The following is a 144,179-nucleotide window of genomic DNA, read 5'->3' on the forward strand; positions in this document are numbered from 1 at the left end:
GCGGGAGCTACTCTTCATTGCAGCACGCGGGCTTCTCATTGCAGCAGCTTCTCTTGCTGCGGAGCACAGGCTCTAGGAGTGTGGGCTCCAGTAGCTGTGGCTTGCGGGCTCTAGAGCGTAGGCTCAGTAGTTGTGGCGCACGGGCTTAGTTGGAATCTTCCTGGACCAGGGCTTGCACCCATGTCCCTTGCATTGGCAGGCGGATTCTTAACCACTGCGCCACCAGGGAAGCCCTATTTGTTTATAATTTTCTATCTTCTCCAAATGTTTTGCAGTAAGTATGCCCTCCCCCCCATTTTTAAGAAACAGTCCTCAGAGACTCAAATAGGAGTAGCATATCATGAGAACTATTTATATTTTGATTAGGAAACTTGGGGGCAAAGATGTTAGTATTCATCAGCAAGCCCAGTGTTTGTCCACAGATATTTTCTGGTGCCTCCAATATGTACATGCAATAAAGATGCTGAGAGAAACACAATGCTGAATCACACAGGGATTCTAAAATCAAAGAGCATCATCTGGGGGTCAGACAAACACATCTGTAAAGAACTATAATACAAGTGGTAAAGTCCAAAAGGGAGGTATAGGAAAATAGGCTGAACGGAGTTATCAGTGTAATAGAAGCAATGGGTATATAAATAGGAGTGGTTGGAATGGTAAATTGGAGATAGATTGTGAGAGTTATGAATTCCAAGGAAAGGAGTATGTTGTTAAATTGGAAGGCTATAAGTAGCTATTGAAGGTTTTGGTTTGTTTTTTAATGTTGTTTTTTAAATCATGATCTCCATGATATATACTTCAGGAGGGCAGCTTTTGGAAATAAACTGGAGTGGGGATGAGACTGAAGGCTGTAGATCAATTAGAAGCCAGCACAATAGTTCAGGTGAGAGACAGTGAAAGTGGATCTTGGGAAGTAGATGTGGAGGTAAAGAGGAGGAGGCATTCAAATAAAGTCAGATAACTAGAGGATAGGATAATTGGAGATGAAGGTTAGAAGCGCCTATCTCAGTAGGTCAAGAAAGTATTCCCATCTTCTGAGGAATTTATTTCAAAATCAGCCTCCACATCATGATTTTGTAAAATCTGCACTTGTGTCTCCTATGCCAAGCTGCCAGGGAGGAAAATTACACTAGCAACTCTGAGTAGGTTGCTAGAGTGAAATTACAGCTTTTCTGTTTCTGTTTTTTAGTACACATGTGATATCTGGGGCTTGAGCAGCAGCAGCACAAAGGATTCTTCCTAGTCCGTAGAAGAGTTTTTCATATGTCAAGTAATGGTGTACATTAAAAAGGTGGTTTAGTGCAGGCCAACCTGAAAGGGATGGGAGGAGGTGGGAGAGGATGGCCTCTCAGGTATCCAAGTACCCCAGTATCCATATGCTGGAGGACCTTCGTGCTGCAGGTACTCTCCCGGTATCCCTGTGCTGGAGCCCAGGCTGGACCAACCTGAACACAGGTTCTGGGCTTCTAGAAAGATTCTCAACTGAGTTGAACATGTAGCTGCTTGGTGAGAGGTTCTTTGCACCCTCCCCCTCTCTTCTTATGGGCTTCTAAGATCTCATTAACCACTTGAGCTTCCCTCTTGCAGCCTCTTCCATCATCCTTTCTCCCTCTTTCTGGAGTTAGGTAATCCGCACTCACTCGGCCCAGCCCTGCACAAGCAGAAAACTCCTGGTGAAGTACAGGCTGGGGAGTCAGCACCATTTCTTTCTGGCTTTTTTTAGGTAGCCAGCTCTCTTCCGTCTCTGGCCTTCTTTTTTTTTTTTTTCCCTTTCAAGTATGATTTTCTTTGTACCAAAACTATACCAAAAAATAGAAGCAGAAGAGTCCTACTTGAAGCTAAAATAGTTTTCAGTTGGAGGTAGCTTAATGCATATATTTTCACTTAAGCCAAAAATTAGAGCTATTTGACACCCTTGGGAAACTTTTTATAATAGGTACCACAGAATTATTACTTTAAAGGAAGTTTAACCTGAGATCAAACATATTCTTTTAAAGGGTCTCCCTTTATTCTCTCTTGTTCCCTAAAGCTTTCTCAGATGTGGTTGTGCTGTGGGCTGGAACAGATATTTTTAAAAGCTTTTAAAGACAACTGGCTTGTAAAAATAAAGCCAGAAAGGCAAAAGTTTCTCCATGCTTTTGTGTGTGTGTGTGTGTGTGGTGCAAGATCTGGAAAAAAAATCTAAAATTCATAATTATATCTAGGAACCTATAAATATTCACCCATTCATTATTCCTTTTATCATTTTAGGAACCTCATTGTGTTCTACAAACTGTGCCAAATGCTGGGGTTACAAAGAAAAATGAAGAATATTCCTTTAAGAATGCGCTACACAGGACTAAGTATAACATTAAGTGGACAAAGATTGGGAGACATGGGCTTCCCTGGTAGCGCAGTGATTGAGAGTCCGCCTGCCGATGCAGGGGACACGGGTTCGCGCCCCGGTCCGGGAAAATCCCGCATGCTGCGGAGCAGCTGGGCCCGTGAGCCATGGCCGCTGAGCCTGCGCACCCAGAGCCTGTGCTCCACAACGGAAAGGCCACAGCAGTGAGAGGCCCGCATACCGCAAAAAAAAAAAAAAAAAAAAAAGATTGGGAGATATCTGTCTTGAGGGGGAGGAGAAATTTACAAAGCTGAAGAAGTTGGTGCTTCAGTGCATTTAGCCTCCATTCTTATCTGGGAAAAGACTGACCTCATTGTTAGTTCCTCAGTTAAGTTGCTTGGGGCCCAAATTCATGTGTGTTGTGTAAATGCCAATTCACCAAGTGTTGGTTTGAGATTTAGGATTGGCAATGGAAGGATCTCAGAGCCTCCAGTTTGCTTTTTGCTGTTGTTGACCATAAGAATGGACTTCCAGAGCTAATAAAATCTATTGTCATTACCCTGTTTTTGTCATGTACAAGGTATTTAAGCTTAGGCAAGCCACCTATCTTCTTCCCTTAGTTTTGTCATCTACAAAGTGAGAAAACATACCTATCATCCTACCTTTGGTAAAACTGCATAATGTTCATGTAGGTGGTTTGATTATCTGTGTTAATCTTTGAGGTGGAGTAAAAAAGAATACTCTTTAAAAAATGCTCACAATTGGGACTTCCCTGGTGGTCCAGTGGCTAAGACTCTGAGCTCCCAATACAGGGGGCCCGGGTTCGATACCAGGTCAGGGAACTAGATTCCACATGCCACAACTAAGAACCCACACGCCGCAACTGAAGATCCCACACTCGGCAATGAAGATCCTGCATGCCGCAACTAAGACCCGGCACAGCCAAATAAACAAATAAATAATGCCCACAATCTAGTGGGAAAGACATACAAGTGAGCAAATAGTTACAATATGCTGTGTTGAGGACATGAAAAATAGGCCAGAGAAGCATAGTGGAGGGACCATACCTTCCTGTGAAATGCATGCAAGAGGCTAAATAGGAAAGGTAACATTCAACTTGTGTCTTTTAAAGAGAAGTAGGAGTTTTCCAGGTGGATGAGTAAAGAAAGGTCATTTCAGCAGAGAAAATTGCAGGTACAAAGGTAAGGAGGTGTGAGAGAGTATATCATGGTTGAAGAATTACAGGAATTTATGTTGACTGGGGAGTAATATTTGTGTTGAAAAGGGTGGCAAATGAGGCTAGATAGGTAGACAAGTTCTACAGAGTGAAGGACTTGGTATGTTGTATCCAGGAGTTTGGACTTAATACTATAGGCTACTCTAGGGAGCCACTAGCCATATGTTGCTATTTACATTTTAATTAAAATTAAATTAAAATCCAATTTCTAGGTTGCACTAGTCACATTTCAAGTACTCAATTGCCATAGGTGGTTGGTAGCTACCATACTGGACAGAGCAGATAATAGAACATTTACATATTTGCAGAAAGTTCTGTTGGGCAGCACTGCTACAGGTAGTGTGTGGGGAGCATTAAACGTCCTTGGGCAGGGAAGTGAAGTGACATGGTCATATTTGTGATTAGAAATATCACTCTGATGGCAGCATTAAGAATGGCTTGGAGGAGAGGGAGAGAGGGATTTGTCAAATCATTTTAAAAGTGAAGTGATCATAATTTACTATTTGGTTACCTCTTCCTTAGCCCTACTGTCTTAGCTGCCTCCCCTCCAGTATCCCCGCATCATGAAGGCAAAACTATCCAGAATTTAGGCCTAAAGGATTTACTTCAGGCAGCTCTTACAGGTGGCATTCAAATGTTTCATCCCTTTTCTTCTATTTCTCCCAATGGGGAGGTCACAAGGGATTTGTTGAGCCTCAATCTATTTCCTACTCTAGGCTGATGGCCCAAGAGGCTTTTAGAAAATAAAGAGAGGGGAAGCAGCATATCATATGCCTGGGAGAATGGGAAACTGGCTTCTCTGCCACCTATTTGTAGACGGGTACTCGGTACTCATCCCAGGATATAACTCAGAATGTCCCTTACTGCCCACATCTAATCAGGCACCATTCCTGGTCATTATACCTCCTTAACATCACTTATATTAATTCCTCTCCATCTCTATCAGTGCCTTAATTTAGGCCTTCCTTCTTCTCTCTTATATTACTCCCTTAGGGAGCTTGCAGGTTGATGAGCACCTGAAGATTTGGGGAGAGTGGTATGCTCAGAGAAAGTATGGAACCTCCTCCTCCTTTCCCCATACTTTGCCCTATGCATCTCTTCCATCTGGGTGTTCATCTATAGTCTTTATCATATCCTTTTATAATAAACTGGGAATCCAGTTTAAAAAATTCCTCCCTTAGTCTTCTGGCTGGACTTGCTGGCTTCATTCTCTCCTCCACTATTCCACTCTTCACTGGCTCCTGACTGGTCAAAGCTTCCCCAACCCTTTGGCCTAGGATTTACTGATGTGACTCTGTTCTTCCTCTCTAGTCTCCTCTGATCTTCCTCTCACCATTTTTTCTCTATGTCTACATTTCAGCCAGACTTGAAGTTCCCCAGACATTCATCACTCCCTCTTTTTCAAAACCACATAGTGAGTAAATGGCAGAAGCAGGATTGGATTCAATACATATTCTCTCATCCTTATGTCTGCTTATGTCTCTACTATGCCACTTGTGAAAGTGCAGACAGAAATGCCATTGTAGAGATGGGTTAGAGGTAGGAGAAAAAAGAGCTAGAAGAAGAGGAAGATTTCAATCTGTTCACCAGATGCATATTACCATGGTTCAGGCCCTGGAGTAGATACTGGAGATACAAAGACAAGTCTATAGAAGGATGAAGCAAGAAGGTAGGAGCCTTAGTACCTGGAAAGTAGCCTGTGTTGAGGTATGCCTGGTATCCCCAAGAGAGTTTTAGTTTTTAGAGTCTGGAGACAAAATAAGTCAGAGAAGCTACAAAATAATGGATAGGGAAGGGTATCTGATATCTGTATGAAAGTGTCCTTCTGGGAAGTTCAGTAAGCTCATATACCTTCATAACTCATGACATAATCAACAAAGCTTGGCAACAAAAATATAGATTCCAATACATTAATAGATATTGCTAAGGTATCTTTACATCCATGTATGCTGATTTCACCTCCCTTTTGGGTCCTTGATTCCTGACCTTTTAAAGTATTCTAGTGTAAAAGGGAAGCCTTTTACTTCGATACATAGAACTAATTGTCCCCTTCTTTTTACCTCTTCCCTTCAGCTTCCTCCCTCCTCAGAGTGTAGGAACAACACAAAGATGGATTTGTATCTTACCAGATAGCATTTACCTGGACTAGACAAGGAAAAAACTCTCTGGCTTAGCCAACCTGTCCTTTTGGAAACCTGTATTTGCAGTCCTATGGAGCCGAAGGAGCACAGGTGTTGAAATTAGCCAGCTCATTGCTTACAGTGTGCCTTATGTTAACTAGGTAACTTCTTTGTGCCTCTGCTCCTCATCTATGAAATAAGTATAATGATCCCCAGCTTCACAGGGTTATTGGGAGAATAACCTGAAAAGATCTGACCTGACACACTAAGAACTTGAAGCGTTTTATTTTGTTTTGTTTTTTCGATTTAAAAATTCACTTCTGGGACTTCCCTGGTGGCACAGTGGTTAAGAATCCGCCTGTCAATGCAGGGGACGCTGGTTTGATCCCTGGTCCGGGAAGACCCCACATACTGCGGAGCAACAAAGCCCGTGCGCCACAACTACTGAGCCCACGTGCCACAACTACTGAAGCCTGTGCGCCTAGAGCCCATGCTCCGCAACGAGAAGCCACCACAATGAGAAGCCCGCACACCGCAACGAAGAGTAGCCCCCGCTCGCCGCAACTAGAGAAAGCCCGCACACAGCAAGCAATGAAGACCCAACGCAGCCAAAAATAAATAAATAAATTTATTAAAAAAAAATCACTTCTAAAAATCCCGACAGCTTTTAGATACCAATGCAGACAATAACCTGTGGTGGAGCTATGACTTGTCTGCTATTTACCCAGGAAGAATGAATTGCCATCTCTGTGCTGCCCCCAATACTTTACACACAATTCTGCTATTTCATCTGCCATACTATGTATTAATTATTTGTTACTTTCTCTTTCCCATGTTTGATTGTGAGTTCCTCAAGGACTGACATCCTGTCTGATTAATTCATTCCAGCATCTGGCACAAGATGTGTAGACCTGACTTCTAACCTCGATGTAAAAGCTGATTGACCCTAAGTGAATTTTCCAACATTCAATTGCCTCATAAAAATTGATAATAACTATTTAAAAATTTTTTTAAATTTTTTTGAGGTACGCGGGCCTCTCACTGTTGTGGCCTCTCCCGTTGCGGAGCACAGGCTCCGGACGCGCAGGCTCAGCAGCCATGGCTCACGGGCCCAGCCGCTCCGCGGCATGTGGGATCTTCCCGGACTGGGGCACGAACCCATGTTCCCTGCATTGGCAGGCGGATTCTTAACTTTCCTGCACCAGGAAAGTCCCCAAAATAATGAAATTTTGCCATTTGCAACAACATGGATGGACCTGGAGGGTACTGTGCTTAGTGAAGTAAGTCAGACAGAGAAAGACAAATACTGTATGTAATCACTTATATGTGGAATACAAAAAATAAAACAAACTAATGAATATAACAAAACAGAAACAGACTCACAGATATAGAGAAAAAACTATGGGGAGAGGAAAGGGAGGAGAGACAAAATAGAAGCAGGGGATTAAGAGGTACAAACTACTATGTGTAAAATAAATAAGCTTCAAGGATATATTGTACAGCACATGGAATATAGCCAATGTTTTATAATAACTTTTTTTCTTTTTGCGGTATGCGGGCCTCTCACTGTTGTGGCCTCTCCCGCTGCGGAGCACAGGCTCTGGACGCGCAGGCTCAGCAGCCATGGCTCACGGGCCTAGCCACTCCGTGGCATGTGGGATCTTCCCGGACCGGGGCACGAACTCGTGTCCTCTGCATCGGCAGGCGGACTCTCAACCACTGCGCCACCAGGGAAGCCCGATAATAACTATTTTTTATTTGAGTGGCCGCTATGTGCAATGCATTATGCTCAGTGCATCATTTAACTGTGAATTTGTCTCTTTAGGTGGTCTCTTAGCAACTCTTCTCCACAGGGGTTAAGGGCTACCTCTGGGGGACGTAGATTTACCTACACAGCCCTTTGTAGCTCCTTGGAATTTCATCATAGGAAGGATTGATAAAGCAATAGGACAAGGTACCTTGGCAGGGTTTCTGACAACAAAGGAAACTCCCTGTTACTGAAGACCTATTCATATTTACCAGTTTTTACACCTTTTCCTTGCTAAGTACAAAAATAATAACAAAAACAGTAGCAGCAGCAATAATAACAGCAACAATAAAAATAACTGCATATTTGTTATTTCACTTGATGTTGACTTTGTAACCATGCACTCCCTTCATACAGAGTTTATATGTATATCTCTGTAACTGGAATTCCTCATTGCTTTATAATTGTTTACAACTTGGCCTCCTTACTAATCTCTATGAGCCACTTAAAAATTGTATATATTTAAAGTGTAAAATATGATGATTTGATATACATATACCTAGTGAAATGATTACTACAGTCAAGCTAGTTAATATACCATTTCCTCACATAGTTAGCTTTTTGCGTGATGAGAGCACCTGAAATCTACTCTCTTAGCCTATTTCCAGTGTTCAATATGGTGTTATTAACTATAATCATGCAGTACATTAGATCTCTAGATTTATTTATCCTGCATAACTGGACATTTGTACCTTTGACTAACATCTCCTCATCTCTCCCCTTCACCCCCACTGCCCCAACCCCTGGTAACCACCATTCCATACTCTGCTTCTATGAGTTTGACTATTTTATGTTCCACATAGGTGAGATCGTGGAGTATTTGTCTTTCTGTGCCTGGCTTGTTTCATTTAGCATCATGTTCTCCACGTTCATCCATGTTGTCACAAATGGTAGGATTTCCTTCTTTTTAAATGCTGTTGTAATATTCCATTATACATATACTGTTTATACTGTTTTTGATAGTGGCTGTATAAATTTACATTCCCACCAGCAGTGTGCAAGGATTCCCTTTTCTCCACATCCTCACCAGCACTTGTTATCTTCTGTCTTTTTGATAATTGCCATTCTAACAGGAGTGAGATGATATTTTGTGGTTATGATTTGCATTTCCCTGATGATTGGTGATGTTGAGCGTCTCTTCATATACCTATTGACCATTGTATGTCTTCTGAGAAATGTCTGTTTAGATCCTTTGCCAAATTTTAAATTAGGTTGTTTTCTTGCTATCAAGTTGAGTTCCTTATATATTTTAGATATTAACTCCTTATCAGATGAATGATTTGCAAACATTTTCTCCCATTGCATAGGTTGTCCCTTCACTCGCTGATTGTTTCCTTTGCTGCACAGAAAAACTTTTAGTTTGATGCAATCCTCTATGAGCCACTTAAGGGCAGGGACCATGTAAATATTCATCTCTGTCTTCCCAAGTTTCAAAGGATTGGCACAAAGTCATGCTAAGTAAATGGTTGATATGTGTAAAATAAGTAAATGAATGTGTGCTGTGACATTATCTCATGTGAGAAAGGGTATGTCAGAGGGAAAACACTTTGTATAAATGAGACAGTTTGAAACTCAGCTCTGCCTCTGTCGGTTGGCCCTAGACAAGTCTCTTAACCTCCTGCAATATCCTTACATGTAAAATCCAGTGATAATATCTAACAGGCTTGTTATGAGGAGTAAAGTGATGCTCTGAGCATAATGCGCTGTACATAGTGGTCACTCAATAAAAAATAGTTATTATCAATTATTATGAGGCAACTGAATGTCAGAAAGGCTCACTTAGGGTCACTCAGCTTTTAAATAGAGGTTAGAAGTCAGATCTCCACGTCCAGTGCTAGACGCTGGAATGAATTAATCAGGCAGAATTTCAGTCCCTGAGGAACTCGCAATCAAACACGGGAAAGAGAAAGTAACAAATAATACATAGTATGGCAGATGAAATAGCAGAATTGTGTGTAAAGAATTGGGGCAACACAGGCAATTCATTCTGTCCGGAGAATTCGCAGTGATGGTGACACTTGAGCTGTAGTGGGCGATTTCTAGACACTGAGTCTCAGAAGCTGCCGGAACCAAGGTGCTGCGGGAGTTGAGTGAGTCTCGGTCGGATATTGTTACCGGACCGGATCGAGGCCGTTCCGTCAGTGTTTTCGGACGCCCAGCGGTCGCGGCTTCTTGGGCCGATCTTCAGCTGGCACAATTACAGGCCGCGCAGCAGCAAAGGATGAATGGAGCTCTGGGAAAGGTAACGTAGGTTCCACGCACGCTGGGCGCGGGGGAGGTGGTGAAAAGAGCTGAGCTGCGAGGTGGCCGCGGGGCTCTCACGCTGCTGCAGACATCCGGGTAAGAGACTTGGGAGAGAACAAGGCTCTTCCCAGAAGCACGTGCGGCGCCTTGTCAAAGGGTTGCGCTTAGTCGTCTGCTCCCGGGGCGTTAACCCGCGCGCCACGCCCCCTCGCCTCGCATTGGCCGGAGCCCCGCAATGGGAATCACAGCGGAATAGGTCCAAATAATATGTACGACCTTGAGCAGGTCATTTTATTTTTGCTTTAGGTCATCAGCTTCCAGATTTTTTTCTAAGAATACCGTTTTGACTCGCTGAACAGATTGGGATGTGAGGCTACTTGGTGACAAGGGAAGGGTAATAATAAAAAAATATTTTTACTTACAAAACCTTAATTACGTGACTGCAGTAAAACCGTGTGAACCACGTAAAGCATTCCTTGACTTTCCCTTGTTCTCTTAACAAATTTCAGCTGTGCTTTTTCAGTTGTACCATGCTGCTTAGAATAATGACCTTTTTTTTTTTTTTTAGCAATTCATGTTAAAATTTTATTCAAGGCATTAATTTGGAGACTGTACTCCATGATACACAGCATGATCATTGCTGCTCATGGATCTACTGGTCCTAACTTTGGGGCAGCCCCTGAATGTCTCTAGGTTTGTTTCCTTAAGATCCCAAACCTCACTTCATCCTTAATGAAGTAACTCTCTGTTGTTCACTTTAGCCAAATTGTGAGAATTTAACTACATCTGGTGAAAAGATAATAGAAAAAAATCAAAGTTTTAAAATTTAACTGTTAAAGATGGTCAGATTGGTGGCTCCATGCTCCTGCTCTAAGAGCCTTGATTCTGAGGAATGCTGAAAGGGAGGGATCATTGTTCAGGGAATACTGTTTTTGGCCATTCTATACTCCTGAAGAGCCCATGGAAATCTGTCATAGGCTATCACCTAAAGATACAAGGGCATATAGGGCCCGTCTGGGTCTGATGCCACTGTTCCCTTCCAGACTCCTTTGTTACTGACTTCACTCTTCCGTTCTGCCCTATTGCTTTGGCCAGGTAGTCTCTTCTTTATTTACCAAATACTGAATTCCTAATCTTTGATCTTGTGGAGCTTTCTCACTTGGAATGCCCTCACCTTTTTCACCACCTATCCAAATGCTCCATGGTTCAAGGCCCAGCTCAGGTCTCATCTTTTCCTTAAAAGCTTTCAGACCATTCCAGCCAAAGTGCTTGTTTATTTTTTGAACTCTTAGCTGGTATTATCTTTTGGCATCTAATCATATGCAGTCCTGTGACCATCCTTGTCTCAGCCTGTCTGGAAGTGTTAGTTAATGCTTTACATTTATAAGGAAAACACATGGGATTTGCATCAGACCTGTGTTCTATCTCTTGCTAGCTGTGTGACCTTAGGCAGGTTATTTGACCTCGCTGTGCTTCAGTTTCTTATCTGTAAATGCTGATAATGGTGCCCATCATATGGAATTGTTGTAAAGATTATAGAAGATAATGTAAGAGTATTTTCTAAGTGTGAAGGACTATACAAATAGGAATATTGATATTATTCTATAGTTAATAAACTGCTTTCATTTCCATAATTTTATTTGAGCTTCATGATATGAGATAATCCTGGCAGACACAACAGATAAGGAGGTGGAAGCTACTGGTGCAGTGTCTGGTACATAATAGGTTCTCAAATTCTTTACCAAATGCCTGAATGAACGAATGCCTTGCTTATAGGTCAACAGTCTCTTTTGTGGTAGTGCTGAACTGGAGCCTAGATTTTCTACCCCTCCTAAAACCCCACTGCCTTTCCTCTTCTGAGTATTTTGCATCTCCCTAATTTGATAATAATCTTGGTTTCTCTCATCTGTGAAATGAGGAATGAAAACCGTCCTTGACCTTCCCAGTTGTCAGTCCTTCCCTTCTTTGTGACCTGTGCAGCCCATTATACTGATCTCATTTCAGTGTAATAAATAATTTGCACATCTACTTTCCTCATTAGCAAGATTGAGGGTAGGGACTTCCCCGGTGGCCCAGTAGTTAGAATCCGCCTGCCAATCCAGGGGACACGGGTTCGAGCCCTGCTCCGGGAAGATCCCACATGCCGTGGAGCAACTAAGCCTGTGCGCCGCAACTACTGAGCCTGCGCTCTAGAGCCTGCGAGCCACAACTACTGAGCCCACATGCCACAACTACTGAAGCCTGTGCTCCTAGAGCCCATGCTCTGCAACAAGAGAAGCCACCGCAATGAGAAACCCACGCACCACAACAAAAAGTAGCCCCCACTCGCCGCAACTAGAGAAAGCCTGCATGCAGCAACGAAGACCCAATGCAACCAAAAATAAATAAATTAAAATAAAATAAAAAATTAAAGAAAAAAGAAAGATCGAGGGTAGGCAACTGTATTTTCTTCATGTCTGTATATATGCAGCCTACAGTGTACTTGACCTGATAAATATTGAATGAATAAGTGAATGAAAAAATGTTGACATTATGTGGTAAGTACACAGTAGAGCTGGGACTAGAACTTCAAACTCTTAGCTCAGTGCCTGGGACCCTAAGAAATCATCTCAAATTTTAGATGAGTGAGAAGCTCAGCTTTACTGGAATAAAACTGGGTGGGATCACATACCTCTTTAGGTTAACAGAAGTAGTAAAGCAGCATTGATCCAATTAAGACACTAATGCTGATAGTCATCAGACTTCAGAAAACATTGTTTGATCAAGATGGAAGGATGGTGCCTGTGGAAGTCAACATGCACAGGAAATTGGTAGTGACTCACCTGCTGAGTTACTTTGCAGAGAAAATGGATGGTGTTGGAGTGTCAAGCTCAGGTCTGGATGTCACTCACCCTCAGATTACCATTCTTTTCGGGGATTACCATACCCTTGAACCACAAGGATATGATTAGGGGAGTGGTGGTGATCACAAAAGATATGCTAGCCTTACCAGTCCAGAGGGAGCAACCTTGGGGACTGATCACATAGTAAGATGTTTTCAAATGAAACACTGAAGACTAACGTGGAGCAGAGTTCATATGAACAAATAGCAGTGAGGATTGAAAAAAATGACAAATCAACAGACATGAATTAGGAGGACATAAGAAGATATGAAACAGGAGGACAGAAATTTCAGAGGGCCTAGCAGGGCAGGGAGTCCAAAAGCCGAGCAAAATGGTTAAGAAGTTGGCTATTTCCTGGTCGCTACTAGACTGTAAGTTCTGGAGGACAGGGACATTTCTCTATTTTGTTCATGGTTTTATCTTCAGCACTTGTCATATACTAAAGTACATATTGTTTAATAAATGAGGAACTGAACAATCACCACAGTTATTGTCACTGCTCCCAATTTGACCGTTAACAATGTGCCTTGCACTTGCTAAGTCCTTTTCATATAATATCTAATTTAATAGTATCAACAACTCTATGAGTTTTTTTTATTTAACTTATTTTTTTATACAGCAGGTTCTTATTATATGAGTTGCTTTATAACCTGTTTAGAGATAAGGAAGTGAGGTTTGGAGAGATTTACTAATTTGATCAGCAAATATTTATTGTGCACTTGCTATGTGCCAGAGAGTATGCTAGATGCTGGGATGTAGTAGTTCCTGTCTTCAAGGAGCTTATATTTCCAGCAAAATAGACTAATTAAACATATAACTACCTTTTGCTGTATACCTGAAACTAGCACAATATTGTAAATCAACTATACTTCAATAAAAAAGTATAATTACTTAACTAATTGTGATAAATGCCTCAAAAAAAAGATTCTGTGTGCTATATGGTGTGTATAACAGCAGAATTCAAATAAGTCTGAGCAGTCAAGAAAGTTTTCTTGGTGATGTTACATGACTAAGACTTAAAGAATAATAGAATTTAGACTGGGAGAGCATGTGCGAAGGCCCTGAAATGAGAACACGTTTGGAGTTCCAGAGGGCCCAGAGGAAATTGGAAGGGAGAGAAGCAAGGGAGCTTGTATCAAGGGAGAGTGTGAGTAGAAGTATGGGGATGTTGGGGAGATGGTAGGGGATTGGGCTTACATTTCAGTGACCACAGTTGTTTTGAAACATTTTAGTCCTGGAGGAAGGTAGGGAATTGGTCTTAACAGAGCTCAGCTGTGGCCTAGAAGTGCCATCCAGCAATATGGTGTGAGGCCAGATATTCCTTTCTTCCTCCCTTCCTCTCAATCTCTCTCTCTTTCTTTCTTTTTAAAATCGAGATATAATTCACGTACCATGATATTTACCCTTTTAAAGTGGATAATTTAGTGGTTTTTAGTATATTCATAAAGTTGTTCAGCCATCATCACTAATTCCAGAACATTTTCATCATTCTAAAAAGAAACGTTGTACCCATAAGCATTTACTCCTCAATTCCCCCCTCTGCCCACCCCCTGGCAACGACTCATCTACTTTATGTCTCTATGGATTTGTCTGTTCTGGTCATTTCATATAAATGAAATGATATAGCATGTGAGGCCAAGTATTTCTTTTCTTTTTTTTTTTTTTTTTTTTTTTTTTGCGGTGTGTGGGGCGCTCTCTTTTTTTTGCTCTCCCGTTGCGGAGCGCAGGCTCCGGACGCGCAGGCTCAGCAGCCATGGCTCACGGGCCCAGCCGCTCCGCGGCATGTGGGATCTTCCCGGACCGGGACACGAACCTGTGTCCCCTGCATTGGCAGGCGGACTCTCAACCTCTGCGCCACCAGGGAAGCCCCAAGTATTTCTTAAGTGACTTGCGAAAGATCATACAGCTAGTAACGTGGAGGAGCTGATATTCAAACCCAGGTCTGTGTGAATCTATAACCTGTGTTCCTAACTGCCGTAAAGACTCAGTGCAAAGACAGGCTTTGATAGTCACCATATTAAACACATTCAGAAGAGAATGGCCAAAGAAAAAATTACAAGCAATCAATTTCGAAAGAACTTAAAAAAAGGTCAGCTTGAATACCACTTATTAGCTGTGTGCATCAGACATATTATTTAACATTTCTGAGCTTTGGTTTCCTTACAGTAAAATGGGGGTAGAAATATCTACTTCACAGAATGGTTGTGAGGGTTAATGCCAATAATATTTGGCATAAAGCAGGTTCTCAACAAATGGTAGGATTATTTAGGCTATTATTATTATCATTATTATATGAATTTCGCTGCTATTAAATTGGTATTGTTCTTTTGAGAGGTAGTATGGCAGAATGGAAAACATGGGTTTTAGAGTCAGATTTGGTTTGAATTCTTGGCACCTCTTACCAAACCTATAACTTTAGGCAATTTACCTAAGCCTCTGTTTTTTCCTCTATAAATAGAGGCAATTATTTCAATGCCTCTATTAGAGGATTGGTGTAAAGATTGAGCAAAGTGCTTAGCACAAAGGATGTACTCAATAAGTGATAGTAACAATGCTATTTTAAATAATATTTGTTGATATACAAATATATTCTGTTAATATTCATAAGACAGTTGCTTGCCTCATGGGCCCCTTACCCACTTCTGTCACCATCCACCCCAGGGCTCTGTTGTCTGAAGTTACTCACACACCATAGATTTTGCCCCGTGACTTCAGTTCTTAAGTAGCTGTGTAGTCCTTTTCTGGTTCCTGACTCCCGAGCTCATGGGACAAGTATTTTTGCAACCCACTGCAACAGCTCTGTCCTCATTCATTCATTCAGTAGAGTCACTGGCCTTCTCTTCCATTTGGTCCGGAGCTGGAGCTGCGCTTCATTTGCTGACTGCGGGGAGAGAGTATTTGTGGATACAGTCCCAAAATAGATTACTTTTGTCCTGATAAATGATGCCGAGCATTGCAGGGGAGAGGAAGCACATTTCCCAGAGCTGAAAGGGAGAGTTCACACCACAGTTTGAATGTCTTCCAGACAGTTGTCAACCCTTAAAAAGGTTTGGCTTTTAGATAATTAAATCCATAGCTATTGTGGAGACTCAGAAATCTGAACAATTAAAGTGAGGAAAAATCAGTCTCATCTAGATCTTTCTTCCCATCCAATACCTCTTCTGTATGAAGTGACCCATTTAAGAATACATTCTGTTCACTCTGATTTCTATTCTGTTTGTCGTGGTTGATAGATCTTGCACCTGGAGGGACGTTAGAGTCATCTGTTCTAAGTCCAGAGAGGGGAAAGTTACTAGCCAATCACTAGTATGGTGACCAGCGAGGGCAGAGCCAGCCAGAGCTCCTGTGTCCTGGGGCTCCCAGTTGCCTGCTCTGTCTTTTATGCTGGCCAAGAAAAGGTTAAGCATATTGTACACATGTTTACAAAGTCTTTTAGTATCTGATTTAATTGTCATTTTTAGGATTGTCTGCATACTTTGTCCTTCCTTCTGTTATTCATATCCTTCCCAATCTTCATGACCTCACATTCTCTGGGAGACTTTTCCTAAATTTGATCATTTTCCCCCCTAAATTCCTAAACACTAACACATTCATTTATGGGAGAGAGGGTATAGAATAGTGGAAAAATTATAGGCTTTGGAGTCAGAGAAACCTAAGATCCTATGCTAGTTCTGATAGTAGCTGTTTGACTTTGGGTAAATTACTTAATCTCAGTTTCCCCAACTGTAAAATGGGATAATAATATTTATCCTGTAATGGAATTATGATTTAGACACATGGTAGGTGCTCAGCAAAATAGATGTGGGTCGTAATAAATGGTAGCAATGATTGTCACTCATTCACTTCTTCCTAATCATTTATTTATTTACTAAAACAACAGGTAGATGATATGACTCTTGCCCTTGAGGATCTCTTGGTTTAGCATAGTGGCCTATGGGTGATGTTAAGAGTTTCAGTGAATCTCTTGAAGTAGTATGCAAACTTTTTTCTCCCTTACTTACTTAATTTATTTGATTCTACATACTACATTTTAATTTTTTTTTTTTGGGCCACACCATGCGGCATGCGGGATCTTAGTTCCCTGACCAGGGATCGAACCCGTGCCCCTTGCATTGGGAGCGTGGAGTCTTAACCACTGGACCACCAGGGAAGTCCCCACCTGCTACATTTTAAAAAATTGAAGTAGAGTTGATTTACAGTGTTTCAGGTGTACAGCAAAGTGATTCAGTTATATATATATATGTATATATACACATTATATATATAGATCCTTTTTCATATTCTTTTCCATTATAGGTTATTATAAGAATATAGTTCCCTGTGCTAAGTATGCAAACTTTTGTATATTCGTGTCTATATTTATTCGTCTGGGGAAAAGGTTCATGATTTGGGGCAGATTATCAGCAATATCTGATCTGTAACACCCCAAAAGCTAAGAACTTCTCCTGGCCATCAACACCTGGATTCCCTGCCAGAGGTGCTTGTTGTTTGTGCCACCTGTTTTGACTTAATCATATAATACTCTGGTATTGCTTAGCTGTTTAATACAAATGTGTATTCATATCTTCAGCCATTCAAATTCCTATAAGACAGGGGTTGTGCTTACATTTTTTAAACAGCTTTATTGAGATATAAGTCATATACCATACAATTTGTCCATTTAAAGTATACAATTCAATGGCTTTTAATATCCATAGAGTTGTGCAACCATCAGTACAATCAATTTTAGAACATTTTCATCACCCCAGAAAAAAAACCCATATCCCTGAGTTGTCATCCCCAGCTCCCCAGACCACCCCCAGCCCTAGGCAACCACTAGTCTTTCTTTCTCTATAGATTTTCCTATTCTGGCTATTTCATATAAATGGAGTCACACAATATTGGCCCTTTGTGACTGGCTTCTTTTATTTAGCATAATGTTCCCAATTTCATTCATGTTGTTATATTTTGTTTTTACAGTCCCTTTCATATTCATTACAGTAGTTGACACATAATAGGCTTTTTAAAAAATTTATTTTTATTTCTTAAAACTTTATTTATTTTTGGCATCGTTGGGTTTTCGTTGCTGCGCGTGGGCTTTCTCTAGTTGCGGCGAGCGGGGGCTACTCTTCGTTGCAGTGCGCGTGCTTCTCGTTGTGGTGACTTCTCTTGTTGTGGAGCACAGGCTCTAAGCACATGGGCTCAGTAGTTACAGCGCATGGGCTCTAGAGCACGCGGGCTTCAGTAGTTGTGGTGTGCGGGCTTAGTGGTTGTAGCTCGCAGACTGTAGAGTGCAGGCTCGGTAGTTGTGGTGCACGGGCTTAGTTGCTCCGCGGCATGTGGGATCTTCCTGGACCTGGGATCGAACCCATGTCCTGTGCATTGGCAGGCGGATTCTTAACCACTGTGCCACCAGGGAAGTCCAGGCTTTTTTTTCTTAATTTAAAAAAATATTTATTTATTTACTTACTTATTTTGGCTGCGCCGGGTCTTAGTTGCAGCATGCGGGCTCTTAGTTGTGGCATGCAGGCTTCTTAGTTGTGGCATGCAGCCTTCCTAGTTGTGTTATGTGGACTCTTAGTTGCGCCATGTGAACTCTTAGATGCGGCATGCGTGCAGGATCTAGTTCCCAAGCCAGGGATCGAACCCAGGCCCCCTGCACTGGGAGCGCAGAGTCCTACCCACTGGACCACCAGGGAAGTCCCCATGATAGGCTTTAAAAAAATAAAATTTAGAACAGTTTTAGAATTACAGAAAAGTTGCAAAGATAGTACAAAGAATTCCCATATACTTCATATCCAGTTTTCCCTGTTATTATCTTACATTAGTATGGTACATTTTTCATAATTAATGAACTGATATTGACATATTATTATTAAGTCCATACTTTATTCATATTTCTTTCATTTTTTAAAATCCAGTGTCCTTTTTCTGGTCTAGGTAGGATCCCATCCAGTATATTATATTACATTTAGTCATCATGTCTGCTTTGGCTCCTCTTGTCTATGACAGTTTCTCAGACTTTCCTTTGTTTCTGAAGGCTTTTACACATAATAGGCTTTTAAGACATAAATGTTGAAGGAACTGAAATTGTTCCTCATAGTGGACAGGATTTTCTCTTTGTGTTATGGGACCTTAAGGGCATTTATTATTTATTATCTAGTTACTTTATAAAAAGGACTCCTCTATGTTAAGCACTCTCTTAGTAAACCTATAGCAGTGACCTTTTGAGTGGGTGCCGGCAGGGCAGAGTGAGATTAAAATAACTGGGTTGTTGGGGGTAAGATTGTGAAGAGTGGGGGAAGCTGCCACTGCAACTGCCTTCTCTCATTATTATTGTTTTGTTCATGTTGCTATATTATTATTATCATTATTATTATTAAGAGAGTGTGGTGTAATAGAGGCATAGTCTTTGGAGTAAAACAGTCCTCTTAGCCACTTATTAGCTATAATTTCTTAGAATATAAATTCTATGGGCCTCAGTTGCCTCACCTGTAAAATTGCCTTGCAGTGTTTTGAGAATTAGGGAAGAGTTCAGAAAGTCCCTTGCATGGCGACTGTGCTTGACACATACATAATAGTTGTTGATTGATATTAGAAAATATAAATTAGGGACTTCCCTGTTGTCCAGTGGTAAAGAATCCACCTTCCAATGTAGGGGACGCAGGTTCAATCCCTTGTTGGGGAACTAAGATCCCACGTGCTGTGGGGCAACTAAGCCCATGCGCCACAACTACTGAGCTCATGTGCCACAAACTACAGAGCCCATGCACCCTGGAGCCTGTGTGCCACAACTAGAGAGAGAAAACCTGCATGCCACAACTAGAGAGAAGTCCACATGCTGCAATGAAAGATCCCACATGCTGTAACTAAGACTTGACGCAGCCAAGAAAATGAATAAATAAATATTAAAAAAAAGAAAATAGGGCTTCCCTGGTGGCGCAGTGGTTGAGAGTCCGCCTGCCGATGCAGGGGACACGGGTTCGTGCCCCGGTCTGGGAAGATCCCACGTACCGCGGAGCGGCTGGGCCCGTGAGCCATGGCCGCTGAGCCTGCGCGTCCGGAGCCTGTGCTCCGCAACGGGAGAGGCCACAGCAGTGAGAGGCCTGCGTACCGCAAAAAAAAAAAAAAAAAAAAAAAAAGAAAATATAAATCAAATTAGAAAGGGGAAATAGGGTGAAAAAAAAGCAATCCAAGTAGTACGGGGGGGGTTGGGCTTCTGTTTTTCGAGCATTTTCTCTAGTGGGTAGAATAGGAAAGAAGATGGCCTTGGTTTGCCTGCATGTTTGGTATTAACTGTAGGGCAGTTTCTTTGCTAGACAAGAGACTTTGGTTCCATTTTGTTTTGTGTACTGTGGGTTTCTAGCCTCTTTGTGAAGAGGTACTTGGAGATCTGTAAATGCTTACAATTGTTCTAACATGCCTATTTTGCTGTAGGCGCTGTGTCTGAGGAATGACACCATTTTTAAGCAAGCCTTTTCCCTCTTGAGGTAAGGATATTAATAACAGTAAAAATATAGTTAATATTTGCATTCCACTAGGTGGTTCACACAGCATTCTTCTTTCATCATCTCCACTTACATGTTTACTAAGCATCTCAAGCATTAACTCCCCTGCAAACTTACTTCTTCCCCATTCTCAGTAAATGACAACTCCATTCATCTAGTTGCTCAGGACAAAATCCTTGGAATCATCCTTGACACTGTTGTTTCTCTCACTCTACATCTAATTCTTAAATAAATCCTGTCAGCCTTGCTTTTGAAATGTGTTCGAATAATGCAAGGCTATTGCAAGAACGACTTCACTGGTCCTCTTCCCTCAGTTTCGTGTCTTCCTATTCATTGCTCACCTATTGCCAGGGTTAACTTTCTAAAACTTAAACTTGATCAAATCACTTTTGTGATTAAACTGCCAGGAGCTTCCCACTGCCCACACAAAGTACAGACAAAACTCCTTAGCACAGTGTTTGAGGTTTTCATAACCTGACCCCTGATTACCTCTTTTACCCTGCCCCCTTCCCTGCTGCTTAAGTGCCACTCACATCCACCTGCTTGCTGTTCCCCAGATATACTACTTTCATACCTCTGCCTAGAATGCTTTTCCTGTGGGGCTAAATAATCGAGAATAGTTCTTAATTTTTAAAACCTCATTTCAAATAGTTTCACCCCTCATGAGCATGCTTTCCTTTGTATTCCACCAACTCTTGTACATGATTTTGTTCTGGATCAGCACTGTATTGTGGCTCGCATCTGTTTACATATCTCTCTCCCAACTAGACCATAGATAGAGACATTTTACTTACTTTTGCATCCTCAGGACCTAACAGATTGACCCATAGTAAGTACTTAATAATGTTTATGGAAAGAAGAGAAGGAGGAAATAAGGAAATATGTAGCATTGATATATCCTTAATGAGGAGCATACAAGTTTTGGTAGCTTTGCAAATAGATGTGGGTATCTAATTGTATTCAACATACTTTCTTCCTCTTTTTAGGTTCAGAACCTCAGGAGAGAATCCCATCTGTTCTGCAGGTAAACAGTTATTTCCTGATGTAGTCTTCCTGCTTTAAGTGACCCTCTAACACTCTAATAATTTTGTCTAAAAAGATGCCTAACATATCTCTGAGAAGAGTGCCTGGGACCAAATCCTACCCCTCACGTGGAACAGGACAAAGGGCAAGAACATAAAGTAGTGGTTTAAGAGCAAGAGTTCTGTAGTAAGTTTGGATTCCAACTCTACCACATACTATTCTGTGACTTTTAAGTACCTCTCCATAGCTTGGTTTCCTCACTTTAAAAAATGAGAATTATAGTACAAACTACAGTGAATTATTTGAAGATTCAGTGAGATAAAACATATAAAGTGCTCAAAAAAAGTTAGTATTGGGACTTCCCTAATGGTCCAGCGGCTAAGACTCCACACTCCCAATGCAGCGGGCCCACGTTCGATCCCTGGTCAGGGAACTAGATCCCACATGCCACAACTAAAAAGTGATCCCACATGCCACAACTAAGACCCAACACAGCCAAATAAATATTAAAAAAAAAAGGTTATTATTATTATTGCTACTATTTCAGACCTGTCTTTCATGTCCATTATCTACCAGGCTAAGGCTTTTCTTCCAGTATTTTATCCAAAATGAATGTTCATTCAATCTGGTCAACTCAATGAATTTCAATCTGTTTCAACCCTATTATATGCCAATTTTGCTTTGTCTATTATGTGACACATTTCAAAGCAGCCATTGGATAGTAATGACATCTGTTTTTTGACTGAAGAGTATCAGAAACAGGGAATTCCCTGGTGGTCCAGTGGTTAGGACTCCGCACTTCCACTGTAGGGGGCACGGGTTTGATCCCTGGTCAGGGAACTAAGATCCTGCAAGCCGCGTGGTGTGGCCAAAAAAAAAAAAAAAAAAAAGTATCAGAAGTAAAGGAATGGGAGCAAGGAAGGGAACTAACATTTACTGAGTGCCTAGTATGTGCCATGCAGTGCATAAGAAGTTTTACATCCATTAATTATTTCAGAAGATGGTGGCAATGTGTAGAGAATCACCACTTCTACCAGGCCTAAAGCCCAGGTTCTCAAAATATGTGCTTCTTTTTATTTATTCATTCTCTCAACAAACATTTATAGGACCAGGCTGTGTTTTAGGTGCTGGGGGTACAAAATTAAGATGATATAATCCTTGCCATTTGGAACCTTACAGTTTTATAAGAAATAATTTTTTCAAAAGAATAATATAATGAACACTTCTGTACCCATTACTTAGATTCAACTGTTGTAAACATTTTGTCATGTTAGCTTTATTATTATTATTTTTTTTTAATAACAAGTTGCCAACAGAACTTTATTTTTTCTTTTCAACATCCTGTTCTGCAGCTTCCTTGGCCCTTTTTGCCCAGATGCCAAAGTGCCGGGCATTGGCGCGGGCCATGCAGAGACTGGCGAAGGCCTTGAAGTTCTTCTCCTCCTCTGTGATAACTCTGGCCTTCTCCTTCTTGTAGATGTTCCGTATGGGCATGACTGGTCCGGTCAGCTGGGTGGCCAATTTGAGCTTTGCAGCAGAGCTGTCTCCTTTCTTGGGGGCTGAGGTCTTCCTGCGGATCTTGTGCGCCAGCTGGTTGAACCACGTGGCCACGCGCCGCTGCCAGTTCTTGTGGAAGTGGGGCTTCAGGATCATATCATTACGGCTGGGCGCCATGGCTGCGGCCGACTGGCCTGGGGAGCACGGAGGACGGGGAGCGAGTTAGGGCCCGGGCGCAGTGGCCCGAGGGCGCACGCACCCACGTTAGCTTTCTTTCCTTTTTTTTTTTTTTGCGGTACGCGGGCTTCTCGCTGTCGTGGCCTCTCCCATTGCGGAGAAAAGGCTCCGGACGCGCAGGCTCAGCGGCCATGGCTTACGGGCCCAGCCGCTCCGCGGCATGTGGGATCCTCCCGTACCGGGGCACGAACCCGCGTCCCCTGCATCGGCAGGCGGACTCCCAACCACTGTACCACCAGGGAAGCCCCCACGTTAGCTTTCTTGATCAGATGTTATGATACTTCACCCCTGAATACTTAAGCATGCATTTCTAGAAACAAGGATATTCTCTACATTCTATTAAAGAACCACAATAGCATTATCTCCCTGAAGAAAATTAATAATAATGCCCCAATGTCATCTAATACTCTATCCATTTCCCCAGTTGTCCCCCAAAAGTCTTTTATGGGGTTGTTTATAACCAAGAGCCAATGATGGTTCATGCTTTGCATTTTGCTATGATGTCACCTTTAATGCAGAACAGATCTTTCACTATTTTATTTCTACAACAGTTGCTTTTTGATTAGGCTAGACCATTTGACTTATAAAATTTCCTCCCTTTTTAATTTGATTATTTCTGTGCGGTATTTTATAATATGTTCTTCTGTTCCTTTCCTACAAACTAGAAGTTATATCTAAAAGCTTTTCTAGATTCAAGTTACACAATTTTAGCAAGAAAACTTAATAACTGATGCTCTGAACTTCATATTGCATCCTATCAGGAGAGGAAAAAAAAAAACTAAGAAAATCTGATCATAAAAGTGAAAAGCAGCCATTTTAGAGAATATGGAAAATAAACACACACACACACACACACACAATACACACACGAAGAAGCTGAAGAAAATAAAAATCACTTGTAATCCTACCATCCAGAGATTATTGCTTAACATTCTGGAGTATATCCTACCAGGTCTTTTTCTAGGCATTTCTTTCTCTCTTTCTGTGTGTGCGTGTGCGTGTGCGTGTGTGTGTATTTTTTTGTCTTGCAGTAATGGGAACAAATTATATATAATGCTTTATAATCTTTTTTTCCTACTTAACCTATGGTGAACATGTTTCTACTATAATAAATAAATAAATATCTACATAATTATTTTGAATATACTGCCTTAAATGGAACAACTTGTAGGGTAAGAATCTGAGTCTGGTTTTGAACATGTTGAGTTGGAGTGCTTGTGAGGAAGATATACTAAGTAGTCCATTGGAGACACTGATCTTGAGCTCAAAATATAGGTCTGGGATGAAACTGTGAATTTGGAAGTCATCATATTGTTGATTTTAATTGAAGTCTTGGGAATGAATGAGACTACCTGAGGAGAACAAGTAGAGAAGAGGCCCAAGGATCAGGCCCTGAGGAACTCCAACATTAAAAAATTGAGTAGAGGGTGCAAGATATGGCTAATGAGCTTGAAAAGGGAGGCCAACGTGGTAGGAGAAGACCAGGTTAGTATAGTTTCATGGCAGCCAAAAGGAGAGTGTTTCAGGAAGGAAAGAGTGGTTAATCACGTTACAGTTTCAGCTGTGTGCTGCTGAGAGGGGATCGCAAAAGACATGAACTAACGATGTTCCTTGGTTTCGACAGCATAGAGGTGACCTTAGGGAGAGTGGTATCTGTGTAGGTGTGGTGAGGTCTGTTGTGGAAATCAACTGCATTGACAGGTGAATGGGAGTTCAGGAGTTAGAGAAAGCTATTACAGACAGTACGTTTAAGAAGTTTGTCTTTGAATGGGAGGAGAGAGAATTGGCAGGAGCTGGAGAGGGATGTGGGATTAAGGAAAGACTTTTTTTGATGGTTATTTTTCTCTTAATTATACTTTTAATTTTGAAAGATATAAAAAGTTATAAAAAAGTGAAAAGGGTGATATGTCAAATAAACCCAGATTTGGCAAATATTAACATTTTGTTAGACTTTCTTTTTTTTCTTGTATATTAAAAATAAGGATTATGTTCAAGACCCATTTATTCCCTACTCTTGGTATCATCCCTTATCCCATAACCAGAGAAAAAGTTCATTTTGAACTGGTATGTATTCCGAGGAAGGTTTTAAAAATATATTAAAATTATCAACTGTTAAAAATTATAAAAGCATGCAAATGGTAAAAATAAATATAAATTGACAAAAGGATGTATGATGAAAGATTGAATTTTTTTCTATTACCCACCTAGTCTCACTCCTCAGTGGTATGCATCGATAGCAGTTTCTTGTATATTTTTCAGGAAAGTTTTATGCGTATATTAACATATATGTTATAATGCTGGACATTTAGCTTGTTTTCAGTTTTTGTTATTTCAAAAAATGCTGCAACAACTGTTTCTATACATCTTTATAAACTTGTTCTGTACATTTGTAAGTTAAATTCCTGGAATTGAAATTGCTGAGTCAATGGGTTGTCAGTTGAAAATTTTGGTAAGTATTGTCAGATTGCCCTTCAGAGAAGTTGTATTAATTTACATTTCTATTTTCTGGCCCAAACTGGGTTTTACAAAACATCCTACTTTTTTGCTGGTGAAAATTATGTCTCATTTTAATTTGCATTTCTTGAGAAAGTTTGTCATCTTTTCATATTTTTTTGGCCATTTGTGTTTCTTGTGAACTGCCTGCACATATTTTTTGCCCATTTTTCTTTTGAATTGTTTGCTTTTTCATTTTTGATTTGTAAGAACTTTTTATATAGTTCCTTTTTTTAATGAAAGTTCTTTTTAAAAATTTATTTAATTAATTAATTTATTTTTGGCTGCGTTGGGTCTTTGTTGCTGTGCGTGGGCTTTCTCTGGTTGAGGCATGCGGGGGCTACTCTTTGTTGCGGTGCGTGGGCTTCTCATTGCCGTGGCTTCTCTTTGTTGTGAAGCACGGGCACTAGGCACGCGGGCTTCAGTAGTTGTGGCATATGGGCTCAGTAGTTGTGGCTTGCGGGCTGTAGAGCGCAGGTTCAGTAGTTGTGGCGCACGGGCTTAGGTGCTCTGCAGCATGTGGGATCTTCCCCAACCAGGGCTCGAACCCATGTCCCCTGGATTAGCAGGCGGATTCTTAACCACTGCACCACCAGGGAACTCCCATAGCCAGTTGTTTTAACATTTATTGAAACATCCATCTTTTCCCCATAGATTTGAGAATGTCACCTTATCATATACTAAGTTTCCATATGGATCTAGAACTACTGTATTGTAATTTAGTATTGTTTTATAGATCTGTCTGTATATTTGATACCAGTACCAAGCTGTTTTAATACTACTGGTTACTGTAGTTTTGAGGTATATTTTAGTATCTGATTCCGAGGTAGTTTTTTGTTTTATTTTGCTTTTGAAACTGGATTAAATGGGGCATGTTAAATGCTGTTGAAAAAAGTCCAATTGAATAAAAGATCCTATTGAAAAGAGAGGTAGGGACAGTAACAATTTACTCAAACAGCTTCCTATTTGGAGAAATTTAAGTTGTCTCCAAAATCTTGCAATGTAAACAACACTACGATAAACATCCTTGTACATTAGTATTTCTGCCCTTCTATGATTATTTACATAGGATATATTTCTCAAAGTCTAATTGTTGGGTCAAAGGAAATGCACATTTTAATTTTTTTTTTTTGGCTGCACTGGGTCTTTGTTGCTGCACGTAGGCTTTCTCTAGTTGTGGTGAGCGGGGGCTACTCTTTGTTGCGGTGCGTGAGCTTCTGATTGTGGTGGCTTCTCTTGTTGCCGAGCACGGGCTCTAGGTATGCAAGCTTCAGTAGTTGCAGCACACAGGCTCAGTAGTTGTGGCACGTGGGCTCCGTAGTTGCAGTGTGCGGGCTTAGTTGCTCCACAGCATGTGGGATCTTCCCGGACCAGGGATCGAGCCCATGTCCCCTGCATTGGCAGGCGGATTCTTAACCACTGTGTCACCAGGGAAGTCCCAAAATGCACATTTTTAAAGCTATTGATGTGTATTGCCAAATTGCTCTTTGGAAAGATTGTACCATTTTATAGTTTTTTTGGTATTTAAGAATCCCTTTTTATACACTCATCAACATTGTTATTTTTTTAATATTTGTTAATATTAAGAAGTTAAAAAATGCCATCCCTTGTATTTGTAATTTGCATGTCTTTGATTACTAGTTGGTTGAACATATTTTCATACATTTACTGGCCATTTATCCTTTCCTTTGCCCATTTCAATTGTGGAATCTCAGTGCCTAGAAGGCTCCAAGGCCCAGGGTAACTCACCAATATCAGCATGCCAAAGTAATTCTCTTTGAAAGGACACAGCTTTGTTGGCATTTTTCATGTGTCTTTGAGATTTCTTTAAAGTTAGAAATTTCAAAATTGAATTATAATGGTTTCGGAAAAGAAGAATAGGAAGCAGTGTCCTGTTCCTACCTTTACACATCATACTCTCTGTGGGCCCTGGGTACCATCCCAGCTGCTCTCTCTAAGGGATGGGCCTCATTGTAGTAACCATCTTTTTCTTACTGATTTAAATGTACATGGAGAGGTAGAAGTAAATATATAAAGAGGTCTAAAGAGGTTAAATGAAGGGAACTCACACTCTTCTTATTATAGCATGAGCAAAAAGGTGGAGTCATCAAAACATGGTACATTCGGGACTTCCCTGGTGGCTCAGTGGTAAGAATCTGCCTGCCAATGCAGGGGACGCGGTTCGAGCCCTGGTCTGGGAAGACCCCACGTGCCGCAGAGCACCTACGCCCGTGTGCCACAACTACTGAGCCTGCGCTCTAGAGCCCGCGAGCCACAACTACTGAGCCTGCATGCTACAACTGTTGAAGCCCGAGTGCCTAGAGCTCATGCTCCGCAACAAGAGAAGCCACCGCAATGAAGCCCGCGCATCACAAAACAAAGAGTAGCCCCCGCTCGCCGCAACTAGAGAAAGCCCACACGCAGCAACGCAAACCCAACACAGCCAAAAATAAATAAATTAAATAAATTTATTAAAAAAAAAAAAATGGTACATTCAAGTCCAAATAGTTCAATGTAATTAGAAATTCTAAACTGAAAGAAGTTTGAAAAGAGATTTTGAAAAAAGTGGGTAGCCGCCAGAGCCAAATCATTGCAGATTGTCTTGGTAAAATATCTCTAGAATTTCAAAACAAAACAAGCAAACAAAAACACCCCAACGCTTACTGAGCACATACCATTTGCCACGTGCTGGGGTGTATCTGCCCTTCAGGGATGTGTATTGGATGGAGAAAATATCCTGTAATTAGACTCTTGGCTGGGGTTACCCCAGCGTTTTCCTCTTTCCCTCCTGCATAGCCCTGCCAAAATGCTTGTTCTAATTTTGAAGGAGAAATAATTAAAATGAAGTTGTTTATCCCCATCCTGGATTGATGGGTTTAGTTCCCAGTTTAGTAAACAAGGACATTGAAGGACAGTTGGCTCTGGCATATATAAAGGGAAGGGATGTGTTGTGGGAGACGTCAATACATGATTACATTCTATAATTGTACTAACTGAAAGATTTTCAAAGCCTCCTCCATTGAAATCATGGGGTTTTGTATCTTCTTCAACGAAAAGAGTTGCCTTTTCTCTCAGGAGGCTGCAATGTTAATATGACAGCAGGAAACCAGCTTAATGACACAAGCAGGGGAAAAAATTCAGTTGAACTTAATGGAAATCAGAGGCTTTCAAACTTGTAAATTTTATAATTAAAACAACTAATTAAGCAGTTTAACCACTGGTAATTTCACCAAAAACCTTTCAAAAAGGGTTAATTTAACAGTAGTTTGAACCAGCTTCTTAATTAACCAACTGCTCTAATTATAGAAATTGCCCCAAACTAAATTTGAAAATGCCTCCTTGCCAAGGAATTCCAGTAGATTAGAGGCTGAGGCAAGCATTTGTGGCATTTTCACCTAAGATGTGTCATCATCTCAAAGATCACTTTTGGTTCTGCTACTTGAAACCACTGGTGGGTGATTGAATTTCTGTGTACTTAAAGATGGTGATGAGTGCCTGGGTTGTTGTTGTTTTTTAATTTACACAAAATATTTTACTATATAATGGAGGCATGGGAGAGCTGCAACTGTAAACTCTTGATGATGTTTGTATGTTTAGGGCAGCACAGAGACATTTAAGCTGGTCATGGAGGCTGTGAAGGATATCACCAGTCAGAGAGGTGCAGTCCCAGCAAGGGGGACAGCCCAGCACCACACAGAGGCATGAGAACTGCATGGTTTATACAGAATGGCAAGTGTAGCTCTGTGGCTGAGAAGCAAGGTTTTAAAAGCCTGGAGGATGGAGGGTGAGGACGTGAAGTGGTTGGAACTAGATTATAAAATTGAGACTCTTAAATGCTAGCCTAAGGAGTATGAACTTCAGGCAGTGGAAAATCATCAAACATTTTGAAATATAGCAAGGACCTTCCTTGTCTCATTTATTGGTGTTACTGTAGTGCCTGATACAGTGCCTGGCATAGAGTAAGTCCTTTTTAAAAATTGTGTGTGTGCAGTGAATAAATTGTTGAATTAATGAAAGAGAATAACATGATTAGGTTTGTGTTTTAGAAGGATTAATTTGTCAGCTTTAAAGGATGGAATAGAGAGGGGGGGTGTGGATACAGGAAGACTAACAACAACAACTCAGCCAAGGATACTACTTGAATCTTTGCTTGAACTTCCATCCACACTCCCCCTCCAACCACCTTCCACCCACAACAACCAAAGTGATCTTTTAGAAACACATTAGACATATAATTTCTCCGCTGTTCAGCATGAAATCCAAACCCTTAACATGGCTCAGAGTGGTGGGTTCCAATCCACTGCCCTAATCTCTGGTGCACTCAGCCCCTCTCACTTTGCTTCAGCCACATGGACAGTCTTTTTGTTCCTTGAATGTGCCAATCTGCGTCCCCCTCTGGGGCCCTTGCACACGCTATTCCCTCTGCCTGGAATATTCATTCTCTATCTTTTTACCTAATAAACTCCTATCTGCCTTTCAGGTCTCAATTTATTTTATTTATTTATTTGAGTAGATAATGCATGTACATGGAACAAGTTTTAAAAGATACATGAGTATAAAGTCAACAGTAAGTCTCTCTCTCCTGCCATCTAGCCACTTCTCCCTGGGGATAACCACTATTACTATTTTCCTCTGAAATCTGGTTTCAGTTCACATGTCATTTTTTTTAGAGGCCTTTCCTGATATTCCAATCTAAAATAGATCCACTGATTGTATTGCCATAGCGCTTTTTATCATTCATCACAATTTGTAATTTCATATTTATTTATTTATTTATTTTGCGGTACACAGGCCTCTCACTGTTGTGGCCTCTCCCGTTGCGGAGCAGAGGCTCCGGACGCGCAGGCTTAGCGGCCATGGCTCACGGGCCTAGCCGCTCTGCGGCATGTGGGATCTTCCTGGACCGGGGCACGAACCCGTGTTCCCTGCATCGGCAGGCGGACTCTCAACCACTGTGCCACCAGGGAAGCCCTCATATTTATTTTGTGACTATTCCCTCCTCCATTAATGATTCCCTCCTCCTACTAGACTATAAGCTCCATAAGCTGAGTTTTGTTGGCCTTGTCCCCGTTATATCTTCACCTCATTGCACAGTGTCTGGCACATCATAAGTACTGAATAATTAAGCCCTTCCTAAATTTTTTGCCTGTTTCTGTAAGCTCGTCTCTTGCCACCCTGCTGCTTATACTCTGCCTTGAAATTCTCTCTCTGGGTCTTACCCTCCCCATACTGTGTTCTCTCTAACTCCTAGTCATCTGTCATGTTTTACTTAAAAGCCACCTGCTCTAAGAATCCTTTCCTGACACCACAAGTCCAGCCTTAGTGCCTCTCTCATGTATATAGCCCTTATTGTAGGTAGCCCTTATCACCTGCATTGATATTACTGTCTCGCCACTAGATCATAGATTCTGTATTGCAGGGACTTTGTCTTTGCCCATTGTTACAGCTCCAGCATCTAGGGCAGTGGTTGGTACCAACCCAGGCCTGCCATGGATATTGGGTTGTTTGTACATTGCACAACTCTAGTGTGTGCCATTCACATGGTTGTGAGGGTATAATTGTTTCTGGCTACCACACTGGGTAGTAATAAATATTTGTTGAATGAGTAAACATGCTTTGGAGAGTTCAGTGCTTTTTAGGAGGTCATGTTTTAAAGTCATAATAAAATCTTTTGGGATGGATTAATTTTCAAGGCTCTGATCTGAGGATGGTTGTGTACCCAATCAAGGGGATTTGGATATCAGCTGTTTGGGCGGGGCCCCAGGTTGCAGAGTCTGGAACCTAAAGCCTCAAAGAGTCAGCTGGGACTGTGGCCAAGAAGATGCCTCAGTTATGTTCAGTGCTCTTTGGAAGCCTCTGCCAAAAATACCTCCTTCTTCCATGCGTGTTAAACTCTTACTCCTCTTTCAAGAATGCAGCTGTTGGGACTTCCCTGGTGGTCCAGTGGTTAAGAATCCACCTTCCAATGCAGGGGACGCGGGGTTCGATCCCTGGTCAGGGAACTAAGGTCCCACATGCCTCGGGGCAACTAAGCCTGTGCGCCACAACTAGAGAGAAGCCCATGCGCTGCAACGAAAGATCCCGCATGCTGCGGCGAAAATCCTGCGTGTCGCAACTAAGACCTGATGCAGCCAAATAAATAATAAAGATGAGAAAACTGACTTAAAAAAAAAAAGAATTCAGCTGTTACCCCCATGAACCTATTCCTCTGTACCGTCTTCCACTTCGCCCCGCTCACCCCTAAGGTGGAGTTAGTGGTTCTTTCCTCTAAGTTCCTTGCTCTCATCTCCATTAAAGTATTTTGTACACTATAAGGTAATTATCTGCTTTCCCATCATCCTTCCCCAGTACACATTGAGTGTCTCTAGGGAAAGTAGTATATTTTAGTCATCTTTGTAACTGTCCCAGTATCTATTCAGTTGTTGGCATATAATAGTAAATGCGGACTAATGCACATCATGGAAGGGATCCATGATATACCAGGGTTGTCTTGATGAAATGCTGTGGATTGTAAACATAGGGAAAGTCTCTGAAGCCACGATTCTTGATTGGCCTGGCACAGAGCAGACCTGCTTGGAAGCACATTTTAGAAAAGAGAAGCTTAAGAAACATTTCACTTGATGTCATTAGACTTTTCCACACCATTTTGTGTTTAGCCCCCCACAAAGTGGTGGCCCTGGGGAGATGCAGGACCACAGGAGCTGGGAGGGAAGGGAGCAGTACCTAGGACTAGTACTTTTCCAGAAGGTAGGGAACAAGCAAGAGAGACAGACATAACAGAGCTGTGTAGGGCTGGTTCCAGTGAAGGGTAGAGATAAGGAGCTGATATCAGATATGGAAACGATCAAGTCTAGCTAGATTTTTTTTTTTTAATTTGGCTGCATCGGATTTAAGTTGCGGCATGCGGGACCTTCGCTGTGGCATGTGAGATCTTTTGTTGCAGTGTGTGGGCTTCTCTCTAGTTGTGGTGTGTGGGCTCTCTAGTTGCGGCACGCAGGCTCCCTAGTTGTGGCTCGTGGGCTTCAGAGTGCACGGGCTCAGTAGTTGTGGCGCGTGGGCTTAGTTGCCCCACGGCACGTGGGATCTTAGTTCCCCAACCAGGGATCAAAGCCACATCCCCTGCATTGGAAGGTGGTTTCTTAACCACTGGAACACCAGGGAAGTCCCTAGCTAGATTTTGTATTCCAGAAATTCAGATGTTATAACACATCTGAGAACAGGCTGTTCAGTCACATAGACCTGGGTTTAAATTGCAGTTCTGCCTTTTACTTGCTGGTTGACCTTGGCCAATTCCTATTTTTTTGAGCTGCAGCTTCTTTATTTGTAAATGAAGATAAAAATAATGAGGATTAAAGGATAATATGTATATATCAGCAAGTCCTTCTTTGAAGGGAATCTGAGTGGCATATCTCTGGGTCTACCACAGTGAATATGTGTATACAGATCCTATTTTTTACATACACACTGTTCTGTACCTTAGGTTTTTAGTTTTTATTGTTATTCACTTAACAAAGTCTGTTGGAGATTATTACATATCAACACAAATAAAGCAAATTAGATAGTTTAAAAAACTGTGGAAATCTGTGATTGTCCTTTTTCCTGGTTGTATTTGCCACCTGTCTCTTTCTCTGAACAATCTTCACTGGAAAACTTCAAAAGGATTATTGCCTGTTGAGGAACGGAGAAAATGAGAGCGCTGTGAGAATGTATTTTGTCCCCCTACCAGCAGTGGCTCTAGCAGGAGAGAATTTCTCAAAGAAAGATGGGTGGTGGGGATTAGATATAGTCCAGGGGCCAAACGGAGAGAAAAATGGGGTAAACCGAGTGTTAGCTCAGGATCAAGAAATAGCTCTGGTTCTTTAAACCAGCAAGAGGCTCACTATCCCCAAATATTCCATTTCACGATGGAGAATTTGTCTCCTCATGTATGATCTATCTGTCCCTGGAGGAACTTTGAAACAGGTTTGTCTTATTTTCTCTCTTTTAGGTGGCATTCTGCTGAGCATCGGTCGGCACTACAGGTCACAGCCCACGCATGGCATTGGAAGATACAAGCACCTAGTTAAAGCACAAGAGGTAAGAGGGGCAGGGGTCCTTTAGAGAAGGATAGTGTGCAGCTTTTACAAAGACCCTGAAGATCAGATGTGCATAGGTTGGATTATACTGGAGCTAGAAAGGATAGAGTGTTGTCCCTCAGTCCCCTCCAGTTCATTAGTTTGGATATGATCCAGAGTGGAGATGTTTTTGCCAGTTCCTAATCTTGTCCCTAGGCCAGGTTATCACAGTGAAAAGCAAATTCTTTGGTTTTATTATTTGTGACACGTAAAGAAAATATCTTCTTAGTACTTAGTTCAATAGGGACCTCACAATGGAAATGATATGTTCAGTTCAGTTCAATGAATGGTTTGTGGCACATAGAGGTGGATTCACATTTTCAGCCAAATAGCTGATTTTTACAGTATTTACAGATTTAAAATATGTATGTGTTTCTTTAATCCATTATCACAGATAACTGGGAGTTGTTTCTAAGCATTGTAAGATTATTTAGCCTATTTCTTTGGCTCCAGCTGAAGGATTGCTTCTGTGGTGGTTGGATTTTTTGTGCATTTGCAGAGGATTTTGTAGTGGGATGGACACAAAACTGGCTTGAAAGTCAGACAGTCTAGCTTTGAGTCACGATTCTATCACTTCCTGAAAACAGTATAGTTAGGAAGATTTTGCTGTTCTACTTGGGGAGATTTCAACATCGCTTTTGGTTCTTTGGCGTAGTTCGATGTTCCCATGCAACCCCGCACATCTCCCATTGCCTCTCCCACCTTGGCAGAAGTCCAGTACCACTGCATTTGGGCCTCAGAAGCCACTAAACTTGCCACGTTCTCCTGAACAACATCCTTATATCAAGGAATTTCATGACAGGAATGTTGCCACACCTGAGGCTTGTATCAGGCACCTTTCCAGCAGGAAACAGCCCTACTAAAATTGTTCCTTTGTGATGAGAAGAGTACTGAATTGGGAACCAGGAAACTTGTGTTCTAGGCTTGGTTCTGCCAGTTATTAGCTTCGTGATTTGGGGTAAGTTAACCTAACCTCTTTGGGCATGGCAGGTCCTGAAATTATATGTAAAATGTTTTCTATGTGTGACTTTTTCTGGGAAGAGAGTCCATAGCTCTTGTCAGACTCTTCACAAAGTTTGAGAAACTCTGGATTAGAATATCTTCAAGAGTCTTTCAGCTCTGATATCATGTAACTCCATAATGCTATGATACATTTTTCAAACATCTATTATGTGCTAGGTACTGTTGGGGGTGCCTTGCCTATTCAGACTGAGTTGCAATAAAATTTTATAGTATGAATGAACAAGACCTGGTTCATGCTCACAGGGAGCTGATAAACCACTAGAGATAAGACACAAATAATTATGCTCCCAAGCAGAAAGTGACAAGTGCTGAAAGGAAGATACAAAGTGCTATTTAAAATTCAGAAGAAGGAGTGATTTACACCCTTTCTGAGTTGTGACACCTCAGAGTAAGTTCTTGGAGTTGTTTTATTTTGCGATATCCCCCTTCTAAAAGTCTCACATAAATTAGCAGAAAATAAAATTAGTTTTGTTTGGGTGTGAGTTTTTTGTTTTTTTTAATTTCTTGGGATCCTCCCTCATAGATAATTTTCTGTATATACCATGCTCTGGCCCACTCCTTGGCTTGTTATAAAAGGAAGCTTAATGGCATGTCTAATGCCATCTGTCCCATCTTTCTCTCCAGCCTCCTCTCCCATCTCATGGATATCATACTCAAATCATCATACTGGGGTTTTTTTTTTTTGCAATACGCGGGCCTCTCAGTGCTGTGGCCTCTTCCCGTTGCGGAGCACAGGCTCCGGACGCGCAGGCTCAGCGGCCACGGCTCACGGGCGCAGCCGCTCCGCGGCTAGTGGGATCTTACCGGACCGGGGCACGAACCCGGATCCCCTGCATCGGCAGGCGGACTCCCAACCACTGCGCCACCAGGGAAGCCCCATCATACTGTTTTGAGACCTCTCACCTACTCTTCTGTCTACTTGGAAGACCTGCTCTCCTTCTTCACTTGGCCAATACATTCTGAACATCTAAATCCCATTGAGGAAGCAGGATGAGGAGGGGAAGAACAAATCTCTCCTTCTGAGAAACCTCTGATTCCCTGCACTGGGTTACTTGTCCTACCATGAGCTGCTGGAGTTCCTTGTGCTTCCTCTATCCTAGGACTTGCTGCTCTGTTTTAACCACCTGTTTTGATGACTGTTTCTCCTCCTAGATGATGAGCATACTCAGGGTAGAGGCCATGTCTCATATTTTTTCTGTATCTCCAGTGTCCAGCACAAAGCCTGGCATCAAGTAGAGGACAATAAATATTGACTGAGCTGAACCTAAATGTGGTTATTGGAGCTGCCCTGAGGTTTTGTAAATCAGAGCTGGCAAACAACCCATTCTCTGCAAACAGCTGCCTCCAGATGACCTTGGTTGCTTGAAGGGAGTGATGCTCCCTTTTGTTAGGGCTGTAGGCTTTTCTCTGATGTCATTCATTGTCCCAGGGTGGCTGGCACAATAGGGCTGGATGGTGATGGAAGCTGCTAGAGGCTCCTCACTTCCTGCAGGGATCAGCACAATGAAAACTTTCATCCGCCAGCTTACAGAGGCTCTGTCCCAAGTCCCTGTCTCTTTTGCACCCTTGGGGAACTGGACTGGAAAAGCTAGAAGTCATCTTTTGGCTTCCTTTCTTCCCTGAACTTAGAACCTAGAAAAAACAATAAACAGCCATTTTCCCATTTTTTCTTCTCTGACTCTCAGGCTGGCTCCTCTACTCTCTTGAGCCCTACATCCCTGAGACAAGAGTTAATTCTCATGCACAAAGTGGCCAACACTTGTCCCTTTTCTGCTGGTATAATCTCTTCACTCCTCCTTCCAAAGGTTCCACACTCAGCCTTATGACTCCTGAACCTTGGGAAGGAAAAGGCACATCTACCTCACCTCAGCTTTCCTTGTCAATACTGGTTTTATCTCTATCTTGCATGGCCTGGTTTATAACTCTAGGTTGGTTTCCATCTCTCCATCCTGTGCCCTTGTCCTTGATGCTTCTCTGAGGAGTTAGTGAGAAGAGAGGTGAAAACAAAGCTTCCTCTTGGGTGGCAGCATGGGGGATGATAGCAAACCGTTTTTTCTGTATCCTCAGTGGGATTTCGGGTCTCTCAGCACAGACCCAATCTCCTTCTCAGTGATTTCCCATTTTGCACACTATACTTCAGGCACATTTTCTCATACACCCATTCTGTCTCATGCTTCTGTTCTTTGTACATGCTCTTTCTTCTTTAAGACTTGATATCTTCCTTTTTCTTCTCTCATCATGTAAGACCCACCTTGACTCATGGCAGTGGGGGCTCACACTTCAGAGCATATCTGCAGCCATAGCACTGTGTCTCAGTGTGTAATCTCATTATTCCTTCAAGGGCCCTGCATCATTCTGTTAAATTTAAAAGGCTTCAGATTGTTTGGAGTGATTTTTATTTGATAAAAATAAAAAGAATATAGTCCTTCACATTTGTATAGTGCTAGGTCATATCTCCCAAGACCACTTACTTACTTGCCCTCAGCTGTTGTTCAGCCTCCAATTTTAGGGTAATAGCAGCCCAAGAATAAAAGCATTGCCAAGAGGAAGATGTGGGAGGATGAAATAGAGACAACATAAATTGCTGTCAGTTTTAGCTGTTATATGTTCTATTTTTCAGACTCTGGGGCAAGAGAGTAAGGTTTTTGAACTCAGACAGTTTATTTCCTCTTTGTAGAAGGGCAACTAGGAGTCAAGATACCTTTTCTCTTGGAAACTTCATGCTGTTCTGACTGTTGACATAGAGGAGGTGTTTGTCATTTCTGACACCTACTTATTTTGTTGTAGCACTCATAGATTGATCAGCTCTAACAGCCACAAGTCTGTGAGGAGACTGTGACATCATTCCCAGAAAAATCAGCAGATCAGAATCACTTTGTGGTGATAGTCCTAGCTTCCTAGAAACAGAAAGATTGGTTTTGCTGGCCTGGTGACTGTAGGGCTAGACATGGATTATAGGACTGGCTTACAGAGAGTTGTTTTAAACTAGCATCCATGTTTTCCCTCAAGTCTGCCCCTTGTAACTCATTGAAAAGAACAACCGTTATTGAGTGTTTGCTATGTGCCAGGCACTGTGCTTTGCACAGATGACGCTGTGGTGAGTGGGACACAGTCTCTTAACTACAAAAAGTATGAAGTGGCCTGGGAAGGATAGTGCTCAAAAATGTAACTAAGGTACACGTGGGAAGTGCTTTGCTTGGGAAATGAACTAAATATCAAGAGAGCAAAGTTAAAGATGCAGTTCTCCCTGAAAGTGTCAGTGGAGGTGTTATAGAGTTCAGCTCAACAAACATTTATTAAATACTACCTGTGTTCTTACACTGAGTATGTAAAGTGAACTGACACTCATCTAGGAGTATGCAGTTGCTTAGCGTAGCTGGAAACACTGGGGCTGTAAAAACTATAAAAGGGTTTCCCAGAGCTTTTCCAGGCACAGAACAATTCCTGTGAAGACCTGACTTTTAGCCTGTGCCATTAGAGCACCCTGGTCTCCAACCCACTGGGCTCTCATCCTGCCTTGCCTGTTCTGCTAAATTACAACAGTGTCAGAGTTTTAGAGAGATTCATTTTTGATATGAGTAAAAGTAATGATCTCTTTCCATTTTCAAAGTGTTTTTCCATCCATTATCTCAGTGCCTCTCAAACCATAGGCCCTTGGAACACTGGTGATCCTAGAATGGAACCTCTCCTCAGGTTTAATAATGGCAATCTTCCACATTTTAGAAAGACAATTAAGTTAATGGATAGAACTTTCTAAATTACAAGTTTTTCTCCCATCAGTTTTACTTGATGAAAATAAATGTTAACAGAGAAACTCATATGTTTTCATATTTTTTGAAATGCAGAGAACTCCATTTATATAATCTAACCATATGTTCTGCTAGTTAAGTCATTCTTGTTTTATACAGTGAAAGCACATTGATGAGTATTTCATGTGCTTCACAAAGGGAAATGTGATTTTTTCTTTGTAACCAACAGATTTGAAAACCATGCTTTTTGCTTCACCAACTATCCTGTGAGGTAGACTGGGCAGAAAAGGAAACTGAGGAGCATAAGTGATTTTTCTATGACCATATGGCTAGTAAATAACAGAATTAGAAGCAGAATTTAATTCAGCTCAACTCAACATTTAATATTGCTGGGCTCTAGGAATAGAGAAATGAATGAGACATAATACTTTCTTATTGAGGTAGTGGTTTGGCTGCCATAAGAGGGAGATCCACTCAGTCAAGGGGCTTAAATAAGATAGAGTTTATTTTTCTGTCATATAAAGTATAGGTAGATATTCCCGCCTTTTGTTTTGCAACACTTATCATACAGCTTCTATCTCATAGTCTGAGATGGCTGCCTCCCTTAAGCCTTCATGTCCACATTCCAACCAGCAGGAAGGGGAAAGGGAAAGCAGTATGTGTGAGCTTGTATCCCACTGGCCAGAACTTGGTCACATAACCATACCCAGCTGCAAGATTGGTTGGGAAATGTAATTTTTATTATAAATGGTCATGTGCCCAGGTAAAATTCAGCAGGTCCATTAAATTAAAGAGAAAAGAGAGAATAGATATTGAGGAAACTGACAGGCTCTGCATACCTTCCTTAAAGAGAAAGACGGAGATTAAGAGAAATGTTTTAGAATTAGGCAGACCCAAGTTAAAGATTCAGTTCTTATGCTTACTAGTGTATGTCCTTGGGTAAGTTACTTAACTTTTACAAGCCACAATTTTCTTGCCTTTAAATAACCATGTTATTTAAATGGTTTGTGAGAAGTAAGTTAAAAAAGAAAGTTTTAAGTACTTAGCACAATGTCTGAAGCATGGAGCCCATAAGTAGTTACTGGTGGTGATAATGATGATGCTGATGATGGCATTAGTCCCTCTTTTTTACAATCCCATAGCACTCTATTTCCCTCCCTCAAAACATGCATCTTCTTATAATTGTTCTCTGTATGCCTTTCCCAATAGATGGCAAGTTTCAGCAAGCAGAGACTATGGCTGTCTTATTTACTATCATATCCCCATTGCTAACCCTGGTCTGGCTTATCACTATTGGTCAGAAAATATTTGTTGAATAAATGGATACATGTGATAAGTGATAGTGGTGTATAATGGGGAGGGGGTTGCTATGGGAACACATTGGCGTAGTACCTAACTCAGCATGAGGAATGAGGGAAGTCTTCCTGGAAGAGCATGAACAGAGTCTTAAAAAGTGACTAGGAGGGGAACTTCCCTGGTGGTGCAGTGGTTGGGGGTCCGCCTGCCGATGCGGGGGACGCGGGTTCGTGCCCCGGTCCGGGAAGATCCCACATGCCGCGGAGCGGCTGGGCCCGTGAGCCGTGGCCGCTGAACCTGCGCGTCCAGAGGCTGTGCTCTGCAACGGGAGAGGCCGCAGCAGTGAGAGGCCCGTGTACGCAAAAAAAAAAAAAATGACTAGGAGGGACTTCCCTTGCGGTCCAGTGGTAAGATGCCGCGCTTCCACTGCAGGGGGCACGGGTTCCACCCCTGATCGGGGAACTAAGATCCCGCACGCCGCGTAGGTGCCGCAAAAAGCAACAACAGCAACAAAAAATTACTAGGAGTTACATTGAGGATGTTGGGTGAAGAGTCAGACTCTGCAGGGAGGGGAAACATTCTGGGCAAAGGTGGAAAGTCATTGATCCTGGAGATGCAGTTGGGAAACTTTTAGCAGTTTGTTAATCCTGGAATCTCAAGTGGGCACTAGAGGATGATGGTACATGAGACTTGAGAAGTAGACAGGTCTAGATTAACTTTTTTTAAAGTTGCCATTTATTGAGGAACTACTATATACCCTTATATGTCATGCAAAAATCCTAGGAGTACTGACCTGCTCGTTGCACTTTCAGCTGCGACCACCTGAGGTCATTGCTCTTGGGTTTTAATTGACATGGTGCAGCAAGGTAGCTTGTGTTGAACTTGCCATGGGAGGTGGGCTGCTTGTTATGATTAAATTGAGAGGATTGGTTCTTTTTCTTCTTTTTTTAAAAAAATTAATTAATTAATTAATTAATTTTTGGCTGCATTGGGTCTTTGTTACTGTGCACGGGCTTTCTCTTCTCTGGTTGTGGCGAGCGGGGTCTACTATTCGTTGTGGTGCGTGGGCTTCTCATTGCAGTGGCTTCTCTTGTTGCGGAGCACAGGCTCTAGGCGGGCGGTCTTCAGTAGTTGCGGAGCGTGGGCTCAGTAGTTGTGGCGCACAGGCTTAGTTGTTCCGCAGTATGTGGGATCTTCCCGGACCAGGGCTCAAACCCGTGTCCCCGGCATGGGCAGGTGGATTCTTCACCACTGTGCCACCAGGGAAGTCCTGAGAGGACTGGTTCTTTCATGTGTGTCTTCTCTCTCTCTCTTTCTCTGAACTGTAAGCCTCTTTAGAACTGGGACTGTGTTTTCTCTTTCTTTGGTCTCTTTCGTTAGAGTGGTTGAATCAGCACTTTGCACACAGCAGGTGCTTAATAAATGTCTCATTCTGTAAAGCACACCAATAGGATACTAGGAGCATGCTTACCTCCAATTTGTAGTAAAAATAATGTCCTATCTGTGTACATTACTCAATCTTTCTTTAAAGATACCACTTATTGAGCAACTACTATATACCGGACGTGTAACCACTGTGTGCCAGGCTTTAAAAGCATTATTTCATTTTACAGTATTATAAATGGTATATTTTATTTAATCCTTAGATATGCTGTGGTTATTAAGGACGCTGTTTAAGGAATCTAAGACTCATTAAATTACTTTCCCAAGTGGCTAGTAATTTCCAGAGCCATTATTTGAACTGACAGTGGTCAGAATCCATCTAATGTCCATACTATTTCCATTTCACAGAAATTCACTATTTTGAGCTTCACAAGAACCTTAGGTATTACAGATGAAGACACTGACACCTAGAGAGGTCACTCAATGTCATGTAGTGACTAAGACAGTACTTGAGCCCAGATTTTCTTTTTTTTTCAGCCATGCTGTGCAGCATGCAGGATCTTAGTTCCCCAACCAGGGATCAAACCCGTGCTCCCTGCGGTGGAACCGCAGAGTCTTAACCACTGGACTGCCAGGGAAGTCCCCCAGATATTCTTTGGCTTCCATCTTAGTCTAGGGTTCTTTATGCAGCACCAGGCTGAGCCTCTCTGCCATCCCAGTCAGGACCAGGCCTTCTGTCTGGTGTACATTTCTTGAGTGTGCTACACTGAGTTATAAACATAACCACTTGATTTCTGTGTACCCTACGGCTCATTATGGACTGTTCAGAGTACCATCACCAAATCATTTAAGTCCCCAGGTGTAGCTTTTAAAATTTCCATCAGCAGAATTTCTGGAAGCTGTATATGCTGCAGGCCTGTCAGCTTTTCATTTGAGGATTCAGATGATACAATTTCTTCCCAACTTTCCCACCCTAGAGAATGCCACCTATAGTGATAGGCAGCTACTATCATTACTTTTGCAGAATCTAGAGGAGAGAGCCTGGGTTTGGGGCCACAGACTCAGCTTCTAGCCATGGCTAGACCCAAAGTGGTTGCCTTTTCCATTTCCTTACTATTGTAACCTTTATTTTAACCTTTCTGGACCTTGACTTCCCCCTTATGTAAAATTAGGGGAGGAAGGAAGGAGAAACTAAGTTATCTCTAAGTTACCTTCCAGCTATAACAGTCTGTGATTCTAATCTGAGTCCTTTCTCTATCTGTTCTTTGCCAGCAAAGTTCCCCAGTAGCCTTGGCCAAATAACATCCTTCAGAGGACCTCAGTTTTCTGTCTGTAAAATAAGAGTAATATGGATATTTCTGTACAAAAATGGTTTAGTGATTTATCCCATGGCCCATTTTGGGCATCATATTGTACTTCTACAGGGATCCAAGGATGGCCGCCCTGGGCCAACTCACGGTGAATCCAGGTCAGTCACAGGAGTACCAAAGTTTGATGGTGGACAGTAGTCCATCTTCCCTGCCATCTTTCTTGTAGCCTCCATTCCTTTCCTGCCTAGCTCTCCTTCATGGGCAGTCAGGGTGGCCTTCCCGAAACAGAGCCCTAGTCATGTACATCTCTTGCACGGATATCTTTAATAGCTCCCCATGGCAGTCATGAATGTATGAACTTAGGCAGTAGGAATAAAAAGGAGGGGATGAGAAAGACTGAGCAGGTAAAATTATAGGAACTGGTGTCTGAAATCTCATGCACTCAAGCTCTTGCTAGCTATGCTGTGCCCTGGCTCAGAACTGAAATATAATATCACAGTGGACTCCTGATGGTGTGGATTGGTCTAGACAGATCTAGGCCAACATGGAAAAGCAAGTGAGATGCCAAGAGGGATACTAGAATCAGCTTTCTTCTTTTTGTTCTCCTAAAGCGACACCTTTGAAGAGCCCTGGCATTTTCCCTGGTTAAGAAAAGCCTCCTGCAGGCTTCAAAGAAGCTCCTCCCTTCCCTGCTGGAAAGTTTCAGCCACTCCCCTTTGCATTCTGACTTTAGCATTCTTCACAGCTCTGACTGCAGTGCTGTCATGATGAGAAGTCTGGATCGCTGCATTTGGCCTCGGGTATGGTGGGCTCTGCAGGAGACCCAAACCCCTGCAACTTGATGGTTGGTTATAGAAGTTAGCTTCTCACTCATAGCAAAGTCTAGGACCCTGGGGTGACTACCACTGTTAAGAACTTTAATAATGCAGAGGGTTCAGTGAAAAAATTTCTACATTGTGAGTCAGGAGGTCTGGGTTAGTTCCTAGGATCTGTCCGGTGTGGCTGTGTGACTCTGGGGGACATATTTAATCTCTCTGGGCTTCATATTCTTCCCCTGCAAGGATGAAGAACTGGGAAAAAGTTATCTCTAAATGCCATCCTATTCTAAAATTCTAAAATAGTGATTCACTGCATGTTGTCTCTCTGCTGGGCCCTGTGCTAGATGTGAGGAATATGAAAATGAAAAAAAAAATAATAAAAGTTAATGTTTATTGAGTGTTTAAATATGTGCCACAGATTGAATTAACTATATACAGTGTTTTGTTCAGTTCTCAGGATATCCCTGTGAGATCAGGTTTGTATCAGTTTTACCGGCCTTATGAAAGGACCATTTCTTGGTCCTCCCCCTGTTTCCCCAGATTGGGCCCCTGCTCTCTTAGACTGACCTGGAGAGCATTGATGTGAGAGAACCACTCTAGGTGCTCTGCCAGGAACACCTCTGCTATGGCAGTAACTAGGCTGTTGGCTGTTAGATAGGGGTGACTTAAGACATGTAAATAGATTCCCACCTCATTTTTTTCTTTAAAAAAAATTTCTACCAAATAGTAAGATTTATTCTAAATCTCCAGTAATTAGGACAGTGTGGTATTAGCTCAAGAATAGACAAATAGCCCAATGGAGCAGGATAAAGAATATAGAAACAGATCCAAGTATCTCTGAACATTTATTATATGACATAAGTGACACTGCATTACAATGGTGCTGGGGTACTTGGGTCAATTGGATTGAATAGTCATGTGAAAAAAACTGACTTGACTTGTATTTCACACTGTACACAAAAAGCACTTAAAATGATTGTAGATCTAAATGTAAATATTAAAATAATCAAACTTTAAAAGATAACATACAAGAATATCCTCATGATCTTAAGGTAAGCAAAGATTTCTTAAACAGGACACAAAAGTCACTATAAATATAAAAGAAAAAAATGAGTAGATTGGACTACATTAAAAATAAGAATTTTTGCTCATCAAAATGCACCATTAAAAAGTGAAAAAGGAAGACACAGGGAGGAAGAAGATATTTGCAACATGTACGTTTAACAAAGGATCATGTCTAGAATATAGAAGGAACCTCTGCAAATCAGTAAGGGAAAGGAAGGCAACCCAATCTAAAAAATGGGCAAAATACTTGAATAAGCAGGTTATAAAAGAGAATATCTAAATGGCCAGTGGACATATGGGAACATGCTCAGGTTCAGTAGACTTAAAGGAAATGCAGGTTAAAGTCTCAATGCATTACCACCTCATACCAACCAGAATGGCTAAAAGAAACCAACCAGAAAACCTGACTATACTAAGTTTTGTAAGTATTGGCAAGAATGTAGAGCAACTAGAACGTTCGTGTACTGCTGGTGGGAGTCTAAATTGGAAACCACTTTGAAAAACAGAGAACTTATTAAAGATGAAACTCTACATTGTCTGTAACTCAGTAGTTCAGGTTCTGGGTATATCCCCAACAGAAATACATACATATGTTCACTGAAAGATACATGCAAAAACATTGGTAGCAATACTATTCATAATGGCTCCACTCTGGAAACAACTCTAATTTCCACCTACAGTAAAAAGGATAAATAAACTATAACATATTCATATAATAGACTTACTAGGGCAATGAGAAGGAAAGAATTCCTGTTTCACCTAAAACATGATGAATCTTACAAACATAATGAGTTAAAGAAGCTGGACACAAAAGAGAACATAGTATATTATTCCATTTTCATGAATTTAGAAAAAAGGCAAAATGAGCATATGGTTCTAGAAGTCAGACTAGTGGTCACCAATTTGGGAGGCAGGAGACTTTTGCGGGTGCTGGTAGTGGTCTGTTTCTTTTTCAAGATACTGTTTAAACAGGTATTTTCACTTTGAAAATTCATTGAGCTGTGTACTTATTTATGCATTTTTAGTATGAATATTGTAAAAACATTTTTACTAAAAAATTTTAAAAAGCAAGGTAGATTTTAAGATTCTAACTTTGAATTGATAAAAGATTCATATTATTAAAAATTCAAAAAATATAGAAGGGAAGTGGTTAAAAAGTCTCCTTCCCATCCCTGTGCCCCAGCCATACAGTTCCCTCCTTCATAGGCAGCCACTGGTATTAGTATTTTTGTGTATCCTTCCAGAGTTATTTTTTGATATGCAAACAAATAAATATGTAAGTAATTAAACACACACATCTATTCTCCCCCACCCACCCTTTGTATATGTATGGCAATATTCTGAAAACATTATTCTACAGTCTGCTTTTATCATTTAATTTATCTTAAAAACCTTTCTGTATCAGTACATAAGGAAGTTCCTTATGTCTTCTTACAGCTGCATAATGTACTATTGAATGGATGTGCCATGTTTTATTTAACAAGTTCCCCTCCTGATGGGCATTTAGGTTAAATTATTTCTGGTTGAGAAGCTTTCTTGATCCTGATCTATGTCGTGTTACATATCTGTTTTCCCAGGGCTCATACTTTTTACAGCAGTTTGCACAGGTTGATATGTAGTGAAGCAATACTTTATATGAAAGAGAAGGGTAGAAATAAAATAATTTGTCTGCCTCTAAGTTTTTAAAAGGAAGGCTGTCTAAATAATTGGACTGCAGAATTTCAAAGCTAGGAGGGCTGGAAGAGAAGTAATTCTGCACTTTCTTGTGATTAATTTCTTTAAGATTCCGATGAAAGTTAAGATTCTCTCCTTAGAAAAAATGTGCACACATGTAAAATTTTGCATATAAGTTTTGGGGTTGACACACCCCTTGAAATTCCTTTATGGATTCTAGATTAAGAATCTGTTGGGAGGGCTTCCCTAGTGGCACAGAGGTTAAGAATCCGCCTGCTAATGCAGGGGACAGGGGTTCAAGCCCTGGTCCGGGAAGATCCCACATACCACGGAGCAACTAAGCCCAAGCGCCATATCTACTGAGCCTGCACTCTAGAGCCCGTGAGCGGCAACTACTGAGCCCGCCTGCGCGCATAGAGCCGGTGCTCGGCAACGTGAGAAGCCACCGCAATGAGAAGGAGCCCGGGCACCGCAACAAAGAGTAGCCCCCGCTCACCGGAGCTAGAGAAAGCCCGTGCGCAGCAACGAAGACCCAACGCAGCCAAAAATAAATGAGTAAATAAATAAATTTATTTAAAAAAAAGAAGAATCTGTTGGGAATTCCCTGGAGGTCCAGTGGTTAGGACTGTGTGCTCTCACTGCCAAGGGCCCAGGTTCAATCCCTGGTCAGGGAACTAAGATCCCACAAGCTGAAGCAGCCGCATAGCACAGGGAGATCAGCTTGGCGCTTTATGACCACCTAGAGGGGTGGGATAGGGAGGGTGGGTGGGATAGAGACGCAAGAGGGAAGAGATATGGGAACATATGTATATGTATAACTGATTCACTTTGTTATAAAGCAGAAACTAACACACACAAAAAAAATAAAAAAGGATTCTTTATTTCCTGTAAAAAAAAAAAAAAAAGATTCCACAAGCTGCGCGGCATGCCCCCCCCCAAAAAATCCTCAAGAATCTGTTATCTAGCATAACCCCATTAATATAAAAATTGGGAAACTGAGGGCCAGATTTGGAAGGTGAGTCTCAAAACTAGTTAATGGCAGAAGACAGTCACATGTATTTATGTTAAATAATGCCAGCAATATTCCCTCTCCTTTCATTGACTGGTGCTACAGCCCAGTGTCAAGGGAGGCTGCCCATTCCTTCCCAGGAAAAGTTCAATTTATAGGTAGGGTAACCTGAGAGAAAAATGGTAAACAAGTTTAACTGAAAGATTGATTTTTTTAATGTATATATATATCAAGATGGTATGGTTAGAATTTCTTGTACAATACTTTGATTTAGTTTCTTTCTCTTTTGTTTCCTGTTTAGCCCAGGAAGAAGAGGGGAAAAGTGGAAGTGAGACCCATTAATTTGGGGACAGATTATGAATACGGGGTTTTAAACATTCACCTGATTGCATACGATATGGCCCTGGCAGAGAGTTATGCCCAGTATGTTCACAACCTCTGCAACCATCTCTCCATTAAAGTTGAGGAAAGGTATGAAAGATGCCTTTGCATGGGATGTTCTTGGTGTGGGTAGTATGCTCTGCTTTGTTATTGTTAAATGAAGTTTTGAGATATAACTTACATGTAGTAAAATTCACTCTTTTTACGTATATAGTTTGCCACCATCAAAATATAGAACAAGTCTATTAAGTTCTTAAAACAAAAAGTTCCTGGGTGCCCAAGGTGTAGTCAATTTCCTCTCTCTTTCCTCTCAAGTCCCTGGCAACCACTGATTGATTTTCTGTCCCTATTGTTTTAAGTTCTCCAGAATATCATATAAATGGAATCATACAGTATGTAGCTGTTTGTTTCTGGCCTCTTTCACTTAGCATAATGGGTTTAAGATTCATCTGGGGTTTTGCAAGTATTCTGTTGCTGAATAGTATTGCATTAAATGGTGAACCTTAGTTGGTTTATGCATTCACCAGTTGATATACATTTGGATTGTTTCTAGTTTATTGGTAATTATGAATAAAGCTGCCATAAGCTTTCTCATACCAGTTTTGTAGGGGCATGTGTCTTCCTTCCTGTTCAACAACTACCTAAGCCTGGGATTGTTGGGTTTTATGGTGAATGTGTGTTTAACTTTATAAGAAACTGTCAAACTTTTTCCAGAGCGGCTGTCCTATTTTGTATTCCCACCATCAGTGTATGAGAGTTTCAACAACTTCTTACCCTGGTCAGCACTTGGTTTGTCACATTTTTTTAAAGTTATTCTAGGAGATATATGGTGGTATTTCATAGTGGCTTTATTTTCTTCTTCTTCTTCTTTTTTTTTTTTGGCTGCACTGCGCGGATTGTGGGATCTTAGTTACCTGACCAGGGATCGAACCACTGCCACGGCAGTGAAAGCGCCGAGTCCTAACCACTGGACCGCCAGGGAATTCCCCATACCACACTATCTTGATTACTGAAAAAGCAACTTTGTTCTTTATTCAAAATTATTTTGGCTATTTTAGGTCCCTGGGTTTTTCATTAAAATTTTAGAATTAGCTTGTTGATTTCTACAGAAAAGAGCCTGATGGAATTTTGGTGGGGTGTGTTGAATCTGAGGATCAATTTGAGGAGAATTGACATCTATTTTGAGTCCTCTGATCCATTAACATGGTATATCTCCCCATTTATATAGATATTCTTCACCTCCTCTGCTTTTTACATACTCTTTGGGTTTGCTGGAAAACTGTAGGGGAGGAGAACTAACATTTACTGACTATCCATGCCAGGCCAGGCACTTTACATATCTTATCTCAATGTTTGAGAAAGTGTGGGATGCCCTGTAGTTTGCCTTAAATAACATTAAATCACATGGTGAGAAATTTCTTCCCTTTTTAATTCTTTTTAAACCTAATTATGTGAAGGAGAAATTCTTAGTGTTGTGCTGGTATGTCCTTAACACCGCTGAAGTACTTCTTAATCTTTATAAGAAAGAGGGGACCTCAGGCTCAGAGTCTTTGGCAAACACCACCATCTAGCTAGAATTTTATAACATTGTTTTGTTTTCACTGTATTTATTTTTAACTTAACTTCTTTTTTTTTTTTTTTTTTTTTTGCGGTATTCGGGCCTCTCACTGTTGTGGCCTCTCCTGTTGCGGAGCACAGGCTCCGGACGCGCAGGCTCAGCGGCCATGGCTCACGGGCCCAGCTGCTCCACGGCATGTGGGATCTTCCCGGACCGGGGCACGAACCCGTGTCCCCTGCATCGGCAGGTAGACTCTCAACCACTGTGCCACCAGGGAAGCCCTTAACTTCTTTATATGTCAACTGATACTCTTTTTTCTATTTACTATAGTGATATAAAGTCAGGCTTATTGAGGTATAATTTACGTTAGTAAAATTCACCCTTTTAGTGAACAGTTTCTGTGAGTTTTGACAAATGCATGCAGTAGAATAAATACCATCATAATCAGGATATAGAACATTTTCATCATCCCAAGAAGCCCCCTCCTCCCTTTGTAGTCAATCCCTTGTCGCACCCCAGTCCCTGCAACTATTGATTTATTTTATGTCCTTGTAGTTTTGCCTTTTCCAAAATGTCATATAAATGGAATCATACAGTATTTTTCCATTTGAGTCTGGCTTCTTTCACTTAGGATAATGTATTTGAGATTCATCCATGTTGTTGCCTGTGTCAAGTAGTTTGTTCCTTTTTGTTGCTGAGTAGCCTTTCATTGAGTGGATGTACCACAGTTTGTTTATTCATTTGAAGGACATTTGTGTTGTTTCCAGTTTCGGGCAGTTACAAATAGAGCTACTATAAACATGTACAGGTGTTTGTGAGAACAGAAGTTTTCATTTCTCTAGGAGTGTGATTGCTGGGTCAAATGGTAAGAGTGGTGTATTTTTATTTTTATTTAGTTTAAAAATATATATATATATTTATTTATTTATTGGCCACGTTGGGTCTTTGTCGCTGCATGCGGGCTTTCTCTAGTTGCGGCGAGCGGGGACTACTCTTTGTTGTGGTTAGTGGGCTTCTCCTGTGGTGGCTTCTCTTGCTGCGGAGCATGGGCTGTAGGTGTGCGGGCTTCAGTAGTTGTGGTGTGCAGGTTCAGTAGTTGTGGTGCGCAGGCTCAGTTGCTTTGCAGCATTTGGGATCTTCCCAGACCAGGGCTCGAACCCATGTCCCCTGCATTGACAGTCAGATTCTTAACCACTGCACCACCAGGGAAGTCCTGTACTTTTAAATTTGTAAGAAACTGCCAAGCTGCTTTCCACAGTGGCCATACCACTTTTCACTCTAACCAGCAACATGAGTTCCAGTTGTTCCACATCTCAAGTTTCTTTTTAAAATTAATTTTTAAGTGAGTTGATTTAAAGAAAAATATTTAATAAATAATAGTTTGGGTGGTTGGTTTGCCATTGTAGCAAGGTAATACGTGGCATCATATGTGGATATGGCAAAAATTATACTTTCTTACTCACTAGATATTAGTATATGCCCATTTTATAGATGAGTAAACCAAGGCTCTGAAAGGCCAAAATTCACAGAACCAGTAAGTTGCCTGGATTTAACCCAGTTCTCCCTGACTCCAGTATTTTTAATTATATAGTATTTTAAGTCCTTAAGCCAAATTTGAACTTTTAAACCTTTATTACTTAGAGTATAACTGTGCTAAATGTGCTTCTGAGAAGATTGGATAATCAGCTGTGACTTTAGCTCTCACAGCTGATAGTACTTCAATTGTTTTAGGCCTAAAGATGTACTTTATCTTTTTCTGATGCCCCAGAGAGTTGGTTGCTCTTTCAGCACTTGACACATACCTCTGTCATGTCACTTAGTGCTCTGGGCTGTAATCATCTATTCATTTGCCAGCTCCCTTCCCCCCTGACTTGTGTTCTTCTTCATTTCTTCAGTACCTAGCATAAAGCCTGCCACATGGGGAACATTAAGCCATTCTTGAAAGAATGACAGGTTCTTGAATATGACTACACAATCCAGTTGTGTAGTATACATTTCCTAAAGTTTAATGAAAGTGCTTTTAAGTACTTAATTAAAGAACTGCTGGTTGAGCCTCTTCTTGCTCTGTGGTAGGCATTGGACTAGACATTCTGACTGGAGGATACAAAGGTAAATGCCCGATTTCAAGGAGAGTGTGTGTGTATGTGTGTGTGCACACATACACACACCAAAAAAATAATTATAACATAATGTGGAAGTGATAAGTGAAAGATAAAGTTTAATATCAGTTCAAGAAGGCAGAGTAGCTTAATAATTTAGAGCAATGCTTCTCAAAGTACCACTCTGCGAAGATATTAGGAGCTTATGCCAAAATGTACATTAACGCTTTGCTTCCTTCATCAAGAAACTCTTGCTATTGAAAACAAAATGTTGATTGAATTAAAGTGTGTTTACTGACTGTTTCATGCTTCTTATCTTGTCTTGAACTGATAACAAGCAGTTTGCTTACCAGCAGCTTGTCTTTGGATCACACTTTGAGTAACAAGTGGTTAAGAGTAAAAGCTCTGGAATCAAACTGTCTGCATTTAAATCCTAGTTCTACCAGTTATTAGCAATATGACCTTGAGAAATTCTGAACCTCAGTTTCTTTGTCTTCATAATGGGGATGGTAATTTTCCTATTTCTTTGAGTTCTGAAAATTAAATAAGAAAATATATAATAGCACTTAACAGAACGTTGTGAACATTCTGTAAATAATATTATTGTTATTAGTAATTAACGAGGTGTTTTTCAGCTGGCAGGGATTAGGGGCAGCATCTCAGACAAGGTGGTGGCAAAGAGGCATTAAATGCCATTTACAGAATGTTATCATACCTACAGTGGATCAGCTCCTTGGAATAGTGTTTTAAATTTTCAGAAGGACTTTTTAAAATATTTTGTTTTTAATACCCTACTGTGAAAAGCTCTGGCTGCATTTGAGTAAAGGCAGGCAGGCAGTAACATTTGTTGAGCACCTACTATCATAACAGCCAGCCACTCTGCTAAATACTTTTTTTGTATATTACTTTACTTAATTCAGACAGCACCTTGCCATAGTGTATCAAAGCATTGATTCTGCAGCCAGACTGCTTAGGTTTTGCTCTTGTTCTGCTGCATTCTTCCTGTGTGACATTGGGCAGTTTCCTTAACCTCTTTGTGTCTTGGTTTCCTCATTTGTAAAATGAGGTTAATAAAAGTACCTATCTAATAAAGCTATTGTGAAAATAAAGGGAGTTAATATATTTAAAATGCTTACAACTAAGTCCAGAAACTTTGGCTGCTATTATTATTGTTGTTATTATTATTAATAATATAATAAAAGCTTGCCTATAGTCGTAAATGGCAAGGTCTGGATTTGAACCCACTTCTTTTCCTCCAAATTCGTAATTCCCTCTAACTGGTTCTCCACACTGCTTTTAGTGTAATCTTTCTAGAATGGAAATATGATCATGTCACTCTCATGCTTTAATTCCTTCCATGGCCTCCCATTCCTTTAGGATCAAAATAAAAGTTTCTCACATACCTTGCTAGGTGCTCCATGGCCTGGGCTTGCCTCTCTCACCTTAACTCACACTTCTCTCTCCCTCTCCTTCTATCTCCAGTTACACTGACTTTGTTTTTTGTCCTTTCCCACCTCAGGACCTTTGCATATGCTCTCTAAAGCCTAGAATACTCTTTCCCCTTCAGCTAATCAGCCCTATTTTTTTTCTTAGGCTTTATTTTAAATGTCACTTCTTCAGAGAACCTCATTAAGTTAGGTCTTTATGTTATATATTTAGGAGAAGTAAAGGGTATCTTCTTCCCTGGTGGTGCAGTGGTTAAGAATCCGCCTGCCAGTGCAGGCGACATGGGTTCAAGCCCTGATCCGGGAAGATCCCACATGCCGCAGAGCAACTGAGCCCATGCGCCACAACTACTGAGCCTGCGCTCTAGAGCCCTTGAGCCACAACTACTTAGCCTGTGTGCCACAGCTACTCAAGCCCGTGCACCTAGAGCCTGTGCTCTGCAACAAGAGAAGCCACCGCAATGAGAAGCCCGTGCACCACAACGAAGAGTAGCCCCTGCTCGCTGCAACTAGAGAAAGCCCGCGCGCAGCAATGAAGACCCAACACAGCCAAAAATAAATAAGGAAAATAAATAAATTTATTTTTTTAAAAAAAGGGTATATAACTTCCCTTTCAAAATGCTCATTCCTTACTCTCATAATTACTTGATTATTATTAGACTCTAAGATATGTAAGGCAGGGATTGTTTCTGTCTGCATCAGCAGTCACGCTAAAACCTTGCCCAGTACCTGACACATAGTAGGCACTGAATGAATATTTGTTGACTTGGATTGAGTTCCAGTAGGCATGAACATGAATTCTAGGATAACAAAATGAATGATATGCTGCTTTTTGCCTCTTTCCTGGTTCTTTGCTCCAAATAGTAGAGCATAAAGAGATGTTCATTTTTAGCAATTCACTTCTCTGCACTGATTGAGGTTTTCAGACCATCATATCAGGCATTCTTACTGCCCAGCTTTTCAGAGCTAAAATGATTTTCTTTTTTTCTGATTTTCATTTTATCTTGATCCATTTTTCCTTTAGTAGTTGGGGGTAGGGCTCTGACCTTGAGATGGAATTGAGCAGGGGAACTGTGCGCTAGCTTTTGTTCTATAAATGGTCTGCCTTGCTGCAGCTGCAGCTCACCCAGAAGATGAGAGGAAGGGGCCTCTCCTGTGGATCCTTTAATTTGCCTGCATCCCTTGCTGAGCAGGTGTCTGGAGAGATGGAAATCTTACTCATCTGGGAGCAGTTTCCAAGCCTGAAGCTGACCCAGCTCCTGTTCTCTGTGGAGAGTAAAGCATCATTCATCATCATTCTCTGTAAGGCTGCTCTTTCCTTTTTTTTTTTATTTTTTAGTCCACTTACATTTTTTAAAATGGAGGCATAACTTATATATAGTAGAGTCCACAGATTCTAAGTTCCCTGGCATCCCAGCAGGGTCCCTTGGGTCCTATCCCAGCACTACTCAAAAGCTAGCACTATTTTGTCATGTTAGGTTGACTTTTGAAATTCAACTACTTCATTTCTTCCCTTCTGTTTTTTTTTTTTTTAATATTTATTTATTTATTTTGGCTGTGCTGGGTCCTAGTTGCGGCATGTGGGATCTTTTTTTAGTTGCAGCGTGCGGACTTCTTAGTTGCGGCATGCGAACTCTTAGTTGCAGTACATTTGCGGGATCTAGTTCCCTGACCAGGGATCAAACCCGGGTCCCCTGCATTGGGAGCGTGGAGTCTTACCCGCTGGACCACCAGGGAAGTCCCTTCCCTTCTGTTTTTACTATCTGATCATCCAAGTAATGTTTATTGCAGAAAATTTGGGACATACAGAAAAGAGTAGATACTAAAGAAAAAGATACCTATACTCTTACTACTCAAAGGCCTATTATACTTTGAAATGACTAGAGTTCTCAGTATTTTTTTTTATCGAACTATGTCTGGTTTTTCTGTTGGTTCTCTTCGAGGGTCTCATGCCTCCTTACTTTTGTAGAATGCCGTTTTTTGGAATGGCAAACATCTATGTTCATTCCTTACATCTTGATGAAGCCCTGCCTCACCTATGAAGCCTTCCCCAAGCTCTGCCCCTTCTCTCCCTCTTGTCCCTGTAACGTTTGGTACATACCTATATTGCCTTTGTCTTCCTGTAGTGCGGATGTTTGTGTACATACCTGTCTCTCCAAAACGCTCTTAGCAAGCTCCTTGAAAGCATAGACTGCATAGTGCCCACCAGACTGCCTAGGACAGACAGGATCTCAGTAAATGTTTGTTGAAAGAGTAAATGAATGAATAAACAAATCAATGGAATCTTGTAAGTGTTGAGGAATCAAATGCATGTTTAGTGGCAAGAATGAACAATTCTCACTTTATTCAGTCTTATCTGTGGAATGTCAAAAAGGAAAAAGAGCATTTTAGAGTGCTGTTTACTTTTCTGAAAGCTTTTACATAATTACTTTATTTGATTTTCCATAACCAGTCTATGAATGCATCCCAATTTTTTTTTGTTTTGGCTGCACCACGTAGCATTCGGGATCTTAGTTCCCTGACCAGGGATCGAACCCATGCTCCCTGCAGTGGAAGCGTGGAGTTTTAACCACCGGACCGCCAGGGAAGTCCCCAATTTTTTTTGTTGTTGTTTGTTTGTTTTTTACTGTACACGGGCCTCTCACTGTTGCGGCCTCTCCCATTGCGGAGCACAGGCTCCGGACACGCAGGCTCAGCGGCCATGGCTCACGGGCCCAGCCGCTCCACGGCATGTGGGATCTTCCCGGACCGGGGCACGAACCCGTGTCCCCTGCATCGGCAGGCGGACTCTCAACCACTGCGCCACGAGGGAAGCCTGCCGATTTTTTTATATAAGGAAGTTATTACCAAAGGTAAATTTGAAGAGATCAGAGATTGTGCTATAAAATGGAAGGGGATGTTATTTAGGGAGGCTATCTGGAAGTTTGCAATACCTAGCATTTACTCACTGTTTATAAGGGCAAGGGAATTGGCATTTGTAGGCACAGTATACCTGGCAAATTACTTATGTAATCTTATTTTTTTTATTTTTATTTTTTTTTTGCGGTACGCGGGCCTCTCCCGTTGCGGAGCACAGGCTCCGGACGCACAGGCTCAGTGGCCATGGCTCACGGGCCCAGCCGCTCCGTGGCATGTGGGATCTTCCCGGACCGGGGCACGAACCCGTGTCCCCTGCATCGTCAGGCAGACTCCCAACCACTGCGCCACCAGGGAAGCCCCCTATGTAATCTTATTTAATTATTGCTACAACCCTATGAACTAGGTAGTATTATCTTCATTTAATAGCTGAAGAAACTAAGACTCAGAGAACTGAATTAGTTTGTCCAAGGTCAAATAGGTAGTAAGTGGCGAAGCCAACATTTAAATCCAGTACTGACTCTCATGTTTCTAATCCATTTTCCGTTACACGCCAAACTTCTTTTCGTAGCAGTCCATCTGTAGAGGGCCATACTCCTTACTCTTAATTGATGAAGCTTTGTGTGGCATGAAAATTCAGCAATCCTACTGTTGTTATTATTATTCCATTTATCTTCAGTTTGAGGAATTTTTGATAAGATGAACACAACACTAATACCATATTTCTGTGTAGCCATCAGTCCTATCTCATCACCATATCTGATTCTCACAATAATCTATTGATATAAGCCTAGATTGTAATCCCCTTTATACATGGAGAAACTGAGGCCCAGAGTGGGTAGGGACTTGCCTAAGTAAATATTGCTAATAAGTGACAGGGCCAAGACTTGACCCCAAGTCCAGCACTCTTTATTGTGGCATGTAGATCTGCTGAAGCCGATTGTAGTGAGCAGAGGCTCTACAACAATGGTTCTCAACCTGGGGACGTTTAACAATGGTGATAATTTTGAGTGTTATCACTTCGGGGGTACTACTGGCACTCTCTGGGTATAGAGATTAGGGATGCATACTCCAGCCCCGACAACAAGAATTATCTGTTCTAAAGCGTCAGTAGTGCTGATGTTGAGAAATCCTGCTCTAGAACTGGAGCAGGGGACTTCCCTGGCGGTCCAGTGGTTAAGACTCCACACTTCCATCGCAGGCGGCAGGGGTTTGATGCCTGGTTGGGAACTAAGATCCCACATGCCGCACGACACGGCCAAAAAATTTAAAAATAAAATAAAATAAAATAAAATAAAAGGATTGGGATTCGGTTTGGGTTTCGTGCTTCATTTCGTGCAGGATTGGGTTTCGTGCTTCATTTCTTCAGAAGAGGTGAAATACCCAAGGTTAACCTCCAAAGTGTACCTAGTGATGAGCTTGATTCTTTTAGAAGTGGCTATTCTTTAGCAGCAGTAAATACTTAATAATCACCAGGTTTTATTCAGAGTGTTATATTAGGCATGACTGGGGATGCAGAAAAGTATTAGACATGGTCTGTCCCCTCACGGAGTTTAGAGATTTCTGGAGGAGGCATAAGAGGATCTGGTTACTTTGCTCCTGGATGAAGATAAACAGCCCTAGATTAGATTGCAGGAGCTACTGCATGCAGTAGTGGCTGTACTCAGGGACTACCCTGACTGAAGTGGTGCTGCTGGCTTAAGAGAACCCTCCCAATAGCTGACTCTTCCTTCCCACAGTTATGCGATGCCCACCAAAACCGTGGAGGTGTTGCAGTTGCAGGACCAAGGCAGGAAAATGCTCCTGGACTCAGTTCTTACCACCCATGAGCGAGTGGTTCAGGTAGGTACTCTGGGAGAAATTTGAAATGTATTTGCCTCTCCTGGTTCTTTTCTCTATCCTGATCTCTTGGTTGAGCTTCAAACCTGCTATCCAGTTGTCTACTGGGTTTCTCCGTTAAAATGGTCCACAGGTGCCCTCACTCAGTGTATACAAAACTAATTGTAGAGGGACTGATGTTTTTTTCCTGTAATCCTCCTCACCTTTGAGCTTAATGCTTGACCCTTCTTTGCCCTTGGGTATCCATTCATTCTCCAAATTCAGTGGCCTCTACCCCTAAAAATCTTTCAGATCCATCCACTTTGCTGTACGATCATATCAATGTGATCGTGTCATTGTCCTGCCTAGAATTCCTCAGTGGCTTCCCTTTCGCGCTCTGTACCCATTAGCAGTCACTCCTCTTTCCCCATCCCCCCAGGTCCTGGCAACCACTAATCTGCTTTCCACTTCTATGGTTTTATCTCTTCTAGGCATTTCTTCAAATGGAATTATATAAAATATGGCCTTTTATATCTAGCTTCTTTCACTTAGCATAATGTTTTCAAGGTTCATCCATGTTGTAGCATGTATCAGTATTTCATTCCTTTTTACTGCCAAGTAATATTCCAACAAATGGACATCACCCCTTTTTGATCCACTCAAGAAACATATCAGGAAGGTAACCAGAGGTATGTTAAGGCAGTAAAACCCTAAATTTGTGTTAAAATTTTAAATAATTAAAGTACTTACAATCTTGGTTCTTTAAATATTATCAGGAATAAATTATTTGAGCTACATTTTATGACAGCTCTAACTTGCCACTGAGGCTCACAGGATAAAGTTTGAACTCTTTGATTAGCACCTAAGTGCCTTCATGTCACTCCTCCTGCTTTTCTTCTTCACACCCCCTTTCATTCCAGCCACACATGTCACTAGTTTCAATTCCCTAATACTGTACTTTTCCTCCACATTTTACTGAATATTGCTTCCTCTGCCTTAAAAAAAACTCCACACTACTGCTGAATTCTCCCAATTTAGTCCTGTATTTCAAGACTCTAACCAGATGTTACCTCTTTTGGAAGCTTTTTCTGACCCTCCTGATTGTTAGGTAGGTGTTTCTCTTGTGGGTTCCCACAGCCCACTGCATGCCCTTCTACCACACATCTGATTTAACTCTGGATTCTCAGCACAGGGTCTGACAACAACAGGTCCCAGTCTATGTGGGTAAACCTGAGTTGATTCAGAAAGTCATCCTGGACTTGACCTCTTGATCCAGTTATGACATTCATTGCCTACAAGAGCAGATATTGGCCATGACCATCTTAGTAACCAGACAACTTGGCAGATCAGCAAGAGAAATCCTGGAAAGTCTGGGCTCCAAAAACAGCTCTGGATGTTAATCCTTCACCCAAAGGCCCTCTAGCTCTGCTGGAGCTGACATTTGAGCCCTTGCCATGTCTGCCCAATCACCTAGGTTTCAGTGCCTCTCTTAGAGCATCTTCTTTCCTTTTGCAGATCAGCGGTTTGAGTGCTACATTTGCAGAGATTTTCTTGGAAATAATTCAAAGCAATCTTCCTGAAGGAGTCAAACTGTCAGTGAAGGAGGTATGTGCTAATATGAGAAGAGGCCTGCTGGTGGGCTCAAAATATGGAATAGAAAATCTGAACTGGCTGGCTTTAGAAACAAAGACATATGAATAATTTAGCCCAGATAAAAATAATAAGGAAAGGTGTGCAGGCTGCTTTACCGTGATCATTTTCTGGCTTTCCCAGTGCATCAGGGATGATGCTCTATAGACCATGGAAACTGAACTCCATCACAGCATCCTGATATTAGGCGTGAGCCCATTACACCCACAAATTCCCTCCCTTGAGGCAGTTGTATAGCAGAAAGAACATGATTTACGATCCCATACAGTGTAATTAAACCGAACACAAATAGGGAAGTATACTTAAGGCAGGGAGAAAGTCCAATTCAACTTTGAATCCTTGATACCTAATATAAGTCTGGTACATAGTAGCTACTCGGTAAAAGTTAGTTGAATCTAAATCATTTTCTGCAGAGCTGGCTGATGGATCCTTTTCTGATGCTGGGCATATTTGAGTAACTCTGTAGTAATTCCCTCTTATCTTCTTTTTCTTCTCCTCAGCACACTGAAGAAGACTTCAAAGGAAGGTTCAAAGCTCGGCCAGAACTGGAAGAACTGCTAGCCAAGTTGAACTAGCTCACTGTAGACCCTTTCATGCCAGCACTGGTGACACTGAGTGGCAATGGAAAGAGCTTCCTGGGTGGCCAAAGTTAAGAAGGAGACCCAGACCCTCAATATCATAAGTACACATCTCCACAGCCAGGAGTGCCTCCTCTCCTCTGTGAAGGAGTGCTTGCCGACTGTCACCACTTTCCTTTGAGCCAACCCTAGGTATCTTCCATCTAATAAAAATCTGCTAATGATGGATATGTGTGTATGTGAGAAGTCAGTCCATCCTGTCGAGTATATTTAACTAAGGGATTCAATTTCTCTTTGCCTGGTGCTTTAGCACGTAAGCATGTCCCCCTTCAGTATTTCTCCAATTAGAGTGAACTCATCCTTTAAATCAACCTGGCATGGAGTCCCTTTAGTGAAGCAGACAATCATAAGTAAACTCTCTGTGGATAGGAGGCATAGGGAGGGAGATTTTGTATATGAAAAAACCCTCCAGATAGGATCAGAGTCTGTCCATAAGTGAAAAAAAAGTACTTTGTGGGGTAGTGAGTGACCTGTCATAAGTATGCAGGTAGATGTTACATAACTACAAATTAGGGTTGCCTGGAAGGAGTTTAAGCAAAGAATTAAAGGTTGATCTTGGTCACGTGTCAGAAAACTACTACTTGTGAGCCAAATACCAACAACTGCCTATTTGCATTTTTTTTTTTTTTTTTTTTTGTGGTACGTGGGCCTCTCACTGTTGTGGCCTCTCCCGTTGCGGAGCACAGGATCCGGATGCGCAGGCTCAGCGGCCATGGCTCACGGGCCTAGCCGCTCCGTGGCATGTGGGATCTTCCCAGACTGGGGCACAAACCCGTGTCCCCTGCATCAGCAGGCGGACTCTCAACCACTGCGCCACCAGGGAAGCCTGCCTATTTGCTTTTTAAAAATAATTTATTGAGGCGAAATTCACATGTCACGAAACGAACCATTTTAAAGTGAATAATTCAGTGGTATTTAATGCATTTGCAGTGTTGTGCAACCTCTATCCAGTTCCAAAACCCCATTGCCTGTTTTTGTAAATAAAGGCTTATTGGAATAGAGCCCTGCTTATTCATTTACACACTGTCTGTGGCTGCTTTTATGCTACAATGGCAGAGTTGAGTAGCTGTGACAGAGACTGTTATGCAAAAACATTTTTACATGGTCCTTTATAAAAATAGTTTGTCAAACCCTGATCCAAGTCATTGGTTCTCAAACTTAAGCATACATTAGAATCACCTGCAAGGCTTTTTTAAAAATTTATTTATTTATTTATTTATGGCTGTGTTGGGTCTTCGTTGCTGCGCAGGCTTTCTCTGGTTGTGCTGAGTGGGGACTACTCTTCATTGTGGTGCGCAGGCTTCTCATTGCGGTGGCTTCTCTTGTTGCGGAGCATGGGCTCTAGGTGCACGGGTTTCACTAGCTGTGGCACGTGGGCTTCAGTAGTTACGGCTTGCAGGCTTTAGAGAGCAGGCTCAGTAGTTGTGGCACACGGGCTCAGTTGCTCCGTGGCATGTGGGATCTTCCCAGACCAGGGCTGGAACCCATGTCCCCTGCATTGGCAGGCGGATTCTTTTTTTTTTTTTTTTTTGCGGTATGCGGGCCTCTCACTGTTGTGGCCTCTCCAGTTGCGGAGCACAGGTTCCAGACGCACAGGCTCAGCGGCCATGGCGCATGGGCCCAGCCGCTCCGCGGCATGTGGTATCTTCCCAGACCGGGGCACGAACCCGTGTCCCTTGCATCGGCAGGCGGACTCTCAACCACTGCGCCAACAGGGAAACCCCAGGCGGATTCTTAACCGCTGTGCCACCAGGGAAGCCCCTGCACGGCTTTTTAAAACACAACTTACTAGGCTCCATCCCCAGATTTTCTGACTTAGGAGATCTTGAGCAAGGGTGATGCTGCTGCTGGTCCAGAGTTACCTCTTTCAGAACCACTAGTCTAAGTTGACCTCTAATGTTTTTCCTATTCTGAGCATTAGTGCATTCCTACTTTTGTACAGAATAGCTATAATTTATTGAGCTAGACCCTATGCTAGTACTACATTAGCTCTAATCCTCACACCAGTTTTTTAGGGTGTATATATGAGTGTGTGTGGTATCTGAGTGTGAGTGTATCACACTCAAATTTATTGAGCCCTAATTTGCTATGTACTTTATACAGATTATCCTTGAGATTGATGGTATTATCTCAGTCTTACAGGTGGAGAAACAGGTTTGGAGAGATGAAGCGACTTCCTAGGGTCACACAGTTATTAAGTGGCAGACCCTGTCCCCCCCTACTTTTCTGGGATACCCATGCATAGAGGTCTGTGGGACCTTAGAGCATTCTTAGCATTGTGTGTACTTTTCTGAAACTCATCAGTTTCAGTCCTGAAGTTATTTTATTTTTTTTCGAGTTGGTTTCCAAAGGCAACAAGAGGAAACTCAGATTTCCTCTCAAGGTGTAACACTAAGGGAGGGCTGTCAAGATAGCAGGTGCCTTCAATTAAAATGCTTTTCTGAATTCAAATTGAAAGCTCAGCAGGCCAGGACTTACAAGTGAACCCCACTGGGAGTGTGGGCAGAATTTGCCAGGTGAGGACTGATATTTTGGTTGCAGAATTGCTCATTGCTGAGTCTCCTTTAGGGAAGATGAAAGAGCAGCAGCTAATGGATGAGTGTAAAGTTGGAGGATGTGTAGTGACTTGAAGATAAAAAGGTGAATAAACGCATGTATACACACAGATACACGCTGCCTCCATATCATGTGGGCAATGTCATGTGGACCCCATTTAGGAGTCTGGAATACAGTGGTATTTTCCAGTTGCCCACATTTCCTTGTTATTAATTTGTGAAAGCAAGATGTAAGGTTTCATAAATTGACAAGATATTAGAGCTAAGTGACCTTGGAACCCAGCCAGCCTAAAGCAAGTGCAGGTTAGGGGCCCAGGAAGGGCAGTGCTTTACTCAAGGTGACAGGGCACCTCGTTGGCAGAGCTGGGAGCAGGATTCAGATCTCTTGATTCCCAGTGCATCACTTTCCATTACATCACTGAGGGATGAGTCAGGCTTATCTCTTAAACTGGAGGCTGCTGGGTTCTGTCACCTTGGAGCTCTTGTGTCACTGACCTAGTTGATTTATCCTCTGACCAGAGCCAAAGGGCTTTTGTTGCTCATGATTAGTCTGAGCTGAAACAAATGGAAATTGCTCATAATGCCTTATCCTGGTAAGAGGAACAGATATTCTGATTGCTAGAACCTCAGAGTTACAAAACAATTATAAGCTTCATTTGATTTTCCAGAGGGAAATGAACTTCCCTAGGATCACATGGCAGTGAAATCAAATGGAATGCAAATCTCTGGGCTCTAGGTTGAAAATACCGTCCCCTCCCTTCCTGAGACCACCTACATATTATAAAGAAAAGAGGCAGACAAACCTGAGCTATTCCTAATTTCTACATTTATTAGTTTTGAGGCCTCGGGTGAGTTATTTTAACCTCATTAAGCCTCAGTTTTCTGATCTGTAAAGTGAGGATAATCCCTTGTAGGAGCTTGAGATGGAGATGATGAACACAATGGGCAAGCATGTGCTCAGTAAATGTTAGATTGCCTTCCCATCTAAACTTCACTATACAGTTTTTTTTAAAAAAGTTTATTTATTTAGGCTGTGTCGGGTCTTACTTGCAGCACACGGGATCTTCCTTGCAGCATGTAGGATCTTTGGTCGTGGTGTGCGGGCTTCTCTCTAGTTGTGGTGCACAGGTTCCAGGGCATGCAGACTTTAGAGCACGCAGGCTTAGTTGCCCTGTGGCATGTGGGATCTTAGTTCCCCAACCAGGGATAGAACCCGCGTCCCCTGCATTTGAAGGTGGATTCTTAATCACTAGACCACCAGCGAAGTCCCTCACTATACTTTTGTAAAAGATTATTTTTTCATTGAGGTATAATTTATCTATAGTGAAACACACAGATCTTAAGTGTATATTTGATCAGTTTTGAAAATGCAGTCACCTATGAAACCTACACTTATATCAAGTTAAAGAACATTTCTATCTCCCCAGAAAGTTCCCCTACATTCTTTCATAGTCATTCTTCCCAGAAACAACCACTAATCTTATTCCTATTGCCATAGGTTTCACCTATCTAGAACAATGTATAAATATCATAGAGTTATAACCTTTTGTGTCTGACTTCATTCACTTACCCTGATGTTTTACCCACATTGTTGCATGTAGCCATAGTTCATTCCTTCAGCATACTTTTAGTTTTTAACCCAGTTAGGGTTAAATTATGCCTCGTACCGCTGCAAAAACATGAGAGCTAGGCAAGAGAGAAGAAAAGGAAGGTCAATGGATTAGGAATCAGGGTAGCTGGGTTCTAGTTTTGGCTCTATCAATGCATAACCTTTGAAATAATCTGTTTTGATCTTCATTTTACAGATGACTTAACTGGCCCAGGAGGGAAAGAAACTTGTCCAAGGTCACTCACAGGGATAGCTGCAGGTCACTCGATTCCTGGTTGAGTACATATTACTGAGATTTTTAGAAATGGATTTTTATGTGGATCAGTAACTTTCAAGAAGGACCAAATGTCCAGGTTAAATGGGCAGTTTTCCTAGTGAAGGCCAGTGGATTTCTCAGCTTGTTAGTCCCTTTCTTCTGGCTGGGGATGCCTTGTTCCTCCACCATCGAGCCTAAAAATTGCCAGCTGTGGATTCTGAAAGAGTATTTTTTAGTTGGAGAGAAAGAGATGGAATCTGGATATTCTGGCTATTCAGACAATGTAGCAACACTCAGAGACCCCAGTCCCCACTGTTCTAGGATGTAAAGTATATTTAGGGAAGGAAAGCTCTCTGAGCATGCATTGGGTTATGTCTGGAACTAGACCTGCTGACAAGGCACTACAGACAGAAGCAGCCAATGTGTCTTGTGCTTGTTTAATCTGTACTTTAATCTTCGTGCCATTTTTGTCTTCAAATGTCTGATCTCCCTGGAGAATTTGAAATGATTCATTTAGTTCTTATACTCCCCCTGGAATAACTTTTATTCTCAGACATTTCAGTTTTAGAGAATCAGCTCCATGTTTAGACAGAATAGCCAGGCTCTGAAAGATGTCCAGGCTTTGAGGAATGACAACTCTTCAGAAGATAACTGCTAGAGAAGGAAAGAATCCCTCCTGCGTCCTCTGCCTGTTTTAAGTCCCTGCTGGAGCAGAGCACGGAGCGCTAGCATTCCATACAGTGGAAAAGTATATAAGGTTTCAACTTGGACTTCCTCCAGTTCTCGTCGGATTTCTAAAGTCAGCAGCCCAGGATTTAGTCTGGCAACTTTACCTGAGGGGGGAAGAGTGGGAGGAGTATCTCATTACTCATCTAGTAAAACACTTTACAGTGCACCTTTGTACTGAGCACTGGCCATATCTCCAGCCAAGGAACTTGCAGGGAAGAGCCAAATCATGAGTCTGCCCTAGGCCTAGCCAACGGTGGCACCCAGCCAACAGATCTCTCCACTCATCCCTGGCACCAGGCCTCTCTGCAGAGGTAGATGTAGAGTGTATAGGGATAGGCATGGACCACCCTAAACTCCAGGTCCATGGCTGTGGGCTACAGAGCCGAGAGACTAAAAAACCATACTAATCTAGAACACTGTGGGGAACTTGCACTGGTTAGTTTCCTTTTTTATAAAGCACTAAAAAAAAGTAAAGTAATATGTATTTACACAGTAAGTATGGTTACTTACTGTGTGTTAAGCACCGTACTAGGCACTGGATGCTTGTGAGAGAGAACAGAGCTGAGAATAGCATAGGCTTTAGAACATACACTTGGAGTCTGATGCCCAATCTGTCCTTTATTTCCTCCTCTGTAAAGGAGAGTTAGTAGTGTTATGAGGATTAAATGAGATAATGTAACTCAGGACAGTGACTAGCACACAATAATAATAATAGCTAACATTTAGTGAATGCTTACTATGTGCCAGATGCTATTTCTAAGCTCTTTACCAATATTGACTCATTCTTTCAGCAACCCTGTGAGGAAGATCTACACTTATTAGCTTTGATGCCTTTGAGGAAGGTATTATAACTGCATTTTTACAGAAGAAAAAACAGATCCTGAGATGTTAAGTAGTTTGCCCAAAACCACATGGCTAATAAGTGGCATAGTGGAATTTGAAAGCAGCATATCATAGGGATTGAGAGCACAGACTCTGGAACCAGATAGCCTGAGTTAAATGCTTCATACATATTAGTTATAGTAGTTCAATAAATACAACTTTTATTACCAGGTATTTATATATTACCTCTCATTTAATTCTTTTAGTGTGCCTATTAAATAGGAATTATCCCCATTTATTGATACTTGAGGAAACAGGCTTGGGTGGCAATAGAGCCCTCTTTGCCCAAACACATTTTGTGACCGTCCCAGTGTTAGCTTCCTGTCAACTGGAGTCCTTCCAATCCTGCTCCCTCCACTTAGCTGGTTTGAAAGCCATTCCTCCTGCTGAGGTCCTTCCACCCTTTCCCTTTGCTAGAATACCCTGCCCCCCATGACCTATTATTTCTATTTTAATTATACAAATTAATATATAGGTACATTTCTGTTGTAACATATTTGAATATATAAGAATACAGTCCTCACTGATGGAATTTCACACTATGACCACTTATTCACTATTATAAACAATGCTGCAATGAACATAATAGACGTTTGAGCGGATTCCTAAAAGAGGAATTGCTGTTTAAATATTTAAAACATTTGTAGATCTCACCAAATTGCCCTGAAAAGCTTTACTAATTTATGATCCCTTCAATAGTGTGAATGTGTCGGTTTCTCTCCATCCCCACCAACACTGGTCATTATAAATACTTTTAATTTTTGTCAACAGGATCATCTAATAGTACTTTTGTTCTTTTTGTTTTGTTTTGTATTGGTTTGGTTTTTTTTTGCGGTACTCGGGCCTCTCACTGTTGTGACCTCTCCCGTTGCAGAGCACAGGCTCCAGACGTGCAGGCTCAGCGGCCATGGCTCACGGGCCCAGCCGCTCCGCGGCATGTGGGATCTTCCCAGACCGGGACACGAACCCGCGTCCCCTGCATCAGCAGGCGGACTCTCAACCACTGCGCCACCAGGGAAGCCCTACTTTTGTTTTTAAGATCTGTATTTCTCTGATTATAAGTGATGTAGAATATATTTACATTTTCCTATGTTTTGGGGGCATATTTAACTTTGTTCACTTTTCAGTTGGGCTATTTGCTTTTTCTTACTGATTTCTAGTTTTTTTGTTTGTTTGTTTGTTTGTTTTGCCGCACCATGCGGCATGCAGGATCTTAGTTCCCCGACCAGGGATCAAACCCGTGCCCCCTGCAATGGAAGCAGTGTCTTAACCACTGGACCACCAGAGAAATCCCTCTAGGGACTTCTTATTTGTTGCAGATGGTAATCCTTTCTGCTATATATGTTACAAATATGTAGTGTCTACTTCATCTTTAATGGTGTCAACTCAACTACCTCCCTTCTCTTTGAGATTCTTGCTGACAGCTGCAGTCCACACTGCTACCTCTGATGACCCACAGCATTGGGTACACATGGCCCAACAGAGATTCACTCATCCTTTTATATATATATATATATATATACACACACACACAATCATCCCCTTCTGCCTGAAATTGGATTTTATTGTTCTTTGAACTCACATTCCTCATATCTTCTCCCCTTCTCTCTTTCTCTCCTTCCCGAATACCAACACAAAGGCTCAAAGTAGTTTTAAGGCCTACTATATTTCAGACTTGTGCTTCTAATATATATATATATATATATATATATATATATATATATATATATGCTTAAGAAATGTTACTGATGATGATGAGAGCATATGCCCCTTTGCATTCCAGTTCTATAGCAGGGGTCACCCACCCAACTCCCTTCCCACTCCCAAATGTCAGACAGAAATAGACTGGGTAATGCAGTTCCATGGAAGAAAAATGAAAAGTGGTGGCAACTGTTGTGAACTGGAAAACACATCCACCTAAAAGAGAAATTGTTAATTCAGCTCCAGCAAATTGTTAAGTAAGAATATAAGCTCCATGTTGACAGCTTCTCCACTTTTCAAAAGCTGAAAATCTGTATGTTAAATGTACTTTTGAAATGTAAAGCCAACATTGTGTGTTTTTTTGTTTGGGAACATGTTGAGGTCAGACTCTTTATCTGTTAATGCAACAGAGTCTGGCATATGAGAGGCACTCAGTATTTGTTTTCCCATTTGCCTTCTTCCTTCCATTAGACTGACTGAAACATCCAGAACAACTGATGAAAGAGAAAGTCATTTACACCATTGTCAGGAATTAATTAGTTGCTCTAGTGTTGTTTTGTTTCTCTCTTAAACCAGACTAAAGCAACATAAAGGCAGAGATCATATTTTCATCATATCAATTTCCTACACAGTGCCTGGCATATGAGAAGGTCTCAGAAAAACTTGATGTTTTTGAACCAATGCCTGAATAAATGAAGAACTGACTAGGTAACCAATTTACCTTTAGATTGTAAATTTACTTTAAAATTAAATGTCCATGTAATCAGCGCAGTACTTGGCACACTGACCCAAGATGTAGCGTAGGAGAGCATCCCTTAACCCATTTCTTTGTTTTACATGGCAAATACTGGTCAATATTTTTTATCGGTGACATAAGATGGGTGAGGATGTGTGGGATCTCAACATGACAATATGACTGCTCTTTATGGCAGTCATGTCCAAACCCATGGCTGCCTGGCTCTCAACCCCAGGCCCAAATACTATCCCCAAGTCTTACACTTCTCGGCCCACACTTCCACTGTGGAAGGATTTCTTTCTCCCATGATCTCTCTGGGTGCTAGTTTCTGCAGGGCCATCCTCTGGGGATAGGTGGTGTGGGCTCTCAGCGGTGGGCACTGCTTTGCTCTTTCTTCCTCTGCAGCTCCTCCCGTCGCCTTGCCTGCTGTTCACTCATGCAGTCCCTAAAGGCCTGCACCTGTGGCTGGCACTGTCGCCAGTCCTGGTGCTGGGCCATGCACTCCTGCACTGCATAGTGGGAAGCAGCACAGCCAGAGCGGGAGATCAGCTGGTCCAGTGGGTCCTCTTCTTCATCTTCTTTCTTCACCTGTCGGGACCAGGTATGGCCTTGAGCTGACATCTTTAGGAGTCTCTAGAACATCAACGGAGGCAAGGTTAGAGTAGAGACATGATTATATATGACACTGTTCCTCTGTTATAAATAACATTGACCACTGCACTGTTATAGCCTATTGAAGCATATGTCTCCCCTTGAAGGTTGTAAGCTATTTGAGGACAGATACTGGGCCTGATTCACCTTGGTACCCCTAGCACTAGGCCTGGCAGAGAACAGGCCTGCAAAATGGTCTGAACTGAACAGAATGAGATAAAGTATATGAGAATGCTTAGCACAGCACTAATAAGCTCGAATGGATTCTACAAATGGAATCTGAATTAAGTGAAATGTTTCCTTTCTGGAGAAACTATGTTCTTTTCTCCAATTAGCCTTATTCTATGGCTGGAGAAGAACAAAGTTTACCACTTGGGAGAGTATCCAGATATGTGTAGAGTTTGACATATGAGAGAATGGAGACAGTTGTGTGGCTGTAACATAGAGCATACAGGGTCCAGGGCAAGAAATGAGTCTGTGAGGTGTGAGAGTATTTAACATGAGGTGTATCTGCCCAGACTGCCTTCCTACAATCATCTGCTTCAGAACACCCAGCACAAGGTAGCATACAGAAGGAACTTAAGAAAGGTTTGAAGATAAATGACCTCAGCCTTTGTACAAATTTTACCATGACAGACTGTAAATGAGCTAAAACTACTTAATGCTTTTCCTGGGTCTCTGATTCATTCAACAAATGATCACTGAGTACCTATCATGTACCAAGCACTATGCTAGATTTGAAGATACAGGAGTGACCTAGACAGACACATTTTCTGCCTTCACAGAGTTTACAATTTAGATAAGTAAATAGGCTGTTTACTTGTGTACAGTGTGTACAGACAGCTAAGATTGGGAACACAGTGGAGGAATACCTAATCCAGACAAGGGCAGGAACAGGCAGGGAAGGCTTCTTGGAGAAAGTGATTTCTAAACTGAGGCTTGAAGGATGAAAAGGAGTAAGCCAGAGATGTAAAGAATATTCCTGATCAATGGAACAGCAAGGTGGGGGTTTGAGACAGAATTTGACATGAGAGGAACTGAAAGTTCTACATGACTGGAGAACAGAGTATGAGAACAGGAAAATTAATGAAATTGATGAGTTGAGAAAGTATCTGATCATAGGAAGGCCTCATATTAAGGCATCCAGAGGGTAATGGGGAAGTCACAAGAAGGATTTAAGAACTCTGTAGACCTACACAAAACTCATTTGCTTTAGAGGCAGTATAACCTAAGGGAGGAGGGGGAAACTGGGCTTTGAAAATAGACTTGGATTGGAAACTTAACTTTGTCACTGACTCACTGGGTGACTTTGAGCAAAGCACTTCATAATCTCTCTTGAAAAATAGAGATCAAATCTACCTCACAGGATTGTTGAAGACTAAATAAGATAATGCATGTAAGGAGCCTGGCACGTCCAAAGAGTTGGATAAGTAATAGCTCCTATGTTTTTCTCTTCCTAAATACACTGTGAGCTCTTTAAAGACAAGGGGAGGGACTTCCCTGGCGGTCCAGTGGTTAAGACTTTGCCTACCAATGCAGGGGGTGTGGGTTCGATCCCTGGTCCGGGAGCTAAGATCCCACATGCCTAGTGGCCAAAAAACTAAAACAGAAAACAGAAACAATACTGTAACAAATTCAATAAAGACTTTAAAAATGGTCCACATCAAAAAAAAAAAATCTAATAAATAAGTAAATAAAGACAAGGGCAAACCTCTTGGAACAGTGCGGTGGAAAGAACAGTGCCTTGGATCCTAAGCCAAGAAATCTGGGTTCAAATACTTTACTCACTTTACTATGCACACACCTTAGCGTGCAATCTTTTTTAGTTTCCTTCTTAAGGTAATATTTAACTCTTAGAATTACTGTAAGGATTAATATCCTAATAAGTCACAAGTGAGTGCATGGGCTACAACAGGACTCAAGTAAATACTGCCGTATTCTTTCCCCACTACAACCTAGCTTCAGTCTTCCCTAGAATAAAAAAAGGAAGACCCTCGCTCAGAGATCAAGACAGGATAAATTGTCGGTAGCTGGTTCGCGGAAACCGGCCGGGCAGAGGAAGGCACGGAAAGGACGGGAAAGCAGAGAAACCCAGGTGGCTAAGTCACCTATGGCTCCTCTGGCTCCTCTCCCACCTTCAGAAGAGGACGCATGCGCGTGCGCGGCCGCTTGGCACACCCCCAGTTGTGCCAGCTAGGCTTCACGGCGCAAGATCGCGGCACACAGTGCTCACCGAACACGCGGACAAGAGGACCCGAACGCGCCCTCCTGCACAGCTGCGTCGGTTTTGCAGGCACTTGGAACTCTTCCGACACTCCTGTCAGGAACCAGCCTCCTGTAGGAAGCGCGGGCGCACAAAGGGGCGGGGAGGGGAAGAGGATCCACCGCGCATTTTCATTGGTGGCCTCTCGGTGTAGATCCCGCCCTTCGTTCTCGACGCAGCGCCTAAGCGCGGACCCACTTCCGTGAAAGAGCGGAAGACGCGGGCTGGTGGAGGCGGGATCAAGATGGCGGTTCCTTTGAGGATTCAGAGCGACTGGGCCCAGGCTCTCAGGTGAATCCAGGTCCAGAACCGGGACGGAAGAGGCGGGTAGCGGATGTTGTCTTTACGTTAAGGAGAGCCATGCCCGATCCAAGATATCCGTAGGGGTTACCTCATCAATTGTTGAGGGAACCCTGGGTCTAGAAAATGAAGTCTGAAACCCACATGGTCATTGTTTTTCGTTCTCGCAAGAGCTGGGCTGAGGCCGAGGAAACATGCGCCGTGTGATTTCAGAGACAGAATAGGATCAATGAGTTGGAGAAAGACAGAAAAACTGGGAGGCAGGAAGACTTTTGGCCAAGTAGTCATGGTCATTTAGCAAATATTTATTGGTCCTCAGTTATTTGCAAAAGTCCCAGTACTCTCCACCACCACATTGTCTTTGACTGTGTGATGGAGTCTTTGTATGCTCCTCGACCCCTAGTGGTATATTAGTCATATTGTACAGTTCTTTTCAGGAAACAGTGTAACGCCTACCATGTCCAGTCTCTGACCTAGATAGATGCTCGGCGGAGTTCAGATGTGTACTCTAAAGTTAAGGGGTGGTTCCTGCCCTCCAAAAGGAAAGAGCTTAATTGGAATGCACAGCAAACCATTCATTTATTTAACATATATTAATCATATACTGTTCAAGTTATTATGCTAGGCACTAGAATGAGTACAGCAGTGCCATGAATGGCAACTATTATATTAATACGTTTTTAAAATTGAAACAGTGGTGACGATGAATAAAACATAGTCTCCTGCATTTAAGAAACTTACACTTTTCTAAGTGGGCTGAAATAAAATACACATTGCTTACTACAACACAATGTGTAAAAGGAAGACCAGTGACATTTATTGAGGGCCACACCAAGTGCCTTTGAGAGAATGCAAGACCAGAATCAAGAAGTAACTTTGACCAAGATTGTGCAACTAATAAGTATTTCTTGAAATGTGTTTTTTTTTTTTTTTTTTTTTGCGGTACGCAGGCCTCTCACTGTTGTGGCCTCTCCCGTTGCGGAGCACAGGCTCCCGACGCGCAGGCTCAGCGGCCATGGCTCACGGGCCCGGCCCAGCCGCTCCGCGGCATGTGGGATCTTCCCAGACTGGGGCATGAACCCGTGTCCCCTGCATCGGTAGGCGGACTCTCAACCACTGTGCCACCAGGGAAGCCCCTTCATGAAATGTTTGATGAAATACTTGAGCTTCATTTAACCAGCAGATCTATTCATTAAACACTTAATCCACAAATATTTCTTCAACAAATAAAATTTGTCTGTGCCTGGATGAGATGTTAGACTAGATCATGTCTAAGTGCTGTGACCAAACTAGAAATTATATGATCTTTCTCCCTTGCATCAGTACCATCCTTTTTTGACATGGAGTGAGCCTAATTAGGTTTTTGTCTCTCTTCATAGGAAGGACGAAGGGGAGGCCTGGCTGAGCTGTCACCCCCCAGGTAATGTCCTTAAATCTATATGCCTTCTCTTTAGAGAAAAAGGATTTACTACCCCTAGGAGAGAGCTTCCTTTCTCCTAGCCCAAAGTTCTTGCATAGTGCTAAGAGTCTTCAAATGTTCTTGACCACTCTGCTGTAATGATTCTGCAACTCCATTCTAGGGGAAGACCTTCAGATTGGTTTTCCATTTGGAAGCCACAGACTTATTCATGGAGACATTGCTGATGCTTCTTAATCAGTCTCTTAGCCATATATTATTGTATTCTAAGCAGTTCTATAGCTTCAGTTGTGACCTTCCTGATTATGATTCCTAGATCTATAGCTCTAGTTCTGACCTCTCTTCAGTTTCAAGCAGACATTGAGTAGTTGTCTGCTATGCATTTCTGCTTAAAGCTCTCACTGTCATCTTGAGTTTATCAAATCCAAAACCTGAAGCTGAGCACTTCTGTTGTCAAACAGGTTCTCCTTGATTTTCTCAGTTCTTAAGTTACCACCATTCTAGGCATCAGAGTAAAACACCTGGTCACCTCACCCTGCCATTTATCATTCCCAAGGTTTATAAATTTTCCTTTGTTTTACTGATTATTTGTCATTTCAGAGACCTTTGATATCTTTTTATAATAAGATATTTTATTTCTGTGAGAACTAGGGTTTTAAACAGAATTTTCTTTTGAGGAAATTGATGCTGCATCGAAGAAGACAGGGTAGCTAGAAGGTTTACAAATCAAGCGTTTTTGTTTTATTTTTAAAGATGGGAACTAATTGGAGAGCAATTAAAATATAGGTTGTAGGTAGAGAAGAGAAGGACTAATGGAAAAACCATTGTCTTAGAGGAGAGAGGAGATTGAATTAAGTCTAAAAGCCTAAGATGAAAGAAGGTGAGGGTAAGTGTAGATGTAGATAAATGCAAATACATGAATATGGAAATGTGAGGGTATCTTATAGCCTCAGTTTTCTTTGTGATGTTGGAGGTAGGGTCAGCTTTTTCTTCGAAATAAAATATGCGCTATCTATGTTCTAGATGCTTTACATGCATTATTTCTGTTCCTCACAACCGTATCAGGTAGGTACTATTAGCATTCTAATTTTTTTTAGATAATAGCTGTATTGAAATATAATTCACATATGATAAGGTTTGTCTTTTTAAAGTGTACGATGCCATGGATTTTAATATATTCATAGAGTTGTACGTCTTCACCATTAATTCCATATGTTTTCATCACCCCCAAAAGAAACCCTGTGCTCTTTAGCAGTCACTCCACATTTTGCCCTCCTCCTAGCTCCTAGCAACCACTAATTGACTTTCTGTCTCTATGGATTTGCCTGTTCTGGACACTTCATATAAATAGAATCATAATATGTGGCCTTTTATGTCTTTCATTTAACATAACATTTTCAAGGTTCACCCATTTTGTAGCATTCATTTGTTTTTGCGGCCAAGTAATGTTCTGTTGTAAGGATATATCACATTTTTTGTCCATTCATCAGTTGATGGACATTTGAATTGTTTCCAATTTTTGGCTGTTATGAAGGAAGAAGGTTTTGATGGCAGGCTAGGTGTTATAAGAATTGGCTGCTCTGGGGAACAAAAGGGGCAAAAGGACTGCAAAACTGTGCAGGGTTTGGAAACTGGTAAATTGTAGTGGTGCCAGTCTGCACAGTTGTGTCCTTTTCTGTATCTGCACTCAGCAGCCTACATGTAGAAATGTGGAAGGTGAGTAGTTGGATCATTCACATTTTTGTTATATAGACAAAATACTGAGACTGAGATCATTTCAGAGACTTTACAAATGTAGAGAGGTCATTGAGGGTGATGACAGGGGATTGGTTGAAATAATGTACCAAAAGGGCTAAACTTCATAGGATGGTTGGTGAAGTCAGGAGGGAATCATGAAATGTGACAAAAAGCAGAGTTCACTCAATCCTATTTTTGTGGCATCTTTCTGAACTAGAATTTCATGCCATTTCTCTGCAAAACCTACTTCACTAGATCTTCTCTAGTCCATACTTCTACCCTAGATTGTGAGTTACTCCATTAGTATCTTTCAACTACCAAACTGGTATATTAATTGATGCCTCCTTCCCCCTTGTTCTTTGTGACTTTTTCTTATTCTTGACACACCCCTCCCTGACTTGGGGTTTCCTTTCCCTTATCTTTGGCCTAGTCCTATCTTTTTTCAAGATCCTACTTAAGTCCCACCCTCTCTAAGAAGCTCTCCTACTCTGCATGAATCCATGATGGTTTTTACTTCCCTCTTACTCCTAGAATTTCAGTTTGGTGCAAGTTACTTAACTGAATAATTTGTAGCACCTTGCTAGTTTCTGAGCTCAAGGACTTCACAGTCTGGTGGGGAGGCCAGAAATGTAAACAGCGTGTTATGGGCTGTTGCAGAAGTGTATGTATAAAGTGCAGAAGAAGAATAGAATGTTTTTAACTCCATTCTACAATCTACATATGTTTATGTGTAGGATAATATCTTATTTAGCCCATATCACTGCAAAAGCAGTGTCCTACTTAAGCAAATTTTCCAGTTATTGAAGCTTAACTCTTTACTCTGTATTATGTGTATATACTGTGGATAAATGCATATGTTCATGTTCATCTTCACCTTTCGTCCTGGTAGAATTCCATTTCACAGCCAGTAAAACTGAGGTTGAGATTACTCTAGTAGTTTTCTCTACAAATACTATATTATATCTCAAAATCTTTGTTCCTGGCTTTTAGCCCTTGAATATATTTCTTCCAAATTAGGTTTGCCTAGACTACTAGTGATCTTTCTACTTCACCTCACTTTTAACACAAGTGCCTGCTTTTCTTTCATGAGCCAATTTCCTCGCATTTATACAGATGCCTGAATTGGGTCTTCAAGGAGAAAAATGTTTAATTCTTCTTATTTTTTTGAGACATGCTTTTTTGTGCTATATAGGGAAACCAACTTTGTATGGCAGCCTGACTTGTCAAGGAATTGGCCTTGATGGCATCCCAGAGGTTACAGCTTCGGAAGGATTTATTGTGAACGAAATAAACAAGGTAGGTTTTTATGTCTTCTAGGTAGCACTGTGTCCAAAACTATGGTAGTACCTATATGCGTACTTTAAAGATTTATACTGTTATCTGCGTATCAGTGTCGTCTCCATTTCATTTGTATAATAATCATAGCTTTTATCTGCCTTTGAATGTCAAGAGTTTTCTTTTTCTTTTATATATACATATGCTTTTAGATGCAAACTTCCTCTTACTTCCCTTATACCAGTGCTGTCCAATAGATGAATGTGAGCCACATATGTAATTTTTTTTATTGAAGTATAGTTGATTTACAGTGTTTCAGGTGTACAGCAAAGTGATTCAGTTATGTATGTACATATTTATTTTCTTTTTCATATTCCTTTCCATTATAAGTTATTACAAGATATTGAATATAGTTCCGTGTGCTATATAGTAGGTCCTTGTTTATCTATTTTATATATAGTAGTGTGTATCCACATGTGTAATTTAAAATTTTCTAGTAGCCACCTAAAAAAGGTAAAAAGAAACAGGTGAAATTAATTTTAATAATGTATTTTATTTAACCCAGTATATCTAAAGTATTATTTTAACCTGTAATTAATATAAAAAATTATTAGAGATAGTTTTTTTTATTAAGTCTTTGAGATCCTCTGTATATTTTACACTTAGAGCACATCTCAATTCAGACTCTAATTTTTTTTAATATAAAATTTATTTATTTATTTTTGGCTGTGTTGGGTCTTCGTTGTCATGCACAGACTTTCTCTGGTTGCGGCGAGCAGGGTCTACTCTTCGTTGTGGTGTGCGGGTTTCTCATTGCGGTGGCTTCCCTTGTTGCAGAGCACGGGCTCTAGGTGCGCGGGCTTCAGTAGTTGTGGCACGCGGGCTCAGTAGGTGTGGCTCTTGGGCTCTAGAGCACAGGCCCAGTAGTTGTGGTGCATGGGCTGAGTTGCTCCGCAGCATGTTGGATCTTCCCAGACCAGGGCTTGAACCCGTGTCCCCTGCATTGGCAGGCGGATTCTTAACCACTGTGCCATGAGGGAACTCCCAGACTCTAAATTTTTATTGGAAATACTTGATATGTATTTAGGTTTTAAAAAATTTACAGTTGAAAACAGATTCACATATCTAAGTAGTTCCAAATGTACTTAAAAAGTTTTCCAGTAACTGAATCAAGTATGTTTTTAAACTAAACTTTAAATAAAATTAAAAATTCATTTACTCATTTGCATTAGCCACATTTTAAGTGCTCAGTAGCTTTATGTGGCTAGTACCCACCATATTGTACAGCGTAGTTTTATAATGTGTCTGGGCACACCTTGGTGAAGACCTGTATTAGTAGTACTTAATTGTTTTTCTCATTGGTCTTTGAGGTGAGTAGGTGGCCATGTAAGTTGCAGAACTCATGATCTGACTTTCCTTCCTCTTTCTTTTTTTTTTTTAATTAATTATTTATTTTATTTTTATTTATTTTTGACTGTGTTGGGTCTTCGTTGCTGCGCGCGGGCTTTCTCTAGTTGCAGAGAGCGGGGGCTACTCTCTGTTGCAGTGCGCAGGCTTCTCATAGTGGTGGCCTCTCTTGTTGCGGAGCACAGGGCTCTAGGCATGCAGGCTTCAGTAGTTGTGGCTCGTGGGCTCTAGAACGCAGGCTCAGTAGTTGTGGCACATGGGCTTAGTTGCTCCGTGGCATGTGGGATCTTCCTGGACCAGGGCTTGCACCCATGTCCCCTGCACTGGCAGGTGGATTCTTAACCACTGCGCCACCAGGGAAGCCCTCCTTCCTCTTTCTGATGGTAGCAGTCAGTGTGCTCTGGTGAGATGATTCCCAAAGGGTGAAACAGCCTTTTTTGGTGTGTGTATAATTAAGCTTTTTTAGTTGTAAAATATTTCAGGTGTACTGACAAGAGTAGAGAATACTTTGTTTTTTACATATCTTTAGCAGATGTTCATTCATTACCCTCTGTGCAAAATAATAAGCTACACGTTATTATATATTCTATATTTGTTTTTCATGAACAGTATTGTAGAAAGTACCAGAAGGTCTGAGTCCAAGTCTTAGTTACTGTGACACTTACTAGCAATATGGTTTTGGACAAATAACTTAGTTACCTGAGCCTCAGTTTCCTCATCTATAAAACAGAGACAGTATTCTACCTCATAGGCTGATTAGTGGGGAGTGAAATTGCATATGAAAGAAACTAAGATATTAAAAGTGAGTTATTGTTTATCATAACAATCCTGTGGGATTGGCATTTTAAATTTACATTTTGCAGATAAGCAAACAGATTCAGAGAGGTTAATTAACCCCTAATAATCAAAGCTAGTTAGACTATGTCAGAATTAAAACCCAGTTCTATTAACTTCAAGTATGACACCACCTTGCAAGCCTACATTTTTTCCAGGTGTTTGCCAGTATCCATCCACAGCCTGGGCACTGACTTCCTTTCTTCCCTTTGTACTCAGGCTGTGATACAAACCTTACCTTTTCCAATATCATTACTAATTTCTGCAGTGTACTTGCTAAGTCAGACAGTAAATGCTTATGGTTGAACGTTCATTTGTTTCCTAACTGCCATGAGTCACTTTGCTGTTTGATGTTGCTACAGTGTTCTATTATACAGATCTGTCATTATGCTTAAAAACCTAACTTGGAAAGATAAAAAGTTTGACTTTTAATTTTATCTTAATGTGGAATATTCACACTTCCCCCTGACACTGAATTTTGTCTGTTTTGATATCTCCTGTAGCTTTTCTTTAATATCTTTTCATTAACAGCATGATTCTCTACTGCTGGGATGTAACAACTTTTATCTTCCTTCATAGTCTGTTTACGGTTAAAGGGTGATTTGCAGGATCGATAAGCAGGAGAAAACCACTGATTCTTGAAATCTTTTACATAATTAGCCCCAAAGAAATAGTCTTCTGAGAGCAAACACAGTTCTTACAGAGGCTCGAACACTAAGCTTTCAGAGCTCCTCATATCCTTGCTTGGTATGAATATTTAGCCAGGAAAGTTTAGCTGACACTTTAGTTTCGGGTACAGGAGACAACTCCAAATCCGGGTCAGCTCTCTTGCAGCTGTATGGGCTTTGTCATGTGGTTAGAAACAAAAACTCATTTAATGAAAGGCCTGCAGGCAGCCAGGCATAGATACACTGGCTAAGAAAGTACTGTTTGTATAGATAATCTAATTCTCTTTTTAAAGGAGAAGACCTGTAATAAGAATATATTGATTTTCAGTGATGAGAATAACTTTGAAACTGTTCTTTCTAATGAACTATGAGGACTGTGCTTGTTGTACATAGATTAGCCTCATTAAAGAGGTTCAGAAAATCTTGATTATTGAAGGCATTTTCATTGTCCAGCAGAATTTCCAGAAACTTTCAAGTACTACTGCAGAAGAGATAACAGGTTAGGGGCCATCTGGTGAGAGCAGCTCCTCAGCTCTGTGTAGGAGATATACACTTAGGGGATGGTGTTAGTATTCTGCAAATTAGAGTAAGGGATTTTTGTACTGCAAGAATCCTTGAGGCGATGTTTACCAAGCCTTTTATACCTCTGCCTTGAAACACCAACATACTTACCCTAAATGGTTGCAGTCTGCCTTCAGCAAGTCATGTCACTTGAATCTAACATCTGGTTCTATGTGTAATTTACTACTACGTCACTAGTGTTATCTTGCTATAGTAGCTGAAATATATGTGATAATGACTAGTCAAAACATGTGGGAAATCATAAGACAGCCATTTGGTGATGACCAGTCTATGAACATGTATAGTCAGTTTAAGTCCTAGTTGGGAATGAGCACCACAAGCCTGACCAGGGCCTACACATTGTGTGAGTATACTGTAATTTACTTTACCTACTTTCTTACTCTGGTAACTATACATGTCAGTAGTCTAACATTTTTTCTGAAAGTTCTTTTATAGGCAGCAAGTTTACTTTTAGACTAGTCTTTTCAGCCCTAGGCCCGGGAGCTGGTGCTGTTTTTTTCACAACTCTTGGTACTGTTCCTTGCCACACTGCTGACTGAGAGTACTGGTATTAGATTTTCTTATGAAAATTAATGTTCTCGTGTTTGTCATTTGTATCTTATTGTTGGTTTGTCTTCTATGGAACAGTTTTCTTCAACATAAAAGCATAATGGCTCAGCAGTACCAAATTACATTGTAGCCCTCTGCAGTAAAAGGACTGCTGATCTGTAGGGGAGTGATAGTGTCTTGGGTTGGGGAAGGAGGATTAGGGTACACTTAAAAGTTAAGAGTGTTCTTTTGTCCTAATGTTTTCTTTAAGAAGCTTTAATTCCTTTGGAGTAGCTTTACTGATGGATTTCATTTTTCCTTCTCTGTTTAGAAAAGCATTCATATTTCATGTCCAAAGGAAAATGCATCTTCGAAGTTTTTGGCACCATATACTACTTTTTCCAGAATTCATACAAAGAGTGTAAGTATTCTGATAAAATGAGGAGAAAATTTAATAACATGTTAATTTTTCATGCTTGTCTAGTGCTATAAACATATTCATAATTAATGTGTTTTTCATTTACTTTGCATTATAAGATGACACAGCTGATAAAGTGTGATAGGTTTGGCAAAACTGGTACTTGGGTCCACTTAGAATAAATATACAAATCCACTCACTGGTAATCTCAAATAAAGGAATTGTATGAAATTTCCTTATATATGTTTTACCAGAGCTACTTACCAGCTTTTGGATAATGATGATAGTAGTTGATGTTTGAGTAATTTGCCACTGCTCATATTTCTGTCCCTTTGCCTAACGGAAGGGGCATTTTCTCAAAATTCCAAGTACAGCATATTGAGGGATAATTTTCAAAGGTCTTTGTGATAAAGCCCTTTCTACTACCATAAGCTTTTTAGAAGCAGAAATGAGAAATAGGTGAATAAACTGATTGTATTAAAGCCTACTTCTTCTTAGTGTTTGGTACATTTTCAAAAATAGCTGTTTTTATCCTTATTGCAAAACAAATATATATTTAGTGATGAAAATTTAGGAAATGTAAAAGTGAAAATCACTTATTTCTATAATCTAAAGATAACTATTGTAAGCTTTTGTTATGTAGCACTTAATAATAATCATAGTAATCTTGCCATTTGCAGCAACATAGGTGGACTTGGAAGGCATTATGCTAAGTGAAATAAGTCAGAGAAAGACAGATACTGTATGATGTCACTTATATGTGGACTCTGAAAAATAAAACAAACTAGTGAACATAACAAAAACAGACTCACAGATATAGAGAATAAAGTAGTGGTTACCAGTGTGTGGGGGGGAAATAAGGAGGGGCAAAATAGGGGTAGGGGATTAAGAGGTACAAGCTGTTATGTATAAAATAAATAAGGTACAAGGATATATTGTACAACACAGGTAATATAGCCAATATTTTATAATAACTATAAATGGAATATAACCTTTAAAAAATTGTGAATCACTATTTTGTACACCTGTAACTTATATAATATTGTATATTAATGTATCTCGATTTTAAAAAGTTAAAAAATAATAATCATAGTAGTAATAGCTGACATTTATTGATCACCTGCTATGTGCCAGCACATGGTAAGCTTTACATATCATTATTTTACTTGATCCAGTCTTTTTTCTTTATAAATATTTTACCACAACAGGTTTTTACAGTACATGTTGTTTTATAAGTTACTTTTTAATTCTTTTTTTTTTTTTTGCTGTACGTGGGCCTCTCACTGTTGTGGCCTCTCCCATTGCGGAGCACAGGCTCCGGACGCGCAGGCTCAGCGGCCATGGCTCACGGGCCCAGCCGCTCCGCGGCATGTGGGATCTTCCTGGACCGGGGCACGAACCCGTGTCCCCTGCATCGGCAGGCGGACTCTCAACCACTGCGCCACGAAGGAAGCCCTGTAGGAAGATTTTTAATCACAGTCTCAATTTCAGTGCTTGTGATTGGTCTGTTTATATTTTCTCTTTCTTCCTGGTTCAGTCTCAGAAGGTTGTGCTTTTCTAAGAATTTGTCCATTTCTTCCAGGTTGTCCATTTTTTTGGCATAGTTGCTTGTAGTAGTCTCTCATGATCCTTTGTACTTCTGCAGTGTCAGTTGTTACTTCTCTTCTCCTTTTTTCATTTCTAATTGTATTGATTTGAGTCTTCCCCTTTTTTTCTTGATGAGTCTGGCTAATGGTTTATGAATTTTGTTTGTCTTCTCAAAGAACCAGCTTTTAGTTTTATTGATCTTTGCTATTGTTTCCTTCATTTCTTTTTCATTTGTTTCTGATCTGATCTTTATGATTTCTTTCCTTCTGCTAACTTTGGGGTTTTTTTATTCTTCTTTCTCTAATTGCTTTAGGTGTAAGGTTAGGCTGTTTATTTGAGATGTTTCTTGTTTCTTGAGGCAGGATTGTATTGCTATAAAATTCCGTCTTAAGAACTGCTTTTGCTGCATCCCATAGGTTTTGGGTCGTCATGTTTTCATTGTCATTTGTCTCTAGATATTTTTTGATTTCCTCTTTGATTTCTTCAGTGATCTCTTGGTTATTAAGTAGTGTATTGTTTAGCCTCCATGTGTTTGTATTTTTTACAGATTTTTTTCCTGTAATTGATATCTAGTCTCATAGCGTTGCAGTCAGAAAAGATACTTGATATGATTTCAATTTTCTTAAATTTACCAAGGCTTGATTTGTGACCTAAGATATGATCTATCCTGGAGAATGTTCCATGAGCACTTGAGAAAAATGTGCATTCTGTTGTTTTTGGATAGAATGTCCTATAAATATCAATTAAGTCCATCTTGTTTAATGTATCATTTAAAGCTTGTGTTTCCTTATTTATTTTCATTTTGGATGATCTGTCCATTGGTGAAAGTGGGATGTTAAAGTCCCATACTACGATTGTGTTACTGTCGATTTCCCCTTTTATGGCTGTTAGCATTTGCCTTATGTATTGAGGTGCTCCTATGTTGGGTGCATAAATATTTACAATTGTTATATCTTCTTCTTGGATTGATCCCTTCATCATTATGTAGTGTCCTTCTTTGTCTCTTGTAATAGTCTTTAACGTCATTTTGTCTGATATGAGAATTGCTACTCCAGCTTTCTTCTGATTTCCATTTGCATGGGATATCTTTTTCCATCCCCTCACTTTCAGGCTGTATGTGTCCCTAGGTCTGAAGTGGGTCTCTTGTAGACAGCATGTATACAGGTCTTGTTTTTGTATCTATTCAGCCAGTCTGTCTTTTGGTTGGAGCATTTAATCCATTTACATTTAAGGTAGATATCAATATGTATGTTCCTATTACTATTTTCTTAATTGTTTTGGGTTTGTTATTGTAGGTCTTTTCCTTCTCTTGTGTTTCCTGCCTAGAGAAGTTCCTTTAGCATTTGTTGTAAAGCTGGTTTGGTGGTGCTGAATTCTCTTAGCCTTTGCTTGTCTCTAAAGGTTTTAATTTCTCTGTCGAATCTGAATGAGATCCTTGCTGGGTAGAGTAATCTTGGTTGTAGGTCTTTCCCTTTCATCACTTTAAATATGTCCTGCCACTCCCTTCTGGCTTGCAGAGTTTCTGCTGAAAGATCAGCTGTTCACCTTATGGGTATTCCCTTGTATGTTATTTGTTGTTTTTCCCTTGCTCCTTTTAATATTTTTTCTTTGTATTTAATTTTTGATAGTTTAGTTAATATGTGTCTTGGCATGTTTCTCCTTGGATTTATCCTGTATGGGACTCTCTGCACTTCCTGGACCTGATTGACTATTTCCTTTCCCATATTAGGGAAGTTTTCAACTATAATCTCTTCAAATATTTTCTCAGTCCCTTTCTTCTTCTCTTCTTCTTCTGAGACCCCTGTAATTCGAATGTTGGTGCGTTTAATGTTGTCCCAGAGGTCTCTCAGACTGTCCTCAATTCTTTTCATTTTTCTTTATTTTGCTCTGCAGTAGTTATTTCCACTATTTTATCTTCCAGGTCACTTATCTGTTCTTCTGCTTCAGTTATTCTGCTGTTGATTCCTTCTAGAGAATTTTTTTTTAATTTATTTATTTTACTTATTTTTATTTTTTGACTGTGTTGGCTCTTTGTTGCTGCTCGCGGCTTTCTCTAGTTGTGTCAAGTGGGGGCTACTCTTCATTGTGGTGCACTGGCTTCTCATTGTGGTGGCTTCTCTTGTTGCAGAGCACGGGCTCTAGGTGTGTGGGCTTCAGTAGTTGTGGCTTGCAGGCTTCAGTAGTTGTGATTCGTGAGCTATAGAGCACAGACTCAGTAGTTATGGCACATGGACTTGGTAGCTCCATGGCATGTGGGATCTTCTCCGGACCAGGGCTCGAACCAATGTCCCCTGCATTGGCAGGCGGATTCTTAACCACTGCGCCACCAGGGAAGCCCCCTTCTAGAGAATTTTTTATTTCATTTATTGTGTTGTTCATCATTGTTTGTTTGCTCTGTAGTTCTTCTAGGTCCTTGTTAAACATTTCTTGTATTTTCTCCATTCTATTTCCAAGATTTTGGATCATCTTTACTATCATTACTCTGAATTCTTTTTCAGGTAGACTGCCTATTTCCTTTTCATTTGTTTGGTCTGGTGGATTTTTACCTTGCTCCTTCATCTGCTGTGCGTTCCTCTGTCTTCTCATTTTGCTTAACTTACTGTGTTTGGGGTCTCCTTTTCACAGGCTGCAGGTTCATAGCTTCCGTTGATTTTGGTGTCTGCCCCCAGTGGCTAAGGTTGGTTCAGTGGATTGTGTAGGCTTCCTGGTGGAGGGGACTAGTGCCTGTGTTCTGGTGGAAGAGGCTAGATCTTGTCTTTCTGGTGGGCAAGACCGTATCCGGTGGTATGTTTTAGGGTGCCCGTGGCCTTATTCTGATTATAGGCAGCCTCTCTGCTAATGGGTGGGGTTGTGTTCCTGTCTTGCTAGTTTTTTGGCATAGGGTGTCCAGCACTGTAGCTTGCTGTTCGTTGAGTGGAGCTGGGTCTTAGCGTTGAGATGGAGGTCTCTGGGAGAGCTTTCGCCATTTGATATTATGTGGAGCTGGGAGGTCTCTGGTTGACCAATGTCCTGAACTCGGCTCTCCCACCTCAGAGGTACAGGCCTGACACCCGGCCGGAGCACCAAAACCCTGTCAGCCACATGGCTTAGAAGAAAAGGAAGGAAAAAAAGAAAGAAGGAAAGAAAAAATAAAATAAAGTTATTAAAATAAAAAATAAAAAAAATATTAAAAATAAAAAGATTAAAAAGTAATAAAAAAGGGGGAAAAAAGAAAGAAAGAATAGAGCAAGCAAACCGAAAAACAAATCCACCAATGATAACAAGCACTAAAAACTATACTAAAAAATAAAAAACAAACAAAAAAAACCAGACAGACAGAACCCTAGGACAAATGGTAAAAGCAAAGCTATACAGACAAAATCACACAAAGAAGCATACACATACACACTCACAAAAAGAGAGAAAGGAAAAAAATATATATATCTTTTGGGAAGTCTGAGATCTTCTGCCAGCGTTCAGTAGGTGTTCTGTAGGAGTTGTTCCACATGTAGATGTATTTCTGATGTATTTGTGGGGAGGATGGTCATCTCCACATCTTACTCCTCCACCATTTTGAAGGTCTCTGAATTGTCATCTTTATCCAATATTTAGGAATGCTCCATTGATCTGTCTGTTCTTTTGCTGTAACTAAGGACTAGATCTTTAGCCTTAGGCTCTGACCTAGGTTTGTATCCTGGCTCTGCTCTTTCACCTTGGGGAAATTAAACTACCTCTTAAACCTCAGATTTCTCACCAATACTTAAAGATTTTTGAGTGGATTATATGAGAGTAGTGTCTGTTACATGTCTGGCACATAATAGCTAGCTATTCAAGAAATATTAGTTCTCTTTCCTCTTTCTCTTTAATAAAAATCTGGAGGAAGGAGACAACTGGTATGATGTATAATCTACTTTTCAGTGTTCTATCACTTTGGAAGAATAGATAGTTCAGACTTAATTACTTTTTAGGTCTAGGAACTAGGGCCCCAAAGATATGTAACTGAGATAAATAACACAATATCCCTATCCTTTCCAGGAAGAGTATATTAACTGAGAGGGTACCAAATCATATATCAGAGTTTCTCAACCTTGGCAGTATTGACATTTTAAGCTAGATAATTCTTTTTTGTAGGGGACTGTTCTATGCACTGTAGGATGTTTAGCTGCATCCCTGGCCTCTAGCTACAAGTTGTCCATTGGACACCACCCCCAGTTGTGACAACTAAAAATGTTTACAGACATCACCAAATGTCCCCCCAGAAACAAATTGCCCCTGGTTGACAACCACTATGATATATTGAGTTGGCCAAAAAGTTCATTTGGGTTTTGCCGTAAGATGTTATAGAAAAATCCAAACGAACTTTTTGGCCAACCCAATATAAACATAGAAGCTGAAGACCACTGGGGGAGGAAGTGGTGAACTCCTTGGGGAGTTGGGAAAACCATTTACCTTTTGAGGAGTGGGTCATTTTTAAAAAAATCATTAATAGTTCATTTATTCTATTTCTTATTCTCCCTTTCTCTTATTTGAGCTCATTATTAGGTGATTCACCCATTTATTAATCACCTACTATATTCCAGATACTCTTCTGGGCACTGGGGCTATATAGTAATGGATAGAACTGTGGTATAGAGCCTGTATTCTAGGGTGTGGGTCCAGACAGGATTTGCCAATGACTTGGATATAAGATGTGAGTAAATGAGGAGTTGGGATAATTCCAAAAATTTTGGCCTGAGAATTGGGTAAATTCTGGTGTCATTTACTTGGGGGACAAGTAGTTGCATTGGTAGGGAGCAGGGGAAATAAGGGTTCTATTTTGGACATGTTAAGTTTCAGGTGTCCACTATAAAGCCAAAAATAGATGCCTAGCAGGCAGTTGGATAGATGGTGCCTGAGTCAGGAAAGAGGTTGGGCTGTATTGCTTTAGGGATTAAATTGATTTCAGAGTGAGTAGGAAAGTGTTTAAATATGTTTTGTTTCTGGGGCCCTTGAATGGGGACAGTAGCTGGTCTCATTGATATAGGTCAGATGGCTTTACTTTCTTATCTAGTGTTGATGAGCTGCTTCATCCCTCTTCCCAAACTGTTATTAGGTATTTGTTAAATAGTTACTGTGTACATAGCCTGTGATTTGTGTGAGAAAGTGCTGGACATCGTTCTGACACTTATAAAGCTCATCATGTAGTTGGGGAGCCAGAATAGAGTTGAACTTGACAGTACTGGTAGTCAGATTTAAGGCCCAGGATTAGGGTGGTAGCAGTGGTGTTGGAGAAGAAAGATACATCTGAGAAATGTCTCCTACACTAGAATGTGAAAGCAGTATCCACCGATGAGAAGCTAGGAGCAGAATGGGATTATTATGAGGATCAAATGATCCAGTGTATTTTAAAATGTTTTATAAATGATAAAACATGATATAAATGTTAATTGTTGTCATAATCCTTAAAGTTAAAAGAACTGCAATTAAGTTAATGGTCCTTTTATTGAGGAACCAAAATAAAGAAGAAAAAGTCTTAGAAAGTGTTAGAGTTGACCCATATATCCCTTTAGTTTTTGCCAGACCTATTCATTATGGCTTAATTGGCATAGAGATGTAAAGTGGAAGGTTGAATAATTAAAGGCAAAGTTCCTACTTTTTTTTGTTTTTTGTTGTTGAAAGTTCCTACTTTTTAAAAATAATTTAGGTCATATTGGAATCATAGTTGCTGGGAATATGACTGTGATTATATATCTCAGTCTTACATTTCTGGAATATTTGTAACTGGGTGTTTTTTAATAAAAAGGGGATATTATGTATGCATGTATTGATTTATGAAAGAGACTTGACATTCTGATCATGGCTTATTCATGAAGTGATTCCTAATATTGAAATTGCATAAGTGAATTTGAGAATTTTTCTATTACTTATTCTGAAATACACACACAGGCAGTTACGATTTTACAGAGGGAATGTAAAGTAGTAAATTGGAAGCATCTTTACTTTTCCTTGAATCCTGGTGCATCTTGGAAATCTGTCTTTTTGTGTAAGTGGGTTCCTAAGAATTAGGAGAGGTATCTTAATTTTAAAATGAAATAGCAAAAGATAGAAACTATGGAAATGATATGGGAATAAGTAACTTTATAGCTGAAGCAGGAGATTATAGATGACTACAAGAATAGTTTTTTGTTTCGAGAAATAAAGGGTTTTGGCTCCAGCCTTGTTGGGAGATCGGTGATGATAACTCAGCCTTCATATGAAACACATGTCCTTTGTGTTGGGAAGCACAGGCTTGAAGAAGTCTTAGAGAGTGTGAAATGAGAGAGGTTTTGTAACATATTTCAAGGGAAGAAGAGCATTTCGTTATTTGTAACACTGGTTGTTTTGTCGTTTAAACAGATAACATGCCTGGACATTTCCAGTGGAGGAGGCCTTGGTGTGTCTTCTAGTACCGATGGGAGCATGAAGATCTGGCAGGCTTCCAATGGAGAGCTCAGAGTAAAGGCTTTGGGTACACTTTTAGGGTGGTCTGAGAAACCTTAGACTGGGCCATGGAAAGAAGAGTGGCCCATTCTGAAAATGTAGGAACACTGCACTTCAATTGATCTTTGTTCTTCCATTTGTTAATCTGAGAACCATGCTCAAGTTTGGTGATTTGCCAGAACAAATTGGGGCTAGAACAGTGGAAGAGCCAGGCTAGTGAATGTCTGTGAGTGGATGGTATGAACTGCCTTCAGTGACCCATTTCTAAGACAGAGTAGCTAGGCTGTTACACTGACTGTATGGCTGAGCCCCCCAACCTGTACAGAGGATTTTAAGAAAAGACAAGTAAAAGAGCCCTCAAGCCTCCTCAGCTCCTTATATGTAGAACTAGACTTAGGGGTGGCTATGAGAGCTATGGAATTCAAATTCACAACATTTGCAGCCAAAGCCCAGGAAAGGGAGCCAACAGCTCTAAGAACATTACCTGGTATACAGATGAACTAAAGAGATTCTTTGGACCTCTTTTGTTTTAAAATGCAGCATGTAGATATATCATTTACGGAACTAAGGATATGGGAGGTAAGAGAACATCAAGGGACGGACAAGAGAACTAGCATGGAATTTTCTTTTGTTTTTCCAGAGAGTATTGGAAGGACATGTATTTGATGTGAATTGTTGCAGGTTTTTCCCATCAGGCCTTGTGGTTCTGAGTGGGGGAATGGATGCCCAGCTGAAGATCTGGTCAGCTGAAGATGCTAACTGTGTGGTGACCTTCAAAGGTCACAAAGGAGGTATGAAGAGGGATTTCTCCTAAAGGTTTCTGTAATGATCCCCAGAAATGAATCACCAAAAAGATAGAAACAGAATCTAGTTATCCACAAAAACACAAGTAATTCATCCAACTGGCCATTTAAATGAACTAGTATTTCCCCAAGGATTAGAAATTCCTTTCCTACTCAGTCTTATTATTGCTATCTAGAATTCACTAACTTACATAGATCATTGTTTTCCACAGTTGATAAGGGGAAAAAAGGCTCCATAGGAGATCATCTACTTGTGTGCTGGGAAAAAAGAGAGAGAGGTGTGCCCACTATTTCACATTAGTCCTTTGGCTGAGGTGACAGTAAAAGCTGTGTTGCAAACAGCTGCATCACCAGACATCAGATAGACCTTGGTATTAATGGTCGATTCCTGTGGATTTAAATCACAGTTCAGTTTTTTAAAATGGATTAACCACATAACCTGTTGATATTGGATTGTAGAGACAGAGTGAGAACATCTTCCCTCTGTAACTGATTGGTTGGTTTGTTGGGAAAAAAGTTAATTTAGAGATGTTTTATCCTTAATTTGGAATGTTTTAAAAAAATGGTAAATATGTCATTCTTATTTTTACAAGTTTGGATTTTTTTTTTTTTTCGGGTACGCGGGCCTCTCACTGTTGTGGCCTCTCCCGTCGCGGAGCACAGGCTCCAGACGCGCAGGCTCAGCGGCCATGGCTCACGGGCCCAGCCGCTCCACGGCATGTGGGATCCTCCTGGACATGGGCACGAACCCGTCTCCCCGGCAGGCGGACTCTCAACCACTGCGCCACCAGGGAAGCCCCAAGTTTGGATATTTTTGAAAATGTAATAACATCCTCAAATAATTTCTTACCTTGATCACTCCTTTGGGACCATGATACACATCATCTACACCACTCATTTGGGAATTTATTATGTATTTGCCCTATACTTATGGTATTTAACCCAGTGTTTTTGCCTTGTCTACCTGACTATATTATAAATAGCTTGTGTGTAGAGTTGATTTTTTTAAGTTTTAGTATTTCTTTATAATGGTTTGTCAGATTACATACAGATCATCTAGCAAACACACATGTTAACCTTAGCAAATAAATGGGTTTTCTTCTGAAACTTAAGTACATGGATGCATTGAAAGGGAGTAGAAGGGATATATAGAGCCTTCTTCACGTTCAGTCCAAAGAACTGACAGGTCTGAGGAGTCAAAGCAGCCTGCACTGTTGGGGAATCCAGGAGCCAAAGGAGTCTAGAAGAACACTGAGGGATTCACCTTAGATCTGGCCACCTTGAAGATGCAAGGCATGGGGGACCTTTCCAGTGAACAAGGCATAGCTCTGCATATTGAACTTAAGAAGATGCATATTTAACATCTGTGCACACTTAACTTCAGAATACCTTTGGATTACTATAGTTATTGACTGTGCCCTCCACATGAATCCTAAGTCTCCCAGTGTTCTTCAGTTCTCCGTAAGAATCCATGTGTGTCACTTAGCTTAGGTTGAACTCTAGAGTGTTTGTTGATCTGATTTAAGCTTTTATTCATATAGTTGTTCCATTCTTTTGGCCTTGTGAGAAAGTTCTGGGGTGGGGGTAGGCGCTTCTCCAGAGTATAACACCCTTACTTTTTTTTCCTTGAGAGGGTTTGTTGTTTTTTTTATAAATTAGATTGAACAGAAATGATAAGCTTTAGGGGAAATTGCATGAAGTCAGATCCAGGTTAATGTCTGTCAGGTCTTAAATGCTTCTCTCTAGTTAATTCTATAAAGGAGCCCCGGGTTTGGGGTTGCCCATTCTTCAGAAGTATGGAGCCAAAATCAAGATTAATCTCCAATAACAGCAGCATATATGGGTCACTGTCTTTACCTAGTTGACTTCCAAGTTGCTTTGTGTGGCTCCTTTTTAACAATCTCTTTAGTTCTGAGATTTTGAAGCATTTTAATAAATGTCATGAACCACATAAAAAACAATAAAGAATTATTATTTGCATTTGTGATCTTTAGTGTTTTCACAAGTGGTGACTAAATAAGAGAAGCAGAAGATAGTGTTGAAGTGGACATGGTCTTTTATTGCCTAGGTAAGTCTTGGCAAGCAAGACATAAAAGGAAGTCTGGATTGAACATTACCTGATGCTTATTGCAAAGAATCATCTGGACACTAATAGACTATCTCTGTATAAAGATCTGTTATAAAGAATAACCTTTCGTTAGCTTAATTAAGTCCCCGGCTTGCTTACTGCTTCTAGTATATGGAAACATGATAGTAAGGGAGCCAGTACAGTAGAGTGGCAAAACATAGGATTTGGAGACATACAAATCTTGATTTAAATCTTAATTCTCCCATTTAAAGTCTGGGAAGCCTTGGAAAGTTGCTTAACTTTTCTGAGCCTTAATTTCCTCATATGTAAAATGGGGATAATAGTATTAAATGAAATGGTACATATGAAAGATTTAGTATAATCCCTGGTATGTAATAAGTGCACACTGAATGCTATTATTGTTCATAAAAAATATGACACTATACTTTAAACCCTGCCAGGGAAGTTGAACCTTGTGATGTTTTAACATACTTGTCAAATGTGAAAAGCAGAAATTGTTATTTCTAATACAGTAGACATTTTTGATCTTAGTTGATATGTAATTGGTCTTTTCTAATACTTCTAGATATATATTTTATACTTATTTAAAGGATTAGTGTGTTCTTAAGCAGAGATAAGATTTTTGTAAATCTGTCTAATGAAAAGATAAACTAAAAGCAGTGTTCTATTTGTAATATATGAGTTTACTAAGTAGCTCTAAAGTGTACTTTAATCAGTTTGAAAATTTTTAATTGACCAGGCCATTTAATCAAGGTTGGTGGATTTGGAGATATATATTCATAATCTTAATTCTTTGTAATAAGCACCAGGTCTTTCATAATCTGTGAAAACATTGAGACCAAATGAAACACCATTTCAGTTGATTGGTTGAGGTTTTTTGCTCACCAAGGTAGGAAAGATGCTTACATTTGAGAAACCAGGTTGCATTCTTTTCAAACTCTTATATACTTTCTCTGAAATAGGATATGCTGCCTCCAAGTAATAGGTGCTTCAAGGCTCATTATTTTCTGAGATCTGAATAGAGTAAACTTGTTAAAAAACCTGCCTAGAAATATGAAATTTGCTGTTTCTTACTAATACTTATTTCAGTCATAGTTTCATCTAACATTATTATTATTTCCCAGACTTTGGCTATGATGTTTATCTGTAAATCAGCTGAATCTTTTCTTGAATGCAGATTTTTTTTCATCTTGGTTTATATGTTGAGGATTTCTGTCTGTTTGATTTGGTATCTAAAGCCTTTGCAGCTCTGCTAGGTCTTAGCTATGGCTACTTCTCTTACAAAGGCATTCCTGCTCCTTTATAGCTTCTTCTTAAGGTAATTCCTCACAGATTCCTGCTCCTGTAAGGCTCCTCTTTCTTTTATTCTTGTCACCTAAGAGTAAAGAGACCCACACTAGATGCCACTATGTTGTGACATTTTATTAGAGAGGGAGTGATAGTTTTCCACTCTACTTTCATAAAAAAGGAAAACTTCCTAGATGACAGCTCTTTACTGAGTATTAGTTGAAATTTGTACACAGTTAATACCATTCATAGCTCCCTAGCCACAGCTGTAGCATCCTGTCTTGGATACATATTTTTCAGAACCTTTTTTTTTTTTTAAGTTTGCATCACTTCCATGGAACTCAGCATTTTTAAATAGTGGTTGGAACTTCCCAATAAAGACATAAACAGATCTTTGATGGCTTAGTAAGAGTTGAAGCCCCTTCCTTATGTTCCTATTGGTGATTCCTTAAGATTCTTGAAAGATCTAAGATCCTTTTCTAGCTAGAATGCTGAGTGTGTTATGGAGATAGAGTGGAAAGGTGGATTTTCTAAACTCAGGGTACTTTATGATTACAAAATATGTTGTAAATAAGAAACATAAAATAGCAACAAGATATGTTGCCTCCTTAGATCTGCTTCTGAGGGAAAGCCTACTTTTAAAAGCTTATCTAGGCTAACACAACATTGTAAAGCAACCACATTCCAATAAAAATGAATTAAAAAAACCAACATATAACCAAAAATAAATAAATAAAAACTTATCTGTATGGCCTTTATCCAGTAGATATATAAGTACAAGGATTACATTTTATTTTTCCAACCACTGTAACCAGCTATATAAATTGTATTTAGTTTTTATTTTAAATTGGATATATTGGGAAACTTACCCTGTGAATTAGGTCCCACCTGAGAAAATCATATTTTATCAAACAGGCCCTAAATTGGCTACTTTTTAAATTTGTGGCATTTTTATGAATTCACCTTTTTTCTGAAAAAGGCTTTCAAAGTGAAATTTCCACTGAGAGTTGAGGCATGTGGTTAACTGCATGGCTCATCCATCACTTGTACCTTATACTGAGTTTTTGTAGAGTTTTTGTCAAGGTTTATATATCTGAAGTCATCTCATCTTGAGCAGAATGGGAGCAAGCCAGGGCACTGGTTTACTAAGTAACCTTTGATCAGGTACTCTTATTACTCAGCCTGCAAGTGTTTATTGGGCACCTATAATAGGATAATTAAATGGGTTTTAATAAAGCAAGTACTAGCCCTGCCTGTATCACCATAGGGCCAGACTCTCTTTCTACTCTACAGTCCTATGTTGTCGCATGTATGCCCCTGAAACTCTTTATGTCCTTGACTGTCTCTACCTTTTTACACTGGGTGCTCCTGAAGCCAGGGATCATAGAAAATAGTCAGATAAGGGGTGACAAAGGGCTTCAAAAGTCATAAAATCTGTGGACATTTTGGATATTATAACACTCTGCATCTTACTTGATCTTTTTTAGCAGGTGGTCCCCTGTCGAGGTATGGTACAGGGGCCCAGGAGATGTGTATACTCAGCTTCCTGCTGGGCTCCTCTAACACTGCTCTGGCAAAAGTGGAGCACTGGCTCACGCTACCTGTCTGCAAACAGGTGAGGTAGAAGCTCAGCTTCCCCTTGACCTTGCTGACGCCTTCCTGGTAGAAGTGGGGCACCATCTTGCATCACCTCAACTTGCACTACTTCTTTTCCTCCAAAGTGGGCTTGTAAGCTCTGTTTCCTGCTGACTGACACTAGGGGATGGGTTGGGGAAAGTGGAGTGCTACTTCCCTGTCCCTTATGTTTTACCTCTTTCCCCCATTGGTGCTGGGTGAGAGTAGAGGCCCAGCTCCCCGCTGACAGTACCCTGCTGGGCCTGGTCAGTGTCGCTGGGTGGGGGGAATTGGAGAGCTGTCTCCTGCTTCCATGGGGGTTGAGGTAGAAATCACTCCCTGTTCAGCCCCACTGACTCTTTGGGAGAGGGGAGGTAGCAGTTTTTCTGTTGCTGTTTGAGTAAGATGGATATTGCCAAAAAGCTTTTCTGTACTGTTAGGCCACCCTTTTCTAAGTCTTCTGCCTAGAGGCAACAGACTTTTCTTGGAGTTGTTTGGTTGTTGTTTTTTGTTTTTAATTTGTGCCTTTTTTTAAAAATTAGTTCTATGTTAGAGGCTTCTGTGGTGTCCTGTCTAGGATATATGGGAGGCAGTAAGGAAATCCAGGGAATTCATTGCCCTGTTGTTCTTCAAGTCTTGAGGTCCCTAGGTGGACTGCTTTCTTCTTTACATCTTTCAACCTTCTTGTGCTTGTTTGTTGTCTTATGTCCAGGTTTTTTTAGTTGTAAGGAGAGGACCTGGGAGCAATGGGACTACTCCATCTTGGCCAGATGAGGAGTCACTCCTTTTTTACGATTAGTTCCCAATGGAAGCAGCAGGATCTTTTAAGACAGTGATTTTCACACTGAACTGTCTAGGATGTCTACTTAATTTTTGTTTAAAAAACAGTTTTTATACGACCCAGCAATCCCACTACTGGGCATGTACCCTGAGAAACTGATAATTCACGAAGAGTCATGTTGGGCTTCCCTGGTGGCACAGTGGTTAAGAATCTGCCTGCCAATTCAGGGGACACGGGTTCAAGCCCTGGTCTGGGAAGATCCCACATGCTGCGGAGCAACTAAGCCCATGCACCACAACTACTGAGCCTGTGCTCTAGAGTCTGGGAGCCAAACTAATGAGTCTGCATGCTACAACTACTGAAGTCCATGTGCCTAGAGCCCGTGCTCTGCAACAAGAGAAGCCACCGCAATGAGAAGCCCATGTACCACAACAAAGAGTAGCCCCTGCTCGCTGCAACTAGAGAAAAGCCCTAGCGCGCTGCAACTAGAGAAAAGCCCTCACGCAGCAATGAAGACCCAATGCATCCATAAATTTAAAAAAAAAAAAAAAAAAAAGAGTCATGTACCACAGTGTTCATTGCAGCACTATTTGCAATAGTCAGGACATGGAAGCAACCTAAGTGTCCATTGACAGATGAATGGATAAAGAAGATGTGGCACATATATACAATGGAATATTACTCAGCCATAAAAAAGAAGTGAAATTGAGTTATTTGTAATGAGGTGGATGGACCTAGAGTCTGTCATACAGAGTGAAGTAAATCAGAAAGAGAAAAACAAATAGCGTATGGTAACATATGGAATCTAAAAAAACAAAACATGATTCTGAAGAACCTAGGCACAGGACAGGAATAAAGATGTAGACGTGGAGAATGGACTTGAGGACATGGGGAGGGGGAAGGGTAAGCCGGGATGAAGTGAGAGAGTGGCATGGACATATATAAATGTAAAATAGATAACTAGTGGAAAGCAGCCACATAGCATAGGGAGATCAGCTCGGTGCTTTGTGACCACCTAGAGGGGTGGGATAGGGATGATGGGAGGGAGACGCAAGTGGGAGGGGATATGGGGATATATGTATGTATACGTATAGCTGACTCACTTTGTTATACAGCAGAAACTAACACACCATTGTAAAGCAATTATACTCCAGTAACGATTTTTTTAAAAAATAAATAAATTAAGAAACAACAGGTTCTAAAGCCAAAATAATAACTTGAAAACCACTGCTCTAGAAAACCACATGCCACTAAAAATTAAATCCAAAGCTTCTTTTCCATGTCTGTCTCTTGCAGCTAGTCATTGGGAAACAGGGACCCTGTTCTGTTTATTTCTGTTTTTCTGGCACCAGCCTGTAGTACATATCCAGTACTTGTTTGTGAAGGAATAGAGTCATTTATGCAGATATGTCTTCTCTGCCCTTGTAGTTCTTTTACTACCTACTCCATTTTAGGGTCTTTTTTTTTTTCTCTTGTCAGGTATCCTGGATACAGCCATTGTTGATCGGGGGAAGAATGTGGTATCTGGTTCTCGAGATGGGACAGCACGACTTTGGGACTGTGGGCGCTCAGCCTGCTTGGGAGTCATTGCAGACTGTGGGTCTTCCATCAACGGAGTAGCTGTGGGTACTGCTGACAACTCTATAAACCTCGGCTCCCCTGAGCAGATGCCCAGTGAGTTGATAACAGTATATGAATTTATTTTGTTTCCTTATATTCCTTCAGTGTTTGCCTTAGTTTCTCCTTTTCTTCCTTGTTCTCTCCTGCTCTGTAGCTGGTATTTCCATTTTTACCATAAGATTAATATTTGTTGCATATCTACTATGTTTCTGTTGCTTTGGAATCTACAAAGGAAGTATATGTCACAGTTATTGCATTTGAGTAAGTACAGTTTAATTTAGCAGATGAGACTAATGCCTGTAAAACAGAACAATAAAATTTTGGCTGAAGTAACTTAGTGATTCACTTAATGCAAATATAATGTTTTTTTGGAAGAAGAGAGTGTTTTAGGTTAGTATAGATGAGAGATGTCACAAAAGAAGTTGAACCTTGAAGGATAGATTCAAGTTGAACAGACAAGAATGGGAAGGATGGGAGAATGGGAACTAGGGCAGGGATAGAGGTAGGGGCAGTTCACATTAAAATAGTGTGGAGGTAAAATTGACTGTTGGGTAGAGATATGCTTCTTTGGGCCAGAAGTTGGCGTAAGCATAGTAGGGGGAAATAGGTGAGTAGAGTGAAAGCTCTGGTTGAGTCAGAATGATAAAGGTCCTAATAAGGCAGCTTGCATTCTTTTCTTATTTTCCTATGATTATAACATACTTGCTTCTCTGTTTCCATAGGACTATTTTTCTACCATCATCTCTGCTTCTTGTATTTTTTTTTTTAAGAGGCTTTATTTTTTAGAGCAGTTTGGTCCACATGAAATTGAGCAGATAGAGTTCTTGTACACCCTTTGCCCACATACCTGCACACCCTCCCCTGTTATCACCATCCCCCACCAGAGTGGTACTTTTGTTACAATTGATAGACCTAAACTGACACATCATTATCACTCAAAGTTCAAGGTTTAAATTAGGATTCACTCTTGATGTTGTATATTCTGTGGGTTTGGACAAATGTATAATGACATGTATTTATCATTCTAGTATCATGCAGATTTTTCACTGCCTGAAAAATCCCTTTTGCTGCACCAGTTCGTCCTTTCATCCCCTATAACCTTTCGCAACTGATATTTTTACTGTCTTCATGGCTTTGCCTTTTCTAGAATGTTGCAGTTGAAATCATAAACTATGTAGCCTTTTCAGATTGGCTTCTTTCAGTTAGTAATATGCATTTAAGGTTCCTGCATGTCTTTTCATGCATTGATACCTCATTTCTTTTTTTCCATTTATTTATTTATTTATTTTTAAATGTTTTTCAGGGGGGCTTTCTCTAGTTGTGGCGAGTGGGGGCTACTCTTCGTTGCGGTGCATGGCCTTCTCATTGCGGTGCATGGCCTTCTCATTGCGGTGGCTTCTCTTGTTGCAGAGCACGGGCTCTAGGTGCGCAGGCTTCAGTAGTTGTGGCGTGCGAGCTCAGTAGTTGTGGTGCACGGGCTTAGTTGCTCCACAGCATGTGGGATCTTCCCGGACCAGGGCTCGAACCCATGTCCCCTGCATTGGCAGGTGGATTCTTATCCACTGTGCCACCAAGGAAGTCCTTGATACCTCATTGTTTTAAGCACTGAACAATATTCCATTGTTTTATTCATCTACTGGAGGACATCTTGGTTGTTTCCAAGTTTGGACAATTATAAATAAAGCTGCTGTAAATATCCCTGTGTAGGTTTTTGTGTGGATATATGTTTTCAGCTCATTTGGGTGAATTTTGCCCCTCACTGTGGACACACTGCAGGTACTCTCCTCACTCTCTTAAACTTCCCATATAGATACACTGTGGTCCAAGAATTAAAATGGTTGCGACTACCACATGTTGCTTGGCCCCTCTTTGGGAATTAATCGATTAATAGGAAGAGTATTTCCCAAAGTGTGACACATGTGCAGTGAGTGGTAAACAAGATCATTTCAGGCAGTACACATTTTTAATAGTTACATATTAATGCACACATATCTCACTTCAAACCTAAGATTTCACAGATACTACTTAAAATAAGGTTGAGTTTTTTAAAATTTGTTGGTTTAAAGTAATTTAAATGAAAATATTCTTGTTTCCTCTATTTCCTCACTTCCCACTTACTGTTCAACCCGGCCTAGGATGGTTTGTGCCCCAGCTACTTAACCAGCAGCAGCTCTTGTCGAGGTCACCAGTGACTCCATGTTGCATAATCCAGTGTTACTTCTCTGTGCTTATCCTTCCAAATTCTCAACAGGATACAACACAGTAAACTCTTCTCTTCAGGACACTTTTCTTTCTTGGCTTCTGTAATACCACACTACACTGCTTTTCTCTCTATCTCATTGGCTGCTGCTTCTTAGTCTCCTTTTAAAAAAAAACCATTTATTTATTTATTTGGCTGCGTTGGGTCTTAGTTGCGGCACGTGGGATCTTTTTTAGTTGCAGCATGTGGGATCTAGTTCCCTGACCAGGTTTTGAGCCCGGGCCCCCTGCACTGGGAGCGTGGAGCCTTAGCCACTGGACCACCAGGGAAGTCCCAATCTCCTTTTACATGTCTCCTTTATTCTATCTTTAAATATTGGAGGGCCCTCAGCTCTACAATTTCTCTCTTAGGTGATCTCATCAGTTCCATGACTTTAAATGTTGTATTTAAGCTGGTGATTTCCAAAAGTATATCTAAAGCATAGATCTTTCACTTGCATTTCAGACTCTATTTAGATGTCTAATAGACATCTTGAACTTATAACATGGAGTGTTTGATTTCCTCCCACCCCAAATCTGTTTTTCCCCATCTCAGTAAATGGCACCACCATCTTCTTGCTCAAGCCCAAAGCCTGAGATTCATTCAAGATCCACCCCCACCGTTCCTCATGTCCCGCATCAGCAAAGTCTGTCATCTCTACCTTCAGAATGTTGCTCATTTTTCCACCTCACGTTCTTCCTCCAGCTCTCCCTTCCTCCTGCCAGCATCCTCATCCATTCTACCATCATCTGTTGCCTGCACTATTCTATAATCTATTCTCCTCAGAGGAACCATCATGGTCATTTAAAAAACATAAATCAAGGGACTTCCCTGGTGGTCCAGTGGGTAAGAGTCTGTGCTCCCAATGCAGGGGGCTTGGGTTTGATCCCTGGTCAGGGAACTAGATTCCACACGCATGCCACAACTAAGAGCCTGCATGCTGCAACTAAGAGTCCACTTGCCGCCACAATGATCCAGTGCAGCCAAAATAAATTAAAATTTAAAAAAAGTAAATAAATAAAAAACATAAGTCATATCACTCTCCTTTGTCTCTACTCTCCTCTACCAGCCTCCTTTTTGTATTTTTTTGTTTGGTTGGGTTTTTTTGGCCATGTGGGATCTTAATTCCCCAACCAGAGATTGAACCTGCATCCCCTGCCATGGAAGCATGGAGTCTTAACCACTGGACTGCCAGGGAAGTCCATAGTGGCCTCCTTTTATACATATGTTTGGCCCTCCATATCCATGGGTTCCTCATTCAGAACACAATCCACAGTTGGTTGAATCTGCGGATGTGGAACCTTTCGATATGGAGGGCCAACTCTGGGGACTTGAGCATCTGCGAATCTTGGTGTCTGCGGCGGGTCCTGGAAGCAACCTTCTGTAAATACCGAGGGACAACTGTGTATTAAAATCCTAACCCCTTACCATGGCTTATTACAAATGCTTACACTTTCTAACCCCTGCAGTCCTCTCCAGCCTCAAGTCACACCACCCTCTGCCAGTTCCACTGTGTGCCAGCCATAGGTCTCTGTTCTTGGAGCACAACAGACTGCCAGCCTCCCGGCTTTTGCCTTGTTCTTCCCTTAGCCTAGAATGTACCTCCCAAAACTTTTCACATGGCTGGCTTCTGTTTACCATTCATGTCTCAGTTGAAAAATAACCTCCATGAAACCTATTTAAAATTGAAGTTTAGGCCTTCCCTGGTGGTGCAATGGTTAAGAATCCGCCTGCCAGTGCAGGGGACACAGGTTTGAGCCCTGGTCCGGAAAGATCCCACATGCTGCGGAGCAACTAAGCCCGTGTGCCACAACTACTGAGCCTGCGCTCTAGAGCCCGTGAGCCACAACTACTGAGGCTGTGTGCCACAACTACTGAAGCCTGCCCGTCTAGAGCCCGTGCTTTGCAACAAGAGAAGCCACAACAATGAGAAGCCCATGCGCTGCAACGAAGAGTAGCCCCCGCTCACCACAGCTAGAGAAAGCCCATGTGCAGCAACGAAGACCCAACGCAGCCAAAAATAAAATAAAAAATAAATTTAAAAATAAATAAAATTGAAGTTTAAAGTTACCTTCCCCCACTCATTTTCCCACCATCTATTCCCTTTTGGTCATATTTTCCTGTTTTATTTCCTTTGTGGAACTCATCACTGTCTGAAGATATCCTACTTGTTTATTTGCTTATTTTACTATTTCCTATTTCTACTAGAATCTAGAATCTAATACTCCTTGAGAGTAAGTACCTTGTCCCTCAGTAAATATTTGTTTAGTGAATGGATAGATCTCATTTCCTTCAGACCATAAGAGCCTTGAGGGCAGAGACTGTCTACTTTGTTCAGCCTTGTACTCCTGCTCCAAGTATGGTATCTTTCCATATTACAGATGACTTAATAATAATATTTTAAAGTTGGGTTTATTGAGATATATTTTACATGTAGTAAAAGTCATCCTTTTTAATTGCACAGTTCTGTGAGTTTTGACAAATATGTACAGTCATATAAATAATACCACAGTCAAGATATAGAACATAATAAATGTTTTTTTTAATATTAATAAGTGAATCACTAACAGAATAACTCAGTAAACAGCCATCAATAGTTGTGCTTTCTGGGTACTGCCAGCTGATCAGCCTAGCCCATTATTGACATAGCTCATCTGTCATGCAGGCGAACGGGAGGTTGGAACAGAGTCGAAAATGCTGCTTTTGGCCCGAGAAGATAAGAAACTTCAGTGCTTGGGACTGCAGAGCAGGCAGCCGGTAAGTGGTTCCTCTAAGACCTTTGAACTCTGGGGCAACCTGGGTCACTCTGATTCTTGGAAAGCTGTTTTGCAAACATTTCTGATTTCTCTGTATGTTCACCTTTTGAAGAAGCTGCATGAGTGAGAGGCAGTACAGTATAGTGATTAAGAGCATGGGATATGGAATAAGGGCAACATTTAAATCCTGGTTCTTCCTAATGGCTGTGACATTGGACAGGTTACTTAACCTCTCTGAGCCTCAGTTTCCTCATCACTAAACTTGTCATAGTAGGATTTACCACATAGGGTTATGTGATGAGATTAAATGTCCTACTGCTTTGTGACCTTTATCAGGTCACTTTCCCTCTGGGCCTTAGTGTGCTGTATGTAAAATGATAAGGTTCTGTAGATTCCCTTCTTCCTCTAAGGTAATGTGAAGATTTTCTGAGTAAAGGACTCATGCATTCAGGGCTCTAGATAATTAATGACCAGAATATCTTTCGTAGAAGAATTGAATTTTCTTCCTTCATTCGCTGAGGTTTTGCCAAGCAGACTCTGCTCTTAATTAAACTCTGAGTTTCTTGAGATTTTCTAAATTTCTTTCCAGCTCCTGTCATCATCACCCAGACAGCTTGAATGATTTGGTTTGGCCACAGGCTTTGTATTTTCATTTCATCTCATGACTTCAGTGTGCTGGTGATGTTTCCATTTTCAAAGTTTGTTCTGGGAACATCACTATTTTTGATCATATTGCCTTTATACTCTGAATTTCCATGCTGGCTTTTACTTCCAAAGGGAAATCAGGGGTTTTTGTTTGTTTTGTTTTCTTTTTTTAGAACTTTCAAACTTTACTGTTTGAACTAACACTAAGGAATAAATAAAAGTCTAATAGTTTGGGTTTTTTTTTTTTCAGGTACCTGGGTGACTTGTGATTCTTTAAATTGCCACTTTGTTTCTTTCCCTTCAAAAGGTTGTCACAAGTGCCTTGAAGCAAAACTTAAATGTGTGAATTGCAAGTGTTTGTCAAATGGAGGGTTGTGCTGAAAAGAGGGTAAAGGAGACTTTTTGGTTTCAAGGATCCCATGAGTCAATGTGTTAAGGGGAAATCGTATGAAACCTGCATCTTTGTCTCCTACTTGTTCCAGGTGTTCCTCTTTATTGGCTCAGATGCCTTCAACTGCTGTAGTTTTCTTTCTGGCTTCTTGCTGTTGGCTGGGACACAGGATGGAAACATTTATCAGCTGGATGTGAGGAGTCCAAGGTGAGTCACCATTTGTTTGCATGATGCAGGTCTTCTGCAGAGTGGAAATTTTTATTGGCTTTCACAGTGATTTAGTCTGGCATACAGATGGCTATTGAATCAAGAGTATGTTTTTCCGTTTATAAAGGTTTGCCAGTGTGAATTGTCTGATTGTTCTTATTATTCCTGGAATCACATTAAAAGGTAATTTGATTCATACTGTTATGATTGTCATGATTGCTTTGGAAATTAAGCTTAAATAATGAACTAACATTTCACTTACAATAATTGTGTAAAACTTTTCATTTTAAGGAGCTTAGTAATTTTCTTCATGGTATTAGATCTGGGTTGGCCTAAGATTGATCATTTTTAGTTCAGGTAAGCCAGCTCTGATTCTTTATTTGGCTGTGATCATAACCTGTCTAAAATAGGCTTTATCCTGGTCTTAAAGATATCCAAAGGGAATCCACAACCTATTTGTCCCAGGATTTAACGGTTTCTACAATTCTGTCCCTTCCTCCTTCTGTTTCCTTCCTTTGTTCAACTGATATTTATTGAATGGCTTCTGTAGGCATTGGGCTTTGTGCAGGGCAGTGAAAAACAGGAGTAAAAAATAAAAACTCTGCCTTTGAGGCATTTGGAGTCTAATAGTAAAGATGAACAAGTAAAAGACTGTTATGATGCAGTGTGATCAGTGGTCTGACAAGGCTATACACAAGAATTTGAGGAAACATCGAGAAGGAGAGGGAAGAAGGTGAGACTGCTTCTCCAAGGAAATGAAGCTTTAATTGGATCTGGTCTAGTAGAAAGTTACCAAGTAAAGAAGAGAAGGACCTGCCTTAGGTAGAATAGCATATAGAGAAGCATGAAGGCATGTAAAAGTATGGCACTTTAAGGGACCTCTGTGTAGTTTAATATGACAAGTATGTACCCTGCCGATGGAGCAATGATGAGAAGTGATGCCAGACAGGAAAACAGGAATTTGCTTAGAAAGGACTTACATACCCTCCCAAGGAGTTTGGACTTTATTCCAAGAGCAGTGAAAAAATTTCAGCTGAAGAATGACTAGCTTATACCTTTTCTTCCATAATTTAAGTTATTTTAGTTTTGTACTTGTTTTTGCCTCCATGGAGATAGGGAACCTGATTATTGTTATAAAGTCACATATATGTAATTGATTCTCACCTTCCTTTTTCATTTTACAGAGTCCTGACAATTTTAATATTTCACAATTGTCTTAATTCTGTCTATAAGTAAAACGATTAACATATTGTTAACATTGTTATCTTAAACCCTTGTCAGGCGTTCCCTAAAAACTGGAAATATCGGTGGTAACTTAGTTAATTCAGCTCAATAACATGTTTAGATTCACTCCAAGGTGGTTTTGAACAGACTACCTTGATCTACCATTCAAGGATTTTGCCAGGAAAGAAACCATATGAATGTTTAATTTCTGTCCACATTTGTCCTTTGTGCTGTTATGCAGTTAGTGCTGTATGTTGAATATAGTCAAACATTGCTTCTGAAGGAAAAAAATTGTAAAATTGCCCCATTTATTCTGAATCCTAGGGCTCCAGTACAAGTCATCCACAGATCAGGAGCACCAGTTATGTCCCTGCTGAGTTTCAGAGACGGATTCATTGCTAGTCAAGGTGGGTCCAGGGGCCAACTGAGGGAGGTGATTTTATATAGTTCAACTAAACATTGGTTTAAGTTCCTGGTCTGTGGCAGGGCTAGGCTCATAGTCCTACACGATTCTTTGGCGTACTGTACTTTTTACATAGTGTTTAATACCCTACTTGTAATTGTCTCTGCCCCCTCCAATTTGAGCTCCTTGAGAGTAATGACTGCGCTTTATTCATCGTGTTATCCCCAGCATTTAGTTCAGTGCCCACTATGTAGTCGGTGCTCAATAAACATTGTCAGAGTAAACGTACTGGCCCTTATTGCAAATCATTGAGAATTCAATAACGAATCAGTTACAGTCTCTGCTCTAAAGGAGCTCACAGTTAGTAAGACAGACAGACAGACATGTGGACATGTGATTGAATACCATTTGATAAGTACTGCAGCAGAAGACTATATGGGAACATGGGGAACAGCTAACTCGAGTGGTAGGAATGCTGCTGGGATGTCTTCATGGACTGGGTGATGTGTAATCCAATAAATATTTTACCAACTGGAGATGTAAAGATGCATATTGAAGGCCAAGGCTATAGTGTGTGCAAAGTCATAAATAAGTGAAGCGGGGCAGAAAGGAGGGATCTATCATTTATTAGGTGCCTAGCATGCAGTAGGTACTGTGTTTGATGTTTTACATGCATAGTCTGGGTAAAATGAGTACCTTGGTGTAGCCAGTACAAAATATTTAGAATGGAGTTTGGGAGTGGGGTTGGGGAAAATACATGGAAGAAGGTGTCCATTAAGGGACACTGAATCCTCATAGGAATGTGTAGGTGAGGAGGACTGGTCTATAGGCCTGAAGGGACCACCTTATGTGAGTATTTTGGTGTATCAGTTAGGATGTTTTTGGCTGTTAGTAACAGAACACCCAACTGAAAATGGCTTCAGTAATTAGGAAAATGTACTACTTCACTTAAGAAGACATTCGGGTTTATGATGGCTCCACATTAGATTAATTTAGTGATTTGAAAACAAAGTCAACAGAGAGACTAAGAAAAGTTAACTCAGTATGGTATCCTGGATTGCATCCAGGACGTTAAAGACTGGTGAAATCCAAAAAATTATAAATTAAAACTGGCCAAGGGGCATATGAGAACTTTTTGAACTATCTTTGTAACTTTTCTGTAAATGTAAAATGATTCTAAAAATATTCTAAATTAAAAAAAATGAATAAAAGCTTTAACAAGGGAAAAAGAAATAATATCAAGAACCCAGCTTTGCTTCATCTTTTGGTACTCTCCTCCCTAGCATGCTGACTTTTTCCCTCAGGTTACAGCGCAGGATAGCTGCTGCAAGTCTTATCTTCCTATAACATACAAATTGTTACCCTTTTTAAGAATGAGGAACATTTCCTCAGGAGCAGCCCAGCAGACTTACTCTCCTGTGTCATTGGCCAGAATTATATAATATATGACGTGCCCAGAAGACCTAAATAGACATTTCTCCAAAGAAGACCTACAGATGGCCTACAGGCACATGGAAAGATGCTCCGCATCACTAATTATCAGAGATACAGATCAAACCCACAGTGAGGTATCACCTCACACCAGTCAGAACGGCCATCATCGGAAAGTCTACAAATAATAAATGCTGGAGAGGGTGTGGAGAAAAGGGAACCCTCCTACACAGTTGGTGGGAATGTAAATTGGTACAGCCACTATGGAGAACAGTATGGAGGTTCCTTAAAAAACTGAAAATAGGGCTTCCCTGGTGGCGCAGTGGTTGAGAGTCCGCCTGCTGATGCGGGGGACACGGGTTCGTGCCCCGGTCTGGGAAGATCCCACATGCCGCGGAGCGGATAGGCCCGTGAGCCGTGGCCGCTGAGCCTGCGCATCCAGAGCCTGTGCTCCGCAACGGGAGAGGCCACAACAGTGCGAGGCCCGCGTACCGAAAAAAAAAAAACAAAATAGAGTTGCTGTATTATCCAGCAATCCCACTCCTGGGCATGTATCTAGAAAAGACAAAAACTCTAGTTCAGAAAGATACATGCACCCCAGTGTTCATAGCAGCACTATTTACAATAGCCAAGACGTAGAAACAACCCAAGTGCCCATCAACAGACGATTGGCTTAAGAAGATGTGGTGTGTATATATGTACAATGGAATATTGCTCAGTCATTAAGAAGAATGAAATATTGCCATTTGCAGCAACATGGATGGACCTAGAGAATATTATACTAAGTGAAGTAAGTCAGAGAAAGACAAATATATGACATCACTCATATGTGAAATCTAAAAAATAATACAAATGAATCTCTATACAAAACAGAAACAGACTCACAGACATTGAAAACAACAATAGGCAACCGACAGTATCCAGATTTCCATAGTCATCTCTCTGATATAGGTCCCCTTCATCCCTGTCAAAACTGGTGCCTTATTTCCCTAGCCCTTTGATGTCCAGACCATAGCAAAGAGTAATCAGGAAGAGATATGGGAACATATGTATATGTATAACTGATTCACTTTGTTATAAAGCAGAAACTAACACACCATTGTAAAGCAATTATACTCAAATAAAGATGTTAAAAAAAAAGAGTAATCAGGAATCTGTACACCTAAGTTTTCTAGCTGTCTGCGCTCCCTCTCTCTCAATCTCTTTCTCCCACATGTCTGGGCATCAGTTAGTGATGCAGTGGTACTCTATATAAAACCTTAAAAAGAGTACAGCTGGCATAAGCTTGTGACAGCTTCCCTTGATGCTGCTGCCAGCACTCATGATCCTATTTTATTTTATTCCTTTTGCTGCCATACCACACTCTTCCCTTGAAATCTCTGCAGTGTGCCCTCCATCCCCATCCTTCTGTTCAAACTGCCCTCTTGAAGGCCACCAATCATGAGCCTCTTGCTAGATCCAGTGGCCTTTTATGTGTACAGTCCTCTCTTGTCCACTGGTCCCTAAGCTTCCTTGAGGACAGGTGGCACGTCTTCTTCGTCTCTGTAACCCCAGCTCTTGCACAGGACTGAAGAATCTCAGCAAATGTTTGTTGAATGAGTGAGTACATATGTTTCATCTTTCATGATTCTTAGTGGTAATGGATTCTGTTATGTTATTTCTTTCTTAAAACTATGAGGTCTTTTGACTTTGGTGATACTAATTAATCTCCTGATCATTCTCTTTCTCCAGTTACTGCTCCTTTCCCTGATTTCCCTGGTATTGTGCCTAGCATGATTCATGGTTTACTGTAGGTTCTCTTAATTTTTTGTTGACGTTGAATCCTTTTGCCCTTCCTAGTATTGTTGCCATCCCTAAACCAGAGATACTTCCTGAGTTCAGCCTTTGTCCTTCCACCTTTTCTTCTCCATGCTTCCTCAAGGACCAACTGTTCTCATGGTGTTAGCTGTTAATGATTGGAATCCATAGCTCTAGCCCTGATCTCCTACTTAGCCTTTATTTTATTGGGCAGTTGCATGATATAGAAAAAGCATAGATTTTGGATGCAAACTGACAACCTAATCAATGAATTTATATCCTCACTCCATCACTTACTATTAGATTCACCTCTATGAAATTCCTAATATATGGCCTTTTTTTTTTTTTTTTTTGCGGTATGTGGGCCTCTCACTGTTGTGGCCTCTCCCATTGTGGAGCGCAGGCTCAACGGCCATGGCTCACGGGCCCAGCCGCTCAGCGGCATGTGGGATCCTCCCGGACCGGGGCACGAACCCGTGTCCCCTGCATTGGCAGGCGGACTCTCAACCACTGCACCACCAGGGAAGCCCTATATGGCCATTTTTGATTTATAAAAATGGCGGTTGTATATGGTTTAATCTAATAGTCCTGTGACCTTTGTAAACCACTTCACTTTTCTAAGTCTCAGTTTACTTAGAGATAAAATAGGTACTCGACATAAAGTAGACATTCTATAAGTGACAGTTTCTTCTTACTCCTGTAACTACCCCTTGCCCTACAAGCCCTCCTAAAAAGTATTTCTTCTCATTATGATCCAGTGAAAAAGCACACACTCACAAAAAGTAGAATTATGCTATAGGGAAAGATATGTGGAAGTATCAAAGGAATAATAAGTGTTACAAGAGGTTGATGGGAGGAAGGTTTTACTATATGGGGTGGTTAGAAATGGCTTCCTAGAGGGACTGGGAATAGAGCTGGGGCTTATCAAGTAGATTTGTGTATAGAAACCTGAGTGCAGAATAAGAGCTATGGTAATCAGACTTTCTTATCTCCCCTGTCAATATTTCTATATGTATCTCTAAAATATATATGAATTCTCTTTTGGAAAAGATTATTTTTAATAATAATAATGCAAGAAATGATAAATTCCTCCTGTATGCTGCTGGTTGCAGTATAGATTAACAGATAAATTAAAATTGATTAACAGGTAATTTGGAAAGCAGTTTTTCAGATTTCCAAAAAGTTTCAAATGGTTAATTAATATCTTTTGATTCTTTTCCAGGGTTCTATACAAAGTCATAATCTTAATATAGAAAAAAACCTTATGCATAAAGATATTCTTTTATGCAGTATGCTCTCAACTATGTAAAATAAAAATTTACACAGAAAAGGTTGGAAAAATACATTAAAATGTGAACAGTAATTATATTTAGTGGTAGATATGGATGATTTTTTTGCTTCTGTTTCTTTACTTTTATTTTTAATTTTTTGTCTTTTTGGCTGCACTGTTCAGCATATGGGATATTAGTTCCCCAAACAGGTATTGAACCTGTGCCCCCTGCATTGGGAGTGTGGAGTCTTAACCACTGGACCACCAGGGATGTCCCTGTTTCTTTATTTTTAAAGTTTTCTTCAGTGAGCACGTGCTACTTTTATATTAAAAAAAACAGGAACAAAAAAGTCACCCATTCAGCAGTTTATAGATCATTCCAAGTTTCATTTGACCATACTCTTCTGAGAAAATTAAGTTTAAAAATTAGATATACTTTTATTTTCTTGGTATAACTTTTCTCCTTTGCCTGATTTATGTGGTCAAGTTTATAGATTGAAGAATAATTTGGGAGCATAGTTGTTTTATATATTTATTTATTTATGTATGTATGTATGTATGGCTGTGTTGGGTCTTTGTTGCTATGCGTGGGCTTTTTCTAGTGTGGCGAGCGGGGCCTACTCTTTGTTGCGGTGCACGGGCTTCTCATTGCAGTGGCTTCTCGTTGCAAAGCACGGGCTCTAGGCGCACAGGCTTCAGTAGTTATGGCATGCGGACTCAGTATCTGTGGCTTGTGGGCTCTAGAGCGCAGGCTCAGTAGTTGTGGCGCGTGGGCTTAGTTGCTCCACAGCGTGTGGGATCTTTGCGGACCAGGGCTCAAACCTGTGTCCCTTGCATTGGCAGGTGGTTTCTTAACCACTGAGCCACCAGGGAAGTCCCGGGAGCATAGTTTTCTTAAAGAAAACATTTATACAGGCAAATTCCCTGTTAAAAATCATTGTCTAGTATAAGTTTGCAAATATATGTATAAGCCTACAGTTGCTTGCTCTGTGCCCTTAGCAGTTATTGCTAATCAAAGACAACTCTGAGCTTGCACTTGACCTTCAGATCCTCTCAAGGTCAGCATTTTAGGCAGTCACTGTAGGTCCTCATATTTGGCCCACATAATGAGTCCTGTCTACCATTCTGTGTCTTAGGACAATCTTCTTTAGGCTAGTGATGTACAGAAATAAACTAAAATGTTGAGGGGTTTGTTTTTTTTTTAACTTTGCCTGCAGCTTTCTCTTCAGTTATCTTAAGTTTTCTTTCTGCCTTTTAGGTGATGGAAGCTGTTTCATTGTCCAGCAAGACTTAGACTATGTCATTGAGCTCACTGGGGCAGACTGTGACCCTGTGTACAAGGTACAGACCTGAGAGGAGACCAGGCCTGGGTGATTCTCACCTGGGACCTAGAGCTTTTGAGGGGACTGAATCCAGATACTTTGTTGTTATTAGGGGTAATACAATACTAAGGGGTGGGATAGGAAGAAATAATTTTGAGTCAGAAGTGACTTCATCACTTACTGCCTCTGGAAACTTAAAAAATCACTTTACCTCCTCAGTCTGTCAATTTGTCTGTAAAATGAGGATAACAGTGAGATAATGCATATGAAATTTCTTTGTATATTTTAAATATTCTGTAAACATTAGCTATTATTACTATTGTTGTTATTATTATTATTTAAGTTCAAGACTGATTTGGTTAGAGTGAAAAGAGAAAAATGAAAGGGGAAAGAATATTTGTTGACCAGACATTGTTCTAGATGTTTTTACATATCTTATTTAATAGTTGTTATCATCCCTTGAGATATAATATTATTATTCCTATTTTTTCTTATAATTTAAAAAAATTTTATAATTAATGCATACTTATAAAAATTCAAACAATACAGACTGGTACAGACTTCAAAGTCTGCTTTAAGACTTTTTTGGTTCCACTCTTTCCTGAAGTAACTAGCATTAATAGTTTGACATGTATCTTTTAAGACTGTTTTTGGAGAATTTGCACTTACATCTTTGTGTATTTATGTAAATAATATAGTTTTGTCTTTACTTTGTACATAATTGGGATCATTCTATATGTATTGCTCTATGACTTGGGTTATTTTACATGACATTTTGGAACTCTTTCCAGACAAATGAATATATAATAGATAAATTTCATTTTTTAAAATTCCTGCATATTGTTCTGTCTTGTGAATTAACATATCATTTTCGTTTTACAAATGAAGAAATGGGCCCAGAGGGGTTGAGAAAGTTGCTCTAGGTCATGCAGCTACATATTAGCAAACCTGTGATTAAGCTAACTCCAGAAATCATGCCATTTCCATTAAATTAGTGGTGCTTAGCCTTCTTTGAGTCTCAGACTACTTTGAGAATTTGATGAAATCCTCCTCAGAAAAAAAAAAGGCACATTTTGAGAACTCCTTTGCATATAATTTTATGAGGTTCAAGGATACCCAGGCCTTTCTATGGACCATCTGCTCCCTGTCTGCGCTAAACCATGCACAATGCTAGTGGGTTTGTTCTCCACTTGGCCACTTAGTTTCTCTGTTCTGTAGTCATGAGCCCCCTTGATTCTGGCCAGCTAATTTTTTTTAATATATATCATGGATGTAAGTCTTGTCTTTGGAGTCAATAAAGCTTCCCAGACTCATTTGTACTAGTAGGGGTCAATGACAAGGCTCTATTTTTTTGAAATGGAAGAATCCCGGGCTTCCTTTGAGCTATGAACTCTTGTGTTTCAGGTAGCCACATGGGAGAAGCAGATCTACACGTGTTGTCGAGATGGTCTTGTGCGACGCTATCAGCTCTCTGACCTCTGACCCCTTGGGAAGAGGAGTCCCAGTTAATGAAAAAGATTGACTCTGACCAGCAGTGAGCAGAAACATCATCAAGGACCATGGAAGGACCATGGGTGCCCTTTATTGTATTGGGTACCCTTTGGAAGAAACAAAAAGTCAGCTGCATTGGCCCATGTGGAGCTATCATTCCATGACAGGACCCACTTTGAAGTGAGTAAGAAGCTCACAATTGTTCGCTGCATTTGTCCCAGCTTCTCCCTTAAACTCACCCCAGCAACATAGGACAAGGATATGGATGCTTATAGTTTGTCACACTGATTGTGTTAAATGTTTACAAGGACCGGAGGACTGAAGCCGGTTCTCTGGAGGAAATAAAGAAAATATGTTTGGAGGAGTCTGAATTTGAGAATCTTTGTTAAATACTCCTGCTCTAGCAAAATGTCAGTCACTGGTGATGGGATTCCCTTCTTAGGCACTTCCTGTTATCCTGGCTGTAGGGTAGGACTACTTGACAGTAGCAGTAAATATCCCATACGCAACCTGGGAAAGATTCTTAGACAGGTAGGGTAACCAACCTTCCCAGTTTTCCTCGGACTGAGGGGTTTTCTGCTACATGCCTTCTGTCCCAGGCAAACTGATATGATTGGTCACCCTTAATACAGGTGATGAAGTTGAATCATATAATTGTAAAGGCAGCGGCTGTCAAAGTGTGGTCCCTTTGGACCACATAACAGCTGTATCCGATCACCTGGGAACTTGTTAGAAATAGAAATTCTTGGAAACCACTGCCCCCCCCCACCGACCCTTTCAGACTTAAATCAGAAATTCTATGGATGGGGCCCACAATCAGTATTTTAAAAAGACTCCCAGGTGATTCTGATTCTTGAGACCTAGAGAAAAAAATGGTGAAGGGCAATTTCGTCATAGATGGAACTCAGGGCTCAAGGGATGGCCCGGCTGGTCTATAGGAGATGAGACTGGAGAGGTTGACAGGGTCCAAATAGTGAACAGCCTTGAATGCCAGGTAAGGAGCTTGAACTTCACTTGATTGGCTATGGGGAACCACAGAAGGGTTTTAAGTAAGGATACAACATGGTCACCTCTTTTTTTTCCTTAAACATAAAAATGGAATCATAATGTATGTATTCCATGGTTTATTTTCACTTAGTATCTCTGAGTTCTTTCCATCTTAGTACATTTAGACGTTCCTCAATTTTTTTTTTTTATTTATTTTTGGCTGCGCTGAGTCCTTGCCGCTGTGCATGGGCTCTCTCTAGTTGTAGCGAGCGGGGGCTACTCTTCATTGCGGTGTGTGTACTTCTCATTGCAGTGGCTTCTCTTATTGCAGAGCACAGGCTCTAGGCACGTGGGCTTCGGTAGTTGTGGAACATGGGCTCTAGAGCACAGGCTCCATACTTGTGGCACATGGGCTTGGTTGCTCCGTGGCATGTGGGATCTTCCTGGACCAGGGCTCGAACCCGTGTGCCCTGCATTGGCAGGCGGATTCTTAACCACTGCACCACCAGGGAAGTCCAGACCTTCCTCATTCTTTTTTTTTTTTTTTTTCTCATTCTTTTTCTTTTTGAATTTTATTTTATTTATTTTTTTATACAGCAGGTTCTTATTAGTCATCAATTTTATACACATCAGTGAATACATGTCAATCCCAATCGCCCAATTCAGCAGACCACCACGCCCACCCCCCACTGCTTTCCCCCCTTGGTGTCCATATGTTTGTTCTCTACCTGTGTCTCAATTTCTGCCCTGCAAACCGGTTCATCTGTACCATTTTTCTAGGTTCCACATATATGCGTTAATATACGGTATTTGTTTTTCTCTTTCTGACTTACTTCACTCTGTATGGCAGTCTCTAGATCCATCCACGTCTCAACAAATGACCCGACTTCGTTGCTTTTTATGGCTGAGTAATATTCCATTGTATATATGTACCACATCTTCTTTATCCATTCGTCTGTCAGTGGGCATTTAGGTTGCTTCCATGACCTGGCTATTCTAAATAGTGCTGCAATGAACATTGGGTGCATGCGTCTTTTTGAATTATGGTTTTCTCTGGGTATATGCCCAGTAGTGGGATTGCTGGATCATATGGTAATTCTATTTTTAGTTTGTTAAGGAACCTCCATACTGTTCTCCATAGTGGCTGTATCAATTTACATTCCCACCAACAGTGCAAGAGGGTTCCCTTTTCTCTGCACCCTCTCCAGCATTTGTTGTTTGTAGATTCTCTGCTGATGCCCATTCTAACTGGTGTGAGGTGATACCTCATTGTAGTTTTGATTTGCATTTCTCTAATAATTAGTGATGTTGAGCAGCTTTTCATGTGCTTCTTGGCCATCTGTATGTCTTCTTTGGAGAAATGTCTATTTAGGTCTTCTTCCCATTTTTGGATTGGGTTGTTTGTTTTTTTAATATTGAGCTGCATGAGCTGTTTATATATTTTGGAGATTAATCCTTTGTCCATTGATTCATTTGCAAATATTTTCTCCCATTCTGAGGGTTGTCTTTTCATCTTGTTTATGGTTTCCTTTGCTGTGCAAAAGCTTTGAAGTTTCATTAAGTGCCATTTGTTTATTTTTGATTTTATTTCCATTACTCTAGGAGGTGGATCAAAAAAGATCTTGCTGTGTTTTATGTCAAAGAGTGTTCTTCCTATGTTTTCCTCTAAGAGTTTTATAGTGTCCGGTCTTATACTTAGGTCTCTAATCCATTTTGAGTTTATTTTTGTGTATGGTGTTAGGGAGTGTTCTAATTTCATTCTTTTACATGTAGCTGTCCAGTTTTCCCAGCAGTTATTGAAGAGACGGTCTTTTCTCCATTGTATATCCTTGCCTCCTTTGTCATAGATTAGTTGACCATAGGTGCATGGGTTTATCTCTGGGCTTTCTATCTTGTTCCATTGATCTATATTTCTGTTTTTGTGCCAGTACCATATTGTCTTGATGACTGTAGCTTTGTAGTATAGTCTGAAGTCAGGGAGTCCGATTCCTCCAGCTCTGCTTTTTTCCCTCAAGACTGCTTTGGCTATTCGAGGTCTTTTGTGTCTCCATACGAATTTTAAGATTTTTTGTTCTGGTTCTCTAAAAAATGCCATTGGTAATTTGATAGGGATTGCATTGAATTTGTAGCTTGCTTTGGGTAGTATAGTCATTTTCACAATATTGATTCTTCCAATCCAAGAACATGGTATATCTCTCCATCTATTCGTGTCATCTTTAATTTCTTTCATCAGTGTCTTATAGTTTTCTGCATACAGGTCTTTTGTCTCCCTAGGTAGGTTTATTCCTAGGTGTTTTATTCTTTTTGTTGCAGTGGTAAATGGGAATGTTTCCCTAATTTCTCTTTCAGAGTTTTCATCATTAGTATATAGGAATGCAAGAGATTTCTGTGCATTCATTTTGTATCCTGCAACTTTACCAAATTTGTTGATTAGCTCTAGTAGTTTTCTGTTGGCATCTTTAGGATTCTCTATGTATAGTATCATGTCATCGGCAAACGGTGACAGTCTTACTTCTTCTTTTCCAATTTGTATTCCTTTTTCTTCTCTGATTGCCATGGCTAGGACTTCCAAAACTATGTTGAATAATAGTGGTGAGAGTGGACACCCTTGTCTTGTTCCTGATCTTAGAGGAAATGCTTTCAGTTTTTGACCATTGAGAATGATGTTTGCTGTGGGTTTGTCATATATGGCCTTTATTATGTTGAGGTAGTTTCCCTCTATGCCCACTTTCTGGAGAGTTTTTATCATAAATGCTGTTGAATTTTGTCAAAAGCTTTTTCTGCATCTATTGAGATGATCATATGGTTTTTATTCTTCGATTTGTTAATACGGTGTATCACACGATTGATTTTCGTATATTGAAGAGTCCTTGCATCCCTGGGATAAACCCCACTTGATCATGGTGTATGATCCTTTTAATGTGTTGTTGGATTCTGTTTGCTCGTATTTTGTTGAGGATTTTTGCATCTATATTCATCAGTGATATAGGTCTGTAATTTTCTTTTTTTCTACTATCTTTGTCTGGTTTTGGTATCAGGGTGATGGTGGCCTCATAGAATGAGTTTGGGAGTGTTTCTTCCTCTGCAATTTTTTGGTAGAGTTTGAGACCGATGGGTGTTAGCTTTTCTCTAAATGTTTGATAGAATTCACCTGTGAAGCCATCTGGTCCTGGACTTTTGTTTGTTGAAAGATTTCTAATCACAGTTTCAATTTCATTACTTGTGATTGATCTGTTCATATTTTCTATTTCTTCCTGGTTCACTCTTGGAAGTTTATACCTTTCTAAGAATTTGTCCATTTCTTCCAGGTTGTCTATTTTATTGGCATAGAGTTGGTTGTAGTAGTCTCTTAGGATGCTTTGTATTTCTGTGATGTCTGTTGTAACTTCTCCTTTTTCATTTCTGATTTTATTGATTGGAGTCCTCTCCCTCTTTTTCTTCATGAGTCAGGCTAATGGTTTATCAATTTTGTTTGTGTTCTCAAAGAACCAGCTTTTAGCTTTATTGATCTTTGCTATTGTTTTCTTTGTTTCTGTTGCATTTATTTCTGCTCTGATTTTTATGATTTCTTTCCTTGTGCTAACTTTGGGTTTTGTTTGTTCTTCTTTCTCTAGTTCCTTTAGGTGTAAGGTTAGATTGTTTATTTGAGATTTTTCTTATTTCTTGAGGTAGGCTTGTATAGCTATAAACTTCCCTCTTAGAACTACTTTTGCTGCATCCCACAGGCTTTGGATCATCGTGGTTTCATTGCCATTTGTCTTTAGGTGTTTTTTGATTTCCTCTTTGATTTCTTCAGTGATCTCTTGGTTATTTAGTAACATATTGTTTAGCCTCCATGTGTTTGTGTTTTTTACGTTTTTTTCCCTGTAATTCATTTCTAATCTCATAGCTTTGTGGTCAGAAAAGGTGCTTGATATGATTTCAATTTTCTTAAATTTACTGAGGCTTCATTTGTGACCCAAGATGTGATCTATCCTGGAGAAAGTTCTGTGTGCACTTGAGAAGAAAGTGTAATCTGCTGTTTTTGGATGGAATGTCCTATAAATATCAATTAAATCTATCTGGTCTATTGTGTCATTTAAAGCTTTACTTTTTGGATGATCTGTCCGTTGGTGTAAGTGTGGTGTTAAAATCCCCACTATTATTGTGTTACTGTCAATTTCCTCTTTAATAGCTGTTAGCAGTTGCCTTATGTATTGAGGTGCTCCTATGTTGGGTTCATATATATTTATAATTGTTATATCTTCTTTTTGGATTGATCCCTTGATCATTATGTAGTGTCCTTCCTTGTCTCTTGTAATATTCTTTATTTTAAAGTCTATCTTATCTGATGTGAGTATTGCTACTCCAGCTTTCTTTTGATTTCCATTTGCGTGGAATATCTTTTTCCATCTCCTCACTTTCAGTCTGTATGTGTCCCTAGGTCTGAAGTGGGTCTCTTGTAGACAGCATATATATGAGTCTTATTTTTGTATCCATTCAGCAAGCCTGTGTCTTTTGGTTGGAGCATTTAAACCATTCACGTTTAAGGTAATTATCGATATGTATGTTCCTATGACCATTTTCTTAATTGATTTGGGTTTGTTTTTGTGGGTCCTTTTCTTCTCTTGTGTTTCCCACTTAGAGAAGTTCCTTTAGCATTTGTTGTAGAGCTGGTTTGGTGGTGCTGAATTCTCTTAGCTTTTGCTTGTCTGTAAAGCTTTTGATTTCTCCATCGAATCTGAATGAGATCCTTGTGGGGTAGAGTAATCGTGGTTGTAGGTTCTTCCCTTTCATCACTTTAAGTATATCATTCCACTCCCTTCTGGCTTGTAGAGTTTCTGCTGAGGACTCAGCTGTTGACCTTATGGGAGTTCCCTTGTATGTTATTTGTTGTTTTTCCCTGGCTGCTTTCAATAATTTTTCTTTGTCTTTAATTTTTGCCAGTTTGATTACTACGAGTCTTGGCATGTTTCTCCTTGGGTTTATGCTGTATGGGACTCGCTGCGCTTCCTGGACTTGGGTGGCTATTTCCTTTCCCATGTTAGGGAAGTTTTCGACTATAATCTCTTCAAATATTTTCTCGGGTCCTTTCTCTCTCTCTTCTCCTTCTGGGACCCCTATAATGCGAATGTTGTTGCGTTTAATGTTGTCCCATAGGTCTCTTAGGCTGTCTTCGTTTCTTTTCATTCTGTTTTCTTTATTCTGTTCCACAGCAGTGAATTCCACCCTTCTGTCTTCCAGGTCACTTATCTGTTCTTCTGCCTCAGTTATTCTGCTATTGATTCCTTCTAGTGTAGTTTTCGTTTCAGTTATTGTATTGGTCATCTCTGTTTGTTTGTTCTTTAATTCTTCTAGGTGTTTGTTAAACATTTCTTGCATCTTCTTGACCTTTGCCTGCATCCTTTTTCCGAGGTCCTGGATCATCTTCACTATCATTATTCTGAATTCTTTTTCTGGAAGGCTGCCTATCTCCACTTCATTTAGTTTTTTTTCTGGGGTTTTATCTTGTTCCTTCATGTGGTACATAGCCCTCTGCCTTTTCATCTTGTCTGTCTTTCTGTGAATGTGGTTTTTGTTCCACAGGCTGCAGGATTGTAGTTCTTCTTGCTTCTGCTGTCTGCCCTCTGGTGGATGAGGCTATCTGAGAGGCTTGTGCCAGTTTCCTGGTGGGAGGGACTGGTGGTGGGTAGAGCTGGCTGTTGCTCTGGTGGGCAGAGCTCAATCCCTCATTCTTTTTAATAATTTCCAGAGTTTGGACTTCTCTCATGGTACAGTGGTCAAGACTCTGCACTTCCACTGCAGGGGGCATGGGTTCAATCCCTGGTCGGGGAATTAAGATCCCGCGTGCTGTGCGGCATGGTCATTCATTTCCAGAGTATGAATACCGTATCAATTACATTATTAGAGAAAAGCAACCCTTGTGCTGGGCCATGTAGGCTAAGATCAGGATTTATTTAAAAGAAGAAGGTAATTCCTAGCTGGGGTAACATTATGGTTTACAGAGTTCTTAAAGGCTGGTGGTAGGGAGTTCCCTGGTGGCCTAGTGTTGGGATTCCGGGCCTTTGGTGCTGTGGCCCAGGTTCAGTCCCTGGTCAGGGAACTAAGATCCTCTAAGCCACACAGCGCAGCCAAAAAAATAAAAAAAGGCTAGTGGTGAGACTCAACGAGATCTAGTGATTTGCCAAGGGTCATAGAGAGTAGGAAATTGAACACAGTTTATCTTAACTTTAAATCCCATATTTTCCTTCTGGTTGCTTTTGCCTAAACCAAATTGAAAATAAAATAGTATAATTCATTGAGTATCTACTGGGTATCTACTCTGTTCTAGGTACTGTATGTAAATATTTAATCCTCATAACACTCTTAAAAAGGAAATGGTATTATTCCTGTCTAAAGGATAAAGAGGGACTTTCCTGTTGGCACAGTGGTTAAGAATCCACCTGCCAATGCAGGGGACACGGGTTCGAGCCCTGGTCTGGGAAGATCTCACATGCTGCGGAGCAACGAAGCCTATGCGCCACAACTACTGAGCCTGCACTCTAGAGCCCGTGGGCCACACTGCTGAGCCCGTGTGCCACAACTACTGAAGCCTGCGTGCCTAGAGCCCGTGCTCCACAACAAGAGAAGCCACCGCAATGAGAAGCCTGTGCGCCACAATGAAGAGTAGCCCCTGCTCTCCACAACTAAATTAAAAACTGAGGCTCAAGGAATTAAGTACCAGAGCCTTGATTTGGACCTTGCTCAGTCTGTCTCCAAGGCCCATGCTCCTTCCACTATACCATGTGGTCACAAGACCTCTGGGACTAGAGCAGTTTCATTCAAGGAGTGATTTGTGATAGGGTCAGGTAGACCCAAACGGACATATTCCAGAGCTCAGAAACATTGAATCCTAGGAGGTCCAGGTGGAACCTCTAAGAAGTCAGACTAACAAAAAAGGATGAGGAAGAATATAGCTAAGTTCACACAGTATGTCTCTGAGTTCCCATTCCAGGACTCGTTCTTCTCCATTGCCATCATATTTACAAGCCCCTTTTCACAGGTCTCCAGAGTTGACATCCTGATTGTGATAGATGCAGTAACCCTTGACAGCTGTCCTGAAGTCCAGACCCAAACAGAAGGAGCAGAGGCTAGCTCTCAGGTACCCCAAAGCCTTATCTACTGTGAATGGAATAATCCCCAGTTTGCAGCAGGCAAAGCTTTGTTTTCCTTTTGGGTTGAGGAATGCATTCTGGGTAAGGAAGGGTTGACAACCCCCATCTGCAGCACTGCAGGCCCAGGGAAGCTCTGTGCTAGACCTTGTTTCTTGGCTTTCAGATGCCCCCTTGTGACTTCTTGTGAGAAGTGCCTCTGTTTCTCAGTCCTGAGAAGTTGGCAGTGGCAGCAGCTATTGAGCATATACTGTGTGCCAGGCACAGTCCTCACAATAGTGTTGCAAAGCAAAGGTTTATTTTTCTTGAACAAGTCTCTTTGTGGATATATTTTATATATTTTTCTAATTTACTTTTTATTTTGAAATAATTTCAAACTTGCAGAAAAGCTGTAAGAATAGTTCAGAGGATTCCAGTATATTCCCACCCAGATCTCCCAGTTGTTAACTTCTTATGTTTGCTTTATCATCCTCTCTCTCCCTCTTTCTTTATATATATATAGATATATTTTTATACTGTATATAGTTTTTCTGAATCACTTGTAATACACAAATTTTATGTCCTCTTACCTTTAAATACTTCAGTATGCATTTGCTGAAATCAAGGACACTCCTGCATAACCACAGTACATCTGTCAAAACAAGGAAACCCGCATCCAGTTTGCCAGCCCCATTCAAGTTGTGCTGGTTGTCCCAACAATGTCCTTTACAATCACTCTTTCCTTTGTGGTCCAGGGTCTAATGCAGGATCATACGTTGCATTTATTTGCCTTCTGTCTGGAGTACTTCCTCAGTATTTCCTTTTATAACCCTGATATTTTTGAAATGTAGGCCACTTTGGGTTTGTCTGATGTTTCCTCATGATTAGATTTAGGTTATGTATTTGGGCAAGAATACTCCCAATGTGATTCTCCATCCTAAGAGCATGGTATTGGGAGCCGCACAATGTCGATTTGTCTCATTACTGGTGATGTTAACCTTTTGTTTTGTTTTGTTTTGTTTTTGTTTTGTTTTGTTTTGTTTTTTGAGATATAATTCACAAACCATAAAATTCACCCTTTTAAAGTATGCAATTTGGTGGTTTTTAGTATATTCACAAGGTCGTGCAGCCATCACCACCAATGCCAGAACATTTCATCACCCCAGAAAGAAACCCCATATACTTCAACAGTCACTCCCCATGCCCCAGCCCTGGCAACCACTAATTAGATGACTCTCTGTCTGTGGATTTGCCTATTCTGGATGTTTTATATAAATGGAATATTATATGTGGCCTTTTGTGTCTGGCTTCTTTCACTTAGCATAAAGTTTTCAAGGTTCATCCATGTTGTAGCATGCATCAGTACGTCATTCTTTTTTGTTGTCAAGTAATAGCCCACTTGTGACAGTTAATTTTATTTGTCGGGCTTCCCTGGTGGCTCAGTGGTTCAGAATCCGCCTGCCAATGCAGGGAACACGGGTTCGAGCCCTGGTCTGGGAGGATCCCACATGCCGTGGAGCAACTAAGCCCATGTGCCACAACTACTGGGCCTGTGTGCCACAACTACTGAAGCTCGCGTGCCTAGAGCCCGTGCTCCACAGCAGGGGAAGACACTGCAATGAGAAGCCAGCGCACCGCAACCAAGAGTAGCCCCCACTCGCTGAAACTAGGGAAAGCCCATGTGCAGCAACGAAGACCCAATGCAGCCAAAAATAAATATAAATAAATTTATTAAAAAAAATTTTTATTTGTCAGTGTGACTGAGCCATGTTGCCCAGATATTTGGTCAGACATTCTGGATGTTTCTGTGTTTTTTGGATGACACTGACATTTAAATCAGTGGACTTTGAGTAAAGCAGATTACCTTCTATAATGTAAGGCCTCATCCAATCAGTTGAAGGCCTTAATAGAGGAAGACTGACCTCCCCCAAGCAAGAAGGAATTCTACCGAAGGATTGCCTTTGGACTCAAACTGCAACTGTTCCCTGGGTCTCCTGCTATACCACAGGCCTACCCTGCAGATTTTGGACTCTTCAAGTCTCCATAGTTGCATGAGCCAATTCCTTAAAATAAATCTCTACACACACACACACACACACAACACACACACACACACACACACACACACACACACGCACACACATCTTATTGTCTCTGTTTCCCTGGAGAACCCTAATACACCATTGTATGGATATACTACAGTTTTTTAATCCATTCATCAGATGATAGACATTTAGATTGTTTTCACTTTTTAGCTATTATGGATAATGCTGCTGTGAACGTTCGTGTACAGGTTTTTTTGTGAACATATATTTTTAGTTCTATTGGGTATATACTTAACAGTGGAACTGCTTGGTCATATGGTAACTCTATGTTTAATGTTTTGAGAGACTGCCAACTATTTTCCAAAGTGGCTGCACCATTTTACATTCCCACCAGCAATGTATAAGTGTTCTGCTTTCTCCATGTCCTTGCCAATGCTTGTTTTTGTCCATCCTTTTTATTTTAGTCAGCCAATGTTAACTCAGTTAAAATGGTATCTACCAGGTTTCTCCACAGCAAAGTTAATAAGTATTTTGGGGGGAGCTACTTTGAGAGTATATAAATATCCTATTCCTCATCAATCTTGTATGAACTAGTTTTAGCATTCTTTAATAATTTCTGTCTGAATCAGTTATTCCTATGATAATTGCCAAATGGTGATTTTCTAATTCCATTATTCTTTTTACATTTATAATCAGCATTCTACTGTAAGGAAGAACTTTCCCTTCTCCCTCATTTATACATTCATTCACTCATTCATTCGTCAGATATATTATTATAGATTACTCATGGATTCATCTTTTATTCTATGGATTATAATCCGTTATTACTATTATTTATTTTGCTATTTAGAGTGAGTGTCCCATTTGGGTCAATGGGAGCTCCTTCAAGCTGGATCCTGTGTCCTTTTGACATGTTTCCATCATTCTTTGAGCACTTCCATATTCTCTGGTACAACAAGATATTCAAGCCTCAACTTATACTTTCCAGTCCCAGCCCTGGAATCAGTTGTTTGTCTAAATAGCCCTGGTTCCTTCTAGTGGAGAATAGTATTCAGAAACCAAAACCTGGGCAATAATATGCTCTTTACTAGTGGGGTATTATTGCTTCTTGGCCCTATCAGTAGATAGTACATATACACATCTCTCTTTCTGCATCCATCATTCTATATATATATTAAAAATCATGCATTCACACTGATGTCACCAATTCCAATCCAGCTCCACCTTTTACATATTTACCTCCTTTCTCCAACAATGAGAAGCTTCACTCTCATAATTCTTAGTATATTCACTTATTTGCTCAATACCTCTGTGAGTAACCAATCTTCCAGCCACACAGGCCACACAGGCCATCTCCTCCCCTTTTACTATGGCCTTTGCACACCTGGTGCCCCTCAGATAGAGTCGCCTCCTTCCTCTCCATTCACCTCAGCCAGTCCCAGACTAAGCAAGGCCTTCCCCCAACCCTCTGAGTTTAATTTTTAACAACACTTTTTTCTGGCAATAAGAGTAAAACAGGTAATTCTCTGGCAGTCCAGTGGTTAGGATTCGTCACTTTCACTGCGGGGGGCCTGGGTTCGATCCCCGGTTGGGGAAGTAAGATCCTGCAAGCTGTGTGGCTAAAAAAAAAAAAGAGAGAGAGAGAGTAAAACAAATGGCCAATACACAAGAAAAAATATTCAATTTAAGTAATTAAATAAAAATGCAAATTAAATACATAAGAAAGCTCAGAAATGCAAAAAAATATAAAGAGTAATTCCATATTTTCACTTTATAACTAGGCAATTGTAGCTAAGAAATAACTGTTTTAAGGTCATAAAACTAGTAGCTAACAGATAGGATTTGGCTCTGAGTCTACTGCCTCAATGCTGAGGGAGCATCTTCTATGTGATGCGTGCTTTTGTATAGTTTTATTTAATATTTTCACACCAACCCTGTGGTGGAGTTCATGTTAATCCCATTTATTCAAGGAAACTTAGACTTGGGGCCATTAAGTAAACTTGCTTCAGGTCGCACAAATGGCATGTGAATACAGCAACATCAAGATATGGTCACTCTGGAATGGATAAAGAAGATATGGTACATATATACAATGGAATATTACTCAGCCCTAAAAAGGAACGAAATTGGGTCATTTGTAGAGACGTGGATGGATCTAGAGACTGTCATACAGAGTGAAGTAAGTCAGAAAGAGAAAAACAAATATCGCATATATGTGTAATCTAGAAAAATGGTGAACCAGTTTGCAGGGCAGAAATAGAGACACAGATGTAGAGAACAAACGTATGGACACCAAGGGGGGAAAGTGGCGGGGCGGTGTTGGTGTTGGTGTGATGAATTGGGAGACTGGGATTGACATGCACACACTGATGTGTATAAAATGGATAACTAATAACCTGATGTATAAAAAAATAAAAGGTAGGGTCACTTTGACCAGTCAACTCACCCAAAACCTACACTTTACTTCTTAGCTTTTTAATTGATTTCTCTGTCCTTTGGCCCAACTCCAAAAGTGTGTTTTACCACTTCCAGATATACCTAAATATACCTAAAATAGATCTTTTGCCTCAAGTAATATGAAAGATCTACTTTAAGGCAGGCCCTCCTCTGTGATAGTGTGGCTTCAGAGGACCCAGGGAAGTTCTTAAATATCTCAGTCATTAGTATCTGAAGTGCCATCAGGGAACTATCAAGATTTTCCATCCACAGTTAGAGATGAGGTTTAAAATGTAGCACCCCTCTTTTCCCTGTATGACTGATATCTGATCCTTTCTTAAGAATACGTTTCCATTTGAGAGGAGTAAGAAGCTAAGTACTTAGAGAAGATACTCCTGAGGAAGAAGGAGGAGGAGAGGAAGGGCTGTAGTGTGGCGCTGGCCCAGGGATCGACCAGTGGAACAATAATCCAGATACAAACCCATGCATATATGTAACATTTGTATATAACACAGCAGTCATACAGATTTGTGGGGAAACAATGGACTGTTGAATAAATGGTTCTGGGGTAGTGGGATGTCTAAAAGAAAAAAACAATACCTACTTGGCACCATAAACAGAAAAATAAGTTCTAGGTGGATTAAAGGTTTTAAAGTAAAATGGACTTTTGGAAGAATATGTAGGTGAAGGTCTTTATGACCTTGTATAGGGAATATTTCTTAAACTAGACACAAAAAGATAACCAAAAAGGAACAGATTGATAAATTTGACCCCATTTAAAAAAATGGTAAAAAGACAAGCTCCAAGATGGAAGGGGTTTGTATTTTATATTATCAACAAAGAAACATAAAGAGTCACAAATCAATTTGTAAAAAAAGAATAGCCCAATAGAAAAATGGACAAAAGATGTAAATAGGCATTTCACAATAAGGAAAAATAATTGCAAATAAAAATGAAAAGACCTCCACCAAGAAATGCAAATTAAAATCCACAGTGGGATGCTATTTCACACCTATATTGGCAACCATTTGAAAATTTGACAACAAGAATTGGTGAGAATCTGGATCAAAAAGGAACTCACACACCGCTATTTTGCCATTGTAAATTAGAATCACCACATCAGAAAATTGTCTGATATTACCTTGCGGAGTTGACACACATGCCCAAATGTTCAGGATCAGCAGAGAATGCGATACAACCTCTGTGAAGACAAGTCACACCCACACACACACACACACACATGCACAAACACATACCATTTGCATAAATGATACCATTTATATAAAGTTTAAAAATATGAAAAGGTAAATATGTTGTTTTGGATACATGCAGTGGTATGTGGAGCTGGCTGTGCCAACTTGGGAGAAATTGGCAAATGCTACAAATCAGAGCTATTTTTTTCCTTCTGGTGAGCCTGTTAAACATTTAGCAGTACACCATCAGATACATGCGTAGTAGTAAAATAATAAAGAAACGCAAGAGAATAATAAACAGGGAGGGGCACACAGGGGCAGCAGTCCTTCAATAACAAATGTTCTAATGCTGCTCTTTCTTGCATGTAAACTATTTCATAAGAAAAAAAAGAATGAGTAGGAGTTAGCTGGGCCAAGCAAGGGTTGGTGGTGGGTTTGGTGGGAAGGGTCTGGGTAGAGGTGGCAGCATAGGTGAATGGGAGAGAATGGTTAGCTGGGCATCTGCAAGTGCTGTAGTGAATTCTGACGAGCGGGTGAAGTGTGAGAAGTGAGAGCAGACAGGAGGGAGCAGATCACTGAGCACCTGTGTGCCAGGATAAACGGCTTGCATTAACTCTGGGCAGTGTTATGGAGCCCAAGCTCGCTCTGCTCACCACATGACAGGCCAATAAATGGGGAGACCAGTTGTTGGGGCAGGAATAACGACTTTAATTGGAAAGCCAGCAGACCGAGAAGATGGCAGACTAGTGTCTCAAAAAACCGTCTTCCTCAGTACAAATTTGGGCTCCTTTCACACAGAGGAAGGGGAGAGTGGGGGCCCACTGCGATGCCTACCAATGGTTGAGCGGGACTGCTATTGGTCGCGCCTGCCCTGCCCTTATTACAAGTGGAGTGAGGTCTCGGCAGGGTAGAGACAAGGTGGCAGGACAGTGAGGAAGTCGTGGTGACCTTGCTGAAAGATGAAAGCCCAAGCAAGGCCATAGCTAGGAGGAGGATGAGCAGAGGAGGAGCTCGAGAGACGTCTAGGAGGTAAAATGGTCTGAGCTTGGTGACTGCGTGCAGGATGTGAGTGGGAAACCACACTGCTGCCCTCAAGGAGGTGGAGTGGAACTCCCCACTCTTTAAGGGTGGACTGTGAAATGACTTCCTTCGAAAGAGTACAATCCAGAAATGGGGAAATTAAAGTAACTTTACAGGGGAGAAATCTGACAAACACTACCTCAGCAGGTGAGCAAGGTCAGCTTTGACAGTGATAAGTCATGGTGATGGTACCTTTGACCTGATGGCATGAGGATGACACTTTACCTCTGTGGTCTTCCTTCCAAAGCACCCCAACCCCAGTCTAAATCATAAGAAAAACATCAAACAAATCCCAACTGAGAGACAGTCTGCAAAATACCTGACCAGTACTCCTTAAACTGTCAAAGTCATCAAAAACATGGAAAGTTTGAGAAACAGCTGTAGCCAAGAGGAGCCTCAGGAGACATGACAACTAAGTTTATTTGTATTTATTTATTTTTTTGGCTGCGCCATGCGGCATGTGGGGTCTTAGTTCCCTGACCAGGGATCAAACCCACACCCTCTGCTTTGGGAGTGTGGAGTCTTAACCACTGGACGGCCAGGGAAATCTCCACAACTAAGTTTAATGTGATATCCTGGATCAGATCCTGGAAGAGGAAAAAGCAAAACAACACAAAACAAAAAACGGCATTAGGGGCTTCCCTGGTGGCGCGGTGGTTAAGAATCTGCCTGCCAATGCAGGGGACACGAGCTTGCAAGGGACACGGGTTCGAGCCCTGGTCCGGGAAGGTCCCACATACCGCAGAGCATCTAAGCCCATGCGCCACTACTACTGAGGCCTGCGTGCCATACCTGAAGCCCGCACACCTAGAGCCCATGCTGCACAACAAGAGAAGCCACCTCAATGAGAAGCCCACGCACCGCAGCGAAGGGTAGCTCCCCCTTGCTCGCTACAACTAGAGAAAGCCTACGTGCAGCAGCAAAGGCCCAACACAGCCAAAAATAAGTAAATTATTTAAAAAACCAAAACAAACAAAAGGCATTAGGGTAAAAACTAGGAAATCTGAATAAAGGATGGAGTTATGTTATAAATGAGGTACCGATATTGGTTATTATTTGTGATAAACGTACCATACTCATGTAACGTGTTAATGACAGGGGAAACCTGGTGTGGGGCATATGAGAGCTCTACTATCTTCACACCTTTTCTGAAAATCTAAAAGCATTCTAAAATAAAGATTTATTTTTTAAAAATAGCCAAATCTATTTGTCTGAAAACTTAATTAAAACCAATTGCTACTCTCCTTAAAAACTGTTTTCTTGGGCTTCCCTGGTGGTGCAGTGGTTGAGAGTCCGCCTGCCGATGCAGGGGACACAGGTTCGTGCCCCGGTCCGGGAAGATCCCACATGCTGCGGAGCGGCTGGGCCCGTGAGCCATGGCCACTGAGCCTGCGTGTCCGGAGCCTGTGCTCCGCAATGGGAGAGGCCGCAACAGTGAGAGGCCCGCGCACCGCAAAAACAAACAAACAAACAAAAAAACTGTTTTCTTTTTTAAATTTTACTTATTTTTTCTGAATTTTATTTTATTTTTTTATACAGCAGGTTCTTATTATCTATTTTATGCATATTAGTGTGTGTATGTCAATCCCCATCTCCCAATTCATCCCACCACCACCACCCCGCCACTTTCCCCCCTTGGTGTACATACGAAAAACTCTGTTTTCTGAGTTGAGTGATCCTTAGGCTCACAGAATCAGTCCCGGTTTTCTCAATCCCTCTTCTACGGGCACAGCTGAGAAGGCGGTTTGTTTAGGCAGGAAGGATTACAACTCCCAGAGTGCCCCTGTGCGGTTGTCAGGAGCAACCACGGAATGCAGACTAACAGAGCCGCTGGACTCAGGACTATCCAGCCAGCCATGGGCCAGGATTATTACTCTGTGCTCCAGATCACTCGCAATTCAGAAGATGCCCAGATCAAGCATGCGTGAGTGGGGGCAGGAGCGAGGCTTTTGGGTTGTGCTGGGACAGGCCCACCCTCATCTCTTCCAAACTGAGCTTTCCTGCACAGCTTAGGGCAGGCAAGGTAGACCTTGTTCCTTTTCTTGCTTCTTGCACACCGACTTCCTGGCTTTGGGCTGGGTCAGGGTTCCCAATCCATCATCCCTTACTCTCTATGCCCTGTCTGCTCTCCTGGGTACCCTGGTTTTCCTAGCAATAAAATGGGAACAAAGGAGACTTTTGCTTAATAATATGGAGACCCAAAGTATTGTGAACAGGAGAGTGACCTGACCAGATGGATGTATTACATATTTTATTCTGGCTGTCCACGTGGGGTTTTGGCATTGAATAAATTACATCTCTGAATAGTTCCATCAAGTCTTGGGGACTTTGTGGTGTGTCTAAGACAGGAATCAGCACATTTTTCTGAAAAAATATTTTTTGACGAATATTTACTGAGCGCCTACTTATATGGGTTCGGTGCAGTCTCAGCAGCTACAGATATCATGAATCAGACATGTGCAGCTTAACTTTGTTGGTGGATACAGATGTTGAATAAGTCACAGCAGGCTTGATGAATGTTACAAAAAGGGGCATATAGGGCATGTGGAAGCTATCTTGGAAGGAGAGAGACCCCTTCAGAAGCTGTCATGATAATCAAGGCAAAAGATGAGGCTTGAAGCAGGGCAGTGGGCTGGAGAGAGAAGAGAGAATGGACTTAGCTATAAATTGGATCATTGTAGGGTAAAGAAGAAAGGGAGGAATCTAGGACAATTTAATTAATTAAGGTTGTATGATAATAGCTACACTTATTGAATTGTGCAGATGCTGTTCTGAGAACATTCCATCATTATTTCACTTAATCCTCACAACAGCCCTGAGAGGTAGGTACCATTATTATCCCAAGGCTATGTGCCTAGTAACCGGCAGAGCCAGTATTCAGACACCTTGCCTGCTCTAATTGCCTACCACGGGCCAAGTCCCATAGGGGATCTCAGTGGGGTAAGTGGAGAGAGTCTACAGTGTGGCTGGCGAAACAAGACACAAACTCGTTAATCAATTAGAGAACAATTCGGGACAGTGTGTGATGTCACCCACTGTTCATAGCATTTCATTGGCCAGTGAGACCTGTCTAGGGAAAGGTCACAAGGAGGGAGGGCAGTTGGAATGCAGAAAGATAAGCCCAACTTAAGCACTGGAAAGAGCCAGGTCTGAACCTAGGTTCTCCTATCTGCTAGCTGTGTGACCTGGGAAAATTGCTTAACCTTTCTGAGCCTCAGTTTTCCCATCTCTTAAAAAAAATAAAATGAAAAATAAGAATTGTTGTGGTATTGAAATAGAATTATATGAGATAATGAGCATGAAGATGCCCAGCAATCATTTGCGTCTGAAACCATGTCTTATAAAGAGTGATTAAAAGAACCATATATGTTCCAAACAACAGTCCTTAACCTTTCTCCCCTGAAACAACTCTTTTTTAAAAAAATTATTTATTTATTTATTTTTGGCTGCGTTGGGTCTTCATTGCTGAACGTGGGTTTTCTCTAGTTGTGGCGAGCGGGGGCTACCCTTCGCTGCGGTGCGCGGGCTTCTCATTGCGGTGGCTTCTCTTGTTGCAGAGCACGGGCTCTAGGCACGTGGACTTCAGTAGTTGTGGCATGCAGACTCACTAGTTTGGCTCCTGGGCTCTAGAGCGCAGGCTCAGTTGTTGTGGCGCACGGGCTTAGTTGCTCCACGGCATGTGGAATCTTCCTGGACCAGGGCTCAAACCCATGTCCCCTGCGTTGGCAGGCGGATTCTTAACCACTGTGCCACCAGGGAAGTCCCCCTGAAACAACTCTTAAGGCATGAGTCACATGTTTGACACACTCTTCCATGGGAGCACCTAGATTTTGACCCCTCCCCCCAAAAAAGGCTAAACTTATATAATGATGACAAGCACCACGATGATTCATAATCGCCCAGCTATTAACTTCTCACTCATTCATCCGAGGCTGCCGCATCTGGGCTGTGACTTCGCCCCTTTCTCTCCCACTCAGGAAAGCAGGTGAATGAGAGTGATGTTACTGCAGAGCTTAAAACCACTCAAGTTTATATGGAAAACTGAACTCTTTTCAAACCTCCTTACTTTTACTCACTGTTAGAGTTTTCCTGCAATTCTCACACCTGACTACAACCTTTGTAATTGAGAAGGGCTGGTTTAGAAGTGTCAGGGAGGGTGTGAAAATTGCCTTCAAGTCTGTCAAGGTAGACAGAGCAGATTCTGTCTGTAAGGCCCCCCAGGGCAGAGCCAGGACCAGGACCATCGTGGATGGAGGCAGAGTCGCAGGACAGCAGACCCAGCTCAGTAAGAGAAAGCTTTGCCTAAAAGTCAGACTGGCCCCATAGTGAAATGGGCTGCCTTGTGGGACAGTGATTTCACAACGTTTACTCACTGCACTTGGTGCTAGGCACTGAGGACACAGAGAACTGGACACGACAACTGGAGGGTCTCACTCACAGGCTGGTGGGAGAGACAGATCCGTCGAACAACTGAAGCACCACGTGCTAAGTATGAGGATCAAAGGCACTTGGGGATGTGGGAAAGAGTATCTAATCTAGACTGGAAACTAGTCAGGGAAAACATCCTGGAGGAGTTGACCCCTGAGTTGAATGTGGAAAGGTGAATAAATATTTGCCAGGAGGAGATGAAAGGAGCTGGAGAGGGGTGAGCATTCCAGGTAAAGGGAGGAGAATGTCAAAGCCATGAGCAGTGCAGAGTGTGGAGCTTGGAGCCTGGAGAGAAGGACAGGAGAGGTCATGGGAGCAGGGAGGGAGAGCTGTGAGTGAGAAGGGCAGAGAGAGAAGCAGAAGTTGAATCTCAGAGACATTTGAATTTTATGCTGAAGACAAAGGGGGAACCAGTAAAGGGTTCAGGCAGGAGAGTGACTTGGTCAGGGAGCATTTTAAAAACATCAAATTAACAAAAGAGAGAGAGAGATCAAAGTGGTGGCAGCACACAGAATAGACTGGAGAGGGGGAAACTGGAAACAGGAAGACACGGTTCTGCAATGGTTGTAGGGATGAAGAAGCAGCAAGAAAACATTATTTAGAAGGAAAAGCTGATGTGCCTCGGTGACTGATGGGATGGTGGTGGAGGGGACGAAGGAGAACTTGGAGTGGAAGATACTCAGCTTTTCCGCTTCAGGGTCTGGACAAATGGGGAAAAGTTTAGGGAATGAAAATGTGTGCACGTTTGGGCTCATTGAGGTTGTGGGGCCTGTGAGACACTGGAGAGGAGGTACCGAGTAGGCAGCTAGGTACAGAGGTCTGGAGCCAAGGGAGCGAACTGGTTTGAGATAGAGATTTGGGAATCATCAGCGTGTAGCTGGTGCTCAAAGCCGTCGGCCAGCTAAGCTTGTCCACGGAGTGTGTGTGGAGTGGAGTAAGAAGCACGGCAGAGCTCTGGGGTCACTGGCATGGAAGGTGTGAGCAGGGCGGACCATGTGTGGGACCACATGTGTACTGAGTGACTGAGGAGGCTGTGCGGATGCCCTCCTTTTGCTCCTGCAGACCCCCACCCCACCTTTCTGCACCCTGCTCTCTGCTCTGGGAGACTGGCCCATATGAACTGCATCAGCAGACCTCCTGGCCCTCAGGCTTCCAGATGCATCCTGCAAAAGGAGCACAAGGCAGGAGATTGGGAGGGAGGAGAGTGGGGCAGGGGTATTTATTCCCAGCTCCCTTCTTATGGGATCTCTTCAGGTTGGCTATGGCCCTGAATCAAAGATCACAGCTTTTACCAAGGCCCTGTCCACACACTCTCTCCTGTGGGGTTTCAGTAACCTCTCCCTCCCCTCACTGCTACAGGCTCATGGGTGGTCAGGACACCTCAGGACTCGTAGCCTCAAGGGACTGTGCTGTCCCTTGTGGTTTCCTGCCCCACCTCTCACACCTTGGTGTGTGGTCCATTATTAAACTCTCCACAAATCTCCAGCTTGTGCCACGTCTTTCCTCCTGAGATGTAATGATACAGATCCCCAGATGCTGCAGGTGTGGCATCACTGTGTGGTGGGATTGGGCAGACACATAAATGGGGGAAAGGGGGACTTCCCTGGTGGTCCAGTGGTTAAGAATCCACCTTCCAATGCAGGGGACGCGGGTGTGATCCCTGGTCGGGGAACTAAGATCCCACATGCTGCGAGGCAATTAAGCCCACGTGCTGCAACTGCTGAGCCCGTGCACTCTGGAACCTGCACGCCACAACTAGAGAGAAGCCTGAGCGGTGCAACAAAAGATCCTGCATGCCGCAGCGAAGATCCCACATGCCACAACTAAGACCTGCCTGACACAGGCAAATAAATAAACAAACAAATAAAAAAGAAATAGGGGAAAGAATGAGCACAGAGGGGCAGACAGCGAGACGACCTGATCTGTGCTGAGTGCCTCTCTGTAGCAGGCCCACTGACACCTTATTTTATCTAATCTTCCCAAGAAGCCTGTGTGTCAGTTCAGACACCAAGACAGAATTAGACGTGCAAGAAATGTTTGAGGGAAACAACTGTGAGGATGAAGCGGGACTAGGAATGTGCCGGGGAGCCTTCACACCATAGTGCAGGTCTGATGCTTGTGAAAGGCAAGAGGGAAGGAAGGGTTGGGTAGGGAGGGCTCTGGCGTCATCCAGAGAAAATCTCAGCCAGGCTGATGGGGAGGCCTCGAGCAGAGGTTGGGCATTGGAGGAGGCTTGGGTCCTGTAGGGCTGGCCCAGCACTGATTGATACCCCAACAAGCATAGGCATAGGTTGGGAGCCACTTGGGGCCAGTGCAGCCTCAGCACAAACGGCCAGTGGGGCAGCTCCTGGGACTGTCAGTCAACCATGCTCCCGACACTGGGTTCTCTTCCAGGGGATCTGAGTGTTGCGCCTCCCTGGCCACCACAGCCCTGATTTATAGCTGGAACATCAAAGCTCCGAGAGACCACCAGGCAGCAGACAGCAGAGCCAGCTCTGAACCTTGGTCTGTGCCTCAGGATATTAACCCTCCTCGCTCTAGGTACCGGAAACTTGCCCTTAAGAACCACCCGTTGAGGTCCACTGAGCCATCCGCAGCGGAGGCATTCAGGCAGATAGCAGAGGCCTACGATGTGCTGAGCGACCGTGAGTGATTGGGACTGAGCATGGAGGGCGGCTTCTCTGTCCCGCGTCTCTATTAACATCATCCTCACGTCTCTGAGCGTTGGGCTTTCTGAGGGGGCCCAGCAGAGGGTAAGCATTCCTCTTCCCTGCCCAGAATCTAAACAAATTGAGAAAGGAAACATAATGAACTGCCTTTCTCAGTAGACACAAGCTAAGGTGGAGGACGTGGTGTGGAGAGCCCCCAGATTAGGCTGACATGCTCCGCTAGTCTCAGCAGTGCAGGACCTGGGGCAGGGCCTTCCCCCGCCCCCCACTCCCCGCCTCACATGCCCCGTGCCCCACCCATCCCCTGCAGGACTGCAGAGTGAGATGCTTGCTGCCCAGGAAAGAAGGCTAAGGCTGAGGCAGACACGCCCGGTTATTCCCTGATTACCAAGAAGCTAAATCTCCATCTCCTCAAGGACAGCATATGTACAAAGGGACAGAGAGGGGTCTGTGATTAGGAAATCTCTCTCCTGTGGAAAACTGAAGCCTAGGGAAAGAGATCCCCCGCCCCTGCCCGAAGCAGTGCCCACATGGGTTCCCTAAGGGCTTGCCCTGGAGACTGTGATCATGGATACTGTGCAGAAGAATGGCCAGAAGATCACTGATGTTTCTCCAGCCCCAAGTTTTCAGGACTTCGGACTCTAAGATTTCAAAGCTCTAGCATTTGGAAGCTCTAGAATTCTTACATCCTACAATCTCAAGGCTCTAGGATTCTATTTACCCCACAAAAGACAGTAGCTGTGATGACTGAGTTAAGCCAAACCCCAGGATGATAGCCCTCAGTCTCTCACTGTCTTCTCCAATCCCCACCCCTCCCCCAGCAAGTTTCAGTCTTTATCATCTCTCCTCTGGGCTATGGGATCATACCTAGGTCCACCCAAGATGAAATGAAATCCCTAACTTCTAGAGTCGGCCAGACAGCAGGCACCTTAGAAATAAGGCTCTTTTCGCCCCGCCCCTTCCTCTCTGCCCCATATCCTTCTGCTTCCCAGCCCTCCAGCTCTCTTAGCCCCTATGCTGGATCCCTCCTCAAGGTGACACATATCCACAGCTGTGAAAAGAGGCATCTATGACAAGTTCGGAGAGGAAGGCCTGAAGGGCGGAATTCCTGTGGAGTTTGGATCGCAGACCCCGTGGACAACTGGTTACGTCTTCCACGGCAACCCGGAAAAGGTTTTCCATGAGTTCTTCGGGGGAGATAACCCCTTTAATGGTAAGAGGTCCTGCCTGCCCCTTTGCCTTACTGGGAAGGACATAGCTATAGAAGATGCTTTTCTCTGAGTAGTTTTGTTTACTTTAAGAAATATATATAGTCCATGGTAAAAAAAAAAATTATTGTAAAAGAAATTCCAGTCCTCCATTCCTTCCCCAGAAGCAGCCACTCACTGTTAACAGTGTTTGTATCCTTCTAGAAATATTCTATGGATTTATGAGCTTAGATTTATTTTTACATAGCCTTTTATTTTGTGAAGGAAATGGGACCACATTATATACACTGATTTTTTTTCACTTATATCTTGGAGATTATCTTATTATACATTATATTATAAACAGATCTACTTTATTCATTTTAATGGCTGCATAAGATTTCAACGTACAAGCGTGTGTTAGTGAGATGAATACAGGGATGGATGTGTGAATGATCCCAGGTTTGAGGCAAACTGACAAAGAGTTGATTTCCAAGGCTCCGAATCATCATGCAAGGACAGTTCACCTTCAGACCTGTCTTCCTTCCTGGCTCCAGTTAAGCAGCTCACAGAGTCTAGATTTTCATTGCCTGGCTGCCCCAGCCCCTTCTCCCCGGCTATACTACAGCTTGTCTGCATTTCAAAGCTTACCTCTTCCTCTTCTCCACATTGATATGTTAAGTGGGCTACAGCCTGCTCAGAGGCCCCTCCTACTGTGCATTGCCTTCACCTGTCTGCCAGAGGAAGCTGAGTTTATAAACTCCAGGTGAAACTGGAAAAGCAAGGGACTTGGAGTCAGAGGGCCTGTTTCAAATCCATGCACCACTGCTTATGAGCCGTGTGATCCTGGACAAATCTCTTCACCTCTCTGAAACCTCAGCTTCCTCATTGTTAAACAGCTAGTTCCTCACAGGTCATAATCAAATGAGATGATCTTTATGAAAATGGGCTTTGGAGTCAGAAAAATGCCATACAATGGGCCTATCTCTCCCAGGGACAGGTGCATGGAGAAGAAGCTGTTCAGGGGAGCGAAACCAGAGCTTACAGGGGTATTGCTCATTAGGGAAGGTCAAATTCATGGTATGGGGGTCCCTCAGGCAGTTCCCAGGAGTTATACTGCTGTAGTGCTTCACCCTAGGGATTCTTGTGTCCCATCTCCCTGCAGAATTGAGGGGCTTGGCTTCCTGTGACCTGGCTTTTGGAGTGTCTGAGACCTGGCACACCATAGGCGCTGGGAGAACAAATGAATTCAACCATGCAAGAGGGGACCCGGTAATTCACAGGCCTCTTGATGACCCATCACATCTTTTTCTTTTTGAATTTTATTTTATTTTTTATACAGCAGGTTCTTATTAGTTATCTGTTTTATACATATTAGTGTATATATGTCAATCCCAATCTCCCAATTCATCACACCACCACCACCCACCACTTTCCCCCCTTGGTGTCCATACGTTTGTTCTCTACATCTGTGTTATGACTCATCACATCTTAAGGCGCACCTTAAGATGACACCACCTTGCCCTCCCTAGCCTAAGGTCATTCTAGCCTGCAAAGTTCTTTCTGTGACACTAACCAGGAGGGGCAGAGTACAGGAAATCTTAATTATGATAGTGACGCCTGCAGTTTACAAAGGGCTTCATTAAGCTTAGTGGTTAAGGGCACAGGTTCTGTAGTCAAATCCTCCTGGGTTCACATCCCAACTCTAATACCACTAGCTGTGGCACTGTGAGCATTTTGTTTGACCTCTCTGGGCCAATAAGATAATATCGCAGAGTTGAGAACAGCACCTGACACGTAGTAAGCTCTCAGCAAGTTTTGTTTTTAGTTATTTTTTTTAAAGATTTTGTTTTGATGTGGACCATTTTTAAAGTCTTTATTGAATTTGTTACAATATTGCTTCTGTTTTATTTTTTTGGTTTTGGTTTTTTGGTTGCGAGGCACGTGGGATCTTAGCTCCCTGACCAGAGATCGAACTGGCACTCCCTGCATTGCAAGGCAAAGTCTTAGCCACTGAACCACCAGGGAGGTCCCTCTGAGCTAGTTTTAGTTCATCATCATCTTGTTATCTGATCCTAATGGTGGAAGGCAGGTCAAGCATGTTACCCCATCCCACAGACTGAGAAACTGAAGCCCAGACGATTGCAGTGCACCTCAAGGGCAGGGGCTCTTTACACTAGGATGGAAGGTGGGGCAGCAAGAGGGGTTATGGGTGTAGAGCTGGGAAGGGCCAGAAGAAGTTGAGGAAAGAGGAGTTTGGAAACATGTTGGTGACATCTCTAATTTGTTAGGGATTAACCCTGTCTCTCCCCATCTCAGCTGCTGACTTCATAGAAATTTGAGCCTGGGGTCTCTAGTGGTCTTGGGCTGGGCTGAACAGGGAGGACAATGGAGCCTGGGGAAGGGTAGGGAGGACTGGCATGCTGTGACCCTCCACAAAAACTAACAGCACATCATTTCTGGCACTACCAGCTACTGCCACCAGAGGACACTCCTGTCTCCTCTGAGGCAGCCTGAGTTGAGGAGTACTTCCCCAGAGGTAGGGGTGGGCTGGGGGAGGGAGGTAGGGAAGTGTGGGTGAAGGGAGTCCAAAGGGGGGGATAAAGCAGTAGTAGAGGGCATCAAGAGATGGTAATCCTTGGATCGACAGTTGAGGATGTTACTGAGTCCAAGCTTCTACTGCTCGCTGCAGGACAGGCCAATAAATTGAGAGATGAGTTGTTGGGGGCAAGGAATAGCGACTATATTTGAAAAGGCAGCAAACCAAGAAGATGTGGACTCATGTCCCAAAGAACCATCTTGCCTGAGTTAGAATTCAGGCTTCCTTTATACCAAAAGGGGAGGGGGTAAAGTCACATTTCCTAGCTCCCCGTCAGACTCAGGAGGGGAGGTGTTAATTTCCTCCTCCCTGCAGTCATTCACAGGTGAGCCTGGTCAGGATGTTTTCTGTGAGCTAAACAAGGGTATTTTAGCTTAATGCTCATTACCTGGGAGGTAGGGTTCCCAGAGATGGGCCATTACGTATAATTTAAGCTTATAGGTAACATCTGTTTAGTGATTAACTTGTAATAGAATACAAAGGTTCTTCCCTATTACAAGGGCAGCTCGTTGGCCCGGCCGAACAGTCTGAGTCTGCGAGGTGGGAATGGGAGTCTGGGTATTACGCTTGGGGACTGAAGAGGTGGGGGGATTGGCTATGAATCCGAGTTTCTGGACACAATTTCTCCTACTCCTCGCCTCTCCCCACCTCCTGCAGAGTTTTTTGATGCAGAAGGAAATGAGGTAGACTTGAATTTTGGGGGACTCCGGGGCCGAGGGGTCAAGAAACAGGACCCCCCAATCGAACGAGACTTCTATCTATCCCTGGAGGACTTATTCTTTGGCTGCACCAAGAAAATTAAGATCTCCCGAAGGGTGAGTACTTGGGAGCCACCTTCTATCCCCTCCAACCCTACTGGTTACCTCCTCCCTGACCCTAACTGGAGACCTCAGGTATGGTCTCTCACAGAATCATGGAATCTTAGATTTGGAGATGGTAGAATTCTAAAATCTGAAGTTTGGAAGGGACAATTGAGGGTATTAGCCTGGTTCTTTCCTAGTTCAGGAATCCCCTCTGTGTGCTTCTAACTGGGACAAGCTCTTTCCGTTCTTCTCAGTTCAGCCCCATCCCTGAGGGAAGAGGGAGGGCTGTGGGTGGGAGGAGTCTCCTGTGAATTCTGCTCTCTGGGCATTACCAGACCATACCCTCTGGGTTTCATCTGGGTGTCTGCCTCATGAGTAAGAAGGAGCTGTGTGGGCATGGGGGGTGGGCTGGGGGACAGTTCCCCAGGGGACTGGTTGAAGAAGACCCTCAGTGCCCCAGGGTCCAGACCCTGCATTGGCCCTGTCCCACGGTCCAGCCCTGTGCTAGGCACATGAGCAAGGCCACCTCACACCTTTGCCCAACAGAGGAGATGCCAGCTGTAGCCATGCTTTCCACAGATGGCACCCATCTGGGTACGTGACTGCAGAATAGATGGATGACATAACAAAGGAAAGCTTTGGGTGAGGCTGAGATATGTTGCTCTCTGTGATCTTTCTCCCTTTGGGATTAAGAGACCTGCTAGAGGCTCAGGGCCAAAGCCTCTGGGGTGGGAGAGGAAGTGAGTGCGTGTTCACCGTGTCTGTTAGAAGCCAGGGCCTCATAATTTCTAGGGCTGGAGTTGTGGCCTTGATCGACTCATGGTGACTACTTGGCACCTCAGGCCCTAACCCCATGACACGCCCTGCCATCCTGGAATCATAAGCTCTTGGTTCCAGTGGAATAGGGTGGGAGTGGGGATGGCTCAGGGCAAGTTCTCCCCATTGCTAGAGAACTGAGCTGAGCACAGATCCCATGGAGCATCCCTCATGTGTGTAAAGGCCAGCTGGGAAATCCTGAGCAAATCTCCCTCCCCTGTCATCTCACTACAGGTGCTGAATGAGGATGGGTACTTCTCTACCATCATGGACAAGATCCTCACGATTGACGTGAAGCCTGGTTGGAGGCAGGGCACACGTATCACCTTCGAGAAGGAAGGGGACCAGGTGAGAAGAAGGGAAGCTGCCTAGGGACAGTCACATGGGTTCATTCGGTGGAAAGACTGAGGGGGAAGGAGGCAGTGCTTTTTCTTGCCCCTATGAGCCCTGGTCTGGAAGGGAGACCGGTCTGCAGCGTGGGTGAGCTGATCCCTAATGTCCCTTCCGAGGGACAAAGCCTTGCACAATGCCTCGGGGATTGGGTAGCCCGGGGTTTCTCCCCATTTTGCAGAGTGAGAAACTGAGGCCTAGAGAGGGAAGGGACTTTCCCTGGGCAAGAGCACCGGAGCTGAAAGGAGAATCCAGTCCTAACATCAGTGTTCTTCCTGATTTTCTGTAGTGTTTCTCTGAGTAAAGCCCAACTATAGGAGCTACACAGAAACCATTTATTTATAATAATTTTCAATTAAATACTTAAATAAAAATGTAAAATTATTGTCCAAGGCATGCTGAATCCTCAAGTCCTGAGAAGAGGCAGGATGATGGTGTCTTTAGAGCCAGAGAAATGAATTCCTCTGCCTGTACTTCTTGCCCCCTTTCTCACTTATGAAACACCTACTTTTGAAAAACCCACTTCAAGACCCAGCTCCAATGCTCTGGGCATCCTTCCCTGACCTCTCCTCTGGGTCAGCGCCTCTCTGAGCTCCCGCCTCTGTGTTCCCTTTATCACATTCTTGAGCCTGCTGAGGATTCACTGTGTGCCTGTTTCCTCCACTAGACTGGAAGCCCTTGGGGGTGGTGGCCAGTCTGATCCCTCTGTCCCCAGTGCCCAGAAGAGACCCAGCAGAGGTCTGGAACTTAATGAAGCTTGGCAGGATAGACTTGCAGGCAGTTCTCTGTCCCCAGGACAGTGTTCTGCCCTTCAGCTGCGTGCATCTCCTTGGGCTGCTCAGTAGAGGACAGTGATGGGGGTAGAGCAGGATTCTTTGGGGTAGGCTTCTCAGAGGAGGGGCTATGAAGCCAGACTGGAAAGGCCTTTCCAGAAAACCTGGTCTAATCTCCTCATTGTTCAGAGGAAGACATGGGGACAATAGAGGCAGAAACTTGGCCAAAGTCACACAGCCAATTAGGCCTTGTCATCCCTTGGCTCACCCTGCCCAGGGTCCCAACATCATCCCAGCCGATATCATCTTCATCGTAAAGGAGAAGCTACACCCTCGCTTCCGCAGGGAGAACGACAACCTCATTTTTGTGAACTCCATCCCCTTGGGCAAGGTGAGTGGGCAAAGTGGAGGAACAAGGGGTGGGCAGATCAGAGCGAGGCCCCCCCACCCCTGGGAGGCCCCGAGGCAAGCAGGCTTCACTCCCCTCTCCCCCTGGTGCGTGGCGCAGGCCTTCAGAACGTGATAAGTGCCACACAAAACCTTTGTGACCGTCTTCACTCCTGAGTGTGAGTGGCCCCTCTGCGCCCTCACAACCCAAGCAAGAAATTGGGCACCGGCCTAGACTTTGCCGCCCTTCCCCGACCCCACCTGCAGTCACGCACTAAGTCCTGTTAATTCCACCTCCAAATCTCTTTCCACTTGGTCCACTTCTGTTCAGCCCCACTGTCCAGGTCTGTGCACCTGGGTGTATGCAGCAGCCCTCTCAGTGGCCTTCCTGCCTTTCTTCTCATCTCCTTCAGGCACTTCCCCACCAGGGTCTTTCCACAAAGTCATCTGACCCTGCCACACTCCTGTCTAAACATCTTTGCATGGCATTCAAGGCCCTCTGCTGTCTGGCCCCTGCTGATCTCATCCCCTGCACTCCAGCCACTGCCACTTAGAGCTCCTGCCCACTGGGTGCATTCTTTTTCACACACTCGTTCTCTTGCTTATGCTGGGCCCTTTGCCTGGAGTGCTGTCTGCCCACCTTGTCTAACTGGCAGGCTCCTCCTCACCCTTTAAGGCGCTCATCAGCTGCTACCACCACTATGGAGCCCTCCTGCCCCAGCCCAGAATGGTTCAGTGGACCCGCCACCTTGGCTCCCACCGACCCCTTTACTTCCCTCTGTCATAACATGTATCAACATCACTCTTATCTCCCAGACTGTGAACTCCTTGAGGGCAGGTGGTAGCCCGGCTCACTCACCTATTAGTCCTTGAACATCCTTCTGTCTCCAGTGCGTAGGGCCTGGCACTGAATAGTCTCATAAAGTGCCTTCTGAAGAGAATGGACATGGGGGCCTCCCCCACTCCCACCTTTGGCCTTAATGTCCCCTAGGCTCTGACCTGCTGCACCGTGGAGGTGAAGACCCTAGATGACCGTCTGCTCAAAATCCCCATCAATGACATCGTCCAGTGAGTCCATCTGCTTGGGCCCCAATACGCAGAAGGGCTGCCTGGTCCTTAGAGGGTGTGTTGGACAGGCTGGCCTGGTATAGTTGTTCAGGTTGTACCCAGCACAAAGGGGTGAGAGAGACTGAAATCCAGCCCCCTCTCTGGCTAGGCTGCGGGCCGCATTCACTTGGCAAATGAAGTGCCTTTTTCTAACTTGCATGAAGCCATTGTGGAGGCCAGAGGCCCCCTGTGTTGGGAAATCCTTGTTGCCTTCATCCTCTAGAAGTTCTAGAGTTCTGAGTTGCATCTCCTAAGCCCTTTTCCAAGCAAGGCCCTCTGCATGGGAAGCTCAGCAGCCCAGCACTCCCCCACCCCAACCCAGGGTCTGCTGCTTGTCCTGTTTCCCATGTAAAATGGGATTCCTGGAATCCACCATCAGAGCCTCAGTGTAAACGGTTTTCAGGGAACAAGTTGTCTGGAACAAGCCAGTCTCCTCTCCCCTCCCACTGGTTCTAGAAGCTGCTGACTGCCCCACGCCTGAGGTTTTCTGGGCAGGGGCGGGTGTGCTGCTCTGGGGTGCCCTCTGAGCCCCCTTCTTTCATCTTCCCGTCTCAGCCCCAAGTACTTCAAGAAGGTGCCAGGTGAGGGGATGCCGTTGCCAGAGGACCCCACCAAGAAGGGGGACCTCTTCATTTTCTTTGACATCCAGTTCCCCACCTGCCTCACACCCCAGAAGAAGCAGATGCTGCGCCAGGCGTTGCTGACATAACTCTGGTGGGCTGGGGACTGGAGCAGGGGGAAGAGAAGGCTAGCTGGTCCTGACCCCACCCCTACCCCCAGCACGGGGTGTGCACAGGAGCCAGCCCACTGCACAGGCATGACGTGAGGACCGGATGGCATGGGATTTTAAACTGATACAATAAAGTGTTATTTCCTATCCTCCAGCTACACCCAAGAGAGTGTGTGTTGGAGGGAGAAGAGCTTCATACAGCCGTTCTTGTGGAGCAGAGGGAAGGGCAGGGCTCAAGAAGCTGAGGACCTGGGACCCTGTCCTGGCTGTGTGAGCCTGGCCAGGTCCCTGAGGGTTCAGAGCCTCTGTGCTCCCACCTTGATAGCGTGGGGCAATGCTACATCGTCTCTGAGGGTCCCCAGCTCTATTTCTCATGACACACGATCTTTGGAAGGGCAGTCTCTAGTGTGATATAGTCACATTGTACTCAGGAATGCAAAGCACAAAGAGAACAAAACCCTTGTCTCAGGTCACACAGGGCTCAGTGGCAAAGCTGTCATCAGAATCTTGAAGGCCACTTCCCACAGCCTCACTCTGCTTCGATTAGAGGCAGCATGAGGGACACAAGTGCTGGAAATGGCTTTGGTTTCTGCCTGGCCTGGGCTGCCTCTAGGCAGGTCTTAGAACTGGGCTCTGCTCCCAGTCCTGCCGCTCACCCTTTGGATGTTACTCTCCATCTTGTTAGTGAAGCAGAACCCATAACCCTCCTCAGGCAGCTCACTGGTGCGAAAGTGCTTAGTGAACTCACTGCTTAGATTATCAGGGTTACAGCATTGCTACCAGCATGGCCTGGGGGAGTGCCAGCCTCCAAGCCCAGCTGGGCCTTTGCAGACCACACCTGCTTCCCCAGCCCGCCTTCCATCGACAGTGCAGCATGCACCTCTTCTGTGCCAGGGGAGGTGCCCTTCACTTGAGTCTGGACTTGGGCTAGGAGAGATCCAAGCTTATGACAGAGAGGGTGGCCACTTTTGTGAAGTGACTTAAGAGGTGCCAGAGGGACTTCCCTGGTGGTCCACTGGTTAGGATTCCGTGCTTTCACTGCTGAGGGCCCAGGTTCAATCTCTGGTCAGGGAACTAAGATCCTGCAAGCTGCGCGGAACAGCCCTCAAAAGAAAAAAAAAGAGGTGCCAGAAAAGGGCCCCATGATATCCACATTGCTTGGATTCCACCATTCAAAGCATCATATTAGCTTAAGGTTTTTCTTCTTAAATGGGGGCTCAGTAGCACCAGTCAGCCACTTTTAACATCAGGGAGAAAGCAGCCGACCTTGAGACAGAGTCTGACCCAGGGTTCACTAAAGAATGGGGGCTTTGGAGTTAGATGCACCTCAGGTGTTCTACTTAACCAGCTGTGTACCCTTGGGCAAATCGCTTCACCTCTGAGCTATTTACAATCCCTATCTTGCAGGGCTGTGGAAACCAGAGGAGTGAAGCAGACTCTGCCCTGAGGTAGGACCCAGGTGGAGAGGTGGCGGTAGGTGCCCTGTTCTGAGAGCAAGCAAGTGGGTGAGGGCCTGCCTTGTGAAACTCTGGTGCTCCAGCTGTCCTCTAGGGCAGCAGCAAGGCCTGCTCTTAACCTTTTCCTCATGGTGAGACTCTCAGGCCTGTGAGAGCCATTTATGAGATTGTTGTTATTACCTCAGTGTGGCCTTCAGTGCTACTTTGTGTCAGGTATTTTATAGGCATTAAGGGTTGAGGAGTTACTGAGGCCTCCTGGTATGCTGTCCAGTGGTTCCTCCCACCTTTCCCAGCCCCTCATTGTCTCAAGGTCATGCCTAGAACCGTGATGAAGTCTGGTGGCCTCATGTCCATGCCAGTGTCTGAAACACAAGGCTGGTGAATGAGCCAGCTGACAATGCCTAAGGCAACAAATTGCCCCTCAGTTTCCTCTGGTGCAAAACAAATCCTGCCTCAGAGGATTAATGTGAGAATTAAGGTGCATTAAGTACACTGACCGGGTCCTCCACTTATGCCGACTCCCTGCCACCTTCACCCTGGCTTGACTCCTGCACCCAACCCTGTCCCTCTTGGGGACTATGAGACCTCAGCTCAAAAGTAAGGTGAGGTTGTAAATCAACTATACTTCAATAAAAATAAAAAGTAAGGTGAGGAGTCCTGGACCCTCTTTCCTTCTCTACAACTCTAATATCCTGGACCCCTTGCCCAAGCACTGAAGGGCCCAGCCTCCTGCTCTGACCAGTGGGGAAGGCACAGTAGCACCAGCTGACTTAAACAGGAAGGTCACGTTCTCTGGGCTTGGCT

At 41.9% G+C, this 144,179-nt stretch overlaps 4 protein-coding genes and 1 pseudogene across 7 annotated transcripts in view; 3 read left to right on the top strand and 2 right to left on the bottom strand.

The window, feature by feature from the left end:
* The first annotated feature begins 9,608 nt into the window (after positions 1-9,608).
* MRPL48 (mitochondrial ribosomal protein L48) lies at positions 9,609-59,404 on the top strand. 2 transcript variants are annotated; one of them, XM_027083344.1, is made up of 8 exons: positions 9,609-9,729; positions 20,030-20,082; positions 21,087-21,124; positions 33,338-33,426; positions 47,093-47,262; positions 56,870-56,972; positions 58,464-58,553; positions 59,099-59,404. In XM_027083344.1, exons 1-8 carry the CDS (start codon positions 9,709-9,711, stop codon positions 59,171-59,173), a joined length of 639 nt encoding a protein of 212 aa, XP_026939145.1. In that variant the 5' UTR covers positions 9,609-9,708; the 3' UTR covers positions 59,174-59,404. The 2 variants fall into 2 exon arrangements, with proteins under 2 accessions (XP_026939145.1, XP_026939147.1); XM_027083346.1 differs by lacking the exons at positions 9,609-9,729; positions 20,030-20,082; positions 21,087-21,124 and adding an exon at positions 28,941-29,134.
* On the bottom strand, positions 22,412-22,875 carry LOC113607740 (60S ribosomal protein L13 pseudogene; annotated as a pseudogene).
* Positions 59,405-67,586: 8,182 nt separating the features above from the next.
* On the bottom strand, positions 67,587-70,749 carry COA4 (cytochrome c oxidase assembly factor 4 homolog). Its single transcript, XM_027083354.1, has 2 exons — positions 70,589-70,749; positions 67,587-68,337 (listed from the first exon to the last, which is right to left on the bottom strand). The coding sequence occupies exon 2, from the start codon at positions 68,323-68,325 to the stop codon at positions 68,071-68,073; it is 255 nt and encodes an 84-aa protein (XP_026939155.1). The 5' UTR covers positions 68,326-68,337; positions 70,589-70,749; the 3' UTR covers positions 67,587-68,070.
* A 44-nt stretch (positions 70,750-70,793) lies between these two features.
* Positions 70,794-111,550, top strand: PAAF1 (proteasomal ATPase associated factor 1). The gene is made up of 12 exons (XM_027083347.1): positions 70,794-70,909; positions 72,298-72,338; positions 75,265-75,368; positions 79,698-79,787; positions 87,726-87,824; positions 88,450-88,600; positions 95,863-96,057; positions 100,908-100,999; positions 102,126-102,241; positions 103,790-103,872; positions 109,625-109,707; positions 111,093-111,550. The coding sequence occupies exons 1-12, from the start codon at positions 70,863-70,865 to the stop codon at positions 111,168-111,170; spliced, it is 1,179 nt and encodes a 392-aa protein (XP_026939148.1). The 5' UTR covers positions 70,794-70,862; the 3' UTR covers positions 111,171-111,550.
* A 16,059-nt stretch (positions 111,551-127,609) lies between these two features.
* DNAJB13 (DnaJ heat shock protein family (Hsp40) member B13) overlaps positions 127,610-144,179 on the top strand; it is a 16,670-nt gene continuing 100 nt past the window's right edge. Inside the window, exons 1-8 of one of the 3 annotated variants that reach the window (XM_027083350.1) lie at positions 127,611-127,953; positions 132,999-133,102; positions 134,178-134,339; positions 137,570-137,727; positions 138,766-138,879; positions 139,972-140,085; positions 141,073-141,149; positions 143,326-144,179. The exon at positions 143,326-144,179 is cut by the window's right edge and continues 100 nt beyond it. In XM_027083350.1, coding sequence (XP_026939151.1) covers positions 127,841-127,953; positions 132,999-133,102; positions 134,178-134,339; positions 137,570-137,727; positions 138,766-138,879; positions 139,972-140,085; positions 141,073-141,149; positions 143,326-143,365 — 882 coding nt within the window. In that variant the 5' untranslated portion in view covers positions 127,611-127,840 and the 3' untranslated portion in view covers positions 143,366-144,179. Of the gene's footprint in view, positions 127,954-132,998; positions 133,103-134,177; positions 134,340-137,569; positions 137,728-138,765; positions 138,880-139,971; positions 140,086-141,072; positions 141,150-141,743; positions 142,069-143,325 lie in introns of those variants that run through there. The other 2 variants (XM_027083349.1, XM_027083351.1) reach the window with 2 other exon arrangements.

Source organism: Aethalodelphis obliquidens, unplaced genomic scaffold (genome assembly GCF_003676395.1).
Source record: "Aethalodelphis obliquidens isolate GAN/ISIS:26980383/991018 unplaced genomic scaffold, ASM367639v1 scaffold50, whole genome shotgun sequence".
Taxonomy (NCBI): Eukaryota; Metazoa; Chordata; class Mammalia; order Artiodactyla; family Delphinidae; genus Aethalodelphis; species Aethalodelphis obliquidens.

Bases quoted from the DNA above. Each gene is read 5' to 3' on its own strand.
- MRPL48 (XM_027083344.1), top strand. From the start codon at position 9,709: ATGAATGGAGCTCTGGGAAAG. The intron at 21,125-33,337 runs GTAAACAGTTAT...TCTCTCTTTTAG, and splicing joins GAATCCCATCTGTTCTGCAG to GTGGCATTCTGCTGAGCATC. The intron at 58,554-59,098 runs GTATGTGCTAAT...TCTTCTCCTCAG, and splicing joins TCAAACTGTCAGTGAAGGAG to CACACTGAAGAAGACTTCAA.
- COA4 (XM_027083354.1), bottom strand. From the start codon at position 68,325: ATGTCAGCTCAAGGCCATACCTGGTCCCGACAGGTGAAGAAAGAAGAT.
- PAAF1 (XM_027083347.1), top strand. From the start codon at position 70,863: ATGGCGGTTCCTTTGAGGATTCAGAGCGACTGGGCCCAGGCTCTCAG. The intron at 79,788-87,725 runs GTAAGTATTCTG...TCGTTTAAACAG, and splicing joins CCAGAATTCATACAAAGAGT to ATAACATGCCTGGACATTTC. The intron at 102,242-103,789 runs GTGAGTCACCAT...TCTGAATCCTAG, and splicing joins CTGGATGTGAGGAGTCCAAG to GGCTCCAGTACAAGTCATCC.